Here is a 144,179-nt window from a genome sequence, read left to right on the forward strand (position 1 = left end):
AATTTATCGTTACAAATCCATGTGGGGTCGACTGAGCATGACTAAAAAACTTCCGAAAAACATTAAAGTCCATGTCACCGCCGCACCATGTCTGCCAAATATTTCGTAGCGTGTGTGGATCAACGCCGTTGAATACAGCAAGAATATTACAGTTGTCTCTGATTACTTTTGGAATCTGAGTGTATCGTTGAGTGACATATATCACGTCAGTGTTTTTATGCCTACCTCTGGAAACTATCCTAGCTGTTTTTTTTTTGATTGTCTAACATAACATCATCGTACACGACTAAATTGTTAACGTCGCCATCAATATCATCGATACCTGGTGCATCATTGATATCTGTAATAAACTCAAAAACATTTTTTTCAGTGATCGCTGATGCATTCTCGTTAAAATCTTTCAACACCTCGTAGCATCGTTGATCATCCACGCTAGGAGCGATTAAATACAACTTATCCCACTTCATCCATCTCATTATTAAATTAAGTAACAATTGCGTCTTGCCCGATCCAAATGGTCCGATGATAATCATCCGGATCGAGTTTGGTAACGCTGCAACATGCTTAACTGGTTCTCTTGTTTTAGTCGCCGAAAAATCAATTATATTCATATCTCTATACATAAATTATGGATCTATATTGTGTGAAGTGTAGAGTGCGTACTGGCACAAATGATATGACAACCGTTACAACAAGAAATAACAGATCAGCACTTACTGGTAAGTGTGTACAATGCGGTACAAAGAAATTTAGATTTATTTCTATTAGACCCGGGGATGTTTTAAAAAAAGCGAGGAGGTGATATTGCAGCCAAGTTATCAAAACTCCCCGGAACACCGTGGGCAAAGTATCCAGGAGAAAAGCACCTCCCAGGATATAGCTACTGTGGCCCCGGAACACGATTAGATATCAGACTCGATGATCAAAATCAGCCCAAACCCGGTGAGTATCCAATAAATGCTATCGATAAGGCGTGTCATGCTCATGATGTTGCTTACTACAAAAGTAGCGATCTGCAACAGCGTCATATCGCGGACGTAAAATTAATTCACGCGTTAAATACCATTCCTGATAAATCCTTCAAAGAAAAATTGGCTTCATGGTTGGTAAAATCGGCTACGAAAGGTAAATTAATGATGGGCGCTGGTAATTAATAACAATATGGAATCCATCTATTATTCTCCGAGAGGATACTGCAAAGGTAACAAAGGCCACTGCGGCTAATTGGTTGTCCAAACAGGCTATATGGCAAAGCTATCTACCACCGCCTAAACAAATCAACTTTTCGCGCTTTGATGTCAGCGTACCTAATGAAGTTCATCAGGCTGATATACTATTTCTGCCGCATGACAACGGTTACAAATACGCGCTAACCGTAGTTGATGTTGCGAGTCGATACAAACAAGCGGAGCCGTTAAAAACAAAGTCAGCAACTGAAGTAGCCGATGCGTTTGAGCGGATTTACCGAAGGGGTCCTCTGCGCTGGCCAAATCTATTACAAGTTGATCCTGGTAGTGAATTTCGCGGCGCTGTTTTATCAACGCTGAAACATCATAGCGTCGCGATACGACGAGGTCATACTGTGCTACATCGTGATCAGGCAATTGTTGAACGATTCAATCGGACTCTTGCTGAACGGTCATTTGGATATCAATACGCGAAGGAATTCATCCAAGAAAAACGATCTCGTGAATGGGTCAAAAGGTTGCCAGGCGTAATTGCAGCGTTAAATAACGAGATTACCCGAGCAATCAACATGAAGCCCAGCGACGCGATTAAAAAAAAAGTATATACCCGGAAGATCAAAAATAAATAGCGTTTCCAAGCCGATTCTCGGCGATGTCACCGTGAGATATCTGTATGAACCAGGAGAGTTTGAAGGCGGTAAAAAAAGAGCTACTGATCCTATTTGGAGTGTTACCACACATAACATATCAACGATAACACGATCAACTGGTAGACCACCGATCTATAGACTGGATTCAACTGCCCCACAGCGGGGGTTTACACGCGAGCAACTACAAGTGATACCTGACGATACTCAATTACCCCCGCGTGGTCTTAACTAGCGCCGTTGCGTCTATTGCACTCAAGACAGGTCAACCTCACATTGTTTTTGACATGACCGAGACTGTTATCGATCCTGTCCACGGTAAATTGGCGAGCGTCTTTATCCGAATAACGCCAACGCATTATACAATTACAACTCGCGCAGTGATTATTCTGTTGTTGTCGTAGCGAGATTATTAATTCGGCATCAATATCAAAACGCCGCTGTTTTTTTATCCTGTTGGCGGTAACCCGAGAGTTTTCTATCAATGACGCTTGCATCGATGATGTCGTCGTCACTGGCTTCGTCAATAACAATTCTTCGAAGCTGATTTATCCTCCGTACTCGGGACACTGCAAGATAGGCTAGATTTGACCATTCGATGCGATTATCAACCATCCAAACAATTGTATCCGTGATGGTTAATCCCTGCGAGGAATGTATTGTTGTTGCATATCCTAGCGTCCACGGGGATTTATCAGCACGTAGCGCGTCCTCGACGACGCTGATATCAACGAGCACGATATCATTCAGCACGAGAATTTGTTTTTTTGTCCCTGACGCTGTCGGGGCCGGGATTTCAACTTCAATGTTTTGCCGCCGTGTATCCGCGGGTCTATAACATAACGGCACTGGGCGCGTTGGAAACTTTTCCTTATGCAACGTAAACAACTTCCGCTGAAGTGTGTCTCTGACTATCTTTCTACTCGCTACAATCAAATCATTTGGTCTCCATGTTTCCCAGAATTTATTTAACGGCGTTTCCGGAATCACCTCGCGGATTATTTCACATGGAATTCTATCCGGCTGTAATCTGATTAATTTTTTAACCTCGCGCAGTTGTTCATCAAGTGCTCGGTAATCAGTATCGGTTTCTTCATAATAGTCCACAAAACCCTTTAACCAATCATGTGGACCCTCGCCGACAAATGGTGGTGGTTGACCATGATCCCCGCACATTATCACCGCTGTATTCGCGCGCAGCAACCAATCAAGAAACATTTGTAAAACATCTAACGAAACAGTACATATCTCATCCCAGATGATAACCTCAGGAATAAATTTTTCACCCATTCGATCAGGAGTCCACTCACCGCCGCTGTATCGAAAAAAGCTGTGATAAGTAACGGCGTCAACATTTCGTTGTTTCATTTCTCGCGCTAGTCTATGGGTCGGTGTAAGCACGATTATACTTGCCCGCGTTCGAAATAATTCAATTGCCCGAGTCGTCTTTCCTGACCCGCCACAGCCGCTTAAATAAACTGTTTTGTGTCTACAAATTGGATCAGAACACGGTGGTGCATTAGACCACTCTGACAATTTATCACCGCGTAAGTAATTGTTCTCAACGGTGACATCTGCTGACGGGGAATAATCGCGTCGTATTTCATTTTTAATTCTCCATGTACCCCAACTCTCGTCCGGACTAGTAAACTCGGCTATGTTTTCCTTATACTTTACGTCAGTATAAAATGAATCAACGGCTACTCTAACCGCGGTGTCGGGAAATCTATTTATCATCGAGAATAAATTTATGCAAGCATAACCCAGCATAGACGCCCTCAAATGCGGGTATGCTGGGCTGTCTCCGTCGCTGTAGGTAACAACTGTACCCAACCTTGTTCCATTGGACAAGAAAGCTGTTTTGCAGTTTACGTATCTATTTTTTGCCACTGCGTCCTTGATTACGAAATCATATTCTGCGTCATCTATAATCAGCCGTGAGCAATATCGTCTGTAGTCGCAGTTTTTTCCACCTTGTGTAAACTTACCAATTATTCTTCTACCGAGATCTTTTGCCTCTCTGTTTCGTTGGTTAAATATCTTTTTGGACCATTCGACGATATATTCCTCGTCGGCATCAATGTGTTTTCTGGATTCGTCAATTATACTATCTAGACGCTCCGGTTCTGGTAACCAGACTTTAGTCTGCGCCCGGTATGATATAATCGCGTCACTGACAATCAACGAAACTAGCATTTTACAATCAATCATATACCGTAGCAGCGCTATTGGCAACCACTTCTTTTCAGACATGTGTCTACCGATCCAAATATAGCAACAGCGATGAAGTCCTGCCGCGAATTCAAATGATACTATGCGAGCGAATCCGGTTAAATCAAAATCAGGCAGTGGTCCATTAATAGCAACACGAGTCATTTCATGTCTGGGGTGTCCAAATCGTTTAAAGTACTCAGCGGCGGATCCATACCCGAGAAAACTCGCTGGATAACAGGCAACCATATCAACGGAAATCATAGCGTCGGGGTTGTATTCAGTGTTCCATAGTCCACCGTGATAGTATTCCAAACAACTGGATTGTACATCCGGTAGAAATTCCTTGCGCGTTGGTCTCCACGCATTTTTCCTTGCTGCAACATGAGCCGCAACCGATGGAATCGTAAAACAATTTGTTAGCAGTTGTTCATCATGCTCTTCAAATTCCATGGCGGTTTTTTTCATCTTGTTGTGAAACGCTTCAGTGCGATATAATTCACCGTTTGGTCTTACAAACTGATCAAAGGTATCCGCATCGTTTTCAGCGCTGCGAAGTAACCACACTGATACAGGGTCGTTTTTACACAAACAAGCAATAGCATCAAATAGTTTCCTCTCCGCGAGAAAACCGTCCTCTCCCAGGAATTCCCCCGGGATATACTTTACTGTTCTATCCCGTGGAAATACTGTGATCGCGGACGTCCACGCGTGTTCGTTATGATCAATAATTTTGATTGGGGCTCCCTTTGATTTATACTTTGATTCGTATAATACTTCACCGGTTATCGTTGTAACGGTTATTGGAAATCTCAACGACGTTTCTAATCTCGCTGTGTCGCTGATGATTGCTCCTCGCTCGCGCACTGTCTCCTCCCACTGGTTGATTTTGCTACGTCGTAAATCAGTCAATTTGTTTCCTCGACATGCATTTGTAAAATGCTCTATTATTCGTTCTGCTACACAATTTATCCCCGTTGACTGTTTCATCGGCGCTAGTTTTCCGATATCAGGTTTCTTATTTAACTGGTATATTCCATAAACAACTGCTGTTTCAGGATACGCTCGTTCATAGTATGGTCTGTCAATTCCGGTTAACAGCCCGGGCTTGGAGTCGCGGCTAACAATAACTGTTTTCTTGTCGCTGAGAACTGGTTCAAATTTATCACGTATGATCCAATTGCCTGATTCCACCCGGACAATGAATTTTACTCTGAAGAAATACTTGCTGGAGCCAAGTTGTGATATTATCGTTGCTGCGCGCTTGTCGTTCATGGTAGCATCAACAACACCATCAATTCGAAATGTTGACCAACTATGAGATGCACCATCACGCTTGAATTCATTGATACAATCGCGTATTCTATTTAACAGGGTTCTATCGTTTATTAACGCTTTTGGTGCGTCCTTGAGGACTCTATCGAGATTGAACTTAATATTTTTCCAGGGCTTAATTGCTGCTAGTTTCTTGAACTCCTCCTCCATATAATTAAAACAAGTATTTAAATAAAAGAATATAGTATAATGAATCACTGCAAATGGTTGATGATTGGGTCGACAACCCCGTGCAATAAATCATGTAGAGGTGAATTCTGCGGGCATCATTTACAAAGCGTTCGTAATTTTTCAAGTGGCCCCCTCCCGTGCTTGGTTTGCCACGTTGGGGTGCGGGGTAAATCACAATTATGTATCAATTGTGGCGGCAAACGATACAGGGAACTAAAACGCTATTACGACAAGCGAATAAAAAACGCCGTCATTGACCACACCGCTGACTCCGTCAAGGACAAAATCATCAAAACTCCTCAAGACTACATTGAAAGATTTATAATTGAACCAAATAATGAATTAGACAAGTAGTATTATTATACAATGGACCAAGAATTTCAGCCGCATCCTGTGCTCGTTAATTACGAGGCATCTCGCGACGGCGTTGTTAGAAACCGCAGACTGAAGAAGCCGGTTGGTACCGTAAATAATCAGGGGTATTTGACATTTGGTGCCGGAAAGAAGAAGTATTTTATTCACAGGGTGGTATATGAAACGTTTAAGGGGCCAATCGAGAATGGTTTCGTTATTGATCACATTGATTCTGATCGTCAAATAATTCTGTTATAAACCTACAGTCCATTACTCAAAGTCAGAATGTCAAAAAAGGTAAAACAGGGAAGCACGCAAAAAAAGCAAAGAGCGTCAAATCGTTTGATACAACAAGTCACGAAGAAAAAACTTTTCAGTCGATGAATGAAGCCAGTAGATATTTTGATATTTGTGTGCCCGCAGTACGATTTGTTGCAGAAAATATAACTAAAACAGCGATCTCAAAAAAGACCGGACACAGAATTCGATTTTCATATTATCTGAATGGGCATCAAGGGAGATAAGTCGTTTTGTGATAGCGTCGCATGACAAGAGTTACGTCCCTTGAATTCCAATTAATGTTACGATTAATTAATCATTTTACGATGAAAACTAATGAAATACACGCTGTTATCTAACAGCTGTATTCTTTTTTTTAATGTTTTATTCAAATATTTGGTTTCATTTAAATGCAGTGAAACACCATTAATAAGTATTCAAGGATTTAACGATTCAAGGGAATTCAAATTAACACACACCTTGTGACCTGACGCGGTTGTATTAGTCACCTTATATATAAGACGACTCGTTATAAGCCTGGAGCTTTCTAAAGCCAATTCAACTAATCAAAACTAACCCACGCTCTTGACCCGGGCGTGTGGTTGTCTTTTATTCACAATCATGCAACCGGGTTAATTTAATTGGGTTGCTTTTGATTGGTTGAATTGACCGTAGAGTTCCGCCCCGCCGTTTTATGTTTGTGCTGTCTTGTGCCGTCCCATCATCCATCAATCATTTCATTGTAAAATATATCCATCCTTAATTAAGTACATGTAGTGATGTCCCCCCAAGCATATCTTCTGGGCGGTCTACGATGACGTTTGTCACCCTAGGCCTCCGTCCCGGAGATGTATGTTTCGGGGTTCCCTTGGGCTCAGATGGATGAGAAGGCACCCAAGGGTTCCAAGATGTGTTGTTGATGGATGTCCTTAATTAAGCAACCGATGGGCCTCTCTGACGTCATAGGGCGCCAGCGGGGTTGCCAAACGGGTCTTTTATGTATGTGCCGTCCAATCATAATACTCTCTGTTAACACGAAAATGCGGTGGCAACTTTATGTTATACGATATGTCACGCACATATTTCTCTAGGCAGTAAAGATGTTAACAGCACCTTTATGTGCCTAGAGTTCATTTTGTAAAACATTTTTTTTTTATATTAGAAATAAGATGTTTATAAGAATATGAATATCGAAGACATCAATAATATATTAACCGAGATTTCAAAATTAAAAAATCAAGGAATTAAATTATCTGATAGTCTCAACAGCGAAAGAATATTATCCGATTATGAAATTATTAACGAACAATCGAAACGGGGGCGTTTTACCCTGGCCCGCGAGTATTCTTTTATAAAACGATTACAACATACGATTAAATTAAACCTGTACCGCAATGACGTAAATGCATTCATCGGGCTATTCACTGCCGTTGAGACAGTACGAAAAAAACTTGGACGTGTTTATGAACGACGGCGGGAGATTTTTAGTAAGATTAAAAACATTAGAAAGATTATAGACGAAACCCCCGTGGAGCCCCCAGCGTAACGGAAGTGGCGCATCGTTGTATACATTTTTTTTCCCCCGATAGGTCGTGGTAACGATACTAAAATAGTAAGACGATTGCGTCTGACGCGACAGATTCCTGCCACAGGGAAATTAGAAATTGCGGAGCAATTTGCAATAATGGTAGGTGAATCACTTACTACTCGGCTAGCCAGAGAGCGGCTAGCAGCGCTTAAAAAGTTCATACCGTTACGAGACAGGGTCCGAAAACAACTTCAAACGCGGCAACAACTACAAACTGATTTTGCTGTTGGAAGCGAACAACTCTTTGCCCCGGTAAAAAGCGCAACTGTGCCCGTCCTCGGTGCGCTTGAAAAGATAGCAGCTCAGACCGAACAAACAAAAAAGTCTCTGGAAACACTTCCTGCGAAAATAGCGGTTGCTACAACACACCAACGGAGGGAGAGGCCACCACCACTCGCTATAACGGAGCCACAAGAACCTTATGTTACAATGGCTGATGAAGAAGAACCAGGTGCTACTGCAAGAGCACCAGAAGAAGAAATACAGGGAGAAATACCGGAAGAAGAAATACCGGAACAAGAAAAGATAAGGGCGGGAAATATACCCCGTAATGTACTTAAAAAGAGCACAATAGATACAATTAGAGCCCTCAGCAGCGAGGAAGAATTAGTTAATTTTACTGCTATAAATTTTGATAAGGATTTTCGAGAGGGGTATATCAAAAAAGATCGCTGGGAAAATATAAGGTCGATGGATAGTTGGGCAAGAATAGTGTATTTAGCAAGTAAATACAAGGATACAATACCACGTGGTGATACCGATTACAAAGCATTCCTCGAGAAAGTAAAAAGTAAAAAGCCAAAAAAAGGAAAAGGATACTCTGTTGGTAAAGAATCATACGGTTTTGTTACTTGTCCCGGTAATATTCTCAGTGATATATCACGGCTGGAGGTATTAATCGGAGGAAAACGAGCCGGAAAAAACTCTACGGAAATAATCAATGAGGCCGCTGATATTTGCAGGCGTTTATTTGCAGACGGTATCATGGACATTAATGTATATCGAACGCTCATAGACGAACTCGTGGACGGTTTTGATGACCACGATCATTACAGCGATTGATCAATCACTGGTGATCAATCACTAATTGAAAAACACTGGTGTTTTTATAATAAAGATGATTATACACTACAACCATGATAAACCAGTCAGCGTCTACGTGGTAAACTCACGATTGCCTGTATACCGCGCGTGGTACGGAGACGGTCTCGGTAGCACCATTGCGGGGTTATTTACAAGAATGGCTCCAAAAGTGGCGCCGTTAGCTAAACAATTATCTATGAAGGCCATTGATGTTATTCGTGATAAAGGAATCAGCGCTATTGGAGATGTTGCCGGAAAGGCGTTTTCTACAGCAAAGGACAAACTAATGACGTTGGTGAGAAGAAAAAAACAAACGCCGTTGCGTTCTACAACAGTGATGCCTGCAAATGTCAGCAGGGTAATAAATAACGCGGTGGAAAAAAAACTAGCGTCGATGGCTTCGCCGCCGATGGCTTCACCAACGACCCCGTCGTCGTTGATGGCGGAGCCGTCCACTGATGCAACAACCAACGCGATCATGAACGCGATAGCGGGAAGTGGTCTTAAACAAAATTCAAAGAATTTACGACGAAGACGACGCGGATGAATTGCAATTGAAAACATCAGCATGATAAATAATAAAATGTTTGCGCGAACCGCTGATCCCGCGTTTGATATGGATGCCCCAGTGCGCAGGGATGATTCTGTCCGTGATTATCAATATTATTCTTATCATGCAATACAACCGAATCTACGATCGCGAATTGAACTTCAAGTCCAAGATACCAGTAAATACTTTCTACCATGTGAGGCGTTTATCGAAATCGAAGGGGAACTTGTAACAAATGCTGCCGATAATGCACCATTCGACAACAACCCGACTATCCGAGTTGGTTTCGTCAACAACGGCGTAATGGCGTTATTCGAGAGTGCAAAATATCTCATTGACGGGCGAGAAATTGAATCAATAGAACGTGATGTTGATGTTGCAACAACAATAATCGGGCTAGCAAGATATTCTGATGATTATACAAGGTCGGCTGGTCCGTCTATGATGTTTGCGAAGGATATTACTGATAACGCTGAACACAACCAGTTTTCTAGGGTAAAGGTAGCAAATGCTACCGCGGTTAATCCAGCACCAGGCGGGTATGTAAGACCAACTGGGGATTTTGATGTCATAAATGTTACTACTAATTACAATCTAGGGTTTGCAACACGAGTAGGGATGTTGCAAGGACAACGCCGACAGTTTTCATGCGCGATTCCACTGAATCATATATTCGGATTCTGTAGAAATGTCAGAAAAGTCATCTGTGGGGCTAAGCATACAGTAGTACTCGTGCGAAAGGGTAATGATAATGATGCAATCTGGCATGATGCTGGTGTTGCCGACGGTAGGGTCAATATAAAAAACATAGTATTGTGGATGCCAGTAATGACCCCATCAATCACCGCAGAACAGCGATTACTCTCATTCATGGAGACAGGTGGTAAATCACTGTTGAGTTGGCTTACAGTAACCACTGATGCTAAAGAGGATAATATAGATGGTGTTTTTACATGGCACCTGGCATCCAAACAGGGTGTTTCGGCTCCACGTCATATATTTGTAGCGCTACAGAATAAGGCGCGATTAGGTTCCCAAGAACGCAGCCATATATTTGATCAAATCGGTGTCAATGAGGTGTCGTTGAGAATAAACGGACAGCAGGAACCATCCAAGGATATACAACTCAATTACGGGGGTAACCAGATTGCACGCGTGTATCATCGATTGCTGTCGTATATGGGCCGCGATCAAAACGTCGATACCGGTTTACAAATATCGCAACTTGATTTCAAAAACCTGTATCCGATTTATTACTTTTCGCTGGAACATCTTGATTTAATGAGACAATCCGTCGTTGATATACACTTCCGAGCTCGTGTGCAACGTCCTGGTGGTATTGCGGAATATAGAGCGGTTGCTGTCATTCTCAGCGATAAATCAATGCTGTTGGAGGGTGTTGGTGGACGAATGAGAATCGTTGATGCGCCAGTGGAAAATATGTAATTGAAAACATAAACGCGTTTACAATAAAAATGTCGTATAGTGTTGTCAGTGTTACACTAACTGATGGTCAAGTCAAGAAATTACGATCAAAGTCCGCTAAACAATGCGGAACCACAATAACGCTGAAGCCGTCACAGATGGCAGGTGGTAATCATAAGATATCGTTAACGGCGCGTCAAATAAAACATTTCAATGATGCAATGAGGAATAAAAAGGGTGTTCAAATAGATTTCTCGGCCGCAGCAATCAAAAACATGGAAAAGAGCGGTGGGATATTTCCGTTGTTAGCTGCGATTCCGGCGTTGATTGCCGCGTCGGCCCCAGCAGTGGCGAAGGCGGCGGCGTTGGGAGCCGTTGGTACCGCGGCGGGAATGGCATTAAAAAAAGCAACCGGAAGAGGCTATAAAGAAAAGAAACGAGGACGATCCGTAGCCGGAAAGGGTCTAAGACTACCGGGAACCCCGTATTCATGGTACTCGGGGAAGGGTCTAAGACTACCGGGAACCGTTTATTAACGCAAGAGTCTATGGTTGAGGAGTCAATGACTCCTATGTCTAATTTTGATTTAATAGATGCCGCAAACGCGTTAGCGATAAAAAACTTCAGAGGTGTTTTTATGAGGGATCAATTACCGACAAAACCAAGGAATATTAAACCGGTATAATTAACCTCGATAAATCCTCCGGAGCGGGAACTCATTGGGTTGCATACGCAATTGATCCGCGTGCGATCGTCTATTTTGATTCATACGGGTTAGCCCCGCCAAAAGAGTTTATGCGGTATATCCGGGCGTGTTCAGCCCCGGTTTTTTATTCCACGCTGCCAACACAGCAATTAAGTGACCCACCGATATGTGGCCGTGAGGTATTGAACGTACTCGCGGCGATTTCATCATCGCGGAAACCACCTCATGTGGTTGTAAACGAATACACTAGTGGGGTCGTAGAGGCCCGGCGGGTTAATTAAAACACTGTGTTTTTTTACAATAATAATGATTGATATCTGGGGACGACCGGTTTCGGCGCTGAAAGAATCCACGGAAACACCCGCCACCGATGACATAAAAAAACTAATCGAGGATGAGATCGCTGATACGTTAAATCTAACCAGTGTTGACCCAGGTGAAATAGTTGTATTTCAAGACCGCCAGGGTAAATTAAAATCCAGTAATGTGTCGCTGGATGACGTTTTAATACGACAGCGTGATGCCGCCGAGGACACTATCGCGTTATATACCGGCGACGGACGACTCAAACCGGGTGAATCCATCCTGACGATAACGAATAGGGTAACATTAATCCAAGACGGTTTTATAAGGTTAGATAGATCGGTGACCAAACTTGACGCGCAGGTGAATAAATTCGCCGAGGTGGAAAAGTCTGTCACAGGTATGCAACTCACTACCGCTAGTTTTTTTGGGACCCCGACGGTAACCGAACCGAATATTGCAACAATAAAAAATACTATTTCGGAGTTTACAACGCTGTCGGGCCAATTTTACGCGTTACGAAAAAATGTTAACAGGATCGATGACAACTTTGATAAATTCTTTGGTAAAAAAAAAACCAAGCTGGATGAAATTGCAACAACTATAAATGATATCACTGCGTATGGACAGGAAATAAGAACAATCAAAACTGATGTTGCAGCGAACAAAGGGAATATAGACGCGCATGGACGGAGAATAGAAAGAATCGGCGTTAGTGTTGCATCGATCATAAATAATGTAGACGCGCATAGACGGAGAATAAAAACAATCGGCGTTAGTGTTGCATCGATCATAAATAATGTAGACGCGCATACAGGGGAAATAAGAACGATCAAAACTGATGTTGCAGTAAACAAAGTGAATATAGGCGCGCATACAGGGGATATAAGAATAATCAAAACTGATGTTGCAGCGATCAAGAATAGTGTAGACGTGCACGAACGGGAAATAAAAGCAGTCGACAATAATATTACAGCGATCAGGACTAATATAGACGTGCACGAACGGAAAATAAGAGCAGTCGACAATGATATTACAGCGATCAGGACTAATATAGACGTGCACGAACGGAAAATAAGAACAGTCGACAATGATATTGCAGATATCAAAGACAGACTACCGGAGGTGACGAGGCGATTTGATAAAAAAAAAAATCCCTCATGAAAACACCATCAACTCGGTATACACAATTCGGCATGGATCATTCACTTGGACATCTTCTACACAGAATATAGTAAATATTACCGCAACTGTTAAGGGCATTTATCGATTGACACTGGTTTCAATGATGCAGTTTAATATATCATCGTCGAGTTCATCCGGGTTTAACAATACAATATCAACAATTATAGACAAGGACGCAACTGAACCGTTTACAATTAGAGCCGTTGATAGAAATTTAGTCAGGGCAAACATCACATGGTATGTGGAATTTGTAGCGGATTTAAGTAATTAAAAACACTAGCTCTTTTAAAATAAAAATGACCACCAAGATAATTGAATCAGAGGTATCACCGACGTCACATCAATATCGATTCGATACCGTAAAAGAATTCTCCGCGAATTTGAAAACGTTTTCCGAACAATACCGTGTGAAAATAAAAAAATACCGTCGAAAAGTAACCGCCATCGACGCGGCCGGTATAGTAGCTGGTACCGGTGTTATTTTATCCACGGTGACCATGATGGCCCCGATCGCTGTTCCAATCGCTATCTCCGCGGCGACAACAATTGCTGGAGTCGCCAACGCAATCACTAGAAAGATATCATCGTGTTCTCAGAAAAAACTCAACGAGTATACAGTAAAACATCAAATAGTATCCGACGCGTACTCGAAATTATCCGGGTTGATCTCGTTGTCGATCGATAATTCGTTTATATCCGATGTTGAATTCTCCATGATGGTCCAGTTGTATGACTCCGCGATGTCAAAAATCGAGGGTTTTCAACTGGAAGCTGGAAACCACGTCGCTGAAACCACTTCAATGGGCTAAAAACATTCTCCTGAAAACAAGCAGGTTGTTAATATTCGGTGTTGAAATTGAACACTAAAAACAACGAATAATAATAATGTCGTTGAACCCCGAAGGGTTTCAATTACTTCAACGGATCGCGGAGAACACCACTCCGGTACAAACAAGTATGATATCGATAACGTCAACGAAACCCGAATTCAGTGTGAACTTCCCATCATCGGTTCCAGTAAAGGAAATAGCGCTGGCAAAATTGCGAGTATATCACAGTTGGCCTAATATCCGAGCGGACGCATTTAACGGACAACAACCTAATAACTCGCTGGTTTTTGCATGGACAAATAAACCCGATGGGACCCCAGACTGGAAGGAGGTTACAATACCAACTGGGTCATACCAAGTAGAACAAATCAATAAAGAATTTCAACGCAGGATAAAATCGATCACAGGAAAAGAATCAAAAATCGCTATTACGGTTCATGAACTGACGTTATCGTCGACGATTGAAATAAGCACACCGGGGTATATGGTTGATATTTACAACAGTTCAATAAGAACCATACTAGGTTGGCCCAAGAATCCACCTCATGAAATCCCCGCGGACTTGCACACGAATGCGCAATCGTATCACGAGATTAATCCCGGGTATCGAGATGATTTGTCTATTATAAAAAACACGTTATTACCCAGCAGATTTATATTTCAAAACAGGAATACCACGCAATGGTATTTTCCGTATAAGGAAACTCCTGAATCGTCCGCCGTGGTCACAGTTAATTTAAATGATATCACTAGTGCTTTTATCGAGATTAATCGTAATTACCAATTGCAACTAGAACAGCTACGGAAAACAAAAGCACGAAAACACGTTGAGGTGTTAAATCAACTTATATCAGACATGGAATATATTAATGAGCGAATCGTTAAAACAATATCTGCTAACAGCGATGATAATAAACAAAAATTCCTAACCGAGTATAATATCACAGAAGCCGATTTACCTAATTTCAAGTTTCCAGGATACAACGTGCCAGAACTAAAAAAATTTCTTAATGATTTTCTCGGTCCATCAACTATTCTCAGACACGATAACGGAGAGGGTGGTAGGCATATTGCTCCATACAACGTAAATATCGCATCGGTGATAGCAATCAATCTAGTGTGTGATGTTATCGAAGGGAGTTACCAGGTAAATACCAAGCAATCAAATCAGGCTGAACAGGGGTATATCCTTTATTCGTTTTCACCAACAGCCCCTCCGGGATTTTTAATCGTTGAGAGTCCAATTAATCCGGTCTATATGAGATGCCATAATCGGTTTTTAACGAGAATTAATTTCAGACTTACCGATCAGTCAAATAACCTAATTGATCTACAAGAGGAGGAGTTAGTGATCACTCTGTTTGTAAGATCATAAAGACTTTTATTGTAGCCTCTTAGCAGCAGAGGGGGCGATGACGACGCGGTCGTCGCGCTTTTTTACCCGACGCTGACAACGCTGGGATCGCTGAGTGCAGAAGGTATATTAAACTAAATGACGTTCGATTTACCCCCCGACGACGACGTCGTTTTTTTTACCCGGCGCTGACAACGCTGGGATCGCTGAGTGCAGAAGGTATTAATTAAGCCAAATGACGATTGGACAAAATGTCCGATTCGCCCCCTCTGCTGCTTTTGGCATCTCTGAACTGTAAATCTATTTGACATTGGTTGGGGTTGTCATCTCGGCATTATAAATGCTTGTGACATCAGTTGAGGTTGACATTTTTGCATTTTAAACCTACTTAACATTGATTGTGTTTGGCATCTCTGCATTATAAATATATTTAACATCAGTTGAAGCTGACATTTCTGCATTTTAAACCTATTTGACATTGGTTTCGATTGACATCCCTGTAAAATATATTTATTTTATATCAGTTATGGTTAGCTCTCTATATTTTAAACCTCTTTTACATCGGTAAGGTTTGCCTCTACATTATAAACCTATTCGATATTCGATATTGATTGGGGATGGCATCTCGATATTATAAACCTATTTTATATCAGTTGGGCCTAGCATCTCTGCATCATAAACCTGTTTTACATCATTTTGGGCTGGCACTTCTATGCTATAAATGTTTCTGGCATTAAACTGGGTCGGCATATCTGCATTAGAACCTATTTCACAATAGATGGGGTTGGTATATGTCAGGGATGGCATCTCTGCATTAGGCATCATTTGGGGTTGGTGTCTCTACATTACAAACCTAATTGACATCCATTCGGGATGACATCTCTGTATTATAAACATATTTGACACCAGTTGCAGTTGTCATCTCTGCACTATCAATCTATTTGAGATTAGTTGGGATTGGCATGACATAAGTTGGGTTGGCATGACATCAGTTGGGGTTGGAATGCCCGATGATACAATATTATAGCTTTTACCATTTATTCACCACAAGAGAGATCAACCTTTCATCAGAGGTCACCATACCCAATACTACAGAAATATATTGTTTTCAGTTTGATCCGTCACAAGAGAGGCCAGCATTTAATGAGAAGTCATTATGACCAACACTACAATAATATTTTTTTATTCTTTTCACGATGGGCCATTTCTTAATCAGATGTCACAATTGCGAACGCTACAATGGTATATTTGTATCATTTTATCCACAAAATGGATGGGTTCATTTATAATACCTGATTTTTAGTTTGGTAGTCTCATGAGAGTAATACCTGTGTATTAGAGAGAAAATCTGGAGTTTTGAATTCTGGCTATCATTCTTATTCCAGTTTTAATATGTATATGCATATTTTTAAAAGAAATTTATTTTTTCTATTTCATTTACACTAGAACTGTTGCACTCAGTTTCCAAAAGGAAGCGAGCATGTAATTGAAGACAGCATTATTTGATTGGTGCATTTGTTATGTAATAATAATTTGTATAAATTGTTTTTGCTGTATTATAAAAAATCGATTTTACCGTTTTTAAATCCTATTATTGCATTCCATTTATATAAAGCATGCTAAATTTCAATTTAAGATATGATATATCAATTCATGACAAGATTGTTTATACTTATACATTTCTTTTGTAACAATAATGTATATTTATATTTATATAAGTAGTTTAGTTTTCTTCTTTTTAAAAAAAAGATACACCCGATACAAATTTCGTCATGGCATCAGCACGTTTTAGATTTAGATAGTATTTTGCCATCAGTTACAATTGTCTTTTTTCCTTTTTAATCCTCCCCGTATGTATGTTTTGTAATACAAGTTTGCAATACAAGTTGTAATACAGGAATTTTATATAAGCGTGTAATACAAGCATGCAATACAAGTGTTAAATACTAGCATGTAATATAAATGTGTGGTACAAGCATGTAACATAAGTGTGTAATACAAACATGTCATTCAAGTGTGTAATACAAGCATGGATTACAAGTGTATGATTCATGCATGTAATACAAGTGTTTAATACAAGCATGTGATACAAGTGCATAATACAGGCATATAATACAAGTGTGTAATACAAGCATGGATGACAAGTGTGTAATACAATCATGTGATACAAGCGCATAATATAAGCATGTAATACAAGTGCAAACTACAAGCATGTAATACAAGTGTGTAATACAAGTAGAATTTATATTACCACCAGACTTTTCAGATTTAGATATTATTTCACCAACATCGTTACTTGTTAGACGTCTTGGTAATGAATTACAAACATGTAATACAAGGAGATATCTCTGTTGCTATGAACATAAACGTTTTTGTTTACGGAGCAGAATTTCAAAACGTAATTTTTCAACAAACGTGTTACCCTTTACTTGCAATATAAGAAGTAGATTTCGGTAAAACCATGAGACTTTCAATAAATAATGTCAAATTTGGATTACAAACTGATTGCGAAATTTAAACACACATTTATATCATTATTGCGTTCTCCTTTTAAGGTTGTGAAGAAATATCAAACTTGCATCCAGTACAAATATTCTGTGGATCTTTTAATTGGAAACGTAGAGCAGCTATATATATATATATATATATATATATATATATATATATATATATATATATATATATAAACCAGTTCAGTTCATTATTTCTGTTTCTCGTCATTTCAAAAGTCTTAATTTCAAAATAAACTTCTTAAGGAAAGTGGGAAACGTTTTTTTAGCTCAATATTATTTCTTAGCATACAATAAATTGTTGTTCTAGAGTTCCTTAAAATCTAGCTTGGCTGTACAGTAACATTTTCCTAACAAAACGTGGTATAGAGGAGAGAGGATAGAGGTTTTGGTATATATTAGAGTGGATTTAATGGAATCAAAGGATAGAAACAGGATGCAGAGATTTAGTTAGTATTGGAATGGATTTATCGGGACCAAACTGTAGTGAGATGATGCCAAATAGAACCAATAGAATGGATTACTTTGGGACCAAACTATAGAGTTTGAATTCCTCATTGAGTCTGCTGCAACTACACTGAGCCAACCAATCAGAGAAATATATTGGCTGTTATTTATCAACGATGCAACCATTCGTCAATTTGTTTTTGGATTAGAATGAGAAACTTATCAATCGTGCGTATAGTCTTATATGAATATAATACCAAGGCCCAAGAATGCATACGATGCAGAAATGTGAATATTTCCATGACTTATATTTTCTATGATTGTGTGACCCTTGCACCAGTAGAAAAGAATACTTGATTATAACTATGTGCTGTACTTGAAGAACGCCAGCCTGTCGAGGCAAGTATTCTTCGCGATTACATTATTAGTAGAACTATGATAAACAATTAAACGTATATACCAGCACAAATGATCAAAGCGAAACAAATGCTGCCAGATGAAATCACAACGAAAACAACTCTAATCGTGAAATGCGAATACGTCTATGTGTGGATTCGGAGAGAATTTTGTAATATCCTGATTACCCCAGACAGCATACCAATATGGGGATTATTTCTCTCAAAAGTTTTCATCCATCGCATGTCCTTTTTAACGGAATATGTGACGGAGCACAGTTGTCTAGTTTATCAACGTCTCTGCCGCCATATTTACTTAGATCGATAACAACTGCACAAGTAATTCTTCAAACATTTTGTACATTAATACACCCCATCGCGCCAAATGCGAGCATTACAATCGTCACGTAATCCTACCGATCTACGAACAACAGATGTCAGTCTGAAAAGGATCTTTGTTATCAATTTAGCAAGGGAAAAACAGACTACCATAATATAAATTAGGAGATCACAATGTTCACAACTGGTCCATAACCAAATAATTCAATTATTAACCTGCAGAAAGCCCAACCGAAAGGCCATAATGGTCCCATTTTTGGATGACAATAGTTAAGTCAGTCAAAGTGGGTCAGCTTCAGTTAGTGGGTTGTGCAATTAATTCTAATATAATTCACACTGAAAGATAACTAACTCGTGGAATTACTTCTCATAAGAGAAACACTGCTTTGATTCTTGCCTAAGGGATGATCACTTAAACAAAGCTCTCCTGCTGGATGACTCGTCCATGTAATTCCTACTCATGAGGTTCACAGTGTTGCGACTTTATGGTCTTAACTAAATAACAGAAGGGAGCAAAAAGGAAAAAGGTTTTTAAAATTCGCAATAATTTATTTCCGTAAACTTCAAGATTAATTATTTAAATAAAGGCTTACAGTATCGTAAATTAAATTTCAAATAGTCCTAAAAGTTATCTCATAAGTCCAAAAGGTATAGATATTACTGAATGAATTCCAGTGGTGTTCCAAAGGAATATCAATCTTGAAAGTTCCCATGTACCAACAGCTTGGAAAAGTGTTCATGTGCTAATAGTCTTGATGTGACATGATGATATAATCCAAAATATCTCTAAATTAATTCAAAATAATTACAAACTATTCACTTAGTCTCTATGTGTACTTTTGAGCACTTGTGAATTCCAATGAATAATTTCAATAAAAAAATTCTTTCAAATTATAATTGAACACAACTGATATTGATTCCTTTGGTGACTTATATTAAGACAGGAATGAGTAATTCTAATATAATCAAGCTTAACACAACTTGATGACCAGGATGAGATGATGGAAATTTTTTTCAAACAATAAACATGATTTTTTTCTAGAAAATTATATGGTCAGTAACAAAGCTGTAACTAAAACTCGGATCTAGATAAACATGTTTACATACAGGTGATATCTTAGTATAAAATCTTCAAATATTAGTTATGCAGTATATTGTTTATAAGAAAGGCATTAGTCACGTAGTTGCAAACTCCTACCCTCTATTATGGATAAATTGTAATCACACAAAACATGTTAAATATACATAACTCCAAAAATACATAACACATAATCGTGGACAAACACCAACATAATAGTAGAATTTAAACATTCTTAACAGTCGGATCCGTAAAATTACAGCCCATAATAGTCTCATCGTTCCAAGACACACTTTTTGTAAAGGAGACGAACAACATAGGATGAATCATTCTCTCCTGAATCACATTGTTCAAACACTTGCTCGTTGAAATGTCATTCAGAAAGAATCACAGTCCTCACTTGAAACAAACTGTGTTGCTTGAATAATGGTCTGATTATTTGCAATTTCATTCGGGTAACAATAATGCAAGAGTGATTCATTACCAAGACATCTAACAAGGATCAAGTTTATTAACAATTGGTCTAAAGTAGATTTTCAGAGGAAACTTTATTCCACAATCATACTCACTTATAACCGGAGTCATGTTCTTTCATCATTTTATTTCTTGTTTTCATCAAAATTGAACAATTATTAGCCTTCAAAGCGGTTAATGACATGATAAGAATTCCCGAAACCGTCCTGTAGTGTTAATACTCATGAGGATCGCAGATTCACGGACCAGAGAAAAGGTCATTCACACTTGAATGTTTTGTTGACCGATTGAAGTGTAGAATTAGCATTCATGCTGGCATCGTGCTGGATGTATCAAATCGCCACTCTTGGTTCCCACATTAGACAAAACTTTCCCGATGAACAGAAATACCAAGAAAATGTAATTGTTCGGCGACTGTCCTATAGCCTTATCAGCTAGGATGTTTTAGTTCCTAGTTGACTGATACCACCATTTTATCAGCAGTGAGTCATATTGGACAAAAACGTGCCATCACACACTGACAGACACATTGACAGATGACTGGTGTGTGTAGTTATTACGCATGAACTCATATTGCTGGGATACTTTGCTCGTGAACTAGTGAACTTGTCCATGCACGAATATGCAAAGACAGACACGTGACAAAATGAATTTACTTCATTATTAAAACTGGCTATTGGAAAAGCCGCTCAGTAGTAGTGTGACATATATTGTTGATTGGTCTCAAAAAATAACACCAATAAGTTCATGGGCTATTTTAACTAAATCGTGATAAAGTTGGCTAAAAGAAATTATATTGGTTTCTCAAATACTGGCCAGTAGAATTGTTATTCAGCAAAGTACTCTCTTTGTTCTTAGAAGACGCCCCCAAAAGTCATATTTCTGGATAACTAAAATGCAGAAGTACTAAAGAGTGAATTATTGCTCCAAGATTTGCCAATGGAAGGTTTAGTAAGCAAAGGCAGCAATGATTGGCGACTCTACAATAAAATCATTACTCATGTGATTCGCATTGATTGATTGATCATAAAAATTCCGTCATTAGCTTGTCGTATTCCTTAATGACGTGTCATAAGAATGGACGTATCACAAGAATGGCGGCTGAAACGGAATATCATTCCATGGTGTGAGGTACACATAAACACTATCCAGAAACATTCTCATGTACTCAAATCTGACGCATTGAGAGCAATTGTAAGTCCAAGTATTAAAATAAGATTCTTTGCATGTTTTTAGAGAGATATGCATTAAGAATTATTATTCATTTGAAATGCTATTACTGTTACTTTCATGAAGTTACCCTAAAATAAATCTCGCAAGTGTATTTTCATAATGTTCTTGCCCGTTGAAATTTTGAACAAAAGCGAACACTCTGTTAGCATTTTGAATCATATCTTTCTCTTCTTGCTTTATCTGTAATGATAACAATCTTGAACTATGTGTCTTTCTAACGTAATGGTATATTCCATCTTTATGTTATTTAAGGCCACCTCTCTCTCTCTCTCTCTCTCTCTCTCTCTCTCAATTGTTTTTAAAGACTTGATGCATTTTCCCTCGGTTATGATTACTTCTTCCAATATTTCAGAAACATATACAAATATATCAACTTCATTTCCACAATGTCCATTGTCCTCTATCTTGACCAAACATCTTTCAAGCCAAAAGAAAATATATATCTAAATTGTCCTTTGGTGGCCAATCAGAGCGATCACTTAGTATATCAAATACAATAACTTCAAGACAACGAAAGAAATATTAACCGTGGTTTCACGTTTATACATACGATTTGCCCATTTCAATGACGTAAACCTATATACGATGTTCATCTGAGTGCATAGGCGCTTAGGATTGTTGCATACTTATCTGTGTACAGTGTATATTATTTAATGCTGTCATGTGTCCATCGTGTACTATCGCTTATTTCCTGTTCAAAAGATTTTATGAAGTGTTTTCGCGAGAGGTTTTCTATGTCCGTTTGCATTAAACCTCAGTTTTATTTATTTAGGTGACTAATTCTCTTGTAAACAAGCAAATAAAAAGAACATGACAAAGTCATACAAATCTGTCGAAAAATTATACTTATTGACATTTCCTTTAAATTAATCTCTTTAAGAATTTTAGCAATAATTTTGTTTACGTTATGCCTATTCATTCTCTTTAATTAATTGGATTGTCTGAAAACATATAAATAGGGTTGTTGTCTCCTACTCATTTTATTTAGAATGGCTGCATCAAGAAACGAAGTGCTCAATTTAATTTAATATACATCATCTTGTTTTGTGGAAACGGCACAATGAATCCGGAAATATTTCATTGTCGAGCTGTTATGCTTATCGACAGGTAATCTCACTTTTGACTATCTTCAGACTATAGATCTTTCCATTAGAATTCCTATATCTTACACGTTTATCACGCGGCTATACTTAGTAAACCCCGCACACTGTGCAACAGTTATTTATCTATACAACACTAGCAGACAACATTTCCTACTATGCTTCAGTTTGACAGGTCCATTAAAGATTTTAATTTGTAAAATGAAGTGTCTTAACTAGAAATGATTAGAGTAGTGCAACTTTTTTTGAGTAATGGCTTTGGAATTTTGCATCGTCTTAATTCGTTTAAGATGTACAAATGTAATAAGTTAAATATTTCCCAGAAATTATATTTCCGTTTTCAATAAACCCGTATTATTACTTTTACATGTCTAGTTCTGTTGTAGGAAAGAAAAAAAGGAATCAAAATAATATGACACTTTCATACAAATCTGTATTTTTCTTATAGCAAAAACATATATACTGATTGGCATTTTTCTTAATTTAATCTCTTTCAGAGTGTTAGCAATATTTGTGTTCAAATTATGTATAGTCGGCCCCTTTAATCTTTCTTTTATTGCTTGAAAAGGTATTAAATGGAGTTGCATTCTTTTTCTCATTTAATTTAACATGGCTGCATCAAGTATAGAGGTGTTCAATTTCATTTAGTGCATGCCAACAGCACAATGAATATGGAAATACGTCATTGTCAAGCTAATTTACCTCGCGACAGTTTTCTCACTTTTGCCTAATTTGGAAATGCATGTGTTTCTGCCGGAATTCCTATATCGTATACGCTGATGATGCGGACTTACCTAAGCATTTGCAACAGTTATTCGTGTAGACGATATTTGTAGCAGCATTTCAGTTTCCAGTAAGTGTTAAATAAAGGGTGGCTCATATAACAATTCTTAGAATACTATAGACCTTGACGTACTGGAATTGAAATTTCCGTGTCTTAGCTCATTAAGATATACAGTTACAAAAAATTAATCATTGGTCAGAACGACTGTTTACTTCTTATACGTGAAACTTTAAAAAGGTGGTGGTCGTGGTGAGTTATCGAAAAAATGTAAAACATTGCTATCTTGGAATTATAATCTTCAAGAACAGGGTTTCCAAGTCTGCATTGTTCGCTAGAAAATAATGTGTATGAAGAGCTAGCCTATACCAACCATAGCCATAGTCAGCGTTCAGTCACTGCAAGTAACGAATTCATGTACCATTGTCAAATCAATATATAAAAACGGATCGGCATCACATAAGAATGTAATTTATTGCAGAAAGCGAAACTGGCTTATAATTGTCAAGCAGTTTTGGTAAATTAATATCGCTACTTTTGGCGCGCGGACCAATTAATAAAAATAAGAAAAAGAATAACAAAAAGAAGAATAATGGAGTTGGTGGTTTCATTATTCTAAGATACATTTGCTTTTATAGGTGTTTGTGGAATTTGTCCTCTTTATCCGTATAGTACACCAGATAATTCATTATCGAATTCACGTTAACAGGGACTCATTTTCGGTGCGCATTTCTCTTGCATACGGGATACTATACAGACTGTGAAACTGACAAATTTCCCTTTGACAACAGGACACTATATAGACCCTAAAAATTGAACCATTGAAACGAGATTGATATCCAGAACGTGCTCAAAGAAGTGCCAAAACGAGATTGGAATCAAGAACGTGCTCAAAAAACATGCCAAAACGAGATTGATATCCAGAAAGTGCTCAATAAAAATGACAAAACTAGACTTGTATCCAGAACGTGCTCAAAGAAAATGCAAAAACGAGATTGGAATCCAGAACGTGCTCAATGAAAATGACAAAACGAGATTTGTATCCAGAACGTGCTCAAAGAAAATGCAAAAACGAGATTGGAATCCAGAACGTGCTCAAAGAAAATGCCAAAACGAGATTGGAATCCAGAACGTGCTCAAAGAAAATGCCAAAACGAGATTGGTATCCAGAACGTGCTCAAAGAAAATGTCTAAACGAGATTGGAATCCAGAACGTGCTCAAAGAAAATGCCAAAACCGAGAGTGCCAATAAGAAATGCATAACAATGAATGATAAAAGAAAATGGAGGAACGTTAATTATTTCATGAATGTATTTTCAAAAAATGGTTATTTCCAGGCTGCCGTTAATTTTACACACTCGTTAAGCCTTTCTAGCGATTATTCCTAGCAGACTCGTTACACACACATACAAACAAGTTTTACTCCTTAGACGCCATGTCATTATTCCTGTCAACGTGATGACATAGCCACAAGTGGTTGTATTTGTAGAACTATTATTTGATCATTGCCAAAAGAATATTTACTCGGCAACAATATTGTTAAATATATTTCAGTCGTAATTCGTGCTACTATGGTCGCAGCTAGGGACAGGTTATAAAAGACCAAGCACACAATGCTGAACTCTCGCAATACCATCAACATTCTCCGAGATTGCTGGTATAATCTGTTATGAATTTACCTTTCGTTTTCACTGATAGATACCCAGATGGAATTACATTTCTAGGAGACATAAACGATTTAACAGACAATATTGTGTGGATACAAATAGATAGGTAGGCAGTCATGTACGTCAGAATGTCTGTCTGTCTGTCTGTCTGTCAGTCTGTCTGTCTGTCTGTCTGTATGCATGCATGTATGTATGTATGTATGTATGGATGGATGTATGTATGGATGTATGTATGTTGGGGTAGGCATGCCTGCATGCATATGTGTATGTATGTATGTAGGTAGGTAGGTAGGTAGGTAGAAAGGTAGGTAGGCAGGTAGGTATAGGGTTTAAAAGCACGTCAAAAATTATTAAAGTCTTCGTCAAGCCCATTTGTATCATGCATAAACATGCCTTTTCAGATTTAAAAAAAAGAACGATTAGTCTGAAGTATATCATAAAAATATACAAAACGTAGACATATACATAGAAGATGAACACTGCGTCGTCTGCATCCACTGATTTTAATTTCAATTATAATATCTACAACAACAAAAATATTGAAGAAAACAAAGGGTACAATATGCTCTTAAATATCAATACAAGCACATTAAATAGTTACAAGAATAACAGCTTTATTGTACCAATGCATACAAGTTGATTCACGACGCAAATATGTGGGCCGTGTTAGTACAGAAACCTCCGTTTGGTTTGAAACGCAACGAGAGATGACAGTGTTAGCGACTCCCTAGCGACTGTCGGGTTCTAAACTATAAATGCATCAATGAAATGACTATGTTTTATGCATTTTAATTTTCTTTACGTTTTTCCTTTTCAACACTGGAATGAAAGGAGGCATAAACTGCCGGGTGGGTGGGGTAGCAAATATAGTAGCTCTGCAGCGCAAATAAAAGTTCAACTTTCAGTCACATCGCTACGATGTCTGCACTGACAGTTTATAATGATGCTTACCGCTAGGGGCACTATGCCGCAGACAAGTTGCATCATGTCCCAGTCAGTCACATGATCCTGACACCAGGCCGACCAGTCCTAATACTACCCTTTTAATGCTGTGCGCATAGAGAGACAGTTGTTAGTACCAGTTTATAAGTCTTTGGCATGACTCGGCCGGAAGTCGAAACTGCGACCTCCCGCATCCGAGGCTGATATAAGATCTAAAGATATTGAAAGGAAATAAATAAAAGTGCGCATAAAATGAAAGCTAAAGGTAAAAATATATGATTAATTTAATCATCTATAAGGTAAAATATAACACTTAAATGCAATCACTGTTATAGTATAACACATCCTTTCATGGCAAGGACAAAATATATAATATCTGGGTTTGTAAATTAGGGTTTTATGGTGTGTTGGCAATAAAAATATAATGAGGATGTAATTTCGGGAAATTTATGTCACTAATATCGCAATTACAGCTGCATGTGTCTTATGCCAGACACTGACACCTAGAATACAGCAGCACGGAATACTTTTGCACGAGGCACTGGAAATTCTCTGGAGTATGTTACCCCCCGAGGGATGTGTTTTAGCATATGAAATCCATTCAAAATTGGCCGGTAGGTCTCTCTCTCTCTCTCTCTCTCGTAGATATCTCGGCTTAATAAGCGTTGATGCTCCCCACAACCGACAACAGTTCGGTTCCAAAGTATTGTCCGCTTTAGAAAATTGAAATTAATATTTATGCTACTCAATCAATACAGTAATACATGACCTGTTTACGAATGATATCAGTGTACCAATGAGAGAACACCTGTAGCCATATTCCATTTACGACTTTCGGAGAACACGTTGTTCCTAAAGTGTATTTGCGACTTTTGTAAACACATTACCTTTTACTTGCCAGACTTATAAAGATTGATCAAATGTATTGCACAGATTGCTCCCCAACGTAAATTTATGAGTTTTGTATTAAATGTTTATATTGCTAAAGTTGTCCTACCTCTGAACGTGGAACGTGTGTGTTCTTCATTTCACGGGTCTTACGTTTCAAGGTTCTGCTCCTTTCACAAAAGTGTTCGTCGATTTGTTTGTCTATGTATGTGGTCAAATTCACCCTTATTTACTCTTTTAGATATCTACTATACATGCAGTACTCTAACTTCCTACCAAATGTCCGTTTTAAATCTAAGAACATATTTACTGTACGGCATCAAAGGGTGAAACAAACCAAGATAAATATACCTGTACTATTAAGCTGTAATTCGAGTATCTATGTCACATTTATGTAATGCCAATGTACAGTCTGAGTGTATATTTCAGATTCGCATGCTATGACATATTTATGTCATACGAATGTACAATTTGAGTGTATATTTCAGGTCGCATACTCTGACATATTTATATGATACTAATGTGGTTTGAGTGCATATTTAAGTGACGCATACTATGACATTTATGTGGTACGAATGTACAATTTGAGTGTATATTTCAGGTCGCATACTCTGACATATTTATATGATACTAATGTGGTTTGAGTGCATATTTAAGTGACGTATACTATGACATTCATGTGGTACGAATGTACAGTTTGAATGTATGTCAGTGTTGCATACTGTGACATACGGATGAAATACTAATGTGCATTTCGAGCTTATATGTCACTTCCTCATGCTATGATATATTGATGTAGTAGGAATGTGCAGTTCGAGCTTCTGTGTCACTTCCTCATACTATGATATATTGATGTAGTATGAATGTGCAGTTCGAGTTTCTGTGTCACTTCCTCATACTATGACATATTGATTTAGTATGAATGTGGATTTCGAGCTTCTATGTCACTTCCTCATACTATGATATATTGATGTAGTATGAATGTGCATTTCGAGCTTCTATGTCACTTCCTCATACTATGATATATTGATGTAGCATCAATGTGCAGTTCGAGCTTTTGTGTCACTTCCTCATACTATGATATATTGATGTAGTATGAATGTGCATTTCGAGCTTCTATGTCACTTCCTCATACTATGATATACTGATGTAGTGTGAATGTGCAGTTCGAGCTTCTATGTTACTTCCTCATACTATGGTATACTGATGCATTATGAATGTGAAGTTCGAGTTAGTATTTCATATACTGAGACAAATTTATGTAATATAAATGTGAAGTTCGAGTTTGTATTTCACATACTGAGACAAATTTATGCAATAGGAATGTGCAGTTCGAGTTTCTATTTCAGATACTGGGACATATTTATGCAATATGAACGTGTAGTTCGAGCTTCTATTTCACATATTGGGACATAATTATGCAATATGAATATGTAGTTCGAGTTTTTATTTCACATATTGGGACATATCTATGCAATATAAATGTACAGTTCTAGTTTCTCCGGTACATAAGTTGACATATTTATCATTGTCATATCTTTTTCCAAAACTCGATTTGTGGGGAGGATATGTGTTTGTTCAGCAGTGGAAAGTGGGGAGGATATGTGTTTGGTCAGCAGTGGAAGATGGGTTGAAATCTTAACAACATTACATATTTGCCTTGTGCACGTGTATAATCTGTTGACTTTATGCACATGTATTATCTATTTACCTTATGCACGTGTATTATCTATTGACCTTACGCTCGTGTATATTCAAACATTTTCTACACATATGGAAGATTTCCATTATATATTAACTTTGCTTCTTTTATTTCATGCACAGGAAGCATAAATGAGAGTGAGACAATGACATTATTTTTTTTAAATTTTACAAATTTACCAGTATAATCCCTTTTAGTGGGAATGAGTGTCACGTCTTTAATTATTTAAGTCAGAACTGAAATATGATGACGTGACAGTAGGGTTGGTGACCAATCCGGAAAGTATTGGCTCCAGTTTAATAATGTGGCGGTAGGGAAGATGACCAAAACGGAAAGTACTGGCTCCAGTTTCATGAAGTGACGGTAGAGTTGGTGACCAGTCTGAAAAGTATTGGCTCCAGTTTCATAATGTGGTGGTAGGGAAGATGACCAATACGGAAAGTACTGGCTCCAGTTTCATAAAGTGGCGGTAAGGTTGGTGACCAATCCGGAAAGCGTCAGGACTATAGAAATACTACATCAAAGAGAAAACTCGAGAAGCTCAATCACTATCGTTTTGATCTCACGAAGGAATAAATCTATGAAAAATTTGCTACCTAGACTTAACACCACTACAGGCAGGCCTTATCCCCGCGTATACTTAAAGACCTGTTTTCATTTGTGACACATAAGAAAGGCAGTTTCATCTTTCTACTTGTATTTAAACTGTATGACTCAATTTTGTAAAGCATAAAACAGAGGTATAACATCTTTTTGTACACCACAAAATTATCATAATATTAAAAGATCAATAAAAGAAAGGCAATTGCTTGTTCAGCAAATGATGTACGGATGTAAACGCCTGTAATTGGATAACAAAAGGACGAACATGTGTCGTCATTGTTCTTCCGTTGTGCGTCAAGGTTGCATTAAGTCACCATTTCTTTAATCTTGAATTGAATTCAAAGTGCTTTGCCAGTGACAGCTATAGTGTAAACATAAACGGTATATTTAAACTGTTTGTTTTGTTATACTCTTGTTGTTTAAACGCGAACAGAGGCGCAGCGCTAACTTAATCGACTTGAACCTTATAGTGATGAATGGTAAATATTAATTTGAATAAAACAAATGCGGTTATTCTCTTCACGTGGTGGTTCGTATAACTGTCAAAACGACCTTTCTGAGAAAACATGTAAGGTCTTATTTGCAGTCAAATGCAAGTTGCTTCTCTTGGAAATTATCAATAGACACAACGTTTAAAAGCGTTATGCTAAGATACTGCCTGTTCTCTCGTATGGAAATGAAATATGGGGCTTTAATAATGCGTTTTATATTGCAGTGAATATGTATTGAAACTTACAAACTCTACAGCAAGCAGTTTTGCGATGGGTGAAATAGGAAGACATAGTCTTTGATCAGCCTACGTAAAGAAGGCAGTAAATACTACTTGAAGATACTCTAAATGTCGCACTTTGGAGAATATGTTCTAATATGCGACTGCAATGAACGCCATCATTGGGTTGTAAGATATGGTCTAATGAAAGCAATTATATGCTTATTTCTTGTGGTTTTAGAGAGGCTTTGTACAATCAAGCTATAGGAGAGAAACTAATATTTACGAAATAGTTCAGGAAAAGAACTGTTTTAACTGTTTAGTAAACTTTGTTTATCTAAATATCTCACTGAATTGCAGTGGATAAGTTCTTATCTGCCCATGAAAGTGAGCAAAAAAAAGTGTACGTTGAATATAAGATATAAAATTTGTATTATATACAGTTAAGTTTTGAAAGGTACTCCATGATTATAGCAATATAAGCTATAGCGAATAATAATGCAATAACTCATTCTTTGTTTATGTTTAATATTCTCTCTATCTCATTCAAATGTTCTGTACTAATTGGGATCTTAGCCTACATGGCATTACCTCAATAACAAAACGATATACAAGACAAAAATAGCCATTGAATCAAAAAGTCCTTTCGTATGTGAACGTTGGACCTTTCAGTAGTATTGTAAATTACAATTTACCAAAATTCTTTCTGTAAGCACTTCAGATGAGAAATTTATCTGCTTTGCAAAGTAGACGTAAATGTAAATTTGTATTCTACGTTTTTAAACACAGGAAGGAACTCCAAGAATCTTGTAATTTTAACTCTTGTTATCAGTGTTGATATCTATGTATCTAGCTAGATATGCTTATGTTTTGTTAATGGTACATGTATCATGTAACTTAGACCAGTGGCCAACATTCCTTCAATAAATGGCCATGAAAGGTGTAATAGTTGTTCCCCGCTGACATTTGCACAGGGTTTGAGGAGATCAAAAATCCCAAAGATAATATATGACTATGTTTAGATCTAAAAGGATGAGAGACAACGCACAATATCGTTTGCTGCTGATTTAGCACGATAGAGATCTATAAATCATGTATTATATCGGAGGCAGCAGCGTTAACATTGGTTAAAGATTAAGTTCATGGTCACAAGTCCAAAATCTTTAGAGAGATAACTGCTATACTAGAACATTAAATTCACATCATTGTCCACCACCCTGTATGTAACCCTCAATCTTGGTTAATTTTTCGCTTAATATTTTTAATATATCATCCACAAACCCTTACAGTGATAACTACCGTAAGTCGACTATAGAATAAGGAACTGCTGATGTTTCATATTAGAGTATTACACCTACCCCATGATAATCAGGCAAGGTTATTTGATAACCTTATTATAGTTTTGGAGACACATTTTGGGGGTAAAATGATCATTCCCTAAACATTGGAGAGATAGCTCTTTCATTTAGATTATATTCAAGAAGCACGCCCTTTCATACCAATGCATCCGTACCATCTATCTAACCCACATACAGTGTCAAAGGCGTTTTAAATTATTAGTAAAGTTTTCAGTGATGACTCTCTCATCCCCTCTCTCTCTCTCTCTCTCTCTCTCTCTCTCTCTCTCTCTCTCTCTCTCTCTATATATATATATATATATATATATATATATATATATATATATATATATATATATATATATATATATATATATATATATATATATATATATAATGCATGCTGTATCATTAATATACAACGAGATGTATGCATTATTTATTAGCAGCAAACGAGTCTTGCCGAGTTTCCTTTTAACAAAAAGCTTATACAATGAGTGGTATATAAAAAAATACAGCATACATGCTACACATATATTTTATTTATATCACATACAAATACACATACTTGTCTGACTTTCCCCCTTCCATTGCTTCGTGTTATTACATTTTTTCATCATTCATAGATATTGATACGTCGTTGCATAAAAGAGACGAAAATCCGGCAGGCTGTTTTTTCTTTGTTTCTTTTTTACGGATTTTTGCTGGTATCTTTCTACGAAGGCCCAGACAGAGAGGGGGGGGGGATTTCGATGAAATTGTGCACCATGTTCAATTCATTTAGAAGACTGAAATTATTATTTTTATTGTTATTTTGTTACAATGCTAATGATTAATCAATGGAATTTCAGTACAGATTTAGACAACAAAGATGTGATAGCCTTCTGTTGAAATAGAAACTACTGTTGAAACAATATTTATATATGTGTATTTAAAATAAAAACAAAATTGATTACTGATATAACGACATCGAAACTCTGAATCAGCTTGAGGTCCTTGTATACATTGTTAAGAGACATGTTTTAGTCGCAGAACAACAATCTGAACTCGCCATTGCCTGTATATTTTAGTGCCTGTCTGAGTTTGCTAGTGCCTTTTTAGTGTTCATACTGCCTTCTTAGTGTTCTTCCTGCTGTCTTAGTGTTCTTACTGCCGTCTTAATGATCTTATTCCTTTAGGCGGTATTTAGTAAGACCCATCGTTTTGGGATCCGATCTGCCAGCCTTAAAGAAAGACTCAAACCCATGGGCATCTTTGATACTTCAAAATTAGAATCAGCAAGTACTGTCACTTCATATTCATGCACACCTACCCTATGCTGGTCTGTCATAAGGAGCCTGGGGTGGGGTGAAGGTTTGCAGTATTTTATATTGGGGGGGGGGGCTTTTAGTTCTGTGGAAACTAGCGATAATCTTGACTCTATAGTCTATTACAATCAGGTAAGTTCAAGACCTCTGTATTTTAATGCCTGGACGAAGGATTTGGTAGTATCATATACATGACGGTAAATTAGTCATATATCCTATATAAGGATTTAGAAATAACTTTGGATTGTCTCCCTTTGACGTTTGTGCTATGTTTAAGGTAGCTATCCTAAATGGAAGATTATATAATAATGATGTTCGTCCATCGGTGTCGATGAAGACCATTTAATGACATCGATTCAATGGGGGTGGGTCCGGAAATAGCTGATCAGTCCGATCCGGGCCCGGAAGAGTCTGTTGCAGTGGGGACATGGATGTGAAGGTTGCTGGCCGGGAGTTGCGGATCTGCTGTTCCTGGATTTGCACAGATCACATTTTTTTAGCTGCGTCCACCAGTCTTTTCTGGTCAAAGGCTTCCGCACCAGCGTTGACTTGACTGGGCCAAGCAGATCGGTTAGCAGCGACACTCTCCCAGCTATCAGGATCAAAGCCTTGATGGTGTCCTTGTACCTCTTTCTTTGGCCACAATGAGATCTTTTGCCTTGTTGTAGCTCTTCATAAAAGACATTAATACATTAGATAATATACTCATTATACTTAAGAAATGGTTGCAGTATCTTTGATTATATAGTCGAATCCTTTGATCTTATTAAAAGTACAGTCAATATTTTGTAGTTGTGTCAGGGATGAATTGTTGTTGTTGTTGTGATTTGGATTTTTAACGTAGTTTTAACAATTTTTCAGTCATATCACTACGATGTCTGTAATGTGGCAGTTTATAGTGATGTCTAGCACTGAGGCATCATGCAGCAGACATGTAGCATGATGTCCCACCCAGTCACATTATCCTGACACCAGGCCGACCAGACCTAACACTAACCTCTTAATGCTCAGCGCCAAGCGAGGCAGCTGTTAGTACCATTTTTTAAAGTCTTTGACATGACTCGTTTGGGAATCGAACCCACGACCTCCAGCATCCGAGGCGGATGCTCTAACTACTAGGCCACCAGAGCGGTTGTAATGAATTGTGCATCTTCGTTTATATTATGCTAAGTTTAGCAAATGATGATGATGACAATGGTGCATGTATCCCACAGGAATATTTTTGTTCTGAATTAGGTTCCGAAATTAATATATCGTGTATTAGATTTAAATTATTGTTGAAATTGGCAAGCAACTCATATTTTAGAACGATACTGACATGGCGCCTGATGAATTTGTTTCGCTGTACCAAACCAAGAGTGAACAGATATGTAGCTGTGTCGCATCAAAGTGTTATATATTTACATCTGTAAATGTTCAGATAAACTAAGTCATCGAGAAATTTGGACTTGTGTAGGTGTAGTAGAGACTTGATTATGTCTGGTATAAAAGAAAGAATATTTTCTCCATGTGATCACAGTGGAATGGCTAACAGAAAGCAATGTCAGCCTTTATGTTATTTTCATGCCTTTTTAATTTCTTGAACAGTAAACTCACTGATAATACTAAGAGAATAGTTCACTATCTTTCTAACAATGGTACAATTATTTCAACGATTATTACACACACACACATATTATGGATACTTTGAATGCAATTCATGATGGTGATATTGATGTTTTGAACCCCCCTAAGCAAGAAATAAATGATAGCATGAAGGACGTTACAAAACTCCAAGTTCCTATGACTTTATGATCTGCTTATAATATGTTATCAAACAACTATACATTCCATTGTCTGTTTCAGTTGTTGTTATAATGTTTAACGCATATTTCAGCACAAGATTGGCTATACATGGCAGCCAGTATAAATGATGGAGGAAGAACCCGGGAAGAACCACCAACCCATGAAATGCTACTTGCAAGCTCTCTCACATACCCACATTGGCTGAGCCAGAGGCTCGAACCCACGCAGACAGAAGTGAGATGGCAGTGATCCATAATGGTGAGTGGTTTAGACCACTCGGCTACTCAGGGCCCATGTCCCTTTCAGGAAATGTTATGCTGTTTATTCAGACATTATATCATGATGAGGTCTCTTTCTTAATGGCCAAAGTGTAGGTTATGTATGTGATATAAAATTTGATAGGCAAAAGATCCAGTTAAACTACGGGGTGATTTGTCACATCAATAAGGTTTCTAAAATTATTACCTACATTTTGAATAAAATTATTTTTAACTAGGTAGAAAGTAACAACGTGAAATACGAATCTCATGCAAGAAAATTTTTACTGTCCAAAAGTTGATTATCCAGAGTATTCGTTTGTATGGACTACTACTGTGTCTCTAAAATCATTTGTATGGACTACTACTGTCTCTAAATCCTTTTGTATTGACTACTGCTGTGTCTCTAAAACCATTTGTATGGACTACTACTGTGTCTCTAAAACCATTTGTATGGACTCCTACTGTGTCTCTAAAACCATTTGTATGGACTACTACTGTGTCTCTAAAACCATTTGTATGGACTACTAGTGTCTGTAAAACCATTTGTGTGGACTACTACTGTGTCTCTAAAACCATTTGTATGGACTACTACTGTGTCTCTAAAACCATTTGTATGGACTACTACTGTGTCTCTGAAACCATCTGTATGCACTACTACTGTGTCTCTAAAACCATTTGTATGGACTACTACTGTGTCTCTAAAACCATCTGTACGCACTACTACCGTGTCTCTAAAACTGTATGTCACGGCAACGTATATTTACATACATGAAACTAATTTGCTGATTAATTGCAAACAGAATAATACATGAGCTCGTAAAATGTTAATTGCTATGGCACTACAAATTATTATGTTATCTATTTAAAGAAATAAATGTAGTTTGAAGAGAAGCAAGAGATTTTACTTTCTCACCAGTGTCTCCTAGATAACACCAATATGTAGATAATACCAGTATGACAATATATAACTTGTCATGCAGAAATCCAAAGATAATGGAGCATAATTCAAGACTCATACTGGTCTGATCAAAGTCATCGTATAACCCAAGCGGACATATTAACTGTCCATCGACAATCAATGCTCATTTAAAATGTGATAAGGTTATTCACCAATCAGCAAAGATTTGTACTCAATCCATGTCAGATGCATTTATCTTGATCAAAACCTTCTGGCATTTTTGTTCTTGACCATGCATACAATGACCATCCATCACACCTATGTAATAGTCCGATCAGGGATAGACCAAGTATTTAATAAAAGTATATTGATGATATTATTATTGTTGCTATTTGTGTACAAAACACTAAAAACGTATTTACTTCCTTGGAACCACTGATCAAGATACCTCCATCTCACAATTCTACTTTGACCAAAATTCTAACATCCCAACAAATAATTATCTGGTGAGGATAATCGACATTTAACTGTATATATGACAACATTTTTACTTTACGAAAACATGTAGCAGATTGTATTACCTGTTTCTCAATTTCCAAATCTTTTGATAGAGTAAATCATTGTAAATCGCGGATTTCACTGTTTCAGTATTTTTCCATTTAGTTGTTTCTAATGATTTGTCTTTCAAAGTTTGTTTTTCATGCCATACAATTCACATCAGCTATAAATGATTTGTTTGATCTATTCATTTCAATATATGTTATCTGCTGTTGAAGAAGACCCTGGTGTCTGCACAGTTATCTGCATCATGTGCATAAAGACCAGATGTGTTATTCTTGATATCATGTATATAAAGAAAGGTGTGTCCATGCAATTATTTATATCATGTACATGAAAGTCAGGTGCTCCTACACAATTATCTATATCATCTACTCAAAGACCAGGTGTATTCTGCACAAATATCTTTATCATTTAAATAATTGTCAGATATGTATGCACGATTATCCATATTTCTATATAAAGACCAGGTGTATCTGCACAATTGCCTATATCATTTACTTAAAGATCAGGTGTATCTGCACACTTATCTGTATCATCTGCACAATTATCTAAATCAGCTACATAAAGACCAGGTATGTCTGCACTATTATCAATCTTACCTACATTAAGACAAGGTGTATCTGCATAATTATCTATATCACCTGTGTAAATACCAATTATTTCATCCACATAAAGACCACGTGTGTGTGCACAATTAACTTGTTTACTAAACTAGTTGACCACTCCAGTGATCTAAAGTGGTTAGGGTGTCTGCCTCGGATCACAATTTTGAACCCTGGCTGAGTCATACCAAAGACTTATAAAAATGGTACTAGCAACTGCCTTGCTTGGTGCTAAGCATTAAAAGGTTAGTGTCAAGACTGCTCAGCCTGGTGTCAGGATAATGTGACTGGGTGGGACATAATGCTACATGACTGTGGCTTGATGCCCCAGTACTAGACATCCCTATAAACTGCAGACACCATTAAAAAATACAAGAATCCCCGTCACACATTAAACTACTCAATGCCAATGTTATGTAATGTCTGCTAAATGTGGCGTTGCTAATGTTATGTAATGTCGACTAAATATAGTGATACTAATGTTATGTAATGTCTACTGAATGTGGCAATGCTAATGTGTAATGTCTACTAAATCTGGCAATGCTAATGTGTAATGTCTAATGTATATGGCAATGCTAATGTTATGCAATGTCTGATAAATGTGGCAATGCTTATGTTATGCAATGTCTACTAAATATGGTGTTGCTAATGTTATGCAATGTCTGCTAAATGTGGCAATGTTAATGTTGTGTAATGTCTACTAAATTAGTCAATGCCAATGCTTTGTAATGTTTAATAAAATAGACAATGCCTATTCTGTGCACTGTTTAATAAATCAGGCAAAGCCAATGTTCTAATGTTTATTAAATTAGGCAAGGCTAATGTTATGTGATATTTACTAAATTAGACAAGGCCAATGCTATAATGTTTATTAAATTAGGCAAGGCCAGAATGAAGTGATATTTACAAAATTAGGCAAGGCCAATGCTATAATGTTTATTAAATTAGGCAAAGCCAATGTTATAATGTTTACTAAATTAGTCAAGGATAATGTTATTATAATTTACTAAATCAGGTAAGGCCAATGCTATAATGTTTATAAATTAGGAAAGTCCAAAGTTATAATGTTTGCGAAATTAGGCAAGGCTTATATTATGTGAAATTTACTGAATTAGGCCAGGCCAATTCTATAATGTTTACTAAATTAGGCAAGGCCAATGTTATGTGATATATACTAAATTAGTCATGGCCAATGCTATAATGTTTACTAAATTAGGCACGGCTAATTTTATGTGATATTTACTAAATTAGGCAAGACCAATGCCATACTGTTTACTAAATTAGGCAAGGCCAATGTTATGTGATATTTACTACATTAGGCAAGGCCAGTGCTATGTAATGTTTCCTAAATTAGCCAAGGCCAGTGCTGTGATATTTACGAAATTAGGTAAGGCCAATGCTATAATGTAACTAAATTAGACAAGGCCAGTGATGTGATATTAACTAAATTAGGTAAGGCCAATGCTTTCATGTTTATTAAATTAGGCAAGGCCAATGTTAGGTAATATGTACTAAATTAGGAGATGCCATTGCAATATAATGTTTCCCAAACTGGTCATGGCCAAGTGGACTTTGTGGGAAGCAAACATAAAACATCTTCCTTGTGTTTTTGAATTTGGACATGTATGAACATCTTAAAATGTTAGTGATGCACAAGCATTCCTACTGATAATTGCATCACAGGAAGAAGGTAAAATTTGGGAAACGTCTCAATTGAAACTCTCAGTACAAAAGTGTATTGGAACAAAAGTTATCGTTTGATTTACTGTGTAATTTTGTAAGATGCCAATACAAGTCTTCAACCATGATCTGCTGACTTAAAACCATGATCGGCTGACTTAAAACCATGATCAGACAATTTGAAACCATGATCTGATGACTTAAAACCATGATTTGATGATTTCAAACCATGATCTGCTGATTTAAATATGCAGGGAAAATAAACTGGTTGAAGAAGAACTGCAATTATTAAGTATTTGTCCTTTTTCACAAGGAATTATAAAGAAGAAAAAATATAAAGATATGTACTACATTTTTTCTATTTGAAGGAAAGTTAGTTACTTTTATGGCCTCACCAATGAAATAACAATGTCAACTTGTGAACTGTCTGTGCTACGCTTTTCTTTAATATATACATTAAATAGATTCCTGACATGACTGTAAAGGAATACAATAGATGTCTTCAAACAGATATCAATATATTAAATATATTGGCACAAGTTATGCAATATTAATTTTGTAGAATGTTATACACAAGTAATATAACATAAGTAAACTTACAACTTATTTCTTTTGTACTAGCACATATAGTATCCGAGGTGTTTCTCAGAGTTGATTATATTTATTATCATCTGGTGGCTTGAATTACAAAAAAAGAATTTACAATCTTAATATTTTTCACTCTCTCCTTTTAATGCAATAAAATATAAAATGACACTTGGTTAGGCATTACAGAATATTACAACTTAGGTATTCTGAAATATACTGCTTTCATTCTGGAATAAATGAGCATTATATACTTATTTACACTTCTTCCTGCCATTGCTATATAGCCTTGCTTGAACGTCAAGTCCAATTGCACATGCGCAGATCGACATCTGCCTTTGCATAATGCACTGGTATATCTACAGTTTGTTAGGCATAATAAGTAGAAAAATCAAGACAGCCCCTCATCTGATTTCGCATAATGCACTGGTTTATCTAGTTTGTTACGCATACTCAGTAGAAAAACAAGATAGCCCCTCATCTGCCTTCACACAATGCACTGGTAAATCTACAGTTTGCTAGGCATACTCAGTAGAAAAACAAGATAGCCCATCATCTGCCTTCACATAATGCACTGGTGTATCTACAGTTCATTAGGCATAATCAGTAGACAAAACAAGATAGCACCTCATCTGCCAGAGCATTATGTGATCGCAGATCAGAATCTATGTTGTTTGCATTATGACAGATGCAATCCCAACTCAGATTTTGTTCTCTACTTCTATTTAAACCTAATATATTGGGTTTGTTCACATAAAATTTGAATTGCCAATAAAAGTTTTAAGTACTGTATAATGCCCAATGGCTACTAATGTATGATGGCTATTTGCAGAATTGCATCAAACTCTGAATGGCAGACTCCAATTCTGCCATTACAAGATGTGTCAGTACATAAAAGTCTACATGTCAGAATAAAACAAGCAACATGACCCTTACATCAAAGTCTTCATAAATGTTCCCTGTCTAAATAAAGTAAACATACATCACAGTTCCTAATCTGCTAAGACATTATACATTGGAACATCAGAATCTATACTAGTGCATCTTACGTCTGAGTAAACTTGTTACACACAATTCCATGAGAATCTTTCTTCATAAATTAAACGAGAAAATTCCTATCTGAGAAAATATCATGAATCTTAGAATCATCAAATATTCGTGTCAGTTTTTGATCCATGTCCCTTAGTGTAATGAGACTGGAATCACAAATGTCCCTTAGTGTAATGAGACTGGAATCACAAATTCATGTATTAAAAACAAGTCCCTTAGTGTGATGGGATTGGAATCACACATTCATATCTGAAAAACATGTTATGTATTACAGGCTAATAAAAATGACATCTAGATAATCAATGTATATTAATGAAGCATCATGACCCCCAAAGACATTCAAACACCTAATGAAGCTTCAAGACCCCCACAAACATTCAAACATCAAATCTTATATTAAATCCAACTATTTGGGCTATATTGAAAAATAACTATCATATACATTAATGATTATGCACACAAAATCATACCATCACCAATACATAAAGAAAACTTACAAATGTATACACAAAAATGTAAATACCAGAGATCTGATGTTGATGTAGTTTTCTTTTATGATTGTTTATGTTTCTGGATTCATGGTATGCAAGGTTGTTTTTTTCTAAGTTGCTTTTGGTGGCAGTGGTTGTGATGTACTGATTGTGACTGTGATTCTACATGTTTGTACATTCGTGTGTGCGTGTGTACGTGTGTGTGTGTGTGCGGAAAAAGCACTTTGTTCATTAAACATTTGTTCCAATAATATTTATAACAATATACCTACAAAACAAATGCCTTGCATTTAAAATTCTCATTAAACAAAAAATGATTACATACTGTACCACATTTAAACTCCTCTTTAAACAAACATTATTACTTGTTGTACCACCTTAGAATAGTAATCATCTTAGTAATGCATCTTGAGAAATGATGCGTAATTTGCTCACACAAATATACCCCACCTGTTACATTTCCCACCCTTACCCTCATTATGGAAACAAATTTATGGTAAAAAAGTGGGTAACTCGTCATAAAATAGCGCATACACAACAATTAGACATCATTCATATCATTAGATGATGGCCATGATAAGGACCAAGATTTCTCAGTGAGCCATGAAATACTCTGTGACAAGGTGTATTCACAATGTTCTGTCTCACGCTGCATTCTGCTACAAGATAAAAAGGGCAATAACTCTAAGCAAACATTGCAGAAGCAGAGTGATTTGCTGCTATGAACATCTTTAGGTGATGGCCATAATATGTACTAAGTTTTATGGAAATCCATGATATCCACTGAACTAGTTCTGCAAATAAGATTGCACGCTCCCTGACTGGACAATCATTACAAGGGGATTACTATATTTCTTGTCCCTGCAAGGGGAATTCTATATTCCTTTTCCATATAGATGTAGGACTATATGTAAAATTACCCTATGATTCTATATTTTGAATTAATTTTTTGTGTATAGTAAAGTTTTCATAAGAAATTCTTTTTTGTACTTCTGTCATTCTCACAAAATTTAAATAATTCTGGATCATAAACATTGAGTGACAAGGTACATGTACGTGACAAAACTAAGAATTACAAGGGAAAAGTGTGCCTCACAAACTTTTGTAAACCATGAATTACAAGGTATACATGTACCTGACAATGCCGTAAACAATGACTGACAAGGAATAAGTATACCTAAAAATGTTGTAAACTATGAATGGCAAGGCATAAATGAACCAGACACAATATTGTACACTATGAAGGACAAGGCATAAATGTGTCTGACACAATGTTGCAAACTAAGAATGGCAAGGCACAGATGTACCTGACACAATGTTGTAAACTATGACTGACAAGGAATAAGTATACCTGACACAATGATGTAAGCTATGAATGGCAAAGCATAAATGTACCATACACAATATTGTACACTATGAAGGACAAGGAATAAATATCCCTGACACAATGTTGCAAGCAATGAATGACAAAGCATAAATGTGCCTGACACGCTATTGCAAACAATGAATGACAAGGCATAAATGTGCCTGACATGATGCTGTAAACGATGCATGACAAGACATAAATATACCTGACACACTGTTATACATTTTAAAGCCTACTTATAAATACTACTAGAAATGAATGTTACAATTTTTCCAGTAAGATATAAGAAATGTCTACAGCAAATCATCTAGCCATAAATCTAAGTGGATCAATACTTTCACGATTTATTCTTTGTACTTGAACCATTTTGGATTCCATTTTGCATGCAACAAACTTTGAATGAAATTAGGATGGGGATTCAACAACCCTTAAATATATAACTTCTACACGACAGAATCATAAAATATCTAAATTTGATTAATTAACAAACTACACACAAAAACAAAATAAAGCTACAAGAAAAGAAACACAACAAACTGCAAGTCATAAATTAGTGAAAGTATTATGCTGAGAAGATCAAATGTGCAAGTCTTGTGTGTTGTAATACTATTGTGGGTTAGACTGAAACTAATAAAAACCTCATAGAAGTTTAACAAAAGCACTATTAAGAAGTACGTAGTGAAACATGGGCCATTGTTATGCACTTATCATGACTTTTACTTTATTATGACAATTCTGAAGCACACTGAAGGAAGAAATTACTCTTCCATAATACATTTATTTGCCTTGCTTCCTGTTTGAAAGTAGCTGTCATCAACTTGATGGGATCATACACAATTTGTTCCTACATGGCTCTTGGCAATATTTAACAATGTTCTTTGTATCTTTGTATAAATTAATTCCTCCAGAGATGCACATAATGTACCTATATCACAGACTTGTAAGTAGTAAATTACACACGACACAAACATCTTGAACAATGTAAAAGTTTTGTCCAATTTTTTATTTAATATTCCATATCTACAAATAGTGACAAAAATAGACATTCTCATAATTGATACTATATATATTTAAGAAAAATAACTTCATAAAGTTTTAAAATGTAACAGTAAGAAAAAAACTTGCACCAATTCTGCAAAAAGCTTCATATGTGCTGCTTTTAAAAATGTTACTAAATCTGTAAGGAAGAAAGCACTGACACTTCTGTAATATTTTCTTTGACATAAACATGCAATTAAAAGACATGTTGATTTAAATAAGAGTATCTAATCATAAGCCTTTGTTGAAATAAACTCTGTCAGGTAGAGGCTTTCCATAATGAGCTTCCAGGTCCTTGAGATGTTTGCCATCCACACTGTGCAGTCTGCTTGTTGGAACAGAACTTAATATAATCAGACATAAAACTAATTGGTTCAGTTAATAAATGTTTGAGTATATAGTTGATTCTGCTCTCCACTGTTTGTGTCACATAATCACTGACACCACAAAATTTGAACAATAAAAAACCCAGTCTTTTCGCTTTACAGTCATTAATGATCACAGTTTGAGAAAAAGTGAAGACTATAAGCTAAATCTTGAAATGTATCTTTGAAGGTTGAAGACTATTAGGCAAAGTGCCTGTTATGACCTGGCTAGATATGGTAATTTGATGTAAAGTAGGGAGAAGTGAGCAGTTGGTCAAATTCTGCAATGACAAACATCTTTCATCACCAACATGAATTTATCTGACACCAAAAGTTAAATACACGATGATATACCCAAACTTAATGCAAACATCAGTAACTCTCTATCTTAAATCTGCAGAACTGATAAATAATTTTGTTAATAGAATTAGATTGTAACTTTGAAAATATGAAATTATTCCTCAAACTGGGCAAATAATACTTGCAAAGAGCAAATCGGCTCGGCTCATAACATAATATTTTCATGTTACATATTAGATAAATCCATTCATCTCCAAATAGATTTAAGACCTAAAGTTTATTTAAAGATAAGTATTTAGTGTAAGATTTTACTCACTTCAAAGACTTTTATAATGGCTGGCAGAAATCACAAGTCAATGCATAGTTGAAGGAACCGTAAGTCATTCGTTTAGCATACAACTGATTTAATGTCAATGCATAGTTGATGGAACCAGAAGTCACTCAATTAGCATACAACTGATTTTAATGTCAATGCATAATTGATGGAACCAGAAGTCACTCAATTAACATACAACTGATTTTAATGTCAATGCATAATTGATGGAACCAGAAGTCACTCAATTAACATAGAAGTGATTTTAATGTCAATCCATAGTTGATGGAACCAGAAGTCACTCAATTAACATACAACTGATGTTAATGTCAATGCATAATTGATGGAACCAGAAGTCACTCAATTAACATACAACTGATGTTAATGTCAATGCATAGTTGATGGAACCAGAAGTCACTCAATTAACATACAACTGATGTTAATGTCAATGCATAATTGATGGAACCAGAAGTCACTCAATTAACATACAACTGATTTTAATGTCAATGGATAGTTGATGGAACCAGAAGTCACTCAGTTAGCATACAACTGATTTTAATGTCAATGCATAATTGATGGAACCAGAAGTCACTCAATTAGCATACAACTGATTTTAATGTCCATGAATAATTGATGGAACCAGAAGTCACTCAATTAGCATGCAACTGATTTTAATGTCAATGCATAATTGATGGAACCAGAAGTCACTCAATTAAATACAACTGATTTTAATGTCAATGCATAATTGATGGAACCAGAAGTCACTCAATTAACATACAACTGATTTTAATATCAATGCATAATTGATGGAACCATAAGTCACTCAATTAACATACAACTGATTTTAATGTCAATGCATAATTGATGGAACCATAAGTCACTCAATTAACATACAACTTATTTTAAAGTTAATGCATAATTGATGAAACCAGAAGTCACTCACTTAGCATACAACTGATTTTAATGTCAATGCAAAGTTGATGGAACCAGAAGTCACTCAATTAGCACAAAACAGATTTTAATACTTATTGCAATGGTTTTATTTCTAACACAAGTCTTACAACTAAAAACCAACTCACATTCACATTTTTGGTCTGAAAGCATTTGTTTAATTTGGGGATAAAACTGGTGGAAGACTAGGGGGTAATTTGTGTTTTGGGAAAATTAACTTGTGCTGGAGCGATATTTCACAGACAATGGTGACTACTCACCCAAATCACTCCCACCTGTGGTCCCTATAAACATTAAATTAATCATAATCCCATCCAAAATCCCAACAATTTTTCGGGGACTGTATTCAAATTTTCATTGGCAGAATCATACATAATTATCATTGGTGACATCATTGTTTAAACATGCATAGCATGTATTCAAATATATATATCCAGTCAATTTATAAATAAACCTACTGAAATCTATACAAAAGTTTATATTTACAGGAACTTTACTCGACACATGAAATATATAAAGTTACACCTAAAAAGTAGTCTGATGATAAAATTCATATAAACAGGATATACAACAAAATCATGGAAACCATCATTCCATATTTTCTCTAAGTACAGTGGACCTATGAAGAGTCAGATTTGTAGTCACATGATGTGTTGGCAGATCTAAGTTGTTTATTTTTAAATTCATGAGTGGAATGTAGAAAACAGACCCTCATCTACCAGCACCTATGTGATTGGAAATCCAATTCTAAGCCATTCAGTTCATTAGTGGAATAAAGAGTACAGACCCTCACCTGCCAACACACTATGTAAAGGTAAATCTAAATCTAAGCCATTCTTTTCAATTCATGAGTGGAATAAAAAAATAGGTCAACTCTGTTAACGCTTGGATTCATATTGTACAAGAAACCAGAACAGTGTTTATGCAACACATATGCCCCACCACAGTGCCTAAAATGACCACATAAATAATACCAAGAGCTACTAGCTGGATGAATATACAGTCAGATGGCTGGAGTTACAGATGACTGCTTGGACAGTACAGATGGGTGGATGTAAAGATACATATATGTACTTATGTATGTGTGAGCAAGTTACACTATATGCGCCTAATACTGTAGTTGTATAACCTACAAAATACAATGTGTGCATAGAGTCCAAAGGAAACCCATCCCACACCTAAGATTTTTGGCTTCATGTAGAAACACAAACACACGCACACACACGCACACACACACACACACACACACACACATATATATATATATATATATAGTATGTCCACAGTATCAATGACATATGTAAATTTTTCATTAAAAGAAAACAAGGCTTTCCGAGTTTCCTTTTAATGAAAAATGCATACAATCAGTGGTATATCATTGATACAAATGTACATACTATACTTATATTTTATTTACATCACATACAAATACACATATTTGCACTTTGAATGGAGTTACAACATGCTCTAGGCAACTGTATATTGACCGAATGAATGAACTCCTGTTTTCCTTTTGAGTTTCTATTGTTATTCACATTTATTAAATCAATATAATACATACTCGTGATTTAAGCATGACATATGGATTTTATGAAGAAAGTAGTGCACTACAAACATGGTTAGCCTCTTGTAAACTGAACCTGAACTGTCAGGCATTTACGTACTGGCGTATGGAAATTAATGTGGAATATAAACTAAATGAAGTGACGAACTAACAAGAGGTAATTAAAATATTTTAATAAACTGACAGTTCATCTAAGTCATTATTCTGATTTAATTAACAGCTCTAAAGTCTATAAAATTATATCTTTCTCACTCTCTTTTCTCATTTGGACGTTGTGACTAAACTTTACCATCATTCATAGTTCCAGAGACATTGTCCTATGACACAAGCGAAAAACCCCAACGCTCATATTTTCATGGATTTTTGCCTGTATCTAGCTACAATAATCCAAAGAGAGAGAGACAGAGATAGAAGGAGTGGATGGGCGCGAACATTGGGACATTTTTATATTTAATACTTAATAATCAATTTTTAGAACATCATAATAGGTTTAAGAAACAACAACAAAGGATTAAATATGCTACAGTATGTGTGCCTCGTAACCAACACATTTAACAGATAGGCCTAGCGTCAACCAGCTATTGCAACTATGTATCATTGACATTATGAACACTGTAGATAGATCCAAAGGAAAGTGTAAACATGCCATTATGATGAACCAGATTACTGTAGGTTACTTTGTACAAGTTCAGTTTTAATGTTTCATCCAGCGCAATATGTTTTTCTCTCTCACTCCAGATTTTTGCTTATTTTGTCCCTTATGCACAAGAGGGAAGAGGGGAATGGGAGAAAAGGATTCAGATGAAATAGTGTACCGTTTTAATTTCATTCAGAAAACAGGGACTATTGATACTTTTTATCGTTATTTGTTTTATGTCATTCATGATTAATGAACGAGTATAAATTCATCATTGATCTATAGGCCTGCAGTTGAAATAATGTTTATATATTCATACTGCAGTTGAAAGAATGTTTATACATTCGTATTATTGCGCCATGGGCGGATCACAATTTGATATCCAATAGTACTGGTATATCAATTTGCTTAACACCAACACTTTAAATGCCATGTTATTTTTTATCTATGTGGTATATATAAATATGTATGTATATATATATATATATATATATATATATATATATATATATATATATATATATATATATATATATATATATATATATATATATACATACAGCAGATAACATAAAAGAATATGTTCACTTTTACACCTAAATTAATATTTCCTGTCAAAATTGTAAATACTTTTAACAGCTCTGATTAAATATGGCACAGCCCACAGGAACCATCACAAATAATATGAAAGAAAAAATTAAAATTGTTTTAATAATGACTACAATTGCTATTATTACATCTGGATCAACAATCGTTAGAGGTACCCACATGAACTGCAGTGCCCTTAATTAGAAATTACTGCAGAGGGATGATCAAGACAGGCACCTTTCCGGATAGGGGCACATTTTAAAGAAGAGAAATACACTTTTAGAACAAAGGGACTTTCTGCAACCAAATGGTTTGTTTTTCATGATGAAATTTAGGGTATCATCTGTCATGGACATAAAACAGACAAAAACACATTTATTTATGTCATCTACATTAAATAAGCATAAAATGTAAAAATACAAAACCACGCAGCTTTAATGAAGTATTTTACCGATCTGGAAAGAGGCATATGGGCAAGTCATAGAAAGGCATGAAGGATAATACAAGTAGAGGCACGTGGTAATAAGGCCTTAGTGGAGATTCTTCACTATTTCAATCTAGCTTTGGCAAAGAAAAGTTGATCTGCTTGCCCAGACCAAAAGATAGATTGCTTACGTGAGAGGCTTGTGGTGAACAGGGAATCAAAAGAAGTTCCTATTCACATTAGTTATAATATCAGGGAACCCAATACACATTAAGAAATGTCCTATTCACATTAGTTATAATATCAGGGAACCCAATACACAATAAGAAATGTCCTATTCACATTAGATATAATATCAGGGAACCCAATACACAATAAGAAATGTCCTATTCGAATTAGTTATAATATCAGGGAACCCAATACACAATAAGAAATGTCCTATTCACATTAGTTATAATATCAGGGAACCCAATACACAATAAGAAATGTCATATTCACATTAGTTATAATATCAGGGACTCCAATACACAATAAGAAATGTCCTATTCACATTAGTTATAATATCAGGGAACCCAATACACACTACGAAATGTCCTATTCACATTAGTTATAATATCAGGGAACCCAATACACAATAACAAATGTCCTATTCGCATTAGTTATAACATCAGGGAACCCATACACAATAAGAAATGTCCTATTCACATTAGTTATAATATAAAGGAACCCAATACACAATAACAAATGTCCTATTCACATTAGGACTGTCCCAGTAAAACATATACCCCCGGGGGGGGGGGGGGGTGAAGGCACTTTCAAATTCAACCAACCCACAACAGTTGTTGTTGTGGGGTTTAACGCCATTTTTCAGCACACAATAGGCTATACATGGCGGCCAGTATTAATGGTGGAGGAAGAACCCGGGAGAAAAAGGGAGAGAACCACCGACCCAAGTGAAGCTACTGGTGAGCTTTCTCACATACCCACATTGGGTGAATCCAAGACTCGAACCGGTGCAGACAGAGGTGACATGGCAGTGATCCATAACCGAGAGCGCTTTAGACCACTGGGCCACTCGGGGCCCCCCAACCCACAGCAGAAGCAATTTAAAGAAATTATGATTCACCGTCAGATCTGTTTTAATCGGAAAACACTGCCCCCTACAGAAGCATATTTTTTAACATAATTTATGGCTATGGGATAGTGGGCGGTAGAAGCAATTTTAATATTGGGTTGGGGACAGAAGCGATTTAAATGACAACTGGCTGGAGGTAATCTACTGAATTCTTATAGATCATATAATCTACTGCATGTTTTTATTTGTATTCTTTCATTATAATCAATCTTTTGTCCTTTTGTTTGTTTGTCTGTCAGCATAGTATGTCTTTGATACTATGAAATCACAATATTTCATGGTGGCTTATTATTTGTAGATGTCATTGATCAGTCCCTTAATGCCAACTAATCTAACATCCATGAATACAGATTTTATGATAGCTATTTCTATTCTAATACAGAAATCATGAATTTGTATCCTTACTAAACTGTGTGTTTACTAAAGTGATCACTATGTCTTGCTAATTTTCTTTGTTCTCAGGCATGCTGTTTTTGATTAGAATAATTGTTAAATCTTGTATTGCCTTAAATGTGTGATCAGATTCTATGATTCCTTGTTATTATTTTTTTCAATAAATGTTTTGGTAAACTTATAATACATGATTTGTCAGAAAAGAAACATTGATGCCTGTGGAAGTGATGTTGCATTATTTCTGTCAACTTTTACACTGTAACATTTCTTGTAAGAACATCTTTTTTAGTTACCGATGTCTGATTTGTATGCCTTGTTGCAAGACTAATATAAAGTTACAAAAACAAATATAGCAAGTCAAACATATTTATATCATAATTTAGAGTTAAAAAATGGATGAAAGTCAAGGATTACATTTTTCCCAGTGTATTCTTAAAATCAATGTCATTGCATTTAGCTGTATTGTCAACAGCATCGTCATCAAAAGTGCATGGCTTGTTAGCTCTTCGATACACATGTAGCCAAATTACCCAGTGCAGTGCGCAATAAATAGAACACCTGTTACTTATTCGACTCCATACACAAAGACCTGCCTGTTAACTTTTAAGCAGTGCAGTACATATTACGTTCATCAGCAATTTTAACCATTTGACATTTTTGGTACACATCTTTTATGTATGGAAACATTTAAGAGTAAAGTCCAATCATTATAGCTGTGTAATAATTGTTCACGGAAGAATTTTTTATGTGCTTTAAAATCTTGAGAGAATTCGTTCACCGTTAAGTCAGTGAAGACACATGACCAACCATAGCTGCCATTTCTCATGCTTGAAATTTACAAGTTCTTTGTCTGCGTCTACATCACTAAGTCATCTGAATTTGATAATTTATTAAAACTAATTACTGCCTACATAAATATCCGAGCCTTTACCTAAGTTATTGAAGCTTTCATAGTTGTGATTCTAATTGTGAAAACTCGAGTAAGTACTGAACGAAATCTGCAAACTCATTTTGGAGAGTGGATAATATAACCCAGTTACTTTAAAGAGCAGATTTCGACCAGAGCATTAAACAGACAACGTGATCTGACGTAATGGTCATTCGCAGCAATGAACGAAGTATCTAATAGGGGGTTCGCCCAAAGGTGGCAATACGAAAACATGCTCAAAATGGCTGATGTTAACAGCAGGCGTCGAGAGGCGATTCCATTAGAATGGTGTAGAGGCATCCAAAGGCGCTTGTATGCGAATGGAGTAGAGGTGTCCAAAGGCGTTTGCATGAGAAAACAAATGAATTTTTGGGGGAGGGGGAAGTACCGAAAATGCGTAATCCGAACACAGATACGCGTAAGGCGTAATTTAGTGAAAGAAAGTGTAATGATTACGCCAAAAGCGTAATGGTTGGCATGTATGGACATAATGTGCAAAAAATGTAATGGTCACTTTATTAACTTTTTCCTTGGCATGACCAAGTATCTGAGTAATCCTTTATGTGACCACTGTTTTAACTTTTTATAAGGCTGATCGTCCTCTCCACCTTCAAAGCATTTTTGTTTGGATGAAATTTTCAGACAGCCGGATGACCAATCCAAAAAAATCTAGATCAAAAAATATGCACTTCTCATGAACAAAAGAGGCAGGTATAAAGCATCTGAGAATAGTTATAGTTAGATTGCATAGTTAGTCTGGTTCCCTACCAAAGTCTACTCAGTCTAAGATGAAACTCCAAATCCGATCATGGAGTCTAATATGAAAATCCAGATCTGGAACAAACCAGTACAAAATATATCCAGAACAGAGAGAAAAAGAGAACACGATCAATGTTTTTGTACTATTTGCTATCATTCTGTAATTTTAGCGATATTTTCATAAGACTTAGGGCAAAATCGTAAGGGTTGGCAGGTCTGATATTGGACAAAGTTGTTCATTAACACAGAGTCAACCCTGGAGAGCAGGTATAACAGTAGGCATAACAGATCCATTTTTAGTACATAACTTTACAAAACACACTGCAAACCTCTTGTAGCATGTGGCTGTTATGCATATCTATATTATGTTTATTATTTTTACAACAGTTTTATAAGGGTTATTTCGTTAATGACATTGTTGATACTAAAATCTATGATTGTATTTTGTACTGTTAGAAGAGTCATGTATCAAATACATCAATTGATTCATTTGTAAAGTTGCAAGGTTGAGTTGTTGTTGTTGTTGTAGGGTTCAATGCCATTTTTCAGCACAGGATAGGCGGCCAGTATAAATGGTGGAGAAGAACCCGGGAAAACCCCAGAAAGAGCCATGTGAAGGTACTGGCAAGCTTTCTCACATACCCACATTGGCCGAACCCAAGACTCAAACCCACGCATACAGAGCTGAGATGGCAATTATCTGTAACGGTGAGCCTTTAGACCACTGGGCCAATCAAGGCCCCCAAGGTTGAGCTGAACTATAAGTGCAAGAAAACATCATGTGATCAGACACAGATATGAGTTCTGCCAAAAGCCAAGCCTGACTAAATTTCTAATTAGCTAGAATTAAATCAGCTGATGTTTACTAACAGAGTATTTCAAAATACCAAGAATGATTCATTCCAAGCTTCTTATTGGAGCAAGTTTAGCTATTGTGTATTATCATTCTATACAGGTGAATTATTGTCAGCCTATGTGAGTATGTGAGAAAGCTTGCCAGTAGCTTCTCATAGGTCGGTGGTTCTTTACGGGGTTTTCCAGGGTTCTTCTTCCACCATTAATACCGGCTGCCATGTATAGCCTATCGTGTGCTGAAAAATGGCGTTAAACCCTACAACAACAACAAGTGAATTATTACACAGAATTAGACATTCTCTAAAGTACTATTGGTCTTGACAAATTAATGAGAAGAATGATTCATTTACCTTAATAATTATTTGTTGGAATACAGTGTTCTGACATTCATTTAAGAAAGCTGTATGGAACTACTGTAAATTCATCCAAAGACATTTGGATACATAACTCGACTGGAATTACCATAAATTCATTTAAAGACATTTTGGGATTTTATCAGTGATTTTGTTCAACTTTTAGGATTTTAGTAATACATTCACCATATACTGTAAATTATTTTTCTTTCACTTTGTATTTTGAAAATATTTTATATAAACACCAACAATAGTCTTTCTTTCTGTGTGTAACTCTTGCAAAACAAGTTTTCATGAGTTCGAAACATGCGGCAGCATATACATTTTAAAAAGTTTTTTGATATTTTTATGTTCAAATTTTCTTATAAATTCATTCATAGAAACTTTTATTTTTTGTTTTTATTTATGTGTTATTCCTCTCTTAGAACAGGCAATTAACCTAGTAAAATTGATATGTTTCAATTATCAAAAACAGGTGGTTTAGAACTTAAGTAGTTTAAGAATCTAGAGTAGTAACAAGGTGAATTAAGAATAACAGGGCCCATACACCATTTAAAGCTATTTAGAGAAAAACCCAGAAAGCAGGTCACAATGACCAACATTTCATGCAGGGCAAACAGTCTTCTCAAGATGCATTCCACGGCATATTTAGAGGTATCAGATGAAAATTCATTCAAACATGATCCCAAGCATGTAGACCTTTTGGCAGTGTAGAATAAACACCATTACAAATTTCACAGTCACTTAACTTTAAAAGGCAATGTACCATTATACCTAGATACACCTATACTGGAAGTTTTATGTCACCAGGCTTACTAGTATGTCAAACATAATTATAGCCAAGACAGAATTAGTAAACTGTCAAAACTAAGTAAGAAATTATACAGCACATAATACAGCAAATAACAATCTTTCCCAGTGAAATCAATTTTGTCAAGGACACATTTAACCCTTTACCTCTTAGATTGTATGGCTTTTTAGCCCCTTGATATAAATGTAGCAAAGTTACCCAGTGCAGTGCAGTATAAATAGAATGCCTGTTACCTATTTAACACCATACACTTAGGCCTGGCTGTTAACTGTTAAGCAGTGTAGTATATGTTATGTTTAACATACATTTTAACCATTTTACATTTTTGGTAAACATACATTACGCATGGAAAGATTTAAAAGTAAAATCTGATCATTATTGCTGTATAGTTATTTTTCACAGAAGAATGTTTTATATGCTTTAAAATCTTGAGAGAACTCCTTCACCGTCAAGTTAGTGAAGCGGCGTGACCAACTATAGCTGACAGTTCTCACACTCGAAATTTACAAGTTCTTTGTCTACGTCTACATTAAATCAGCTGCATTTATAATTTATAAAAACTAATTGCTGCCTACATCAATATCAGAGCCTTTACTTAAGTTATTGAAGCTTTCATAGTTGTGATTCTAATCGTAAAACCTCAAGTAAGAACTGAATGAAATCTGCGACCTCCATATTGGCGAGTGGAGAATATGACCCAGTTACTTGAAACTGCAGATTTCTACCAGATGTTAAACAGTTTCTACGTGATCTGACATAATGGTCATTCACATCAATGAATTTTAGTATCCAGTAGTTGGTTTCCCCTGAAGGTGGCACTACAGAAACCCGCTAAAAATTACTGAAGTTTACAGCAGGTGTCAAAAGGCACTTCGATGAGAATTGTGTAGAGGCATCAGAAGGCACTTCCATGCAAATTGGGTGGAGGCGTCAAACGACGCTTCCATGAGAATAGAGTAGGGGCGTCCAAAGGCGCCTGCATGAGGCAAAGGGTTATGTGAAAACAGAGATGAAAAAGCATGGTGCAGCAAAGAAAGCATGACAAAGTACAGTGCAACAAATTCTAAGACTTATATAAAAGAAAGCATAAATAGCCTTGCTTTATCCTTGCAGACATTATATATGAGACCATAAAATAACCTTTTGCATCATTAGATACAATATAAATGGCAGAAGTTGATTCTGAATTCAACAAAATTTACACTTCTATATTTTGCACTTTGATATGCTGTCACATCATTCAGCCTAATAGCATCTTATACAAATAAAACAAATTTAAAAGGCAGATAGAGTGCAGGAGTGTATTTGAAATACCCAGCAATGTTACTGGAAAATAAGAAGCAGGTCAATCAGACTTAATATTGCTTGTGACGAGCAGTACCCCACCATTATGATACACAAATCAAGATTTATGATTGCAAATGCAACAAGGCCAATATCATCAGAAGTCTAGTTTATGCATCAAAGATATGAGAACTCTCAACAAAAATGTGTATGTTGCTTTTAGGGCATGATAATAATTTAGACAGCAGAAAAATATACTAACGTGACACCAGACATGAGTATTTGTAGCGGAGGATTGATAAATCTGTTCCTCTGTAACCACGCAGTCTTTTCTAGCTCTCCATCAGAATAGGAAGCAAAACTGGAAAATAAGTAACATTTCTGTTAGTGTGTACTAGATGTGGGGTGGGTGGGAGATTGGTTACCCCCTCCCATCATAATTGTTACTGGTAGTGTCGATGTCTTGCACTGTTTGGTTATGGGACCCCGATGACTATACCCATTTACTGAAGGTCTTAATTTCATTTGTAAGTAGTCCCTGTAGGTAACCTAACATGTAAATAGACTTAAAGATGCAAAACATTGGTTACTCATGTGTCTGGAAAATGAGAATTCACAAGTCACAATGAACTTACGATAGTATCAAATCAAAGACTCATTTATATGTCAAACAAAACAACAAATCCTTTGCTTTGAATATTGAACTTCTATTCATAAAGCATACATCATTTAGATAAATGATTATGACCATGCTGTGGAATGTACAATACCATAGATCGCCTACCAATGGTAAAATGTTCTCTTTGATATTTACGCAGCTATTATGTTACAGATGGAGAATTCCTTGTTCAATAAATAGCGACGTAGTAAATACCTCATCAACAATTCATGTGCTTAAACAGGTTCTAAAACTGACAAGAAATATCTTTAAAGAAACAAAATTACAAGAAGAAAACATAAATAAAATACTAAATAATTGCAATTATAAGAGTTTAACATTTTTTCTTAGTATATTGTGGTATAAACTGTCAGTTGCCGACTCACACAGCTTATATACCACTTCTAGCATCATTTGCTGTATGATTCAGCAACTGACAGTTTATTCCATGATAAACTCAGAAAAAAACAACATTAAACTCTTAAATATATGATGCAATTACTGTTGAGATCATAATATTTGAAAAAGTGAAGCAAACTGAAATTTGGTACAACTCATACAACATACATTTTTATAACCTGCAAAATGGAGCCGAGTCAATTTTAATAACGTCATTTAATGGTTGGTTATCTAAATCTCCATTTCGTATAGTGCATGAAACCATACGTCAATCAAGCAAACAAACAATAATCATTAAATTTATCCATTTATCCATATATGTATCCAAATTGCATGTCAGTCTGTCTTAGAATATTCTAAAGAAATGTAAATCTAAAATATTCATGCATCTTTTAAAAAAACTTGTTTGGACATAAATCTGGGAGTCTGATATTTGATTAAGGACATAAGTTTAAATTTTACAAATTCACATCATTTCCTGTCAACCTGAAAAGTGCCACTGCATTTATCAAGCGGTGAATACCAAAAGGTAATCTTTAATCCTTGTATCTAGATTTTTCCTTATAGAATTTTAAATCATGAAACTGAAAAAAGTGTTTATATTTCACTAAGTACATTATGCAATGTCAGATCTGGGTCTCTGCAGTTTGCAGTTGGATTTAATGAATAATACTGCACAGACAGTATTTTGTAATCATTATGTAACTGAATCTTGACTGGAAAAAGTTTAATGTTTGGAAAAGAACGATTGGGACCCCTGGTAAGATTTCACTATTTAATGTATGCAGTTCTAAACCTTTCATTCAAAATCTTTTACTCCAATTTTGCAATATTTTTCATCTTTGTTTTGAGTCTTGTGAGAAGTTTTGGAGGAATCATTTACAGCCATCTGGAAGTTTTGTACTGTAATAACTAACTCATTACTGGGGAACATATCAGGATTCTGCTCAGAATCACCTGGCTGATTCCTTTCACAGCAGCATACTGTAAAATTAAAGTTACTTGGTGTTCTATTGATATTAAGGGAAATCGTGAAATCTAACTCCTGATGTTAAGAGGATAACAAGTGATTTCCTTCATTAAATGGCACTAATGCAAACAAATTTATAAACTGGCTGCTTCACACACTGTTAGGTTCATAGCATGATAGAAGATAACTTTGTTCATGGTCTTTTATGATTTTTCCTTATGGAAAATTAAAAACATGGACTAATATATTAATGTATTAAACCTCTAGATGGCGTCTGTGCATCATTGATCTTCTTGCTCAGAGTTTCAGTAGGCTTCATATTAGATGATGTCCACACAGATGGTACACATAATTCCATACAAATTGTATAAAACATGTCACGACAGATGGTACACAGAATTCCATAAACACTGTATAAAACATGTAAAGACAGATGTTATACAGAATTCCATACAAATTGTATAAAACATGTCAAGACAGATGATAGACAGAATTCCAGACAAATTGTATAAAACATGTCAAAATAGATTGTACACAGAATTCCATATCAATTGTATAAAACATGTCAAGACAGATGGTACACAGAATTCCATACAAATTGTATAAAACATGTCAGGATAGATGGTACACAGCTTCCAGATAAATTGTATAAAACATATCCAGACAGATGGTTCTCAGAATTCCAAACTGTACACAACATGTCAAGACAGATGGTACACAAATGTCCTGACAGATGATATACACGTCCTGACAAATGCTACACACATGTTCAAACAGATGGTACAAAGAAGTCTGGACAAATGGTACAAAGCAAATCCTGACAGATGGCACACATAAGTCCAGACAAATGGTACAAACATCGATGGTATACACATCATAACAGATGGCACACATATATCCAAACAGATGGTACACACAGGTCCTGATAGATGGTAACCACATGTCCTGACAGATGGTACAAACAAGTCCTGACAAATCGTACACACAAGTCCAGACAGATGGTATACACAAGTCCAGACAAATATGTCCAGACACATGTTAAATGTCCAGAAAGATGGTACACATGTCCAGACAAATGTTACACATCCTGACAAGTGGTACACACATGAGCAGACAAATGGTAAACACATGTCCTGACATCCTGACAAAAGGTGCATCATGTCAAGACAGATGGTACACACAAGTCCAGACAGATGGTGCACACAGGGCCAGACAAATATGTTCAGACGTATGTTAAATCTCCAGAACGAAGGTACAGGTGTCCAGACAAACGTTACACATATCCTGACAATTAGTACACTCATGAGGAGACAAATGGTACACACATGTCCAGACCCATGGCACATCATGTCAAGACATATAGTACACACATGTCTAGACAGATGGTACACACATATCCAGACAAATGGTATACGAGTCCTGACAAATGGTACATCATGTCCGGACGGAAGGTTCACACATGTCCCGACAAATGTTACACACATCCTGACAGATGGTACGTCATGTAAAGACAGTACACACATGTCCAGACAGATAAGAATGATAGAAGAATTCTATTCAAAGGATACCAGTTGTAAAATTATTGCCTATAATGCAAAACTTTAAGCAAACCCTAGATTCCTCTGATACTATTAACAATGTGTCATCACCATATATACTTTCTTATAAGTCCAACAACATAATCATACATCCTCTTCTGCCGTTGAATGATGTGCCACAGATCAGGGTCTACAATTTCTCCTAACAAACAACAAAGACCCAAATCTGTTGGAGCATTATACAATGGCAGATTTGGGTCTGTGCAGTTCAAGGTTGTGCATGACTTATAAGTAAGTATATATACAGTACCAACAGTGATCCCTGTCTTTATGTTCAGGCAGGAAAGATCAACTTAATTGCTTAAGTATTAATTACTTATCCATGTCTTTATGCTAAGGCAAGCAAGATCAACTTAATGGCTTAAGTATTGATTGCTTATCCATGTCTTTATGCCCTGTCAGGCAAGACCAGCTTAATTGCTTAAGTATTAATTACTTATCCATGACTTTATACTCTGACAGACATGATCAACTTAATTGCGTAAGTATTACTTACTTATCCATGTCTGTATACTCTGGCAGGCAAGATCAACTTAATTGCTTAAGTATTAATTACTTATCCATGTCTCTATGCTGGCAGGCAAGATCAAATGAATTGCTTAAGTATTAATTACTTATCCCTGTCTTTATGGTCGGCAGGCATTATTAATTGAATTGCCTAAGTATTAATTACGTATCCTTGTCTTTATGCTCTGGCAGGCATTATTAATTGAATTCCTTAAGTATTAATTACTTATCCATGTCTTTATGCTGTCAGGCAAGATCAACTGAATTGCTTAAGTATTAATTACTCATCCCTGTTTCTATTCTGGCAGGCAAGATCTATTGAATTTCTTAAGATTTAATTACCTATCCCTGTCTTTATACTCTGGCAGGCATGATCAAGTGAATTGCTTAAGTATTAATTACTTATCCCTCTCTTTATGCTGGCAGGCAAGAGCAACTGAATCGCTTAAGTATCAATTACGTGGAACCCCGAGTGGCCGAGTGGTCTAAAGCGCTCTCCGTTACGGATCACTGCCATCTCACCTCTGTCTGCGTGGGTTCGAGTCTCGGATTCGGCCAATGTGGGTATGTGAGAAAGCTTGCCAGTAGCTTCTCGAGGGTCGGTGTTTCTTTCCGGGGATTTCTCGGGTTCTTCCTCCACCATTAATACTGGCCGCCATGTATAGCCTATCATGTGCTGAGAAATGGCGTTAAACCCTACAACAACAACATCAATTACGTATCCACGTCTATATGTTGGCATGCAAGATCAATCGAACTGCTTAAGTATTAATTACTTATCCCTGTCTCTATGATGGCAGGCAAGATCAATTGAAATGCTTTAGTATTAATTAACTATCCCTGCTTTATCCTGGCAGGCAAGATCAACTGAATTGCACAAGTATTAATAACTCACCCATGTCTTTATCCTCTGACAGGCAGGATCAACTGAATTGCTTAATTATTAATTACTTATCCTTGTCTTTATGCTCTGGCAGGTAAGATCAACTGAAGTGCTTTAGTATTAAATACTTATCCCTGTCTCTATGCTGGCAGGCAAGATCAACTGAATTGCTTAAGTATTAATTACTTATCCCTGTCTCTATGCTGGCAGGCAAGATCAATTGAATTGCTTAAGTATCAATTACTTATCCCTGTCTGTATGCTCTGGAAGGCAAGATCAACTGAATTGCTTAAGTGTTACTTACTTATCCATGTCTTTATACTCTGGCAGACATGATCAACTTAATTGCTTAAGTATTACTTACTTATTCATGTCTTTATACTCTGGCACGCAAGATCAACTGAATTGCTTAAGTATAATCCCTGTCTATATGCTCTGGAAGGTCAGATCAACTGAATTGCTTTAGAATTAATTACTTATCAAGTGCAAAGAACACAGATTTTCCCTGTCAGCAGCAAAATGATGCCGTCTAGTTGGCTGAACCATTGAAGTGAAAGTAACAACAAATGTTTTAAATTCACAGATTCACAAACAAGTCTAATATGTGTTGTATTTATTTTCCATACGGTTATGAGCATTTCCAAAATCTAATCCATTTCAAATCTATGAACCAAACAATCTGCTATGTATGATTTGAACAAAGTCATATTTCGGTAAGTTTAATTACAAAGTAAAATCTAATTTGAAGAGAATAAAAATTAAACAAGTTTCAAGCCCTTGCTGCCAAAGACAGGATCGTACCCTGGACTCCGTGATTTTCTTTCCACTCTTATCATACACTGGAACACCATTAACAATTTCACTGAAAAATACAATTTAGAATGCATAATTATTATGATGATAGACAAACATAACATTTTCCGCTAGTGACAAATGAAACATACACCTTAGTCCCTCATTATAAGGGATCGCAATGTATCTTGGTCCATTTTGTAAGGTGAGTATTTTCATGGATTTCATTTCATTCTTTAATAGCAATATTATTTATAAAATATCTCAATATAAAGTGACCTCACTAGTAAGGTCATGTGCTTTTATTGTTTAGATGACCACTCTTGTGATGGCGTACTGTATAGTGAAACCTGTCTTACCTCTTAATAAAGAAGGCATGCTCATACAGGATTATTACTGGAAAGGCTTTTTAATTTAACTTAATCATTCAACTTTTATATAAAGAATACAAAACACCTGTCCAGAGAGAAAACAAAATTGGTTCATTGTATGTCCATTACAGAAATGTACACCTTTTTCAAAAACAATGTTTTTATCTATAGGGATTGAATATTGCTTAGAAAAGATATAGGGCAAGAAGATGATATTATCCATAAACCCAAACTTTAGAAATATCTCATTGATTTACATTAAAAGGAAGAGACCCTAGTGGGTCTGTTATTGGACAAGAAGATTGTATAATCCGTTAACCCAAACTTTAGAAATATCTCATTGATTTATATTAAAAGTAAGAGACCCTAGTGATTCTGATATTGGACAAGATGATATTATCCATAAACCCAAACTTTAGAAATATCTCATTGATTTATACTAAATGTGAGAGACCCTAGTAGGTCTAATATTGCACAAGAAGATGATATTATACGTAAACCCAAACTTTAAAAATAGCTCGTTGATTTACATTAAAAGTGAGAGATCCTAGTGAGTCTGATATTGGTCAAGAAGATGACATAATCTGTAAACCCAAACTTTAGAAATATCTCATTGATTTACATTAAAAGTAAGAGACCCTAGTGGGTCTGATATTATTCACCTGACTCATAATGACAACGTCATGACTTATTAGGTGACAAATTGTGAATGTAAAGAATGATTCTTTATTATCTCATGAAAGGGTGTTACAACAAGAAAATTAGGTAGCAGCTTAAAATCTAAATTAATTATATTCATTAACGAATTTACATTTCATACCATTTCTTTTATTGTTAATCATCAGCGTATAATCTGCCTTAATTATGATTTCACTTTCATGATCATCACCACTCACACAAACATGCATATAATACACACATAATTTTTGCAATTTATCGGAGACCGGGTGGTACTGTTGTTCAAAATTCTCTAAAAATCTTGTTGAGTTCTTGTTAGCATTCTATATAATTTTGCTGTTATGCTGTGAGGGAGAAACAAACCTGTCATACATGTTATCATATAAATTTTTGGCATTTATGATGACATATGATAGCTGCATTTCTACAGTTTGCCTTCGAAAAGGAATCATATTCCAATACTGCTCAAAACATTAACACTGCAACTAAAGAAATAATCATGCACTTTTTTCCTGATCATGTAAAAAATAAACTCTGATTTCATAGAGACTTTTCATCTGCTTATTCAGTAATCATTAATATTAAAATAATAAAGATGACTTCAAGTCTCACGCAAGGCAACAAATTGTAACTTGTTTCTTCAACAAACATATCAGATTTATCTAATTTTTGACAAATTGGGCTGTTACTTTTTGTGTGTTTTGCCTATGCAAGTAAGTCATTAGGCTACATAACAACAATGTTTATCAACCCATTAGCCTACATAACAACAATGATGATCAACCCATTAGGCTACATAAAAACAATGCTGATCAACCCGTTGGGCTACATAACAATAATGCTCACTTGGACTTGAAACACCAATCAACCTGCCTACTGCCAATTAAAATATTTAAATCAATTAGGTAATCTGCGATTTGCGGTTATTTATATCTTACTGTATTTACTGTTAAATTCCAAGTTTGATCAAAATCATGCAAAAATGTGGCTTCCAATATGTTAAGTCTTGCCTAGCTCAGTCAATCAGATGCAAAATCTGCTCCTTAAAATGCAGGGATCTAGCTCACTATTTACCTAACTTAACCTCTTGAAGATAAGAACTTACATTCCATATTTGTTCCAAACTGACTCCAGAGGAGTAACATGTTCTGCTAATTAGGTGCAAAATCGCCTTTGTTAATTATTAATTACTTAACCTGAGCTCGTGAAGATATAAGCCAGTATTCCATAATTGTATCATAATCTTCCAATTAGGTGTAAAATCACCCTGTTAACTACACTCATGATGTTATAATCATGCATTAGAAGTTTTGTTAAAATTGCATTTGAGATATTGCTCCATCAGACCACACAGTGGACCATCAAAATCACATCAGATACTGCTCCATCAAAATCACATCAGAGCTATTGCTCTATCAAAACAAATATGAGATAGTGGTTACAAGCTCAGCTAATCAGAAGCTAGGTTTCACTCATTAATTAGTGAACTTATCTCTGGTCTTGATAATATAAGCATGTATTGCAAGTCTGATCAAAATAAGATCAGAAATATGGCAATACAAGTGGCAACAAGATGCAGTATAATGTCATTTATATGTGTGAAGGTCTTACATATTCAAACCTCATTAATATGCATGAAGGTCATACATATTCAAATCTCATTAATATGCATGAATGTTATAAATATTCAAACTCATATGAGACAAAGATATTATAAGTTTATACTCCAAGTTTGAGCAAAATTAGACCAAAAATATGACCTTTAAAAGGTAACATGCAGTTGTTTCTGGATATAAAATGCATATTGGATGATGAGTCGTACTATATGCTAACTTGGCATTATCGCCATGTGAACTAAATATGAATTTTGCAGATCCTGAAGACAAAGAAAGGTAGGCAGAATGAGTGTTGCAGCCTTTGGTTCCAAAATGGATGAAAAACAATAAGTAAGTATTTTACCTTTGTCGCATGAGGGGTATATTCACAACATTAGCAGCTGCTACTGCAACAAATGGAACAAATCTCTGCATCAGGGGAGATGCTCTTTACAATTAAAAAGTCATTTATTTTCATTCTTGTCTTCATGGACTGCTACTTCTATGCACTAAGGTTCCCATAGGAATATAGGCCAAAAATGGGCTTCAGTTCAAACAGGAATGAATTCATATCCCAATTTTAAACACTTCAAAGCCACGCCGATTTCCCAGTTTAAGCAATGTATGTCTGTTTTTAAAAAAAAAAAAAACATTAATTGAGCTAGGCTCCAATTTAAACCAGGGCAACTGTAATTATTCACAAATACAAAATCTGAATGATTTATATTGCATATTCCCTAAAAAACACTTACCCCACACACCTTTCTACTTACCTCTACCCTAACCCCTAACAGCACAGATATCTTACTGCAAACTCCCTGTTCTCAAAACATGTATAAAGTTTTGCCAGATTGCTTTGTTTAAAAATGTCAGTGTAGCTGCAATTTTTGTATATCTGACATCTGAACACCTATTTGGGGTGTGTGGTTTGGTTAAAGGTGCTTAAAACAGAAGCAGAAGTACTATAAAGTATCATGAAAGAAGTCGATGTGGTAACAGAAGGACATGATCACAATATTTCCACTGAAAAACCCACCTGTGTGATCTTGAATTTTGACCATTTGTGATCAATCTATCACAAGGAACATGCACATCCATGACCAATCCATGTGTGGAAAAGGAAAAGTTACTACTAAAAAGATACTAAAATACAAATGAAGTTACCACTAAAAGAGACTAAAATACAAATGAAGTTCACTAGAAAGAGAATAATATACAAACGAAATTACCACTAAAAAGGGACTAAAATACAAACGAAGTTACCACAAAACAGACACTAAAATACAAATGAAGTTCCACTAAAGCAACACCTAGAAGACAAATACAATTACCACTAGAAAAACGCCTAAAAGGCAAATACTGTTATCACTAAAAGACACCTGAAAGACAAATGGAATTGCCACTAAAAGACACATAAAAGACAAAAATTATCACTAAAAGACATGTAAAAGAAAACGGGAATTACAACTAAAAAGACACCTAAAAGACAAATACAGTTGCCACTAAAAAGACACCTACAAGACAAATAGTTATCACTAAAAAGACACCTAAAAGACACATACAGTTGCCACTAAAAATGCACCTTAAAGACAAATGGAATTGCCACTAAAAGACACATAAAAAGACAAAAGGTTATCTCTAAAAGACACGTAAAAGAGAACGGGAATTACCACTAAAAAGACACCTAAAAGACAAATACAGTTGCCACTAAAAAGACACCTACAAGACAAATAGTTATCACTAAAAAGACACCTAAAAGACACATACAGTTGCCACTAAAAATGCACCTGACAGACAAATGCAATTACCACTAAAAGGACACCTAAAAGACAAATGGTATTACCACTAAAAAGACACCTAAAAGACAAAAATTACCACTAAAAGGACACCTAAAAGACGAATCGAATTACCACTAAAAAGACACCTAAAAGACAAATGGAATTACCACTAAAAGGACACCTAAAAGAAGAATCGAATTACCACTAAAAAGACACCTAAAAGACAAATGCAATTACCACTAAAAGGACACCTAAAAGACGAATCGAATTGCCACTAAAAAGGACACCTAAAAGACGAATCGAATTACCACTAAGAAGACACCTAAAAGACAAATGGAATTACCACTAAAAGGACACCTAAAAGACGAATCGAATTACCACTAAAAAGACACCTAAAAGACAAATGCAATTACCACTAAAAGGACACCTAAAAGACGAATCGAATTACCACTAAAAAGACACCTAAAAGACAAATGGAATTACCACTAAAAGGACACCTAAAAGACGAATCGAATTACCACTAAAAGGACACCTAAAAGACAAATGGAATTACCACTAAAAGGACACCTAAAAGACAAATGGAATTACCACTAAAAGGACACCTAAAAGACGAATCGAATTACCTCTAAAAAAACACCTAAAAGACAAATGGAATTACCACTAAAAGGACACCTAAAAGACGAATCGAATTACCACTAAAAAGACATCTAAAAAACAAATGGAATTACTACTAAAAGGACACCTAACAGACAAATGGAATTACCACTAAAAAGACACCTAAAAGACAAATGGAATTACCACTAAAAGGACACTAGTGAATTTTGATATTCCACTTCTTTGCATTTCTACAAATGCAATTTCAATTCCAAATTTTACCATGAGCCAGGGCAAATCTGTACAACTGTTGGTTCTCAACTGTATGCAATGTTTCTAGATTATTCATAACTTTTAGTAGAATGAGAAAAAATAGCATTTAAGAGATTTTTATTCAAGCTAAAAAAAATGTCTGGTGTTATGTATGGTACTCAACTTAATCCAACATGATCTTAACCAACTACAATGTTTATATGATATCACATAAAATATCACATAAAAGATCCAAGTGGATATTGATATTGCATTTCCTTGCATTTTTGCAGATGTCATTTCAATTCCAAATTTTACCAAACCGTGCAACTGTGGGTTCTCTAATTGCAATCAACTGTATGCAATGTTTCTAGATTATTCTTAACATTAACATTTAGTTGAATGAGATAAATTAGCAATTAAGAGGTTTCCATTCAAGCTAAAGCAATGTCTGGTGTTATATATAGCACACACTACTCAACTTAATCCAACATCAGTTTAACCAACTATGATGTTTATATGATGAAATATGATAAACTATCACATAAAAGGTCATCGTTTACCAAAAGAGTATTTTCAGCTACATTGTTGTGTTCTAATGCATAAGCTAAAACACACAGCCTTGTTTTGATAGAATGCAAGGGAGGTTACTTCTGCTGACCTATCTACAGGCTCAATACCTTCATTTGTCTCTCACATAACATTAGTCAGTCAAGCAACGACAAAATGAATGCCAGTGTATTTTATTACGGACTTCCCTCTACCTGTCTCTGTTTATTACCCAGGGTTCGTAACAAACTTTCACATATTTTATCCATCCTGAGCCCAATACTGCATGTTTGATGTTTGAATTAAAAAGGTCACTGTAATTGAGGGGGACACAATGCAAAATTACCTTTGACACCCCACCCCCCCATGGGACCACAGTGGTGGGGGACAAAAGTATTACTTTCTCAAACATGATTCCTATGTGACTTGTGTAATTTATCTATCAGGTTTGATTAATTTGAAGTCCATTTAATCAGTGTGCTATGAACAGAAACAGACAGATGGTATCTTATTCCTGATAAATGTATAAATAAAAGAAACTTTTGTTTTAGTTGGAATAAATGTTTATATCAATGTACAGTTGATTTTCAGGCATTTAAATGGATTTCTTTGGCAATTTGTTTTCAAAGCAATGTTATGCAAAAGCATGACAAATGTACATAAGTGTGCTTGTTGTTGTGAGTGTACATGTGCTCATGCATGGCAACATGATACTAACATTTGCCAGGAATGCCTTAATCCCAGGGCTGTTACTAGGGCACTACTGGTAGCTGAAATGTATGCAGTTGCCATCTGTCTGAAAGAACTGGAAACCTACTTGCAATGGTTACTAAGCAATACACATAACTAAAATTATTTTGTTAAAAATAAATGACCCACAATTGTTGCCTCATTTTTGTGCCTGAAGTATATTTATTCAGAATTAGAGTCAGTTTATGATTATTGATTATCCTCAAGTAGTAATTGACAATCAATTATTCTTTTTGAAAACGTTTTATTGATTAAATTAATTTATTACAACCCTTTTGATATCAAATTTGGGTCTTAAATGTAATATCCAGCATATTATTCGGGAAAGAATTCATAACTATACAGCCTCTTACAATCACAAATTTTATTTCGTCACAGCATATGTCCCTTTTATTAGCCTCTTACAATCACATGTCTTATTTCGTCACAGCATATTTCTCTTATAATTGCCTCTTACAATCACCACAAGTCTTATTCAGTCTCAGCATCTGTTTCCCTTATAAGAGTCTCTTACAATCACAAATTTTATTTCGTCACAGCATATTTCCCTTATAATAGCCTTTTACAATCACCACAAATCTTATTCAGTCACAGCATATGTTTTCTTTATAATAAGCTCTTACAATCACCACGAGTCTCATTCCATCACAGCATATGTTTCCCTTATAATAACTCCTACAATCACAAGTCTTATTTCGTCACTGCATATTTCCCTTATAATTGCCTCTTACAATCACCACAAGTCTTATTTAGTCATAGTCATTAAGTTGGCTCTAGTGACTGCAAAGTAAAATCCTCAGATCCTCAGACCGCATTATTTTGCCAAAAGATAATTAATAGATTTGCAAGCGAAAATTGTGCAAAATTTGTCTACATATTTTGTCCTTTAGGTTGCTGAGATCTGATGCTATGATACGTACCATATATACTCACATATGGCTTACATCCAACAGCTAACAAACTATACACTGATTTGGAAGCATTAAATGCTCCAGCAGATCTGGGTCTATGATGTCTGTTCTATTGACTGGTTCTAACAAACTGCATAGACTTAGATCTATCAGTAAATTGTGCAACAGCAGATATGAGTCTATGATTTTTCTTCTATTGACTGGTTCTAACAAACAGCATAGACTCAGATCTGTCAGTACATTATGCAACAGCAGATCTGGGTCTATGATGTCTGTTCTATTGACTGGTTCTAAAAATGTATATATTTAGACCTGTCAGTACATTATGTAACAGCGTATCTGGGTCTATGATATCTGTTATATTGGCTGGTTCTAAGAAAATGCATAGACTCAGACCTGTCAGTACATTATGCAACAGCATATATGGGTCTATGATATCTGTTATATTGACTGGTTCTTACAAAATGCATAGACTCAGTCCTGTCAGTACATTATGCAACAGCAGATATGGGTCTGTGATGTCTCTTATATTGACTGGTTCTAACAAACTGCATAGACTCAGACCTGTCAGTACATTATGCAACAGCAGATCTGGGTCTATGATACCTGTTCTATTGACTGGTTCTAACAAACTGCATAGACTCAGACCTGTCAGTACATTATGCAACAGGAGTCTGGATCTGCACAGTCTGCAGTTGGATCTGACTTATATACAGTATATATAATGCATTGATGATGCCGAAGATTACATTTCTGAACAAACCAACCACATGTTGTAATTAAAATGTCCTTAAGTTGCTGAAATCTGCCAGTACAGATACAATATACGTCCATATCAGGGTGTATATCCAACTGCGAAACAATTATACCCTAACTGACAATCATTAAATGCCCCAGCACATCAAAAACTATATATCTAATATTCTATTGATTAGTTCTAACAAACTGCACAAACCCAGATCGGCCAGTAAATTTTGCAACAACAGACCTGGGTCTGTGCAGTCTGTTCTAATGATTAGTTCTAATAAACTGCACAGACCCAGATCTGCCAATACATTTTGCAATCGCAGACCTGGGTCTGTTCAGTCTGTTCTATTGATTAGTTCTAACAAACTGCACAGACCCAGATCTGCCAGTACATTTTGCAACAGCAGACCTGGTTCAGTGCAGTCTGCAGCTGGATTCAACCTGCAAAGTGGTATATGCAGTTTAATATATAAATGATGAAAAGGATTACATTTCTGAACAACCTGATCCCATGTTGTATATGCACTTACTTATTTGTGAGAGTGGATCCTGCATTCCGATTGGTGTAATTGACAAGTGCATTGAAGGACTGGTTGGCCCATTGCCAAAATATTACAGCAGCGTTGCTCCTGAAACATAATAGGCATTAAAACAGCACTATTACATCCAGCTTTGAGCTCCAACAAAATACAAAAAAAAATCAAATACGAACAAAATCTTATATCTACCTGTCAAAAAGACAATAACCTACAATATGTCTCTCATGATGAGACCAGGGTTTTTCCCTGAGTGATGCGGTCGCTGGTCCAGGAGCAGATTTAGAGTGATACTCAGGCTGTTTAAACTGAATTAATGCTTCATGAATAAGAAAAAGAATAACATGTGAAATTGATGTGCAATCATGTCTTACCTTGCTTGTATTCATAACTCTAGTCGTTGTAACAGTTTAAGTTGTCAGTAAGTCAAATTTGAAAGAAAAGCTCTTGACAATACCTGTGTATGTAGTGCACACAATAACTTTAACACATACCTGTGCATGAAGCACACACAATAACTATAGCACATACCTGTGCATAAAGCACACACGGTAACTATAACACTTTCATGTGCATGAAGCACACACAATAACCATGAAATTACATGTGCATACAGCACATAAAAAGACTGTAACACATACCTGTGCAAGAACCACACACAATAACTATAACACATACCTGTAAATGAATCACACACAGTCACTATAACACTTACCTGTTCAAGAACCACACACAATAACCATGACATTACATGTGCATACAGCACACAAAAAAACTGTAACACATACCTGTGCATGAAGCAAACACAATAACTATAACACATACCTGTGTATGAAGCACACCCAGTAACTATAACACTTACCTGTGCATGAAACACACACAGTAACCATGACATTACCTGTGCATACAGCACACACACAAACTGTAACACATACCTGTGCATGAAGCACACACTGGAAACAAAAATACTGGAATTAAGACTTTCCCTAATTTCTTTTCTCACAACTTGATCAAATGACAGAATAAAGTCTCATGCCCTGACATTTTATTTTGTAACTAACACCAGGTTCAATGTCACTCGTTTCCTGGAGGGTTGACAGCATATCTTATCAAAAAATGCTTTTCCATTACAGGCTAGGATACAAGCTGTTAGAACTCACAGTTCATTGTTTAAAATTTATTTAAAACTTAATTTCATAATGGCTTTTCCTAGTGGAGTGTGAGAAACTCTGATTGCTTGGATTTTATAAACATGCTGCCTAGTGTCACGCATATGCTGTACTGCACAGTGTTTATGAGGTCCATAACTGACACGAGACATAATTATTTCAATCCTGAATTGAAAGTTCCATTGCTAAATACTCTGTTTCAATTTCCATTCCTGTGCCAATTTAGGATGTTGTTTACAATAACAGTTTTCCTTCAGTCAGTAAATTCAAGCCCGGAATAGTTATAAATCCAAAATGGCAGAAAATGTATTTGTTTTTAGTTGTGCCCAGTCAAGATATACAAACATGTAAGTGCTTTTCTGGGGACACTGCTTTAGAAATTCTAGCATTAAGTTGGCAACAAGAGGTACTAAGGTATTACCTGTATTGTTCCACTAGTATCTTGGCTTCTAGAAGTTTACTTGTTGAGTAAAACCTTAGACGAGGGTCAGTGATACTGGCAAAATTTGCATACGTCTCAAGGCTCCACTATGGTTTGTCCAGGTTTATTCTCTCCATTATGATTGTCCTATAAAACCACAATAAAATTGGATTGTATAAGTGAAATTATATGTATCATCTATACTCGTTATAATTTTTAGTGCAATTGCAAACTGCTAGACTGATATCTGCTAGTGAGTAATGTGCCAGCAGACCTGGGTCTATTCAGTTTATTAAGTGTAATCAGTAGAACAAACAACACAGACCCTGATCTGCCATAGCATTAGGTGATGGCATATCATACTGTTTGCAGTCTGACGCTTACAAACTAGTATGTTTTGCCAAATTATATAAATATATTATTAAAAGGCATTAGTTGTATTAAATAAGAAATACACTGATATAAATATTTATATAGCTCAATCCTAGATCTACTTTAAGATGTGTAACAAAACTTTTGTATGCATCAACAAATTGCCATCAGATGATCTGAGTTGTTGTTGTTGTATGGTTTAATGCCATTTTTCAGAACAAAAGAGGCTATACACGGCGGCCAGTATAACTGGTGGAGGAAGAACCCAGAAAACACCAGAACGAACCACCGACCCACGAGAAGATACTGGCAAACTTTCTCACATACCCACATCGGCCGAATCCGGACTCTCGAACCCAGGCAGACAGAGGTGAGATGACAATGATCTGTAACAGTGAGCGCTTTAGACCACTCAGTCACTCAGGGCCCCCCAGATGATCAAAGGATGCAATATATATTTAATATTTAAACTGTTCTGAACTAAGTTTCCTGCAATGTGACTGGATATGAACAATAATGTTTGTTCTGGCATTTGATATAAATTAGTAAACTTGTATTGGGGGTTAGTGGTACTTTGGATTACCAATGCTCTAACACTGCAGACAAGGTATAGTGAAAGCAAAACCCTTTCTCCTCATGCATGCCCAACAGTTGTAATAATGATAGGGTTCAATATTAAACTGGTCACATGATAGCAACTGATGCTATAAGTGATACTAGGGTTGACTACCAGAAATATTTTATTTATGACTGACCACAAAAGACAAGAGTGAGAAGTATATTGAAACTTACAGTTGCTGCCCAAATACTCAACAAAAACAACTAGACTGTTGATGTCCACCAGCACCCCTATGAATTTAGATCAAACTATACAAAATCCCAGTGTTAAAAGAATTTAATAACCAAATGCTCAAGACCCCTCTGTGTCTGCCATATGTATTGTGCTTGTCCAAAAATAAACTTATATATATATATATATATATATATATATATATATATATATATATATATATATATATATATATATATATATATATGCCATTGCATAATGCACCAGTATATCAGGGTTGGTTTTGTTTGTTCTACTGATTACTTTTGAAAAATGCATAGGGGCATACGTGTCAACACATTATACAACAGCAGATCTGAGTCTGAGCAGTTTGCAGTTGGCATTTGCTTATAAGCCCGTAAATGCGATAATTGTGGTGCATCCACTATACTAAGTCATGAAATAATTATAAGTCTCAAAGATATTATTTTTACCAATTGAAATGGAACAAAATACACACAACTCTCTGACCTCATTTCTGTTTACAACATCAACTGTGCAACATGCTGAGATTTTTCAAGTGTTCAGAAAAAGAAACTACTCCAAGTCCACTTAATTAAGAGGCAAAACACTTTTAAGCACTGACCCAGATGAAATTTCCAGTCCTAAGTTCAAACGCTCCAAACAAACAATCCTTCCTGCACTCCAACACTCAACTTTGTAACAAACGAAGCAATTAATGGGCATCTGAAGCAAATTATGCCTTCAATAACTGCACATTGCATCTGACATTAAAAACAAATGAATAGACCCCGACAGCTGTTAGCACTATTGCACATGAAAAAATCAACATATGGATGTGCAAGATTTAAAGAATGTTTGAAGAAACGTGATTTTCGCTGTTATTATTCATGATCATGGTCATATGTCATAGAACAACGGAACGAGCTAAAAATGGACAGGAATGTTTAATTTTTTTAAAAATACAGAACAAGTAGAAAGCAAATGCTAAACATCCTGTAAATCACGCACACATCCATACAAAGGATGGAATCTATTGGCTGGTATAAGCATTGGTGCTTTGCAAGCTCACTCGCGTGTCATCGCTGAAATTAGTTCCCATCTAATACAAAGTCACCCCGAATTCCTGAAATCAAGTCATATAGAAATTGATATAGATGGATAGAACTATATACTCGACAGAGAGGAAGGTGTTATCCATGGGTCTTAAAGGAGAGTGTATTACAATATAGAGTGGAATTATGTAGTGGGAAAGATTATTATCCCACAGGTTAGAGCATCTATAGGGCAATATATGTAACATTGATATACCACGAGATATATACATTTTTTATTAAAATGAACAAATATATGCGTTCACATTATATCGAAAAAATATACAACGTTTGATATATTAAAGATACAGTCCGCATACTGTACACATAATTTATTAATCTCACATGCCAATACACACACTGACATCTCCACCGGAGTTAAGGTTGATTACAGGCTAATGTGTATTGACCGAGTGAATGAACTCTTCACATGCCTACTACATATAGTTCTATTACTTTTGTAGCTATTAACATTACTCTATGCACATTGATAAGTTGCTTCTTTCCTTCTTTTTGAGCTTCTACTTTAATTCATATTGATTAAATAAATTAAAGACACTTATAATTTAAACAAGAATGATCGTTTAAATGAAGAAAATAGATACCACAAACACAGTAATATTAGTTTCTTGAACAGAGAAACTAAGCGAAATGACAGACCAAGCGGACCGAATTCAAATATTTAAATGTACGTACAAATGACGTAAGTCATTATTATGCTGTAACATTGCTGCTGACCATAATATTGATTTTATCCTCAATCTTTCTTTTTTTTATTGTTTCTTTAGTTTGTTTGTCTGTAAATTTACCATCATTCATTGGTTACAATAAATAGTTTCATGACACAGGCTAAATTCCGCTACACTCTCTTTTTTCACGGGTATTTGGTCCTATCCTGCAGAGAGAGAGAGAGAGAGAGAGAGAGAGAGAGAGAGAGAGAGAGATGGGTTAAATGGCATTTTTGGAACTTTGAAATAAGGTTATTTTTGTATCGTCTATTACTATTTCTCGTTTGGTCGACTATTTTGCTGCCTGAGCAACCAAGATGGGGTAGGGGAGCAGAAGGCATGGTCGTTGAAAGTATGTACCATATTTAATACGTTTCGAAAACATTGAGTATTAATATTTTATCTTGTTACTTTCGTATGCCCTTCTGTTCAATCAGTGGAAAGTAATAATTGACCATTAGAAACGAAAGGCCTACTGCTGAAACAATGTTTATATACGCGTATTAATAAGTCTCATATATTGTTGTGTACATACAGTTCACGATACTTAGTTGTAGGGACGACCTTTAACGGAAGAAGGTCAAGATATTTTCGTCTGAAATTCATGAAAGGTTATTCATTTGGCCTCTTTTCCACTTGATAACCTAAATACAGCTCAAAATCTTATACCAAAGTAGCTCTTTATTAAGTCACGTGTTCATGAGTCACTTAAGTACACCTCGAAATGTGACCCTACATAATATTTTGAAATAACATATCAAGATTCCAAGTACGTTTCCAATTATAATTGATGTATTCTGTCTTTGTCTCTGTCCGTCTTTGTCACATCGATGCATCCATCCCACCATCCATCCATCCATCCATTCTTCCATCCATCCATCCATCCATCCATCCGTGGATGCATGCATGCATGCATCCATCTATCCATCCATCCATCCATTCATCCATTCATACATACATACATACATACATACATACATGCATGCATACATACATGCATGCATGCATGCATGCATGCATGCATGCATGCATACATAAATACATACATACATACATACATACATACATACATACATACATACTCCGAAATATACATATACCCTTTTAGAGCGATGAGAATGTTGAAAATTATCTGAATGTTTAACTTGTCTTTTTGCATGTATTAAGTAATGGATAAGGTTGATTAGAATGAGTGATAACCGATATCCAAGACAATATTATTTTATGCTGAAAAACAAAATGGACGATGATGGTAAAATTAAAACGGATTTATACAGGTAAGGATATGCTATTCAGATATGAATACAGCAATACTTGTTAACAAATGCTGTAGGAAATAGAAAGGTATTTTTGTACAATTTGAGACAACGTATGAACGATGATTTAATTCAAAACTGGAATTCATCAGCCGTATACAAATGGTATAAGGCGTATCACTAAAAGAACTTTTCCGCTCAGTTTTTTACAATCAGTAATTTGCCTACCCTTCTACAGTATTCATTAAGCTGACTCCCATGTTCCGTTCACAATTTAGTTGTAGAAGAAGGGCGGCATAATGAAATTCTCTCAAAACAACAAATATGCATGTTATCTAAGCAAATCCAAAACGGACGATGCCGATGGATTTGTTTTACATTGTCCTTAATATGCAGGATTTAAAGCATATTCATGCATATAAAGCTCACAAGAAGTAGTAGTATAGTGGGGCACTGTAGGGACAATGGGACTTGCCATTAAAAACAGGGTCCCGGCACTCTGGGAACAATTGGAATTTAACATGGGAAATACGACATTGGAAATACAGGACCGGTGCTCTGGGGACAATGGGAATTGAACATGGTTGGCCTGTCTAGGGACAATGGGAATTGAACATAGGGAATTTTAACATGCGTGGTCATAGAGGGACAGAAGGTATTGGGTCTGTCTAGGGACGATAGTAAAATACATTACAGCAGAGATAATAAAGACACTAGACAACAGACAAAAACTGATACAACATATAACAGACAAAACAATTTGAGGCAAGAAAGCAATTCTTTGCGAGGCATATGCGTGGCCCTGAAAAGGGCCTTTCAGTTTTCTTGTTCTAATTTCTTCTGTTTTCACACCAACTTCTTATTTTCTCTCCTACATTTTTCTCTTCTTCTTCTCATTTTTTCCTCCTTCTTTTTCTCCTTTTTATCCTTCTCCTCCTCTTTCCTCCTCATTTTCTTATTCTTTTTCTATTTTTCATTCCACTCCTTCAGCCTTATTGTTTCCTCTTCATCCCCCTCCTCCTTTTCTTCTTTAAGCAGATCGCTTTTTATGTCCTTTAGCTTTCTTAAGTTGTTTATCTCCATCTTTATTCTATTAGGGTTATACGAATAGTGATCCTCGTCCAGTTTTACTATCATCTGCTCTATTATCCCCAAACTGTCCCGAACGTCTTGTAACTCCTTCATTTTGAAAAGATGGCTTGAAGACATCTTCTTTTTTATTCCGTAGAATGACGCGAATGACGGACGCTTGAGTTTTCATATGTCAAGCACGGACGTGAAGAAAAACATCCCCTACTTATCTCTTCACATACTATCTACCATCCACAAACGCGAGGAAGCAAAAACAAACAAAAACTATACTATCCACTCACGCGAAGAAGAAAAAACATAAAAAAAAATATCCAATCCACACACGAGGAGAAAACACAAACCTAATTATACCATTCACACAGAAGGGAAGGTAACAAACCACACTCGCAAAGAAGCAAAATCTAACCACAAATATATTAACCACACACGGAAATGTAATATAACTAACCACAAATATACTATCCACACACGCAAAGAAGCAAAACAACACACAAAATATACTATCCACACACGGACAGGTGCTATAACTAACCACAAATTTAATATCCGCACACGCGAAGGAGCAAAGCAAAACACAAATATACTATCGACACACGCGAAGAAGATAAAAAGCAACACAAATAAACAAGCACACACTCTATTATCCACACAAACGTACGTGAGCAATTACAAACCTCAATAATCTACTATCCACACAAACGTACGTGAGCAATTACAAGTCCCAATAATATGCTATTCACACAAACGTACGTGAGCTCATTCTAACACAAACACACACACACTCAATCACATCATTAAGGAGTGAGTGTTTATTGTCACACTACTCCACATTCACACAAATTGGCAAATTGAATAGTGTCACTTTCCAGAGCTTTGGTTAGCCCTGAAAAGGGCTGTTTTTATAACTCCAAATGCATCTGGCTAATGATTGCATCTTCCTAGTCTGGCACCACAGACACATCTCCGACTCCAATCCCCTTCCCAATTGATTCGTGTTCTTCGGAGCGCTGATAGACGACGGCTGGCTTCACTATACCAATCTTCACTTTGAGGGATAGTGAAAACTTCCCTTTCTCTTCTTCTATGCCACAAGAGTGGATGATGAGGCCTCCTTATGTCTTTTTCCCAGTTTTCATTCTGGCGAACCATTGGTCTTCATATTGGTGGAAGAGGCGGCTGCCATTGACGATGTTGTGGTGCTGTTACGATCTGCGGAAGTGTCCTAACCACAGGTTTGCCTCCCAACTGTGCCTCAGCATGAGGTGAGCTAGGATTCCTCTTTTATTTCCCTCTTCTTCGTTCTTCTTCTTTTCCTTCCCATCCTCTTCGTCTTCTGTTCTGGCCTCTTCGGCAATGGACTCCATACCCAGCGCATCTGAAGTTCAAGAAGTTTACTGATTCTGCTATTCATTTTTCGTTCTTCACAAATCAACAGGGATAGCCAGACTGACGATCGTTTCCTTTATATTAGCCAAGCACAGACGTGAAGGAAAACATATCATGAAACCAAAACTTACAATACCCATATTATCACAAAAAAGCGCACGGACACTCACTCCTTTGTTTATTAACAATCACTATTTTAAAATTTTGATAAGCTACGGAAACGAAGGGCTAATACACGCACTTCTAACAAATATAAAGAATGAATGTGCTTATGGACGCACTTCTGTTTTTAAACTTAATAACATACCATTGGCAATTGAATTGGTATCTCTTTTCTAGAGTTTTGGATAGCCCTGAAAAGGGATGTTTTTTGTGAGCGAGGAACGATGGCAATCTTTTATGATCTAAGATTGCGGCCTCCTCTGGCGACAGGCTTTCCCACAGGATAGGGTCTGCTTCTTCGGCAAGAGAAGGACAACTCTTTGCTGTCGACACGGCAGTTAACAAAACCATGTCAGATTTATGCTGCCGATGATCTCTCTGTTCTCTCTGCTGTTCCTGAAGTCTGTACTTCTCCATCCATTCTTCTTTCTCCTTGTTTATTTCCTCTGTGAAGAGCGTTTCTATCAGGTCTTCAGTTACTTTCAGGATTCCGACATTCTCTATCTCTTCAGGCTTCTGTATCACGCTTTGCCTGACACGATGAAATTTAACTTAAGCTTCGTTCAGCTTGCCTAATCTTGAGCACATCTCAAGGAGGATGAGTCAACAATGAATGGTCAGACTTACTTACTTACTTAAAGTATAGTGGCGTGCGCACATATGTGCATGTGAAACTGTTTATTGATCGCACAGCGACCTGATAATTGTTCCTGGGGGAAGGAATTAGAGCCTCATCCCACAGGCGTTTATGTGCACAAGGTGCACTGGTAATTTTAGCCTCAGCTCGCGAGTCCTTTTTTGACCCATTGCGGGCTAAATGAAGGGCTGTTTCATGAGAGGGATTGGACACATGCACTCATGATACCAATAAGTATTTTTCTGTTAACCAATCACTGTGGTGTCAACCAATGCAGTTTGTAACGTCAGTCGCGATTGGTTGGCGACAATGACGTCATACTGGGACACCAGTTTTAGGCGGGTGAAAATCGTTCTACATCTCCGCCCTATGTACGGATGTCGGACGTGGAAAGCGAGGGAAGTTCCGGCAAGAAGGCAATCCGCAATAGGTGTTACTGTGGACCAGCCCATACTCAATCAAATTATATCCAGTTGTTTCTAAATGGACACTTATCAACCAATGTTGTGTAAGCAACCTGTGCAAATGAGTCAAATTCAACTGAGTCTGATAATTTATCTAACTACTAAAAAATTCGAATAATACTAGTACATAGTGTGCATAATAAAATGCCCTAACAATTTCGTTAACTAATTGTCTAAGCGACAAATAAGAGTAAAATCACTGTTAGGTAATTTGGTTTAAAAATTTTGATGCAGGCCATCGAAAAGATCAAGTCAGTTTTGTGGGTTTGATCAAATTGGGAAACCAAGCCAAAATGGTTCCTATTAAATAAGAGGCAATTTGGTTGTTCGCCCTTAGAAGGGCTGTTATTATTTTCCAGCAGGAAGAAAGGTGTTTCGGCGCTCTTCTTCTTCAGAGATTTTGTTTGTGTCGGGAATGCCTCATACCCGTGGAAATTACTCAGGATGTCAGCTGCATCTATCAGAGTTGACAGCGGGTGTTGCGTATGCGCCACGTTGAACCGTTTCTGCAAAATGCGTCTCCCTGTGTGCCACTGCTGGGGGGTCGGCTTTTTATGCTTTAGGGATATGCAGGCTACATACATTGTTGACTTAATGATGTCATTTCATAACCTGAGATCTCCCAGTGCCATATTCAGCCCCAATGATGATAGCCTCTTAATGTCTGAGTCGCTTTCTTCCTGTTGTTCTGTCTCACCTTTTGCCGCTAGGACTTGAGCCCTTAGTGGTGTTTCCGGAGATGGTAATCTCTCTACTCGTGTTGTTTCTAATAGCCTCTGTATGTCCAGTAATACTTGCTCTTGTTAAACTTGCGAAATTACAGATGATTTAGGAGTGCTGATATTTGACGACCTCCTAAATTTTGGTGGTGGTGGTGAAGGAATCGATGCAACAACACTAGCAAATTTTACTGCTTTCTCCTGTTGTTGCTTTCCTTGTTGTTGTTGTTGTTGTTGTGCAACAGGTTCAGATTGTTTTGGTGGAATAGTCCGCTTCTCCTGTGTAGCTGCGGTTGTAGTACTTGCAATGGCGTTATCGCTGGAGTGCTAGTAGTCCGTTCATTAGGCTGATGCACATTCCTTTCCACTTTCCATGCTTTATTGTTGCCATTGCTTCTTCTTGGTTTTTCCCAAATCAAGAGTAAAGTAGTTATTGTATCCTGTGCTATCAAGCTCCATCCCGATGCAATAGAAAGACAAGGCCTTTCAAAGCGTTCGTGACTTGAGCGGGAATCATATCCATCGCTAGCGTTATTACTGTTTATGTACTGCTTACTGCTCTCTTTGCTGTCGACTTATATGTTGGTCAGATTAGAGACTACCCCGCTTTCTTCGGTTCAAGCGCGGACGCGATCGAAAACATCCCTACACGGTTTAGAGTCGGAAATCTAAATTAGTTAGTTTTGAGGAATAGCTAAAAGTCAAAGAGCACGGTTCATGATGCAAATAGCAAACAAACGGCAGACGAACTTTTCAAAACAAAACAAATTTTATTCAAATAATTAACAAATAACAATTAACAAATTTGTAAAATTGACAATCAAATTCAACAATAAACATTATTTCAATTAAACATTTTTTTTGGACAAGGTTGACAACGCTGTGAACTGAAGTTCCACTGTTTGAAGTCATTGGGCCATTGATTGTCACTATGTTTCCAAGCTAAAGACAAAAGATAACCATAATGGTCACAAAACCATCTATCTACTTTCTCGTCGTTTCTAGAAGAGTGGCCATCAAAATAAGTCACTAAATGTTCTAAAGAATATCCAGGACTGTATTGATGCAGGAAATATGCACAATAGTATCCACACACCGATGAATCTGTGCCTTGTAATTTCACATTATTGAATCGTGTCGTCTGGGCATTTATTCTCATAAAGTCAATGATATCGTCATCCAAAAGGGGCAATCCATACGAATGGAAATACTTCACACATCCTTCTTTAGGAAGGTAGACGGCTACCCAGTGGGTTCCTGGGAGATGACTGTCGTCCGTGTTGATAAATAAGCTTGGTGGTCCAGAGGTTCGCGATGAGGTAGTTCATCTTTAGCACACACGACATGATTCCAAGAAGCAGTGTAAGCAGTGTACAAAATGTGGTTTAAAAGGTAATAAAGTTATCAGGTATCCAATTTTGTGTTGTTTTGTTTTTCTTCTTTATCCTTCACAGGTAATGATAAGTGATCAGTTCAATCATGACTTTCTCCCTGAAAATCTCTGACATGTAAACCTGCTTTTAGCTCTGTCTTCCTACCCTGGGCAAAGAGAGTTTCGATGCGCCTGATCTCCAGAGTCGTCAATGGTGGACAAGAATGTTCACGCAGGCCTTTATACCACTGTTGAAACACGGTTTTTTTTCCGAGATGAGACCCCAAGCTTTCTTCAGATACCCGTCCAATGTTTTGTCTTGACTCAGCATCATACATTTATCGTGTTAAATTTGACTTAGATGATCGTTTTGACATCCATAGCAATCTTTCTTGATCAATTCCGTAAATGTTTCTGCCAAGTGTTTGGCAAACTAGGAGATACATGCTGTTCTTGTTCTGGCCATCTGGATTTTATCACTATGTCCTTTTATTCTTTGTGTTTGGGTTCTACTTCCACGGTTTCCTCACATTTCATGTCCAAAGATTCTTCACTATGTAAACAGGGATAACAGTCTTGCATGGCTTCTAATGGTCTAGAATAATTTCTCTCAAACTGTTGATTTATATGGTATTATCGAATTCTGCATACAGGATGACGTTCATCGTCTGGGGTAGAGCTTCTGCAAACTGGTCCCAAATGCAGTTGACCAGATTTGATAAGGTGGAAATATCCATCGACACTGCCTTGGTCTGGAGTGAAATCAAAAGCCCACAAAGTGTGACCTCCTGTATAATCATTATAAGAAATGGTGTGACAGGTGTTGGTTCCTAACTGTCCCGTGGATTCGTACAGGGACAAGTACGACCTCAAGTAATTCTTCTGGGTAAAGTTAGGTTCGAATAGTCTGGTAAACAAGGCCTTGCCATCGCGACTAACTTCGATTTCGGACACTTTGTGGTGCTTAAATTGGAATGGATTTTGATCGTGGGCTCCGTTGAGTGCTGCATTGCTCACGATGCCAACGATTAAATGTTTGGGTAACTGGCCTCGGAACAAATGATACTTGGCGGTTGTCCTGCTCAAAGTGTGACTGATGTCGTTTCCCACTTTAGGTAGCACTTCCACACGACACACTTAGAGCCTGGCTTCTTGGATGATAGTTTTGTATACGTTAGTAGGGGCCATCAAATGGAATGCGGTACTACTGAGATTCAGTCTCAGACGGATATCCACACCGTTCAGCAAATACATCCCTTGCAACCACATGTCCAAATGCAAACGAACCATCAGTTCTAAACTTCGTCCTTGCAAGATTTTCTTGATAAGGTCGTTAAAACCTAAATTATGAGGATCGTCTTCTGCTGTCAGGGCTGTGTCGTTAAACGTGTTTTCACCTGCTATGTCAGCTTCCCATACCACGAAAGCATCCAGATGAGTGTTCTTGCTCTCTTTTATGTACGTCAAGAGATTTTCCAGGTACGCTCGGTAAGGGTAAGTATCCTTGCTACTGCTGACCAGCTTGTTATTCAAGTACAAATCCACTTCACTGAACAAGGAATGCATGACATTGTTGACGGGAGCTACTCTAGCATTGTCTCCTGGAGCAGTGTCATCCGTTTTGATCACTTCGACTTTCAGATACAAGCAACTGCTATTTAGATCAATGCAATCTTCGGGTTGTCCTTTGATTTCAAACTCAACGGGAGCTGCATCCGTCAAAGAGGAAACGGGATGAAATTCGACCCATTGTGATCCTTGTATTGTTATCATGGTGGGTGGCATGGCAAACAGATCCAGTTCCGACTTGGAACAGGCGCAAGACTCTCTGTGCCTCATTTTCTGTTGGTATGATTTAATAATCAAAAACGTCTAAGTCTCGAGCAGTTATTCTTTTCTTAGTCTTTCTAGCTTTAGAAGTCTGTAGACTTGTGAAGGGGTGTTTTCTTCGTTGTCTCGTTCTGCCTTGATGTTTTTGATTTGTGTAGGGTAAATGATTCCCAGCAAAGCCACTTCCCAATGGGCTTCGTGATCTAATTGGATGGCCTGAGGTAATTTGGCCGTGTAACAACACTAAGTATTGTTGGGAAACACCTCCATGGAACTGTCACTGGATAAGGTAAAGTAAAATTGGTTATTGTTGTTCGTAATTCCAGACTTATGTGGCTGTCCGAAGGGTCATTCGAGGTCAGAGGTGTGTCTCCGCCCAAAATGGGATTGCTGTTTTTGGTGGAGTGGCGACTGACACTGGACGCAAGCTTCCTTTTGTTGCCGTTCGAGGAGAATTTCAGGGAAGTATTTGGAAGAAGGTAACCGATGCAACTGCTCAATAGAATGGTCCTCAATTGTTTGTCTCCTTGGTGCAAACTCAAATTGGCAATGGTTTGGCTACACCAATGACACAATACTCAACAAAGATTTGGCAGAAAAGACGATTTGCGTTATTCGCACACGTTCTCCACACCACACAAAGCAGGGTTACTTTTTTAGATCTTGCAGAGAAGAACTGAGTAAAGGAGTGGTCGCTGAAGTGGTAGCGGTAACTGAGGCTGTGTGAAAGGGTATGATGGTCATTTCTTTTTATAGTCGATGACTTGCGAAGCGTCGATCAAAGAATCAAAGCTGGGAGGATATCCTTTCCAAAGAACTTTGACTTCTTTGACTTTATTCCTACTTTACGGGTTCTTCGTTCGAGAATGCTTTCGATATCGTACACGTTGTCTTCTTTTTTGGTCACACGTTGTACGTAAAACATTCCTTTTAACACTTCCCCGTTCATGTCTTCCAATTTATAGACGGAGGGATGTCAGCCATGCACTCGTCCAGTTACACGAAACAATTCGGTGGTCCAATTAAGTAAGTAACCTTTGTCGAAAGTGCGATTGGTTTAGTCGACGGTCAACACTCCACTTTTCTTGTGGATAGCCACCGTCGGAGATGTACCAAACAGGCGTTCAGAAACTAGTAATTCGTTGTCGGTTGTTACTTCTTGGGGGGCTGGGCACATCCAATGCTTCGATGGTAAGATTGGTTGTACGCGTGAATCAGTGCGTTAAATTGTCGATGTACTTGAGAGTGTGGTAATGTGTAAAATATTTACACGTGCGTTTTTTCAAAGTGTGCTGAAAACGTTTCACTATGCTTGCTTTGGTTCGGTATTCTCGGTGATGAAAAAATGAATGTCACGTTTCTTTAATTCTTTTTGGAAAGCTTGGTTCAGACATTCGGTGCCTTTGTCAGTTTGCCATCGAAGAGGGTGACAACCATTTTGTTTCAACATCCGTTGCAGGGCTCGCACTAACTCACTGCACGATTTGGAAGTCAAGGGTACTACCCAGGCAAATTTGGAAAAGACGTCGATGATACAAAATCAAATATTTGTAGCCGCGATTGTAGGTCGACGAATGAGAGACATCGGCTAAATCGGATTGCCATTGATATCGATGCCTTCCACTTGGGTGCGACTTCTGGAAAACATGCGTCGAATGGGTTTGTGTAATGTGAAGATAACTTGTTCTTGTAACCATCGATGTACTTGAGGCAAACGGAGACTTTTGAGTAAAGTTTTGGCAGCACGATACAATTTCTCAACTCCTCCGTAACCTGCATCATGTGATGGTTCGTGGTAAATGTTGGTTAACACTTCCAATTTTGTTAAGAAGTCACCCACTATTCGTTGCTGCTACATTGGACGGGGTGAAATGGTGGTTTGGAAACGGATTTACGTGTCCGATGGGAATAGAGGTCGAAGGTAGTAGAGGTGGTAATGGAATGGCCTTGGTCTTCTTTTCATTTTTCACTTCTGGTTTCCCTTCTTTCTTTTTCACTTCTGGAGGAGTGGACATCGTCGTTCTAACCCAAGCTTTCATTACTTCTCGTTGGGGAGTAGGGGGATGAGGTCAAAAAGGACGCTGCATTCTTGCTAGGAATGGTAGCTGCTGACGGATTTTTGAAGGACGTTTCGTACCTCTTCTTCCTCAGGCTTTCCTGGGGTTGCGTCTTTCATGACCACTGGGGGTGGTGGTGATGTGGGTGATGGACTTTTCATTAAGGTCTTAAAATCTTTCAGAGTGGGTTTGAGCTGTTTCGTCTAAAGCTTTCTGGTGAAATAGTTTCAGACGTTGCGAGAGTTGACCATACTTTTACGATGTTTCTGTTTCGGACAAATCGTGACAATCCATGAACGACTGCGATTCGTGTTGTAACTGGGACATTTCGGCCAAATTTGGATTGGGAGGTAAATGCGGGATCTGTTGTTCTTGCCAAAGATGATATTCCATCGTTTGTAAGGTAATAAAGAAAGTTTTGGTTCTTCCATTCAATTTCAAGGGTCACGTCTGAGATGTTTCGACTTCATAGTGGTCATTTTTATCTTGCTCCCAGGAGTCCTCCCAGCATGGTTCACAATGCTCTTTTCAGCAAAGGTCCTAACAACTGAGGCAAAATTCCTCCGCGTTGGACCAACATCTTCTTCTTTTGACGAATGGGGATTTTCTTTTGAACCATTTGACAAAGAACGTGACGATGTTTGCCTAAGCAATGTTTCTGGTGTTTAGACAAAGGTATCGTGCTTTTCAAAACAACATTCGTACACGGTATCAATCACATCTTTGGAGGCAGTTTGAATGACCTTTTTCATTTGGATGGAGAAGCTTTGGACATTTCAGACAACATGTCCCCATGTTTGACTAAACGAGGAGGCATTCCTTTCCTTTTCGATCCTTTGGGTTTAGAAGAGGGATGTTTTCTGGGGTGTGATATCTTTGCTTGTTGGTAACGGGAAACACACCAAACATACAATAACGTCAATGATTTAGCACACGACCATTAATCTTTTTTTATTTTGACCATCGCTTCGTCAGAAAGGTGACGATGTGTTTTAAGAAATCGCCAAAGAATCCCTTCTATCAGTTACTCCTCTTTTTCTTTGGACTTCTGTGTCTTTTCTTAGAGTAACGTCGATGCTTGGCTAAGCGCTTTGTCGGATGACGAGACTGTCCCTGTCTCTTTCCATTTTGGACAGGAGAATGACAATAGTGACGGTGTGCACTTTTTTGTGGTGACATCTTTGGGCGTTCAGGAGCAGAAAAAATACACTGATACCCATGCTTTGTGTCAGGCTTTTTTATACTGGAACGCGTCGCCACTGATTGTCTTCACTTCGTATCAACTTCATGACAGGCATCAAGCGTTCGGGAGGGGTTCGCGAAGGACTAAATCGGGACAGTTCTTGCTTGGACAAATCCAGTAAACTCTGTAACATGCCCGATCTCTCTTGGACTTTGATTTTGGGAGCAGGTACCTTGTGATCAGCTGCCACGGCAGCTAAAAAGGAGGAGCGTGTCACCGCTGGATGTGAAGTTCCATGGTGTCATCAACTGAGGAAGAACGGGTGTCAAATGGGGTTTGGCTGGCATCACCAGCAGTGGAGAAGTGGAAGAACCTGAGGCTACCGGAGACGCGGTCACCGTCGTTGCAGGTCGTGGTTTGCGAATGTCAGGTTGCTTCGTGGCTGAAGTGCCTCTCGTGCGGGTTGAAGTTGTTTTTTGTGGTTTTTTCTTTTTCTGAGGACTTTTATTATTTTTTTTTTTTGGGGGGTGCTCTTCTATTTCTGGGGATGAGACCTTGTCTTGACACCGTTGCTCTTTTCTTCTTTGGGCATCGTTTGGATTTTTCGGGAGTGGCGTTTTTCTTGGGGAGAACTTTGGGGGCATTCGGATCCCATTTTAAGAGGGAGCGAATGATGGCACCTTCTAGAGTACCACTCCATCCAGGTTTCAAAATCATTTGATTTTTAGTTTGAGTGTCGATGCGGGATCGGCCAGTTGTGTCAAGGCTACTTTGTTACTGTCAAAAAAGCGTTTGGTTTGATGAGATTGATGCCTTACAGTAATTTATGTGTTGTGACCGTAAATCATCGTAAGACTTCTTTGAGACTAGCTTCTAAGTTACGAGCACGTATTTGTGGATTTTTTTCGCGAATGATGCAGTACGAGGCACAAATCATTTTGACGGGAACATGAGCCTGAATGGGCGTTATGTTGACGATGTGTGAGACATACGCAAAGTGTGCGAGATCTGTATACATTTTGTTTTGGTTAAGTCGACGACGGAGACATGTACAGGACAGGCCCTCCGTCTTGACACCAGTTGTGAAACAAATGGGTACGAAATCGCAAATAATCGGGGTGGGTGGGTTTCAAATCCACTAATAGATAGGCGTGTGGGGTTTGAGTGTTATCGTCATACGCATGAGTTAGCCAAGGCGTTCCTAACTGTTGGGCTAATACTTGCACATACGATTTATCTCTAGGGCTTTTAAACAAGACCACGGAATGAGCACTGAGACTGATGGTGCAATGGGCTTTACTTTGTTGAAACACATTTTGAGTGATGTAAATGACACTGGCATTACGATGTTGCCCTTTGCGCGTAAACAACATTTTAATTTCTTCTTCCTCTTCTCCTAACATGTCGAAAATGACCAGATGGGTTTGACTGGGGTCAGACACGATTCCGTCGTTTTCGTTAGGAATGCCATCCACAAACACGATGGAATCGCCTTTACTCTCTCGCAAGAGGCTGAACGCCGATTGCCACTCTTTGAAACACAATACGATTCGTTGAGGTGGACGATCGATCAAATGATGTTTATGTTCGATCAAACGTTTGACAAATTCGGTTTTGCCTCAACCGCTAGGCCCAGCAAATAACATGTTAAAGTGATGACGAAGATACAATGCCTCCCAACTGGCACAATCTAAGTGCTCGTCGATGACTTTGAAAGTGGATAAAGAGGGAGCAGAGACAGCAGAGGTAGCCATAGGCTACAGAATGTCATTTGTGACACGAAGAAAGACAAGACAAGAGTTTTTATAATTTTTTCAGTACACGTTAACTGATTTTTAAAAAATAAACACGAAAGACAAAAATACATAAAAGCCAAAGAGTTAAGTACAACGATAAAATACACATCAAAACGATCAAAGAGGAATAGAAACATGTATCTGTACAACATTGTTTTGGTAACCAAGTCGTCCTAGGGACAATGGGAAATGTCACACAATAGTCCTCCCTGAATGGTCTTTCGGGAACGTCTATGTCAGACAAGCCGATGAACTACTCCCCAACCTTTCGAGATACAAGTCAAGATACTTGCTATATCTGTAAGAAGAAAGGGCATTGGTCTTCAGAGTGTCCAGACCGTCATAAATGCAAAACAGGTACTAGAAGAGACAAAAGTCAAGATACCTATTATCACTGTCAAGAAAAATAACATTGATCTTCAGATTGCCCTAAGAAACAACAGGAACAAGAAGAAGAAGGATTTTTGCAACAGGAATAAGAAGAGGTACTCCACCCAAAGAAAGACCCAGGCACGTTCAGAAAGAGAAACATGAGAAGAAAGGAACACGAGGAGAACGTGAGGAAGAAGTGAAGGAAAAACCTGTGAAGGTGGAGAAATTTAAAAAACAGAGAGAGTGAACACAAAGACCGAAGATGCCTATGAGATTTTTAAAGTGTTTTGTTGTGATATGCATTCGATTGTAAAATTTGTACCAGAATAGAACAGGCATAAAACGTAAGTGTCTCTTGGTTCTGAGTTTTAGAATAAGAACTTACACTCACACACTTACACACATACAAGATGTGTTTTTAAAAGAGTGCTTTTGAGTTTTAACTGATTTTGGCAATTGAAAAAGTATATCTTTTATAGGGAAGTGGGTGGCCTTGAAAAGGATCGTCGGATATTTGTTTGTTTAAAAAAAAACCACTTAGGAACAGGTTGTAATCATCTTTAACTGCTTTAAGTTTTTGCCGCGCCCAATGCCTACTTCCGGACTAGCTCCTGTCGATGATGACTTGGTAGAAATCACTAGGGGTGGTATCGTAGGTGAAGTCACAGGATTGGGTTGTTTAGTTGCGGAAGGTCTTTTTCTCTTGGATCGTAATAAAGAAGTCTGATACATTTTTCTGACTCCTTAACACTGCTAAAATGTCTAAAAGTACTGTGTCAGTTTGACTTTCACTTTTCCCTCTTAGGCCTTGTTTCATCCTGCTTCTTCTTCTTCTTCCTGTCGTTTCCTTCTTGCCTCTTCTTCTCGATGCTACTGTTGAATGAGAATAACTTGCTCTGCTTCCTTTTCCTGCTGTAATAATTTCTCCAATTCTTCTTTCTGTCTCTGTTTAAAATTATCCACGTGTGGTTACGACAGAGAAAGTGGCGAAGGTACTGGTACCTGAACAAATGCTTGCGAAGAAGAAAGAAAATCCACCAAATCCCAACTAAAATCGACCTCTTTTGGAAGTAGAGATGTGTTAACTTGAGTAGCGCTGCTATACCATCGCTTGTCGTCTCCACGGCTGGTACACCCCAATTCATCGTCTTCTTTGGTTCCGTCATGATTTAAAACTGTGTCGCATAGATTGACTGAGAAAGGACGCTAGTGCATACATATATGGAATGTGACGTCACAGACTGCTCTCTTCTGACTGGAAGACTAACTCCGTGTTGTGACATAATTTTGTAACGCGTGCTTGGATTGGTGAATAAACTTAATCCGTTTCGATCCTCCCTTCCCCTATAAATGACCGCAGTTCACTGCATCCCCTTAACCTGTTCTCGTCACAAGATGTAGACCAACGTATAATCCTCAACCCTCGTTTCGTTAATGCTGTTCCTTACGGACTTACCCATGTATGTGAAATCATCATGACCATTGCCAGGATCACGGATATGAGCATTTGGAAAATAAGAATTTATGTATAGAGACAAGGCTGTTTGAAGAGGGTTCTGATTTACGGAGCAGAGTCAGAAGAAGTTTGAGGTAAAGAAGAAGACCTATGCGATACCCTCTATGTTAACGGTATAATGTTAACATAAACCCAAAAGCCCTCCTCAGTGCCACTCATATGCCTCGAAAAAGGATAGATTTCTTGCCTCAAAAAGTGTATTGTTATTTGTATTAGTGTTTGTCTTTTGTAAGTTGTTTGCTGTCTATTGTCTGTATTATCTCTGCTGTAATGACCCAATACTTTCTGTACCTCTATAGACCCACCATGTTCAAATTCCCTATGTTCAGTTCCCATTGTCCCTAAATAGGACTACCATGTTCAATTCCCATTGTCTCCAGAATACCGGTCCTGTATTTCCCATGACAAATTTTCCATGTTAAATTCCCATTGTCCCCAGAGTGCCGGGACCCTGTTTTTAATGGTAAGTCCCATTGTCCATAGAGTGCCCCACTATACTACTCATATTCATGCCACTTATTATAACGCTCATGAAAAGAAATATTATATTATCTGATGCAGCCTGTCATAATATTTCAATATAGCACAGTACATTTTTCCAGCATTCCAAAGAATGGATCCAATGTTCATGTATATTATCTTTTTCTACCTATATGTAAGATTGCAGCTGTAATGCTGGTTCCGTCTAATTTACCTTGATATTTATATAGTGTATGCTGAATTTTGCTCCTTTTTCTTTTACGGGCGTTAACTTTATTTGCAATATGGTGTTCTATATGGTGTGTAATTGTAGTATTATGGGACTAAGGCCTACATTACCAATAAATTAGTGTCATTGTCACACATACATACATACATATATACATACATACAGACAGATAGACAGACAGACACACACACACACATACATACATACATACATACATACATACATACATATATACATACATACATACATACATACATATTTACATACTAATGAAACCAATTATCAATACACTATGTGCAGAACGATTAAATTTCTTGCTCTAGTATTTGAAATTCTTTTACATTACTGTATTTTCGTCTCCATTACTGTCCTTTACTGCCCATTACTGTACATTACTATGCTTATGGAGGTTCCGAAATGATTGATTGATTAGCGTGTGTGTTGATTAAATTATCTTTAATCGTATCCAGCATGACATCACCGTTGATAATTAATAAGTTTATTAACACATAAATAGTACATACATCCAGATGCAGTAAATATGAAACTTCTAACAATGTCAATATCTATTACAGTGAAAACAATAACTGCTCCAACATTATGGGCAATTATAATCTTTGCTAAACACATCGAACTGCATCAATTTAAGAAGAACTATGATTCGTTTCAATTACAATAAAAATATATTCTATTGACCTTAGCAGGTCATAAACATAAGTAAAATGTAAGGTGTTCACTTGTTATGGAACTGTTTGGTTACTCTTAAAATACAGACCTCACTTCAGAGTTTAAAAGATAATATCCAAAATCGGAAAGTAAATCGCCAGAGATCAGAGGCACTTACTTAAAAATAGACATTGTTGACCGAGCGTACAAGAACAAAAAATAAATGGAGATTCTTACCAAATGGGAAAACTATACAACATATGAATGACCTATCTACATGCAAGGATGTAATATCAATGAGCTGGCGGAAAGGTAATCATGACAGACCCAAATGCCCATTAATACTTAATTTTGAGCGGTTTACCTGTTTTAAAACCAGTTTTATAATAACATGCTAATTAAATCCAATCGAAAACAAAGACACTATCTGTGAAATCCCCATTTTAAACTTTCCAACGTTACCGGTTGCAATCCATGCTATTCTCAGCCAGCAACAAGCAGGTTTCACAAAAGGAATAACCTGAAATGGGCGATCGTGGTGGATAAGAAAATTGTTTGAAATTATAAATGGCAATAATTGAAAGAGCACTCTAATGACTATCCATTTCATTGGTTTTGTGGGGAAGTAAATCCTTAATTGGTTCTTGAGTAAATCACTTTAATTTAATCATATCCAGCATGATAAGAATACTAGACGGCAAGAGTTTGATACATTTTCCGTTTGCAAGCAATTTAGTCCACTTGAAAGTCGACTGGAGTAATGCAACTTGCCGTCACCATTGAAATCCTTTTTTGATTCTACATCCTGTTACACTTGTCTTCTACATTGCAGGAATATAATAGATGTTGCGTCTGTTTTGATGATTTTCTTTTCGTTTTAGTTCAGCATGATAGAAACTCTAAAAATGCGGATATTCTCTAGTTTTGCTGGCTTGATCTTAATGCTGTTGCTTTCACCAAGAGAAGGCCATTGTGGACTACAAAGAAATCCGGCTGTCGATAAACTGGATGAAGATATTTTAGATCTTCGTGAAGAAATCATAGCCATACAGAAAAAAATACTTCGGGATCGCAAAGATAGAGACCGATTGGTTTTGCAGTTGAATCAAACAATTGTTCGCTGTTTTGAAAAATGCGAAAAGAACGAAATCGTGCACAATGACAAAACGAATACGGATAATGTGCCTCTAGATTTAATCCAAGCCCTGAAAAATGGTCTGCAACAAGAAAAGAGAATGCGAAGTATGCTCATGTCTGAGATTGCATCTCTTAAAGATGAAAATATAAATCTCAATACAAAATTACAGGAGATGAAAGAGGACCAAACCATCACGAAAACTGATTTTGCAACGCTCAAAACCGAAACACAATATCTTATCTCAGCACAGCAGTATTTAAAAGAGGAAGGAGGCAAACTGAATAAATTAATTTCGAAAAATCAACAGGAAAGTCAACATCTAAACCTCTCTTTCTATGGTCTGCAGGGGGAAGTAAAAGATGAAAAAAGCGATATGATGGAAATATTGCAAAATGGCCTGCAAGAAGAGAAGAGAATGCGAAGTATGCTCATGTCTGAGATTGCATCTCTTAAAGATGAAAATATCAATCTGAATAAAAAATTACAAGAGATGAAAGAGGACCAAGCCATCACGAAAACTGATTTTGCAAAGCTCAGAACCGAAACACAGTATCTTACCTCAGCACATCAGTATTTAAAGGAGGAAGGAAGCAAACTGAAGGAATTAATTTCGAAAACTCAACAGGAAAGTCAACATCTAAACCTCTCATTCTATGGTCTGCAGGGAGAAGTAAAAGCCGAAAAAAGCGATATGATGGAAATATTATCAATGATTGAACTTATAAAGCAGGAGAGTACAAACTTCAGTAACATTTTGGCAGAAATAAAGAAAGAATATATGTCAGTTATGAATTCGATTACTGGATTTGAAACACTGAAGCAGGATTATCATAACATGACTAAAACTGTAATACAGGTGGTTAAGGAATCGAACGAGACGAAGGAGAGATTGCCAGGTATACGAATACGTTTTCATATTTGCTATATATGTGCAAGTGATTGTTTCAAAATAAGATGTCAAACATAAAATTATGTCGCATTTGTTTATTTTAGAAACAGCACCAACTAAAGCACCATGTACTGCTTTAACAAATCAAGTACAAGGAAATTATTGGTCATCATGGTAAATTCAGAATCGGTGCTAAAAATGTTTTCAAGTCTCTTCTGGCATTCGTTGCAGCATAAACTTTGAGAAAAATTTGCAAAAGGTTAGTTGGGCAACAAACTTCTCTACCTATCACACCGAAACAATATATCCGCCGATGGTTCATATTTTATAATAAGATATTTGTATGCTTCATCATATCTATTAAATATTTGATCTCAGGCTAGAAATATCGTGTTCATCGGAAGTAACTACATTGTCCAGTGTTGACTGCAGAGTAAAGGAAAATTAGAAATAATGTTATTGGTCCTGGTGTGGGTTTTAGAGTACAATAATGAACAATGTGATAAATATATTTCATAGGAGTGAAACAATAGTTTGCACAAAGTAATTTACTTTCTCCATGTTGACAATGTCATACTTCTTTGGTTGCCAGCTGAACATCGTTTAATTAGCTAGGCATATCAGGAAACAAGTTATTAGATACTAATAATCACAAGGCTATTAACGTATAAGTAAGCAAACTGATTACCGGGGAAAACATGGAAAGCAAACGAATAAATCAAAATGAACTGATATTGTCCTTTGAAATTACAATGTACATACGACGACCAATATGACATTGAATGCACGACCTTTAATGTGGTACATAATATCCTTTCCACAAGTATTCAATGGCCTGCCTTAAAGCTGAATGGGTTCTAACGTTATAAAACAGTGAATAAAGTGTGACGTAAAACTTAAGATTCTGTCCCGTCTGCTACATTGACCGGGTTTGCAATACATAACATTCCTAATGATGATTAGTAAGTGTATATAGTTCCATTCCTTTATCGCTATAGAGCGTAATGGAAAGGGTGAAGAAAACTTAAAATATTAATTGTTGCTGTTAACCTTGAAAACACGACCCCACCCCAAATGTAATACCTGACACATTTTTCACTGGTAATGAATAAGCAGATCAAGCGTCACCCTTTAATTTTAGATTGACCTAGCTTTATAAATTGGAATTGAAATCAAGAAATCCTGATAGGAAATATAAAACATAGAGCCGAGACCAGAAAACAGAACCCCTAATGTTGAATTTGGTTCGCCGTCTAAAATTATCTCTAAATATACAGCATTCCATACGTTAATCTTAAACACTTTTAAAGATAAAGAGTGCTATATAAATGCGCTGAAAATTGCTATGATAAGACAAAGGGAGTAAATTGCTATGATAAGACCAAGGAAATAGTTTGCCGAGTTTGTAAGTACTATTTTATTTCATTGTTTTCTCAGTAGATTCTTCAGAAAGAAGAATTAGATTAGTCTTGTTTGTTCTTGTGACGTCCTCTTAACTGGCTTTTCGCCTTTCTCCCAATACTGTATGTTGATTAATTTATCAAGGTGTGTCGACACTATTTATTTTACATTTCGTCTTAAAGTAGCAAGAATGGTGTCTTGAGAAAATTATGACAATATAAGTGGAGATGACCGTTGTAAAACAAGGTCACCCGGTAAAAAGAGATGACGTGCCAAAGTAAACATTTAAAAGAGTTAAAACTTTTCACGAGAGACATCATTTATTTATCAACTAATGATTCTCAAACAGGTGTACAAATTACATTCTCCGCTTAAAACGAATATGATCCTATATTGTTTTATTGGAGGAGATAGATTGAACTTGTTTATATTAGAAATCAAATATTACCAAGTTTGCAGAAGATGTATGTTTTTTTTCTAAAACAATAGATAGCTACATACGGCTGGTAGGAGGACTTTTCGTAAATGAAGGCCGCGTGGAAATCCTACACAAACAAAAGTGGGGAACGGTGTGCGATGATGAATGGGATGATACAGATGCTACAGTGATTTGCCGCATGTTGGGTTACAGGTACGGTAATCTTATTCAGTTACAACACGTTGACGTTTATTCGATCTCAGTATGGTGTAAGAAATAAACGCATTAGTCAAGGATTCATGTCGAGTTTAATAACAGTGTTCTCAATCTACATTAAAATGTATTTATATTGCAATGTGTAGAAAATGTATGTACATTTCAATGGGTACGAAAATGTATTTATAGCTTATGGGTAAATAAATGTATTCATCGTCTATGGGTAGAAAAAGTATTTAGAGTATCATGGTGTACATGTGTATATTAATTTGGTAATGGATACAAACGTTTATTTGTAGTGTTATGGCTACGAAAATGTATACATATTGGTATGGGTACAAAAATGTATTAATAGTGATGTGGGTACACTATATATATTTTAGTGTTAATTTCACCTGATCGTTGGCATTTCTCAGGAGGTCTGGCCATGCAATTGGCTTCGCGGCTTACGATCAGGGAATAGGACCAATATGGCTGGACAATGTTAATTGTAAAGGAAATGAGACAGACCTGGCAGATTGTTTACACGGAGGATGGGGGCAGAACGATTGTGATCATTACAATGATGCTGGAGTCATCTGCGGACATCTACCAGGTATTATGCTTCACCTTGCATAATTATATTCCTTTGAACTCTCTATTTTCAATCCTATTTCTGCAATACTGTTCTACTTACTGTCCACAAATTGTAATTGATCTTGCATGCAAGATTCAAAAATGACTAATTAAGAAAAATTAAAAGGAACACTACATGTTCGCCTCACTGCCAGCAAATGTGCTAAACACTATTTGAAATTTCTTGTATCATTGGACCTTGTATTCATTTTGAGATCTATACACACCAAAGCATGCTCTTCACTCGAGTACTTTATTTTGTTTAATGCACACAGTGCTTGATTTAGCAAATAAATATGCGCGTTTCTTTTCCATGCTGATCAATATTGATTTTACGAACGAAAGCCCTAACGAAATGCCCAGCTAAATGTTGCATTCAAGAAGTTATTGACATAGCCTGTCAATAGTATTGATCTTATGTTTCTTCCTAACGTCGTCATTACCATGTTAAGTCAAAATTACGACAATACGTTTCGAGATGCGGATATCCGAATATGTGAATCAATAAATGGAAATTATGTACTACATTAAACGTTTATGTAGAAACATAGATTTATCATGCAAAACAATTCAACGTTTCAAAATAATGCCCATGTGTAATGACGCTTTCCTATGCAAATTATTGTTCCAAAAATTGTCACGTTACATTATAATCAAATCCTCTCTCTAAGAAGACAAACATTGTTTCAACGTATGTCTCTTCTGTCTCGCTCTTTCATTTTTCTGACCAAAACTGGAAAACTTAATGACCAGTCGAGGTAAAATGTCATGGTGTTTATTAATAGTTGCTTTTAATAGATGTCAATGTCCGCCTTGTTGGAGGACGTTTCGTGAATGAGGGACGTGTAGAAATGCTGCACGGAGGACAATGGGGTACGGTGTGCGATGATGGATGGGATGATAAAGATGCAACGGTTGTTTGTCGGATGTTGGGCATCAGGTGCGTTTATCAAATTCTATCCCTTTTGATTTTGATTTTCATGCGATTCAAACATTTTTTAAGAAGGGATCGACATCAATAAAAAGCATGAATATAATGTATGATTCTAGTTTTGTATGGGTACAAAAATATATTAATAGTGATGTGGGTACACTATATACATTTTAGTGCTAATTTCGTCTGATCGGTGTCATTTCTCGGTAGGTCTGGCCATGCAATTGGCTTCGCGGCGTACGATCAGGGAATAGGACCAATATGGCTGGACAATGTAAATTGTAAAGGAAATGAGACAGACCTGGCAGATTGTTCACACGGAGGATGGGGGCAGCACGATTGTGATCATTACAATGATGCTGGAGTCATCTGCGGACATCTACCAGGTATTATGCTTCACCTTGCATAGTTATATTCCTTTGAACTCTCTATCTTCAATCCTATTTCTGCAATTTTTTCTACTTACTGTCCACAAGTTGTGATTGATCTTGTATGTAAGATTTGAAAATGACTAATTAAGAAAAGTTAAAAGGGAAAACTACATGCTCGCCTCATTGCCATCAAAGGTGTTACACACTATTTGAAATTTCTTTTATCATTGGACCTTGTATTTATTTTGAGATCTATACACACCAAAGCATGCTCTTCACTCGCGTACTTTGTTTTGTTTAAAGCACACAGTGTTTGTTTTAGCAAACAAGTATGCGCGTTTCTTTTCAATGCTGATCAATATTAATTTTACGAACGAAAGCCCAAACAAAATGCCTAGCTAAATGTTTCATTCAAGAAGTAATTGACATAGCCTGTTAATAGTATGGATCGTATGTTTCTTCCTAACGTCGTCATTACCATATTAACTCAGAATGATGACAATACGTTTCGAGATGCGGATATCCGAATATGTGAATCAATAAATGGAAATTATGTACTACATTAAACGTTTATGTAGAAACATAGATTTATCATGCAATACAATTCAACGTTTCAAAAAAAATGTCCACATGTAAAGATGCTTTCCTATGCAATTTATTGTTCCAAAACATGTCACGTTACATTATAATCAAATCCTCTCTCTAAGAAGACAAACATTGTTTTAACGTATCTAGCTTCTGTCTCGTTCTTCCATTTTACTGACCGAAACTGGAAAACGTAAACCAGTCGAGGTAAAATATCATGGTGTTTATTAATAGTTGATTTTAATAGATGTCAATATCCGCCTTGTTGGAGGACGTTTCGTGAATGAGGGACGTGTAGAAATGCTGCACGAAGGACAATGGGGCACGGTGTGCGATGATGGATGGGATGATAAAGATGCAACGGTTGTTTGTCGGATGCTGGGCATCAGGTGCGTTTATCAAATTCTATCCCTTTTGATTTTGATTTTCATGCGATTCAAACATTTTCTAAGAAGGGATCGACATCAATAAAAAGCATGAATAAAATGTATGATCTTAGGTTTGTATGGTTACAAAAATATATTAATAGTGATGTCAGTACACTATATACATTTTAGTGATGTGATACAAACGCAGTGACACGCTCAAAACTGTTGTTGCTGTTGTTGTTGTTGTTGTATAACGCCATTTTCAGCACAATATAGGCTATACATGGCGGCCAGTATTAATAGTGGAGGAAGAACCCGGAAAACCCACGGAAAGAACCACCGACCCACGAGAAGCTACTGGTAAGAAATCTCAAATAGCCACATTAGCCGAATCCGAGACTCGAACCGACGCAGACAGAGATGAGATGGCAGTGATCCGTAACGGTGAGCGCTTTGGACCACTCGGCCACTCGGGGTCCCCGCTCAAAACTGACCATTAATAATAGGATGACACTACCAAAACTTGTTGGCAACGTAAACGACATCTGTGTTTTTTTTGTTTGTTTTTCTTTTTTTTTGTTCCGCCTCGTGAAAATATTCTAGCTGGATTTGTTTGGGTTTTTTTTTTCTCAAGCATGACATCGTCGTCAACTTCAAGATTGGTACTGCTACCATCAAGGTCTTCGACCGATGGTGCGGCATGATATCAATGATAAATTCAACACCACCTGTATCTGGCGACAAGGAATCTCCTGCAATCAAATCCCTATCAACAATATCGCTTTTGAACATGAATGTGGCAAAAGAGAGCAATTGATCTTATCTGGAGCGTAACCACACATACAATCTCCAAAGTGTTAAGATCTAAGGGTACGCAAACAATCTATAGACTAGATTCGGACGCTCCAAAGCGTGCATTTGTCCTTGGAAATTACAAGTAATTCCTCAAAATACACAATGACCAACAGCAAGGATCTAGCTAAGGGCACTAGCTCCTCTATGTTGGTTGCATTCAAGACATGTCAGTGTGATATTTTCGCGTGTATGGCTCAAACTGCTATTAATTATGTCCACAGTAAATTGTCTTGGGTCATTAGGAAATAACTGCCGTAACATTATTGTGTTACGAAAAGGACAGTTAGTACTTTATTATTGTCATGACGGCATGATAAATTCAGCATCAAGATCAAGCTCGTGTTTACTAGTTTGTCATAGCGCTAATATCAAGTTAAATGTTTTATTTGTCTTGCAGGGGATTGACATGCAGGGATTTCAGTGGAGGATGCATTGGATCCACCGCTGGATCATGGTTTCTGAGGATGATTATAAACAATCATGTACAGCTGAGATATTTTTGTAGTTTTCGAGACTGCCAAATACACTAAATTTGACCGTTCGACGCGATCATTGACAATCCAAATTTTGTTATCTGAAATTGTTACCCCCTGCGATGAATGAATGATTAGTGCATATCCTAGATTCCCGCTTGATGGTTGTGCCAGAGCTTGCTCAACAACCTCAGTGGGAATTCAACTATATCATTAAGAATGAGCTTTTTCTGCATCACAAGAGCCGTTCTTGGACTATTACGGAATATATTACGTAATTAACCTTGTACAGCGACGATTGTTATCAGATGAGGCTCTCTGTGTAAATTTGCCAATAATCTTTTGCATCGTTGTTTTCTGGGCTAGGCAGCCAACCCTTTTTGGCTGATATAAATTATTGACTCACTCACTGTCAGCGATGTCAATAGCCCCTTATCCACCATAGATCACTATTGGAGCCAAACCACATTTGTTTTGTTGTTTTTGCACAGTAGTCTATGAGATTTATCTAGAGATCTGGTTTATTAAAATGATGACCAGGATTATGACTTGTGTTCCAGAGACCTCCATGTCCTAATTCAATACATGAATGAGCTATATCCTCAGTAAAGTCTTTTGGGGTTGGACGCCATGAGCTTTTTATCCCGGCGAAAGTGGGCAACCACAGAAGAGTTTGTAAAAATGTTATTTACCAACTCCTCTACGACGTTTATGGCTTATTGGTATTTTAACGTCATATGATTCTTCGCGATAATGTTTGCCAGATGGCAGAACAAGCTGATGAAATCTGGACCGGCTGGATCCCAATTCCGATTCTGAAACAACCAGATTGAAACTGGATCCCTTTTACGAACATTGTAAATTTCCTCAAACATTTTACCGTGGTAAAATCTAGTAATTTTTTCAGGTGGAAATTGTGTTACACTAGCAGTCCACGAATTAGCGTTCTGGTCAACTATCACTATAGGGACGGCTTTTATTTTATAATTGCCTGAATTGTGCAAAACTTCGTCGGTTATTGTTTTTACTACTATCGGGAAAAAATGTGACAACACTGCAATGCCATCTATGTGGGATCCATTCTCTCTAATATGCTCTGCCCATTCGTTTTTATATTTCGTGATTCCGTTAATCCATTTCCTCGTCGGGCGTTTATAAAATGTTGTGACCCGGTGGCTACACAATTTAAGATACCAGAAGCTACACTTGCACCCAGCATCGGTAAAAGATCTTTAATATTAGGCTCTTTTAATGGAAAAAGTGCGGAAACATTAGATATGGTTTTTCATAATATGTCATGATAATACTTGTCAGCATTCCTGGTTTATAATTTTGTCCAGGGTAACAACACCTGTTACCATGACGTTGGACATCAAATTTAATTCTAAATAAATACTTTTCATCACCAAATAAATGATCGATAATCATCAATGCCCACTGGTCAGTCATTGAAGCATCGATAAAAAATACCGTCGTGTTCTATCAGGAACGTTCACCAAACATGCGCTGCAAACATCGCGTTTGAACTGCTCCTTAGCCATTATGATATAATGATATTATTGTAAATCATATGATGATCGTTTTTTTCTTATCGACTCTCTCAAAATCAAACCTTGTAGCAGTTCTGTCTTTAATACCGGTTACTAGGAGAACAGAGTATCCCTTCCTAAAATTTGTATATTTGTATTTCAACGGATTGAACAATAATGGTTGCCTTATTGATCATATAAATGGTGATAAAAAGGATGAATGAAGCTAGTAAATCCAAAGGGGTCTCTGGATCTAAGAGACCTAGGACCGAATCCCTCACTGAATGAAGTTCCAAGCGCGCTGTTTTATTGCTCACGGCAGACCGTTTGGAACGCTAGCATTCAGTGCGGACCATTTCATAATCTATCACGCACACGCAAACTGTTAATTCGTCCCCGCGTATTGAATGCCCGTCTTGGTCGGTCAGATAAAATCGTATTCGTGAAAACGACTGATTATTACATCGTAAATAAACAGGATTAGTAGGAACGGATACAATCAAATGACCCGAGGAGACCTCTGGAGTAATGCTATAAAAAGAAACATATCCTTGCTGCGCTTGTGATCCGTTGCTCTAAGCTGCATAACTACCATCTACAGCGTCAGACATAAGTCAAATAAATAGTCGACGTGATATTGACAATACCAGGCGATATATGACGACCACCATCATCTGGTTAATTATTATGTTTGAAAATATTTTCAGGGCCTTGTATTCTGTCCCATGCCACATAGATCTTCGGAAAATATTAGTCAATTATGTCAGTGGGATTCTGCTGCATACCCACCCCTCGTGGTTTGTATGAAGGCAATTGGGTTTCAATGATCTTATAATGATAAAGAAATATATTTTGATATTCAGCATCAATATTGATCACTCTTACAGCGTTTCTCGTTTGTGATTCAACTTCATATCTCACTTGCTTCAGATGTTTTACTGTCCTAATGACTTTTAGTTTAAGTTCATCATTCGGATATTCAAGCACATACTGCTCAGATAGCGCTCTCAGATCGCAATGCTTACTTACATGTTCCTGCGCCATCCCTCTGGCGTTTACACGATCTCGATAAATTACCCACAGCATGTCTTCTCACTACCTCCGTTCGGCGATAATTTCTAGAAATCGCCGTTCAAGCGGGAGTCTATCGAAATCTAATTTCAATGAAAATCCAAGTTCTCTTCTTAAATAATCAGATTGTTGTGGTAATGGTAGTCCAGCATAAGTCGGCGCTACCTAGCGGCCATGCCAACACAGTTCTGATCGACGACTGATACATGTCAACAGCGTAAACCTCGGATATTTCAATGATGGCGTTCAGCTCATGTACTTTGATAGCCATCTTTGATACTTTTCCTGTTATAGGTTTGATTCTACGCTGAAGTTCATCATTCATTTGTACGATTTGATATGATGTAGTTGACTGGCTGGCCCGTTTCATTACCATCGGTTAATTGGTGTAGGAAAACTGATGTAGAATTCCGTCTTCGGGCTACGTTGCCGTCGCTGATATCATTGTGGTCGTAGTCGGTGTTGTGTTGGCGATAATCTCTTCCTGTCATGTAGTATTTCTGTGGTCATTATTTTCTATGGACATACTAAATGTAGCGTTAGAGATCCGTGTTGGACCGCTTGCGGTCTTCGAGGCGACTCGAAAAGAATGGCTAACTGCATGCTGAGGGGTCGGTACCCATGTTTCCTTGTGAGAAGATATCGCTAGATACCGACGATAAATATCACTGATTTCAGCAAATTCGCTATCTAATATTACACCGTCATTTAACCCCGTTGACATTATTGATGATATATTTACTCATGCATATGTCGCCGCCCGCACTGTTTCTGTGTGTTCATGCAATTCCTTAGCCGAACATACTGATAGTCTTTTCGCAATAATAATTACGGATACCAGCAACGCCGACAACAACAGAAGTATCAATTCCTATCACTGTCGATATCAAGTACGTCGCTGATAATGAGCCGATTAGGGTCGTTGCTGTCGTCCTGGATGCAAGGACGCTGCATATACAACATTGTCAATGACGATGACACGTCTGCTATATCGCCGCTGTTTGTTTTGTCATATCTTCGTCGATCATGTTTCCTAGCGATGCCTTCCATGCACATGCTTGATTAAATATATATATATATATATATATATATATATATATATATATATATATATATATATATATATATATATATATATATATATAAGCATCCAAATGAGGTGTTCGCAAAACGAATTCCAGGCACAACAATACGTCGTTGCAGTTACGATTTTTACTTGCGGGATCAAACAAGCATATTTCCTCGTTATTGTGATTTATCAAGATTGACACGGTTCCAGAACATTCATCAGTTCAATGATGCCATAGATATGTCGCAAATATCCTAACTTTTTCAGCGCTAAACACTGGGTGCCTATACGCTGGTGACTTCAGCAGTATGTCTGATGGTGTTACTTTGTTTTGACCAGATTGATGATCCAGGCGCTACCGTGTACATGGCATTGGTAATAGGGGCCTTATGAATTACAACCGTTTCAATCTTTCTGATAATTTCGGTATGTCATCGAATCGTGTGCAATTGTCAGCAAGCGTAATATCAACAACCATTAAATTTCCAAAGAAATCACAAATAACGCTATACATTCATTGAAAGCTTCTTCGAGAATTCACAAATTAGCCTTCCTGATATGTTCAGAACATGATCATACCATGTTCCTAGTAATCGAATATTCCGTCCCTTTTGTGAAGTTTATAGACCTTTCCCCGTTGTTATTTGCCAATGCCATGCCGGCAGCTGTTCCAACGGCAAAGAGTGCGGATGCTGTTGCAATAGATGGAACTGTAACTGTTATCAGCACTGGAAACACCGCTAGAAGTGTAAATATGTCAGCAGTCTTTGCTGTATCGTTGATCGCATTAACAGAATGCGTTCTTGATATTCGCTTATTCTCAGAAACAATTACCTAACCGCGAGTGTGTCAAATACCATTTTGTTTCGTGTATGTGAGCCTACTTGTGAGTTTTCCTCAAGCGGTAATAAATATATGCCGTGGTGCTGTAACCCCCTGAAATGATGTTATCTGTAATGTGAATAACCTAGCAACACTACTTTGAATACAGTCTGTGGTCATCGCCAACTTGGACAATATTGATTTGCCGCCGCTATCCGTAAAAGAGAACAGACGTTGTTCTTTAATGAGTGATAGCATCATTGTTGGCATCCACAACAAAAGTTTTGTCACTTTCACTTTACCAGCATCAGCCGTATTTGGACACAAGATCGCATCATTTCCATTGTCCTTTCGAACAAATACAACTGTGTGTTTAGCACCGAAGATAACCTTTCTAACATTTCTGCAAATCCCAAAGATACGTGATAGTGGAATTGAACGTGAAAAGTTTTTATCACCGTTTAGCATTGATCAACGTTCTGCGAATCCCTGGTTGAAACTTTCATTCATCGTTGCGACTGCGTCTCCATCAGCGTTCATTGTTATGTTATGGTTCTCTGGGTGATCATTCTTTCAATCACTCGTATGTAGCTTGATTTAATATTTTACTGACACTTGAAGGCATGATTTCAATACTTAGCAGTTTTACTGGCTGCGGCTGAGATATGATCGAGTGGATCTGTCCTTGACCTGAGAATACTTTGCCAGCTGCATCACCAACAGCGCAAGTAGCTTTATCAGGAACCAGTTCCATCGCTTTTATTTTCTAATTGTTTTGCAATCTGGATCGCTTTTTGGGCTACCCTTCTGAGTAAGCCTTGAACAACATCACCGGTAACATCTCCGTATATAACTTTATATACTGATAATCGTAAATGTATCACTCCGATCATCACTGATCCATGTTGGGCATTGTGCATAATCATGTTAGTTTGTTATCATCGATCTAAGTAATCAATAGCTGTAGTAATCGTCTGTAATTTCATCGATTAGTGTCCGATAACCGCTGTTGTCTACGAAGCCATCGGTAAATAAACGCTGGTATATAGGAGCTGCTTCATTGATGATTTTGGGGGAATTATTGCCGGCTCGTCTTCCGCCAATCAAAATTTCCAGTCCATCAACGTCAGTGAGGACGCTATTGGGACAAAGTCTATCGTAAATCGCCGACGATTTAGGGATTAGATTTTGTTTCTTACGACCACGATGTGCAAACACATCATGGGTTAGCCCCTCTCCTGTTTTTCTTCATATGCTTTTTCTTTCCATATTCTATATCTAGTTTTACTCCCATTTCACCTTTCTTTTGTCTCTTTTTCAAGTTGACGCTTCATTTTTTCATGCTATTTTCCCTTTCTTGTTGTGCTCCTGCAACATGTTACTCTACTGCTTGGTTACAGATTTTAAACTCCTTAATATCTTCTTTAGATCTCATTTCCTAATGTTGCCAGCAACCCGATATACATATTTGACCCAATCGGCTGACTTTTGACTGTAAATATGTTCGGGCTTTACATGTTGATCTCTTCTACCGTATTCAAACGCGGCAATATCATGTATTTGGTATTCATCCCTGAGAGCGCCAATACCTTCCTCAGTAAATGCATCTATTGTATTAATTCTAATTTTTGTTGGTGGTTGAAGAGGTTGCTGAGGTGGTTGAACTTTGGGTTGTGGTTAAAGACGTCGATGCGGTGATGGAGCGTGTTGAAGACGACAAGCTATGTCTGCCGGTATTGTCTCGAGAGCTTTTTGTGCTGCCTTGGTTGCGTTAACCATTTTTTATGGTTGTTTCGACAATTGATTTAAATAACTCTTCTGCTCCATTTGTAAATTCCACCTGAGCTTCCTGACGTTCTCCGATATGGTGTAACTTTTATAATTAACCTGTCTGTTTTCTCTGCACCACATTTGTTCTTGTTATGTTGAATTTCTCAATCCGTTTGCCCGCCATAGCAGCTTTTAAATCGATAATCATCTTCTAAAGAGCCGAATACTTTTTTCTGGCTCAATCATTTTCTTTATGGTATTCTTATTGAGATCACTGTAATTAGATATAGGTTATTAAGTATTCATAAAGACACTGCATTCACAATCATATAAACTTACGTTCCGTCTCTCCCATACTTCATAGCGCTAAGAACTATTTGCGCAAGAAGTGACATTATAATTATGGCCTAATGATGTAACTGTGTGGCAGAATAAAATGTATTAAAGTTATCACAAGAAATCGGTTAGTTTTAGGTTTTTCGTCTAAACGTGTCAAGAAAGTGTTCTATCGGGAAGATGCTGTCATCAATCCACTTGTCAATGGTTCTGAGTAATTCTCATACGCATGTCTTAATACATCGCTAAAACAAAACGGTAACTTTAGACGATGCTGTTAATGAGAAACAGCCCAACGTCCCTAAGCCTGAAGACCGCGCAATTATCTTTCAGAAATTAAAAAACGCGTAGAATACAAATCGATTGATAATATAAATTTCCAATAGAACTGTCGCCTAGTATCATACAAAATAAATAAATACATAACAAGTACGTCCACTTTGTGTATACTTAGCACATCAATCTCCTAAACACCATCTGTTTATTTTAATCTTTACAACATCTGGATGAAACATTGCAAACAATTCCTATGGATGATTACCACAGGCCTAAAACATTTCCATTGCCATCTGGTGTATGACTACGTACGTTGAAACAGGACTACATGTGTAGGCTCATTACGTGGCATAATGAGCGCTACTTTCCCCACTAATATATGCTCTAGACTAAATAGTTCAGAGCTTCATGACCAGGAGTTAGTTTCAATACCAATCAGAACTTATGGTGGTAAAATACAAATTAAATCTATTTTGCCATCTATTATATTTTCGAAGCATATCACTTAAGAAAACGAATTAAAAACCAAATTACTCATAAAGCCAATAATATCGTTAACCAAAATAACTGGATTTGACATGAGGCCATATCAAAATGCGCAACATAAGCAGATTTAACGTCAGCGAATGATTCATAATTTTAACGGAAGTATAGTGATGCAATATTAGTCAATTCACTTAGAGATGATGAATACAACATCAATGTTTATGATTATGTTGAAATAAAATACCATGGAAAACCCTAGGAGATGCAACACATGTAGGCATTAAGAGAAAACAAATGGTTAATCGAAAAAGGTTAACAAAAATGATCAAAAAGACAAACTGATTTGGAAAAAGAGAGAACTCATTTCATTAAAAATGTATAATACATAGTTGGTTGAACTTTTACGGTATTGTTATTGAGATCACTCAGATTTTATACACGATTGCGCATGAATTTTTACTTAAAAAGATACAGCATTAACATTCATATCAACGTACGTTCACTCACTCCTATAGTTCATGGTGCTTATTACTGCAGCATTGTTAAATATAATATTGTATGGAACATATATAACTGAATAGAAAGAGCAAAAATGTATGTAAGCCGATAGATAGATAGATAGATAGATAGATAGATAGATAGATAGATAGATAGATAGATAGATAGATAGATAGACAGACAGATAGATAGATAGATAGATAGATAGATAGATAGATAGATAGATAGATAGATAGATAGATAGATAGATAGATAGAGAGATAGATAGATAGATAAATAGATAGATATATAAATATATAAATAGATAGATGGATAGATATATGCTGGTGGTTTCTGCTTCGGTTCATAAATTCTCTTGATGGTGGTTGCCGTCTTGTGCAATGAAATATGTCGCTAATTTCTTTCCAAACTGAAGCTATGAGAACTTTGCGGTATTGAAGGATTTCACATGCAGGTCCCATGTCGTACTTCAACAGCAATACGGGCTGACCTACCTCTTTCCATCCTCGGATTCGTTTATAAACTCTGCGGGTCTCTTTGCATCTTTCGACAGCATTGGCTGTGTTCATTTATGCATATCATGATTTTTATCGCACGGTGCAGTTGAATTACTTCAGAGGTCTTTATCTCAACTGATCGATGAGAGTAGATGCTTTAGAAAACATCTGCAACTGTTGTAAACAGTTGTAATGTTGTACTTTGGTCCTTCTGAATGAGAACTATTTAAAATATCCATTAACACGAAGAACAATTACAATCTTGTGACAGTTTAAGTAAACAACTCTTTTTATTTTGTTTTATTCTTTCTCAGAGTAAGAGTCGTTACGTTGGGCCAAGATCATAAACGGACTATATGATAAGTTTCATGTAATAAACTTCCATTCCTTCAGGAAGGATGAACTCTTGACCCCAATCAAGGAACCTGTTTTGCGTTTTAGTTAGTTTCATAAATGATGTTATGATAAGATTTCTAGCATTCATGCCTTAACACTAGAGGCGTAAAGTTTTTTTATGTCGTGACCAGTTTGGGCTGAGTTTTTATTTTCTTCAAATCCTTGAATTTCAAGTCATTATTTTCCTTTGATATACACAAGTGCTCTAATAATTCTTGGACAAAGACATTTACTGGAATTTGTACGAAATTCAAAAACTGGAATAATATTTTCTGTGATTCAACAAGAGAATTTTGACACATCTGCACTTTGAAGGCTATTGCAGACGTCATCGCCATCCATCTTGGACTTTCCACGGGATTTGAAATGTGATTCACATAGAACTTTACGTGAATCTATTTTTTCCCTTCAGAGTGGTAAAGGTTACAAAGAACTATCTAAGCTTTTATATTATGTTTTGCCGCATTGGACTCAAGTCTTGGTATAGTTTAGTGTTTCAATATAATGACTGAGAGAAATTAATGGAAATTTAATGTTTCTTTATCAAACGTTCCTGTAATTGATAGTAGTTTAGTGTCTGACAGATAATTAAGTGCTATCCAGATGCAGACGCACCTCTAAGTTTCTTCCTAACCAGCTGTAGATAACAACTTAGAAGAGGAAGATTACTGGATATACCTTGCGTTTTCATGTTTTAAACCTGTTATCCTTCGCAAAACATGGTTGGCTGGCATTTTATTTGGGAGGTAATGTAGCTTTATAGTTTTGTCATGTCACTGTTGTTACAGAAAATGTAATAGCTTTAATATGCCTTATACATTCTTTTTTATTTTTTACGGAGATAATTAGTTGTTTAAGTAGTTTATATTGACTGTTATTTCTAGAAACGTAATATTATTTTATTATTTTTCTCCTATTCCCATCTACATGTTTCTATTCAATTAGTTTACTTATTTTCATTCTTAAACAACACTGTAAGAGTCAATATAAGATCAAATCAGTTATATATGATGCGTCTTCAATTTGACCTCATGCAGATACTGTTGCCTATTTATTCTTTTCAAAATTGTGTTTCTATCAATATGATGGGCTATTCATTCTACTCCTATTTCCTAATTTATGTTGTTTCTTCAATGGGTTTCATCACATTTTCAATTCAATTTTACCATAAACAATGTTATCTTATTCAACAACTTAATTAAATATGATTGATAATGCCCAACTATCCTCTGTTGATAAATAAGTTTTTATTGATATGATGTGATTATGAATACAAAATCTGTTATGCCCTATACAATACAACTTGTGCACAGTGAAAGTTTAGAATTTATTTGAAACAATATTCTAAAATGCACAGGCTTCACAGTTAGAATTGGAACTGATAGAAAGATAGATAGATAGAGATAGATAGATATATAGATAGATAGACAGATAGATAGATAGATAGATAGATAGATAGATAGATAGATAGATAGATAGATAGATAAATAGATAGAATCATATATACATAGATATTTTCTTAGTCTGCAAGTGGTCTAACAAACTTTACCACCCTTTTACCACTACTACATGCCGTTGACTGTAACGTAAACATATATGTTTTATTTTACTTTCGTCACTTTTGCATTATCAATACATTGAAAAAAGGTACTAGATCATGCATAATTGTCGAAAATAATATTGAATTGAAAATGTGATTAAAGCTATTAAAAAGTATGCACGAAATATGAGAAAAACTGAAACCATACAATATGTTTGTAAACAGATATCAAATTTTAATTAAATAAACAATCCTTTGATCAAGAACCAGGAAGTCGTTAAATTAAGGATGGATTCAATACAGTTTCCATGGTCATATTTGCTGGCATGGTACTCGTATTGGGATCATTTGTATTTCATATACGTGTCAGTTTGCAACTATTCATTAAGATACCGCATTAGCAATTCACTCTCTCCCATAGTTCATAGCGCCATAACTATTGACACAAGAAGTGACAAAATAACAATGACATAATGGTGTACTTATGTAGCACTAAACAAATCCCTGCTACCTGATTTAACAATCCATAATTTCATCAGGGAATTGATGAGTCATTCTCAAATCATTTCATAAAATATGGTTCTTAAGGCAGTAGTGTTGTTGTGAATATTGTGCTCACAACTTGATGTAAATGACTTCCATAGACGAACCTTGCAGGCGAAAAGTGAAAATATAAAAATGGTGAAATATTTCTTGAAAGAAAATGTATCAGAAACTGTTTAAAAGGTTACTTTTCTGTCCAGGAAATGAAAACCCAAATAATGTGGTATATGCAAAATATCACACTCGTTGTAAAATCATTGACATCAAGATACAACGATGCATTCCTTCACAACATCACTTTATATTTGACATAAGACGGGGGTCCATTTCTATGCACATTTACATTTCTTCGCTAATAGTGTGACTCATTTTATCTTACTTGATTGATGTCAACATATTTTGCAGGTGCTATAAAATCAGTAATTTGTTAGTGATCACATCTATCTTAAGTCCACATAATAAACATGTAAATAAATGACATGACATAGCTTACTGTTCCTTTCAGTCTAAACCCATCATAAAGACAAAATAAATATTTATTACATTTTCACATCTTGATAAAGTTAGAATATTTTTTATTATTATATGCTTATTAGTATATGTTTATTTTTTCCCCGTTTCACTTTACATTATCAGAATCGTTCAGTATTACCCGATATTGAATCCGCGCGACAATACACATATAGCATTCACGTGAATAAAGTAACTACTTTCGTTTGTAAACAAACAAAGGACAAAGACGCCAGCACTTTTAATTTGTACACAAATCATGTAAGAGGCTCTTTACGTTGTGGTTGTTTAAATTTGTTTCTAAATGAACTAAAACAGATGTTTCCTGGACTGCCACATACCAGCTGCTTTAGCACATTTCGCCCTGATACAATGTTACGGATTTAGACAACCTACAGTATATAACAGACGCAAGATAAGGTCCATACAAATGACATGCAAGTGACAAGTCATATACTCTCTTCTTTAGCTGGTGATAAGAATGACAAAATAAAATATACTTACAGTTTTACATCCTGAATTAACTCAAAATGTATTTTCTTAACTCTGCAAATCGGAAATATATGAGCCATGTTATAGGTTTGCCATCTGGATTGCACATTTCGAAATTGTGCAGTAATTTTGACGATAAGTGCAATTGCATCCTCCTTACTGTACTCAATATGAAATAAGCATTAAATTCCATAGCGTCTTCTTGATAATTACAATTGAAAGACTTCATCATTTCCCACACTATGATTTCAAGCATTCAATGATAGAAACAGAAACACATTTGCAGATGTCAATACGCTAGTTCAATCTCATGTATTTCATGTGGAAGTTTCACATACAAATCCAGTCCATAATCACGAAATTTCCTAGAATAGAGAAAAATACCAAAATCTATTCATTCCAGATCAAATGGAAAAGTTACTGCAATGCACATTCATTCACAATATGACTCCAAATTTAAATTTTAAATAGACACGCTATTTTCTATCGACAGTTATGTCGAGCGCGCGACTAAGTTCAAATTTATCTGGGCGGAGTTATCTGCGCAGAAATAATGTTGATTAGTGTAATGATGAATATGCGCTTGTGTATTTAGTCTGGAATCCGGCATACATTCATTTACGTTGTTTCTTGTAGTGTATTTTTTATATATAATTAAACCTTAGGTGGAATTAAAAAAATGAGCATATAATAAAAATGTTTCTGCATTTGTATCGGAAAATATGAACTCGTTTTGTCGGAACGATATACTGCACTCCCAAAGTCGTGCAGTATTCCATCCAAAAACTCGTTCATTTTTTCCCATACAAATGCAGTAACATATAAATCCTGCATAATAAAAATTGTTTTTCAAATAAATATGTTTAAAAATTTTATAGGAATCTACAGGATCAGGGCCATTCTAGAAGTTAATGTATAGGGTGCACTTTTATTTGTCCGATCCATCAACCCCACAAATCTGCGTTGATACTTATGGACGATATATGCGTCTCGTGTCACCTGTTTCTTCAAATGGGCAATTTTGCTGGATGCAAGTCTTTCTGGAACAAACCTGTGTATACTTTAGACACATACCGCTATTTGGTATCAGCCATATTGAGCGCGAAATACAAAATGGCCAATGAACAGAGGATTGTGCTGTTCCACATGGATTTACAAGTCACCAAACATAGGATTTTCCCAGGAAATATAATCTACATGCCACAAAAAAATTCACCTGATGATAGCTCTACAACATCGAGAAATACGGCAAGTGTATAAAATGTACACCTATGTTTGCAGCCTAAACTTTAAACCGATTTTTACCTGTTTTAATGAATAGGTGATATCAGCCCCGAAATCGCCAATCGATATTATCACGGGTGATCGGCTGATTTATCGGCCTAGTCTTTTATCAACTTGACACCAGTTACAAGTAAATGCCCCACTTTCACAATTATAACAAACTCAGCCCCAAAGAAGCAATATTTCAAAGGAAATATTCAGAAAAACAAGTCAGGGTAATAAAATGAAAGAAATTATCAACACGTACACACATATTTTTTTTTCATTCCTGCAAAATTATGACTCATATATGATATACAATTCAAACATAAACATACATTAATAAACAATTATATTCAACCTTTTCACACGCACCACAAATGAGGTGATGTTTTAAAAACAGTTTTGTGTATTTGCATATGGAATATGATTGTAAATAATCAACCACTTCCAACGCTTACGTTTTTCTATTTTGGTGTTTGGTTTGGGATTTGTCTTTATAAAAACCATCCTTGAGTATCTTGTTGATAAAGGTATTCTGCCTTGTCTTTCAAATTCCTTTCTAATCTATAAGGAATAAAATCCAGCATAGTCTTTTTCTTTGTAAGCAAATACGACGGATAGCATACGCAGTGAATTCGATGCCTATTTTAGATTGGCTAAAATAATCAATGTTCACGGTTTGATTACCAAATCGGAACTTTCCAATTAGACAGGAAAACACATACAACAGAATAAACAAGGACTAGCTACATTATTTACATATCCCCATAACCAAATCGTTCCGATCTAAGACGCCATAAGTTAGCTTTAATATCAGTTACAGTTTAGGATGTTCAACAAAAATGAAATCTGACAATACCATCCACAGTAGTGTAGTGGGACGATAGGGGGACTATGGAAAATCCAGTCAAAAAAAGGTCGTGGGACGATATAGGGGTAAGATGTATAGGGACAATGGCAATTGAACATGGGGAATATTGGGTTTGTTTACGGACAAGGGAAAGTGGAGTTTGTATAGAGTCTGATGTCACAACATGGGAGATAGGTAACAATGTTGTAACCATGGGAGGTGACGTCACAGTACTGAGCAAAGAATGGGTGCACAGATATAATACCGAGAAAGACAAACACCTATACAATATTTTTAAAAAATTGAGGCAAGAAAGCCATTCTTTTCGAGGCATATGAGTGACCCTGAAAAGGACTTTTGGGTTTATATTAACATTATTACGTTAACATATTAGGCATCGCATAGGCCTTCTTCTTTTCCTTAAACTGCTTCTCACTTCTGGTCCGTAGATCAGAACCCTTTTCAAACAACCTTGTCTCTCCACATACATTCTTCTTTTCCAAACGCTTGTATCCGTGATCCTGACAATTGTCCATGATGATCTGACATACATGGGTAAGTCCGTACGGAACAGCATTGGTAGAGGATTCTACGTTGGTCCACATCTTGTGACGAGAACAGGTGAAGGGAATGCAGTCAACTGTGGTTATTTATAGGAGAAGGGAGGATCGAAACGGACTGAACTTATTCACCAATCTTAGCATGCGTTACAAAATTCAGTCACAACACGGAGTCAGTCTTCCAATCCGAAGAGAGCAGTCTGTGACGTCACATTCCCTATATAGAGCGCTAGCGGCTGTGCACAGTCAATCCATGGGACACAGTTTTCAAACACGAAGGAAACTAAGAAGACGATGAATTGGGATTCACCGGCTGTGGAGACGAGAAGCGATGGAATAGCAGCGACTACCCAAGTCAACATAGACCTACTTCCAGAAGAGGTTAAATTTAATTAGGATTTTGTCGATTTTTCTTCTTCTTCGCAAGAATTTAATCCGGTACCAGTACCTTTGCTACGTTCTCCTTCTTTACCACACGGGGAGGATTTTAAACAAAGACAGAAAGAAGAATTGGAGAAATTTGTACAGCAGCAAAAGGAAGCAGAACAAGCTTTTCTTCAACAACAGCGAGAAGAAGAGGCAAGAAGGAAACATGGCATAGGATAGAAGGATAATAATGAAAGTCAAACGGTCACGGTACTCTTAGACATTTTAGCAGAGTTAAGGAGTCTTAAACAAATGTATCAGACTTCTTTATTATGACCGAAGAGAAAATGACCTTTCCAAGGTAAATAACCCATCCCTGTTACTACACATGCCGTACCACCCCTAGTGGTTTGTACCAAATCATCGACAGGAGGCAGTGCAGAAGTAAGCCTTGGCCGTGTCAAAGGCTTAAGGCAGTTAAAGCTGATTGATTCCCGTTCGTGAGTTTGTTTTTTAAACAAACAAATACCCAAAGATCCTTTTCAGGGCCATCCACTTCTCTCGAAAAGAGATAGTATTTCAATTGAAAAAATCAATTAAAACTCAAAAAGCCCTTTTTTTACCCATCATGTACGTGTGTGAATGTTTGAGTGAGTGTAGGTTCTTATTCTAAAAATCAAAACCAAGAGACACTTACTTTTTAAGCCTGGCATATTCTGGTACAAATTTTACAATCCAATTCACAACACAACATAACACTTTAAAAAGTACATAGGATTCTTCTGTCTCTTTCTTCACTCTCTGTTTTTTTTAAATTTCTTCACTTTCACAATTTTTTGTTCCACTTCTTCCTCACTTTCTCCTCTTCTTCATTTCTTCTCATGTTTTTCTTTCTGCACATGTCTGGGTTCTTCCTTTGGGACGGGTACCTCTTCTTGCAGTTCAGAACCCCTCTCTTGTTCTTGTTCCTGTTGCTTCTTAGGGCAATCTGAAGACCAATGTCCTTTTTCTTGACAATGATAACAGGTATCTTGACTTTGTCTCTTCTAGCACCTGCTTTGCTTTTTTGACGGTCTGGACACTCTGAAGACCAATGCCCTTTCTTCTTACAGATATAACAAGTATCTTGACTTTTAACTCGAAAGGAGGGTGAGTAGTCCGTCGGCTTGTCGGAAGAAAATTTTCATATGACACCTCACAAAGTTCTCACCAAAAGATCGCTCTGTGTGGTTTCTTCCATCGTTCTCTTGGTTTGATAGTGAAATGAATATTGGAAGGGAAGTCAAACACTCTTTATAAATACGCTCTTCTGGCAAGGATATAAAGTGACCCATGGTGTTTAAAATGTAGTCATTTGACTTTTTGCAGCAAAGATGAAACGATCGCATCAATTAGTGAAGAAAGGATAAGAAAGTAATAGGCAGAAACGTGATTTATCGCTTCGCACAGTAGCTGAAGTCTTGGGACAAATTCATGCCAGTGATATTGAAGATGACATGAGTGAACCAGAATCCAGACTCAGCGATTCTACACTCAGCCAAAGTTCACCACCATTAGTAAACCCTAAAAAATACTATCACATTCGAGAGAAAATTTAGAACAACGGCTTACATCTACACGGTGAAGTTTAAAGATTTAAAGTCCAACGTACCACTAGAGAAAGCAGAGGGCTTCATCACCAAGGTGTGGGATTCTTTGTTAACCACTCTGAAACGCCAATGTCAAGTCAAAGAAGACGATCGCTTGAGACTTTGCATTCATCACGACAGTCTGAAATCCCCTGTTTTGATCGAGTTTAGCAACACAGTAGAATTGACATCTTCCAAAGTCATCGACAAGATTCAACACGTGCAACAATCATTCACATCAACACCACTGAAGGGAAAAGACCTAATTTGACACCGGACCCATACGCTATACCTATCTCGGCATGCACTCCGCCCTGATAGATGGTTTGTTCTTCGACTTTTAGATTGCAAATCCTTTGACCGCCAAATCCACGCAGCTTACATATCCAGCCACAGAGGGAAGAAGACCCTTAAAATCGGACCTAACCTGACCGACTAGCAGCCCTTAGCCGCCATATTGACTAGAGCAGACAAAGGAAATCCAGCCAAGCTGCCAGCCACGCAGCCATTTTGGATCATACCACCTCGTATTATAACTAAGTACTTTAGTACAAGATAGGAAAATTGATAAGCCTGCAAGCAATTTAAACTCTGTGCTGTTTACATCTCACTATAATATGTTTTACCGTAATTATAATAAATTCCGTATCTACTAAGCTTGCCACCTATCCTCTTAAACAGTCTCTAGGAACCATACTAGAACCGACTGGATTGAATCCACACATGATAATAGCACCAACTATCATTGTGTGATTTTAAAACATAGAGAATAAATACGACAAATAACACAACTAACCACTACCTTTTTCTCATAATAACAACTCTAGCTATTAGCACTTTTCCCGAAAACAGGCACTAGGAAACACTAGTACCACGCCTGGTCAGAATCCTCACAAGTTACAAGCACAAGCAAACCGCTGTCAGATTTTTCGAAACACGGAACGTAACAGAATCTCCTTTCTCCTTGTTTCTTCCTAACCACCGCTTTAGGTATACTTGTGTACGTTTGTGTGTGTGTGTGTGTGTGTGTGTGTATCTCTCTTTATATATATATATATATATATATATATATATATATATATATATATATATATATATGTGTGTGTGTGTGTGTGTGTGTGTGTGTGTCTGTGTGTTTGAAGATTTGTTCAAGTCAAGAGTAAGTGAGTAAAATAGCAACATTTTAATGCACTCCCTGGCCTTATATATATATATATATATATATATATATATATATATATATATATATATATATATATATATATATATATATATATATATATATATATATATATATATATATATGTTTTTTCTATGCTCTTTTTACAACCCCAGTCAGTACTGACCATAGTCTGAACCATTCTATCTATGACAAGTAAATGTTTCTCCTAAATAACTGTTTATATGATCAAACTGGTGTTTTTGATGATGCGTCTCTCACGTTTCTCGAGCTCATTATGAATATCACATCACATTCGTTCGCTTGCTTCACTTTAGCATCTCTACTTTCAAATGGACGAAACAACTTCTTTAGTTCATCATTATTCATGTTCATTTAATCTTCAACGTCACGCCACTGACAGTAATATTTGCATCCATATTTAATTCTTTTTATGTCATTATAGCTGTTCTTTTCTAGCTCATGCATCAGTACTCTATTTGCACTAAAACACATTGGTTTTGTTATGTTTTCTATCTGGTCTAAATTATTATGTTCTTTCCATGTGCATGGCTATAAGCAACATAAAGCAACCTAGTCGGAATTTTGATTACGTATGTCATGACTTTAAGCAAGATTTACATATTTTGTATACTTATACAAGTCATAACAAGAGATTGTATCTCTCTCAGACGTTATTATAATGCTGTTTAATGCATTCTCTTTAGAATATGGCTTAATGCCATTTTGGTTCATGTTTCTAGTCGATTATAATTGGTCAGATTTCAACCAAGTACAGCATTTTTCTATCATGACAATCACAAATGAATTCATAACCTAGCAGCGGAAACCATACACGATTATGAAAAGAATCCTTAATAAATCGAAATAAATAGGCTATTGACAGTTTACTTTGTAAAATACGTTCGGTTTTTTTCTCCGTCCACTCCTTTTATAGTCGCTAACTACGGACATTTATTATTTTCTTCAGTGCACGTGAAGTTTATAAATAATTTTAATGATATCCAGTTTGCATTTAAATACCACTTTCGTCAAACCCTTGCTCTTCTTAGTGGGCCTGCTGGTCAGGCGATTATAGCGGATCCGAGGTCAAGCAATTTCAAATTGCAGTGACAATAGTCCCAAAGGATTTCCCAATCTACCACTGGAAATCCTAACTGATATGAAAAGGATCTTATCAATGGTAATATTGGCAGTAAATCTGAAAATGGTTAAAATTCATTTTGCAAAGTATATCCGGCTTGTTTCCTCATCCACTTGCTGTATAGTCTTTAATTACCGACATGTAAGGGTCGAGGTAACTGAATAACAAACTAAATAAGGAATGACCACGTGTAATACTTTCTTCATTGTACACATGAAGTTTATAAATAGTTTAATGGGAATCCAGTGCACATTTTAATATCAATCTCATCAAACCCCTTGCTCCTTTTAGTGGGCCTGGCCATGCAATTGAGAATTATTTCTATGGTAAGGGCGCTGGACCAGTATGGCTGACTGGAGTACATTGCTTCGGAACTGAGACAACAGTGCTGAATTGCACTCATTCTTCATGGGGAGGCAATGAATGTAGTTATCGTCAGGATGCTGCAGTTATCTGTGGCCAACTATCAGGTATTCAGCTTCAATTCCATTTTGTTTTTGTACAGTACGGCAGTTTCAATTCGACATATTTTTTTTGGGGGGGGGTCATTGTGAAAGAGTTGGATTGTGTAGTACCAAACACATTTCTGCAACATAGTCACGCCATATAAAAACTGCGTAGTGAAAACATGTTTGCTAGCAGTGGATAATTCATAATGTGATCGGAAGTATAATGAGGCATTATCAAAACATTGAATAAAAGGTAGCTGGATCAGGCATAATTGTTTGATAATAATATTGAACTGAAAATGTGATTAAAGCTATTAAAAAAGTATGTACAAAAAAATAAGTCAAACTGAAACCATACAACCTTGGTGGATTGCCTTCATAAACCCTGTTGGTCATCGGGCTTTAAGCACTATAAAGAGGAGTCAACTGCAGAAAACTGTCAGGTATTCAGCTTCAATTTTACTTTCTTTTCCGATTCTAACTGTAACGTCGTTGAATCTCGAAATATTGTTGCCATTTATTTCTTTGGGTTCATTATAAACTAGTTGTATTGTATAGCCATTAAAAAGTATATATAAAAATATGAGAAATGCAACATTATTGATAATAATATTGAGTTGAAAATATGATACAAAGCCATTGAAGAAAAAGCATATGGAGGAACTATGAGAAAATCTGAAACCATAAAATATGTATATTAAAAATTATCAAAACTAATTAAATAAAAAAATTCTTTTTTGCAAGAAGTTGCAACTCGTTAAATTAAAGATATATCTTAGTCAATTTCTACTATGGTACTCGTATTAAGATCATTTATATTCTATATAAGCGTTAATTGTTAAGTATTCATAAAGATACGCACTCGCAATCATATGAAATGACGCCTACTCTTTCCCATTGTTCATTGTGCCACGAAGTAGTGACTGAAGAAGTGACAAAATAGCTATGACATAATGGTGAAATTATGTAGTACTAAACAAATTTGAGAGTACATCATTTCATCGTGACAATCGTTTGTCATTGGCAAATCGATATGTGAAAGCTGCTTGTTAAGGCACTATTGCTGATGAGAATATTGTGCTGACAAGATGTCATTTAATTGCGTTGAGAAAAGGGAAAATAAAAAATGATGTAACATTTCTTGAAAGCACTGGCATCGGAAACTATTTAAAAGATTACTTTTATTTGCAGGAAATAAACACCCAAATAATGAGGCACATGAAATATATCGCACTTGTTGTAATATCATTGATATCAAGACACAATGATGCATTCCATCACAACATCAATTTTAATTTTTGATATATGATAAGCATGTTCGATATAGCTCTAATCCATAAAAAAAAAAATATTTTCCCACTAAAAGCCGCACCGATCATCAAGTTCAACTACTTCTTTACTATCTTCTCCGTTAAAATAGTTTGTTTGTATCTTCTATAATTTCTGATCTTAAATGATGGTATTGCTTTCTACGCACAGCATAGTTTTATTTCTTTCGATAAGCACATAAATTGACATGGAATTTTCATATTATCGTACAATTATTCATCTGCCTTTCTCTTTTGTAGCATTCTCTGTGGTATAAACATGTGAATAGTCCAGGGGGTCTTTTGGCATTTGCGTCTTTGATTCGTTTTGTAAACTGATTGTTTCATTTACGAAGAACTAGACTGGCATTAAACATTGGGAAACATTTGTATAGCTGCGAAGTTGACAATTATCTCTCTCTGTGCTTTTCTCTCTCTCTCTCTCTCCCTCTCTCTCTCTCTCTCTCTCTCTCTCTCTCTCTATCTCTCTCTCTCATTTATGTGAATCATGCCATTGCTGAATGGCAAGTATTAGGTCTTGTGGATTATTGCAAAACAATTATCAAATGTTAACCAGGTCTTCCGGCTGGACGAGGTAACCTGTAACGTAAGAGACACATGTCTGGTGGATTTTTTCCATACAGGGTTGTTGAAGCACAACTTACAATGAATCTTAGTTTAGCCTATACATAAGTCCTCCATTATTTTCGTTTCCACTCGTTCCTGTTTCTCTATACATCAAAATACTAGTGCATATCAATATATGAACATTTTAGAAAAATGTTTAAATAGTGTCCTATACCTGACGTCATTTATGAATGGTAAAGAAAGGCGGAACAAGGAAACTTCCCACAGTCGCATCCAATCGTTAATGAGAAGGGGGACCAATCAGTTACACTTAAGGGGTATGTTTTCGTTTTGACATATCAAGTATATTAAACCGCAAGCACTATATGTAAGGTTAGCAACTATGATATAATAAATATGGGATTCATATCTTCATGTGTGACCAGTAATATTCCGAGAAGTTTCTTTATGAGGTAATAAATGACATTGTATTTATAAGAATGTATTAATTTTATGTTAATATTGTTGAAAATAAAGGAATTATATTTGAGTATCATTCCATCTTTTAAATCTATTCTTGGTGCAGATTGGGACATTAAGACTTTTTTAATGTCTCACGTGATGATTTTGTATTTTGAGCTTGATACGTGCATAAGAAATAAAGACTATCATTATTAGTATTATCTCTTAGTGGTGTTTCTCTATTTAATTTTGAAACCACATTATGTTGTCTAATGTCAAAACTACTTGATGCAGCATTCTTGCTGTTAAAGAGAGTATCGGATTCAGTACGTCCTGGTGTGATTTGCAAGGCATGCTTTATACTGGGGTTTTTTGGACTGTTTTGTATACTTTAGTCGTACGACCACTTGGTTTGCCCATCCATACTCGGTGTTTGTTTTGAGGAATGATATCTGACCTCCTGTTTTATATCACCGCCCCGGTCTGAATATTAAAATACCACATGGTTTCACATTGATTTTCACATATTCCTTCTCTGCCGTGCGATTGTGCTACATTTTTGTATGGTCAAGAACACATTTCATAGACAGATACCTGAGTATTACATGGGATATAGTGAATGTTGGGGCATAAGTAATTAAACGAATTGAAATTAATGTTGCAATTAATTAAATGCAAATTTTTCACTATGTGTTTAAGTAATTGTAGTGCATTGTTCACTCGAGACTGCTCATCCATTGATTGAATGGCCAAAGGCAATTTTGTATCATGTTGTCAGGAAACAGGTTTTTATTTTTAAATTGGGAGTGTGCAAATTACGAATACAATTGTTATTTTGCATGTATTTATGCACGGCTACACATGGTTAGAATACACTATTTAACACTTTTCAAATGAAATTTGTGTCTAATAGATGTAAATTTAATTAGAAGGATTGAGCAAAGTAGTATTTTCATTAAAGTAAAAACTAAATGGTCATATTGTTTGTTCTAAGTCGATGAATAGTAAAACGTTACCTGTGCACATAACAAGCTCGCAACAATGAAACCTATTGAAAGAATGCAAATATGTACATTTAGCTATATTCGGAAATTGTGCAAACAAAAATAATTAGAAATGCTCACAAACCATTAGCAATAAGACACCTGTTCAGTGGGTATTGGTGGTAATCCCATCAAACAGGCTGTTATAAACAAACCAAGTGTGAATGAATCAGTATCTTCTCGACGTCAATATCCGTACTTATTATATGCTGATGTTTTTCTCCGTTAACTTTACATTGTCAGAATCGTTCAGTATTTTACCATATTGCACACCTTCATATTTCACTCACATGCAGGTTGCCACATGTGCCCAATAGTGTATTAGGAACTTCTTTACAAACAAATCCTGTACTCTCGTGTAGCAGACGCTTTACATTTTGGTTGAATAAATTTGTTTCTGAATGAACTAAAGCAGATGTTTCATGGACTGCCACATACCAGCTGCTTTGTTATATTCCGCGTTAACATTTTTGATATTAATGTATTTGATTTTCGTGATAGAATCCAGATTTCATAAAATTGCTTGGTACTTACAAATAACATGCAAGTTATAAAGGCATAAACTGTCTCCTTTAGCTGATAACAAGAATGGCAAAAAATATACGTACAGTTTCACATTCTCAATTTCCTCATAATGTACTTTCTTAGTTCTGCAAGTCCAAATTACATGAGCCATGTCATAAGTTCTCAAGCTTGATTCCACATTTCGAAATTGTAATGTAATTTTGACTATATTCCAAGTGCAATTACATCCTCCTTACTGCCCTCAAAATGAAATAAACATCAAATTCAACAGCGCCTTTTTGATAATTGCAATTGAAACACTTCATATTTTTCCCACATTATGATTTCAAATAGTCAATGACAGAACAAACACATTTGCAGAAGAAAACACGCTTCTCCCACACTGCTTCAATCCGATGTACTTCAGGTACAAGTTGCACAGATGAATCCAGTCCATAATCAGGTAAATTCGTAGAATCAGCACAAATACCAACATCTATTCATTCCAGATCAAATGTAAAACTTGCTGCAATTCTCATTCATACACAATACGATTCCAAATTTCAATTTCAATTTTAAGTGGACAAAAACACCATTTTGTTTAGAAACGTATGTCTAGCACGCGAAAAGTTCAGATTTATCGGGGCGGAGTTATGTGCGCATTAATAATGTTGTTGTGTAATAATGAATCTGCGCCTGTGTATTTAGTTTGGAATACGGCATACATTTATTTACGTTCTTTCTTGTAGTGTATTTTGTTTATTTAATTAAGCCTTAGATAGAATAAGAAAATGAGCATATAATAAAAAGGTTAGTGCATTTCTATGGGAAAATATGAACTTGTTTTGTCGGATGGATATAATGCACTCTCAAGGTCTTACAGTATTCCATCCAAAAAAATTCGTTCATATTTTCCCATACTAATGCAGTAACCTATAAATAGTGTTACCAGTAAATAACAATAAGATGCTCGCTAGGAATATTAGCTTTCTTATGTAACATACAAATACACTTGAATTACATGAGATAAACTCATGAGATGGATTTTGTTAATACTAGACATCACAGTGTGATAATATTAGATCAACATGAGAATATATAATTTTGACCCCAAAACTATGGGTCTTTTCTTTAATTCTTATTATCTTATACAATATTTTATACAAATGTTCCTTTTCAACGATGCATTTATTACAAACAAGTCAAAAATGAATGTTCTTTTTACCATCTTTAACTTGAGCGTGTGTGGATAGTATGTTTTTGGTTATGTTATTGCTCCTTCCCGTGTGTGGATAGTATATTTTGGTTATCTTTTTGCTTTCCCCGCGTGTGGATAGTATATTTGGGGTTTGTATTTGCTTCTTCACGTGTGTGGATAGTACATTTTGTGTTTGTGTTTGGCCCCTCACCTCTGTGTGGATAGTAGATAATATGTGTAGTAAATGTAAGGGATGTTTTCCTTCACGGCCGTGCTTGACAGATATAAAGTCAAAGCGTCTTCGTTCGCTCCATTTTACGGAATAAGCAAAGAAGATGGCAGCAGTGTCTGATTTATTTAATAACTTGAGAGATAGCTATTTATGGATGATAGATGCTGAACATGTAGTTGAAAAGATATAGAAAGAACGGAGGTTACCAGAGAGTCTGGACTATGTTTACAGACTGAAAGTATCCAGGGAGAAGATAGAAGGAATACTAGAAGAGGAAGTAAAGAAGCTGAGAAGATTGGTTAATCCCCTCTATGTGAGAGTGTGAAATGTGAAGGAGGAACTAGATCATGTCATGAAAGTGGGGTGCTTTATGGAAAATATAGCTGAACTTGACATGAGTAAACCCCATCTAGAATCTGCCAACTAAGTTGAACACTTGATGAACTAATATAGGACTGACAAGAAGGGAACGTTACTGATTCTGTTACAAACTGTTGTAATGCTGTACTTTTGTCCCTCCAAAAGAGAATTGATCTGAAATTCTACTCAACAGCAAAACTAAAGACAATACAAGTTACATCCAACTTTTCAACACTAAATATACTTATCATCAATGATTAAGATGATCTGCTGTATTTCCGTACCACTTTCATTTAATTGCATCAAAACATTAAAGTCACTTCCACCCAACTCAAAAATCATTTTCAATTGAATAAGGTGACTGCTCTATTTTTAGCACATATCTCTCCTAAAAATGTGTTTCCAACGAAATCCACACAGGTAGCCCAGTTCAGCTGATTGAGTTTTGTATCCATAAAGCAATTGTAATGCGGAAAGAAGTAATTAATTTCTCTTCCTCTGCCTAGTGGAATATTTCAAATATTTATTGAAACGTACATGATAAACAACGCATCTGAATTTCCCGTATTTCTTCAAAGGTCGTAACATCTATACCACGGAAACATTCACTTCTGGAATTCTCCTTTACTCATGAATACAGTCTGTGTCTAGATAATATATGTTTAGGAGTCTAAGGGTATCTCTATACTAACATCTTGCCGTAGAATAATTTATGATCGTATTTGCTAAGAACTGCTGCTTTAAGACACGAACATACACAATAAAATAAACTCTCTCACTTTATTAGAAAATTATTGGGAAATAAACCAGTAAGAAAATGACGACGCTTACATATTCGTTTAGTAGCAAACTGGGGAAGACAAGTGCTACATTGTGTAGAATATTAGCTAAGGAGATTACACCATCTTTGAGTATGTTGCACATATACATCTAGCCGCTTCACAAATTCTTATCAAGTGTATACTTTTTCAAACAGATGTCAAGGTACGGCTGGTGCAAGGAAGATCCCAGAGTGAGGGAAGAGTAGAAATTCTTTTTCTTGGTCAATGGGGAACAGTGTGCCACTATGGGTGGGATAACACACATGCAAATGTCGTCTGCCGAATGCTTGGCTTTAGGTATACTTGAGTGTGTGTGTCTCCCTCCCTGTTTATATATATATATATATATATATATATATATATATATATATATATATATATATATATATATATATATATATATATATATATATATATATATATATATATATATATATATATGTATATGCATATATATTTGTTTATAAATTTATATGTATACATATATATCTGTATATATATGTATATAATATATATATATATATATATATATATATATATATATATATATATATATATATATATATATATATATATATATATATATATATATATATATATATATATATATATATATATATATATATATATATATATATATATATATATATATGTGTGTGTGTGTGTGGGTGGGTATGTGTATGTGTCTGTATGAAGACTTGTTCATGTCAAGAGTGAGTAAAATATCTACATTTTAATGCACTAACTGGCAATATATATATATTTCTATGTTATTTTTACAACCCCTGTGAGAACTGACCATAGTCTCAACCATTCTATTTATGACAAGTAAATGGAGTGGTTCTCTTAAATAACTGTTTAGATGATCAAACTGGTGTTTTTGATGCTGCGTCTCTCACGTATGTTGAGCTCATTGTGAATATCACATCACATCACATTTGTTCACTTATTTCACTTTAGTATCTCTACTTTCAAATGGACGAAACAGCTTCTTTAGTTCATCATTATTTACCTTCATTTAATCTTCAACGTCAGGTAATTAACCGTAATATTTGCATCCATATTTTATTATTTTTATGTCATTATAGCTGTTCCTTTTTAACTCATGCATCAGTACTCTATATGCACTAAAACACACTGGTTTTGTTAGGTCTTCTACCTGTTCTAAAGTATTATGTTCCTTACATGTGCATGGCCATCAAACAACAGAAAGCAACCTAGCTGGATTTTTGATAACGTATGTCATGACTTTAAGCAAGAGTTGCATCAATGGTGTATTTATACAAGTCATCACAAGAGATTGTATTTCTTGTAGACGTTATTATAATGCTGTTTAATCCATTCTCTTTATAGTATGGCTTAATGCCATTTTGGTTCGTGTTTCTCGTCTATTATAATTGGTCCGAGTTCAACCAAGTACAACATTCTTCTATCATGACACTCACAAATGACTTCATAACCTAGGAGCGGAAACCATACACGATTATGAAAATAATCCTTTATATATCGGCAGACATGGGCTATTGACAGTTTACTTTGCAAAATACATTCGGTTTGTTTTTCTCTCCACTCTTTGGATAGTCTCTAACTACGGACATTATTTTTTTCAGTGCACATGAAGTTTATAAATAATAGTATGGATATCCAGTGTGCATTTAAATAGCACTTTCGTCAAACCCTTGATCTTCTTAGTGGGCCTGCTGGTCAGGCGATTATAGCCCGATCCGAGGTCAAGCAATTTCAAATTGCTGTGACATAATAGTCGCAAATGATTTCCCAATCTAGCACTGGAAATCCTAACTGATATGAAAAGGATCATATCATTGATAATATTGGCAGTAAATCTGAAAATGGTTACAATTCATAGAGTAAAGTACATCCGGCTTGTTTCCTCGTCACTTTGCTGTAATGTCTTTAATTACTGACATATAAGGGTCGAGGTAACTGTATAACCAACTAAATAAGGAATGCCCACGTGTAATACTTTTTTCAGTGTATACATGAAGTTTATAAACAATTATATGGTGATCCAGAGCACATTTTAATACCACTCTCATCAAACCCCTTGCTCCTTTAAGTGGGCCTGGCCGTGCAGTTGGGTCTGCTTACTATGGTAAGGGCGCTGGACCAATATGGCTGATTAATGTAGAGTGCCAAGGACATGAAACAACCCTGGTGGATTGCCTTTTTTACTCCTGGGGACGCAATGGTTGTAGTCACAGACAGGATGCTGGAGTTATCTGTAACTAACTACCAGGTATTCAGCTTCAATTTTATTTTGATTTGGTACATTACGGCAGTTTCATTTCGACATATTCTTAGGGTTTTTGTTTCATTGTAAAACATTTGGATTGTATAGGACCAAACACATTTCTGCAACATAGTCACGCCATAACAAAAACTGGGTAGTGAAAGCATGTTTGCTAACAGTGGATAATTCATAATGTGATCGGAAGGATAATGAGGCATTATCAAAACATTGAATACAAGGTCGCTGGATGAGACATAATTGCTTGATAATAATATTGAATTGAAAATGTGATTAAAGCCATTAAAAAAGTATATACAAAAAATATGAGAAAAACTGAAACCATACAAAATGGTGGATTTCCTTCATAAACCCTGTATGTCCTCTGATAGTAAGGACAATGAGGAGGAGTCATCTGCAGAAAACTATCAGGTATTCAGCTTCAATTTCACTTTCTTTTCCGATTCTAACTGCAAGGTTGTTGAGTCTCGAAATATTCTTGCTATTTATTTATTTTGGTTCATTATAAACTAGTTGTATTGTGTAGCCATACAAAAATATGAGAAACGCAACATTATTGAATTGAAAATATGATGCAAAACCATTGAAAAAAAAAACATGTGGAGGAACTATGAGAAAAACTGAAACCATAAAATATGTATATTAAAATATTTTCAAAACTAATTAAATAGAAAAATCCTTTCTTGCAAGAAGTTGCAACTCTTTAAGTTAAAGGTAGATCCAATACAGCTTCCTTAGTCAATTTCTACTATGGTACTCGTATTAAGATCATGTATATTCTATATAAGCGTTAATTATTAAGTATTCAGTAAGATACCACACTCGCAATCATATCAACTGACGCCTACTCTCTCCCATTGTTCATTGTGTCACGAACTAGTGACTCAAGAAGTGACAAAATAGCAATGACATAATGGTGCAATTATGTAGCACTAAACAAATTTGAATCTATCATTTCATCAAGACAATGATGTGTCATTGTCAAATCGCAATGTGAAAGCTGCTTGTTAAGGCAGTATTGTTGATGAGAATATTGTGCTGACAAGATGCTGTAAATTAATTGAAAAACTGGCATCGGAAACTATTTAAAAGATTACTTTTATTTGCAGGAAATAAACACCCAAATAATGAGGCACATGAAATATATCGCACTTGTTGTAATATCATTGATATCAAGACACAATGATGCATTCCCCCACAACATCAATTTTAACTTTTTGATATATGATAAACATGTTCGATGAAGCTCTAATCCATAAAAAAATTATTTTCCCACTAAAAGCCGCACGGATCATCAAGTTCAACTACCTTTTTACTATCTTCTCTGTTTATATAGTTTGTTTGCATATTTTGTAGTTTCTGATCTTATATGATGGTATTGCTTTCTACGCACATCATAGTTTTATTTCTTTTGACCAGCACATAAACTGACATGGAATTTTCATATTATCGTACAATTTTTCATCTGCCTTTCTCTTTCGTAGCGTTCTCTGTAATATAGACATGTAAATAGTCCAGAGGTTTATTAGGTATTTGCGTTACGTCTTTGAATCGTTTTGTAAACTGATTATTCAATTTACGAAGAACTAGACTAGCATTAAAAACTGCGAATTGGACAATTCTCTATCTCTGTGCCTCTCTCTCTCTCTCTCTCTCTCAATTGTACGAATCATGCCATTGCTGAATGGCAAGTATTTGGTCTTGTGAATTATTGTAAAAAAAATATCAAATGTTTACCAGGTCTTCCGGCTGGACGAGGTAACCTGTAACGGAAGAGACACAAGTCTGGTAGATTGTTTCTATAGAGGGTTGTTGAAGCACAACTCACAATGAATCCTAGTTTAGCCTGTACATAGTTTTTAGAAGCCCTCCATTATTTTCTTTTCTACTCGTTCCTGTTTCTCTATACATCAAAATACTAGTGCATATCAATACATGAACATTTTAGAAAAAAAGTTTAAATAATGTCCTATACCTGGCGGCATGTATACATGGTAAAGAAAGGCGGAACAAGGAAAATTCCCACAGTCGTATCCAATCAGTAATGAGAAAGGGGATAGTTGGACCAAAAAAGTTACACTTAATGGGTATGTTATCGTTTTGACATATCAAATATATTAAACCGCAAACGCTATATGTAAGGTTAGCAACTATGATATAATAAATATGGGATTCATATCTTCATGAGTGACCAATTATATTCCTAGAATTTTGTTTATGAGGTAATAAATGAAATTGCAGTTATAAGAATGTATCAATTTTATGTTAATATTGTTGAAAATAAAGAAGTTATATTTGATTATCGTTCCATCTTTTAAATCTATTTTTTGGTGCAGATTGGGATGTTTAGACCTTTTTAATATCTCACGTGATGATTTTGTATTTTGAGCTTGATACGTGCATAAGAAATAAAGACTATCATTATTAGTATTATCTCTTAGTGGTGTTTCTCTCTCTTTTATTCTGAAACCACATTATCTTGTCTAATGTCAAAAATACTTGATGCGGCATTCTTGCTGTTAAAGAGAGTACCGGATTCAGTACGTCCGGGTGGGGTGTGATTTGCACGGCATGCTTTATGCTGGGTTTTCCTAGACTGTAATGAATACTTTAGTCGTATGATCACTGGGTTTGCCCAGCCATACTCGGTGTTTGTTTAGAGGAATGATATCTGACCTCCTGTTTTATATCTCCGCTCCGGTCTGAATATTAAAATACCACATGGTTTCACATTGATTTTCACATACTCCTTGTCTGCGTGCGATTGTGCTACATTTTTGTATGGTCAAGAACATATTTCATAGATAGATGCCCGAGTATTACAAGGGATATAGTGAATGTTTGGGTATAAGTAATTAAACTAATTGAAAGTAATGTTCCAGTTAATCAAATGTGAATTTTTCACTATGTGTTTAAGTAGTTTTAGTGCATTGTTCAATTGAGACTGCTCATCCATTGATTGAAAGGCCAAATTCAATTTTGTATCATGTTGTCAGGAAACAGGTTTTTATTTTCAAATTGGTTTCATGCAAACTACGAATACAATTGTCATTTTGCATGTATTCATGCACGGCTACACATGGTTAGAATAAACTATTTAACTCCTTTCAAATGAAATTTGTCTCTAATTTATGTACAATTTAATTAGAAGGATTGAGCAAAGTATTATTTTCATTAACGTAAAAACTAAATGGTCATATTGTTTGTTCTAAGTCGATGAATAGTAAAACATTACGTGTGCACATAACAAGCTTGCAACAATGAAACCTATTGACAGAATGCAAATATGTACATTTAGCTATCTTCGGAAATTGTGGAATCAAAAATAAGTAGAAATGCTCACAAACCATTAGCAATTAAACTCCTCTTCAGTGGGTATTGGTGGTAATCCCATCTAACAGGCTGCTGTAAACAAACCAAGTGTGAAAGAGGCAATATCTACTCGACGTCGATATCCGTACTTATTATATGCTCATTTTATTCTCCGTCAACTTTACATTGTCAGAATCGTTCAGTATTTTACGATATTGCACAACTCCATATTGCATTCACATGCAGGTTGCCACATGTGCCCAATAGTGTATTAGGAACTACTTTGTAAACAAATTATGTACTCTCGTGTTGCAGACGCTTTACGTTTTGGTTGAATAAATTTGTTTCTGAATGAACTAAAGCAGATGTGGACTGCCACATACCAGCTGCTTTGTTATATTCCGCGTTAACATTTTTGAAGCAATGTTTTGGTCTTTGGAGATGGAATCCAGATTTGATACAATTTCTTGGTACCTACAAATAACATGCAAGTTATAAAGGCATAAACTGTCTCCTTTAGCTGGTAACAAGGATGGCAAAAAATATATTTCCAGCTTCACATTCTGAATTTCCTCATAATGTACTTTCTTAGTTCTGCAAATCCAAATTACATGAGCCATGTCATGAGTTCTGAAGCTTGATTACGCTTATCGAAATTGTACTGTAATTTCCACTATATTCCAAGTGCAATTACATCCTCTTTACTGCCCTCAAAATTAAATAAACATCAAATTCAAGAGTCTTTCTGATAATTGCAATTTAAACACTTCATATTTTCCCACATTATGATTTCAAATAGCCAATGACAGAACAAACACATTTGCAGATGAAAACGAGCTTCTCCCGCACTGCTTCAATCCGATGTATTTCAGGTACAATTTGCACAGATGAATCCAGTCATAATAACGTAATTTCGTAGAATCGACACAAATACCAACATCTATTCATCCCAGATCAAATGTAAAACTTGCTGCAATTCGCATTCTTACAGTACGAATCAAAATTTCAATTTCAATTTTAAGTGGCCAAAAACACCATTTTCTTCCGAAACGTATGTCTAGCGCGCGAAACGTTCAGATTTATCTGGGCGTAGTTATGTGCTCATTAATAATGTTGTTGTGTAATGATTAATCTGAGATAAACTCATGAAATGGATTTTGTTAATACTTGACAGCTCATCACACTGTGATAATATTACATCAACATGAGAATATGTAATTTTGACCCCAAAACTATAGGTCTTTTCTTTAATTCTTATTATCTTATACAATTTTACATACATATGTTCCTTTTCAACGATGCATTTATTACAAACAAGTCGAAAATGAATGTTATTTTTACAATCTTTAACTTGACCGATCTGACATTATTTCTTAAATTCAATTTCTTTTTTATAGTCGTATTGAAGTTGTAAATAGAACAGCAGCTAAACATGAATATCATACCTCTCAGGTATCTCACAATGTATAATATTTTGTTTTGTCCTCTGAGGGGAATAAAAGAGTTAATGATAATTCCATGGTGATGTTCATTTAGTGGTATACGCAATAACGTGACTTGCGATAAGAAGATTATTGCAGTTATTGTTTTGCATATTATTTTTGAAATAATTAAGTTTTTTTATACCTCTAAACGTTGAATCAAATATTACTTTCAGTACCGATATACGTGCCTTACTACGAAAGAACAAAAGCCATGTTATTTTTTCAAATACCTTGAACTTTAGCACGAAACTGCCCATTTAACATGATAGAACTATTAAGGTACAAAGCAGTTCATTTAAAATGTGACAGTTATGTTAAAGTACACTATTATTCATTTACAATGTGACGGTAATGTTAAAATACAAAACTGTCCTTTTACAATATGTTAATAATGTTAAAATATATATTTTTCAGACAAGAGCATTTTAGATATATATAACATGATCTCTGGGGTCACGTTCCTTGCACAAGTATTAATCACTTGTAGGAACGTATTAGACAGAACAAAAAAGAAAATAGAAGAAGCTGAACTGAACCAATGAATAACCGAATTGTCTAACTACAAACTGCACAAACAAGCAATACATTTATTTCCCGACAGACGTTCTAAATTAAAGAAGAGAACGACGGCTGATACGCATATATTATTACACGATATTATTGGAGAAGAAAAATCAATGATATTAATGCATATTGACAGTGATTTAGATTTTCCCCAAACATTCGTTTGCTAAGAAAGGAAAGTATAAAGAATACATACTGCATAGGACAAATTTACAGGAATCTTAAACTGGCGTAAACCGTTAAAGTGAAATAGATTTGGCAATCAAATACATAAAGTGGTATTGGAGAAGAAACGTTCGAATAATTTTATATATGGTTAGACAAAAATTATTCAGTAAGATAAAGGTTTACAAGAATTTTTAAACTAGATCAATTGATATCACTTCAATTAAAGCGAGCAGGTACAGAAACAAATCTAAAGTAATGTTCAACATTCTGGTTTATCCTACAACTGATACGCGTGTACTTCCAAGAGATAATATTGGTCAGACGGTTAGAATTTAAAAATATAAATTTGGTAGAACATGTTACATGCCACGTTTTAAACAGATGTGTAAAATCAAACTGGCAATTGTTAGGCTACCCGTTGGGTATAATTTTCGAATACCTAAAATAAGAGGATATTGAAAGGATATTCTGCTAGGAGAAATTGTCTTCACACGACAAGCTAAATGACGTCATCAAAATGGGAAAGACTTTCAAGAACAAAACAGTAACCTGTGAGGATAAATACGTCCTATGCAAATTAGAAGGATAGGATGATTAATTAACCTGCTCATGTTCGCTCAAAATACGGAGTCCATTAAATAAAAGAAACATAGAAGATTTCTTTAGCCAGTTATATATATATATATATATATATATATATATATATATATATATATATATATATATATATATATATATATATATATATATATATATATATATATATATATATTGGGACATCGATAAAAAAATTCAGCAAATGTGCTGCACCAAACATCTTTATGACAATATAATTCAAGCCGTGATTAAATTGTATAAATTGTAACCGTTATCTCCTCGCAGATAATAATAGGTTTAGGTAAGACCATGAGACATTAGTTTTATGGAGAGATAAAATCAAATTCATATGAAAACGTTTCAGATAATAGAAATAGAGATTATTACATGCACTGACGAAAACCTGTAGATATACACAGATCTGACATTACATATAAATACACATCTGACATTACTTATAAGATACATATCTGACATTATATATAAGATACATATCTGACATTACATATAAGATAAATATCTGACATATAAACACATATCTGACATTACATATAAGATAAATATCTGATATATGAACACATTACATATAAACACATCTGACCTTACATATAAGATACATATCTGACATTACATATCAGATACATTACGATATATAGCATCGTATATAGATTCATGTTTTGTATGACATATAAATAGATATCGAAGACTGCATATATATATATATATATATATATATATATATATATAGAGAGAGAGAGAGAGAGAGAGAGAGAGAGATAGATAGATAGATAGATACATAGATTGATAGATAGATACGATTGCATATAGATCCATAACTAACATTACATATAGATGCATATATATCTAACATTGCATATAGATACATATCTAACATTGCATATAGATGCATATATAACATTCCATAGATATAGATATCTAACATTGCATAAATAAGCATATATAAAATTGCATTTAGATACATATCTAACATTGCATATAGATGCATATCTAACATTGCATATAGATGCATATCTAACATTTAATATAGATACATATCTAACATTGCATATAGATACATATATAGCATTGCATATACATACATATCTAACAGAGCATACATATACATGTCTAACACTATATCGATACATATCTAACATTTTATATGGCTATATATTTAACATTATATATAGATACATCTCTATAATTGCATATAGATACATTTCTCACAGAGAAATCTAGCTATTTTGATAACCTTACTTAAGTTATCTTAGTCTGGTTGTCTCGGACAGGTCGTCTCAGTCATGGATAGCATCCACTCGCTAGAAAGTACTTTTAAGGAGAAATAAAAAAGTCCTGTTGTCTTCTGCTGTTCCTTGGAGTTGTTAGAAAATCAAGTAACAACAACAGATATATAACAAAAATACATTTACTCATATGGCAAATTAAGGTCTCTACAACTTAGATAACACACCATAAAAAAAAACACTTTGAGAGAGACAGCCAAACACATGCAGACGAAATTAATTGGCTTTATGCAAGAAACTACACACAGCATGGCGAATTTATATCATATCTGTAACTTATTAAATTTTCAGGTTAGCGTCATTAAAAGTAGCTTAAAGTATCTGATTCTTCAAACTTTGTGAAACACTCCCAACCAGCCCCAGTTGAATGAGGATTCCTGCAATTATCAATCAAGGTGGCTCATTCATTAGTCTATACGCTATTCCACAAGATGACACGTAGCGTATCATTGAACCAGTAAGAGCAACACTTGCCATATTTCCAGGACAGAAAATATCCAGTTATAACATGCATGTAAATCTCTTCACAATCGTTACGCACTTCGTAAGACTGAGCTTTGTACTTTACCAAACATGCAACATTGTAGACATACAATGGAGATATTTATTATATTATTGCGGAATAAATAATGCATTAGAACTGGTGTCATCTTAAGTTAACAGGCACCTCAATAAAGTACCTTAGCAAAGCATCTCTAAATAAATTTAATACTGAAGTAAATTACAAGAATACAAATGATTATGCAATCGAGTTTATATATATATATATATATATATATATATATATATATATATATATATATATATATATATATATATATATATATATATATATATATATATATATATGTATATATATATATATATATAGAGAGAGAGAGAGAGAGAGACAGAGAGACAGACAGACGGACAGAGAGAAACAGAAAGAGAGAGAGGTGTTATGTTGTTAAATTTACATACTTACCTCACCAATTAAAGACATACATATTTCACGGACAATAAAATCATCTAAAGTATTTGGGGACCCGAGCGATCACTCACACATCTCTCTTCTACAGGCGCGACTTTGAATCTCGACTCGAATAACGTGGATATTTTCGAAAGGTTGTCAAAAGCTTCCCGTAGGTAGGTAGTTCCTCTCGGGTTCTCCCTGCAGTAAATATACTGTCTGTCATGCATTGTTTATCGGGTGTTGAAAATGGCGTTAACAACTTCCCCCTGCCAAAAACCAGCCAATCAGACGAACTAAAACATACACTATCAGGATTTTGCCTTCACATTAAAATAGCTCGCAAAGACAATTAGACTAAAATATACTGGGGAACAGACTTCATACAAGTTGTACGAACTAGAATTGCAAAGCTGCTAAAACTTATATTTGTAAAATAATGGAAGCATTTTCACTGCAGAAACAGGTGTCATATTTGTGGAAGTAAATCAACCACACAGTTGAACTCAACGCACTCGACACCTCCAGCAGCAAAGTAAGAGATCTTAATAATTGAACCAGTTAATACAGATCTGTATTGATCGGATATGGTAAAACGTGAATTACAGGCTCCCACATTACTTACCAGTTATGATTCTCATCTGATTATGAAAACCATAGTGAATAACGATCTGGATCAAGAATTAATGATAAGACTAAATATAGATGAAATGTATATTTCCTTAGTAATAACTTAATATTTGATAGTTTTGAAAATGGACCGTAGAAGCATTGTAGTTTAGAGGAGATCAGATTCCTTCGTGATTCTCTGTGCATACCACAATCGGTAGATCTGTTTACAATGAATCTGAACAAAAAAATTACTGAAACTATAAAACAATTGAGAGGAACCAAAGGTGACAACACCATAAACATGGAACCAAAATATTTCTGATAAAAATTATTCATGCGATTACATGGATGACCAGAAGAATTTTAAGTATACTAATTTACGACAAACGGAGAAATTGTATTCCCGTCTTTGTGGGTCATGCGTATCACAAAATGATTATCAGTATGTAGAAGATTGTATGAGACATTTCAAATTGAAGTAAGTGTGTGACTTAAAAAACTGCTACGTCAAGATGGATATTAATGTTCTGTGAAATTTTTAATCGCTTATATATGTATGTATGTTAAGTTCCACATAAGATTCAACACTTATGTCCGAGCACCTGGTCTAACGTACATTTAAAATAAGTAACGAAAATTAGAAATGCTAAAAACTTATGATATATTCCTGATCGTTAAGTCAGGAATTAGAGGAGGAATATATATAACACCAAATAAATACGCAAATATAAATCCGAGTAACACCTGGACGGAAGATGGACGGATACGAAATAATGTGGAATACGGTATGTAAAGGTTGTTTGTTTTTGTTTGTTGTTTTGGGGAATTGGGGGATTGGGGTTGTTCGCTATTTGCTTGTTTTTGTTTTGTTTTTGTTTTTGCTGTTGTGTTAAAACACGTACGTGCAATTGAACTAAACTATGACTGAGAAATCAATCGCTTATTTAAAAAGATTTCTTAAAGCTATTTCGAGTTCGGTAAAGATATGGAGTATCTATATAAAAGACGGAATGTAAACACATGAACGGATGAAAATAAATACTTAAAATATCAAAAGAAAATAATTTTCAAAAAACGATAAAATGAGAAATGTAGTTTTAATAAATGTAAAACACAAGAAAAATAATTAAAACCATTTATGGTGTTTCTACCTTGTTAGTATCGACAAAGTCGAATCACCTCTACAACAACGAGCTTAAAAGAGACAATATGGTAACCAGATCAGCTTGTCAATGACAGATTCAGATTAATTATGTATTCATTTCGAGATAAATAACTTTGGCAATGACATAAAGAGTGATATTCAGTTTATCAACAGCTGATTTTAAACATGATAATTTTTTCGCTGTTGAACAGTTATATAAAAATAATTTTAAATAATAGTACTTTTCAAGGATGGATTTAGTTATGTGCCTGTACACGAACTGTGGGCTTTAAGAAGAAAGATATATGTTTTCCGAAATGACAAAGACGAAAGAAAAGTATGCAGTGGTATCCAAAAAGGTACGATGAACATGAATATAAAATTAGAAATGTATGAGGGTTTTCCGTTTAACCAAAAATTAATTACTATGACCTGAATCGAATTAAATTCTACGATGAGATGAATTTAATTAGATCTATCGTAATATGAATTTAATTAGATCCTAGCATGATACGAATTTAATTAGATCCTAGCATGATAGGAATTTAATTAGATCCTAGCATGATATAAATTTAATTAGATCCTAGCATGATAGGAATTTAAGTAGATACTATCATGATAGGAATTTAATTAGATCTTACCATGATAGGAATTTAATTAGATCTTACCATGAAAGGAATTTAATTAGATCCTGCCATGATAGGAATTTAATTAGATCCTACCATGATAGGAATTTAATTAGATCCTACCATGATAGGAATTTATTAGATCCTACCATGATAGGAATTTAATTCGATCCTACCATGATACAAATTTAATTCGATCCTACCATGATAGGAATTTAATTAGATCCTACCATGATAGAAATTTAATTAGATCCTACCAAGATAGTAATTTAATTAGACAGTACTATAAAGAATAATATAATATTATGGGATTGAATTGAGTTGGGTATAATGATATGATATATTTATTTGACTGTATTGCATTCAGTTAGGATAATGATATGAGGTATACATCTGATTCCATAAGATCGTTTTTGTACGGTCAGGACTTGTATACCTTCTTGTAATCATTCGCATATTCCAGCCTCATTGCAAGTCTATTTCGTTCATTTTATTTTAAATTTTCTCATAATGATTTGTACTCAGTTATTTTCCTCTAACACATTGTTCATATACCTTTTTCTCTGGGATAAAATGCATCCAAAAACTAAATATGCTCACGCTTATAAATTTTGACAGAACTGTATTTTGTAATATTACTCACTCACTAAATACTACCATGATTAGATTCGTTTCTTTCGTTAATGCATCTACTATGTATGCACAATTGTCTATCAAAATCCACGTAATAGTTCCCTGGGAAAGATCAATTAGCAGCACTAGCCATTGATATAATTTGTTACAATGATCTATCGCAATTACTTTGTCACAATGGTCTATCGTAATTACTTTGTCACAGTGGTCTATCGTAATTACTTTGTCACAGTGGTCTATCGTAATTACTTTGTCACAATGATCTGTCTCAGTTATTTTGTCACGATGGTCTGTCGCATTTACTTTGCCACACTGATCTTACTTCATCAGTACCATCTCTAAATATATATTCCCTTCTGTAAGTCTTCTCGCTCACACTTGTTGGAGAGACGATTTCATCAGTGTCAAAGAAGATTTTTATATTCCATTTTGATCAAATCTAGAGCAAAGTGTGTCTCTTCATAATATGCGACATCCTATACACTCAGATGATGAGTGTAGTCTCAAACGCGTCATAACGTCAATTAAACGTTAGTACCAATTAACGTTTTGATTTCTCTTGCTGTAATATATAAAGCCTCAAAATTTCCCTTTTTGTTAGCCTCGTTGTGATAAAGAAACTTATGCCATATTAATCGGAAATGCTTTAACTTTTCGTGGTTCTTTGTTTTATATGGTTTTATAGATGTGGAAAGCATAATGTCAACAAGTAAGAAGAAGTTTAGGGTTTCTTCACCGTATTGCATTTGCTCAAAATTAGTAAATATCTTGACTACCTCCACAACTGAATCATCAGTTTTTCTATATAGTTTATTCCTTTTTATCTAGTATAGTATATCCTACACCAATATGAAGTATTTTATGTTATATTTATCGCGTAACGTTTGATAACTATAGCTTTTGTTATCGTAACCCTTAGGGGTGTATATGTAGTATCAGTTGTTGTATCTGTAATATCAGTTGTTGTATCTGAATTATCAGTCATTATTTCAATGGGGTATTGCTTGCTTTTTAGTCTCATTATTAAATTTTACAGGTGCATGAATTTATTGTTAACTTGTGATGACTTCTCTTTTAATTTTCACCTTATTCCGGTTTGGTAATTCTTTATAAGTGCTATATAAGACAACTGTTAATAGCTATTTTGTTCCTTGTCCAAGAATTAATTTAGAGCACTAGTGTTTCCAGGGAAAAGAATCACTTTTCTTCAAAATAATTTGAAGAAAATAAAATAATTAGCCCAAACTGGACACAACATAAAACACCTGGACGTCTCAAGTGTTAATGCACGACTGACAATTATTTCTCAGTATATCAGTAATAAGTCTATCTAAGACGCAAAGCAGATTCCCGGATGGGGGTCAACCTTCTAGAAATGGAAGTTTGTTAACTGATAAATAGCACGTCGTCCAGGCATGGCCATGACTTACGATACTAATTCTCACCCTGAGTAAGAATAAAAAAATTTAAAAAGTTGTTTACCAGAACTGCCACTGTTTCTCAATCAAGGTCAGAAACTAGATACAACTGATGCAATATATAAGTTTGATAATGTTATTATGGCTCTAAATAAAAGTATTGTTGTGTAAAGTTATTTGATCTGGTTTTGTCATATGCTGTGTTATATGACTGTCATACGCTATCTGCCTTTGTTGTTGTTGTTGGTGTTGGGTTTACCGCCATTTTTCAGCACACGATAGGCTATACATGGCGGCCAGTATTAATGGTGGAGGAAGAACCCGGGAAATACCCGGAAAGAACCACCGACCCTCGAGAAGCTGCTGGCAAGCTTTCTCACATATCCACATTGGCCGAATCCGAGACTCGAACCTACGCAGACAGAGGTGAGATGGCAGTGATCCGTAACGGAGAGCGCATTAGACCACTCGGCCAATCGGGGCCCCCTGGCTTTGTTGTATTAAACATTATATTAATATTATACTTACAGAGTATAATACTGTCATAATATTATTGTGCATGTTTCAATAATATAATGATTTCTCAATAACTAGTTAATGAAAGTTTAATCACAATTGTCGGCATATATATATAAATAGTTGTCAGAACGAGAAGAAAAAAAGAGGCACCACTAAGGGTGCATATATACCAATTTGCTTACAAACAAGATAAAAAGAGCTTTTCAAGAATTATAATTACAATATTGTCAAAATAAATTTGATATGTACAAATAAACTTAAACAGATCTTGAATGACGTATGACTTTGTTTAACTTTGACTTTGCTGTTTTCAGAAGGACCCCTTTCGGCAGGGGTGACAAAGTTATAAACAAACAAAGATAAAATCAGATGAAAAATAGTATCCAAATGTGTACACCCAAAAAAATATGTGCAGTTTTTATATTTTTGATATTTTGATACTTCAACTGATCTTATTTTTTCATAAAATTGAACGTTTTTCTCGATGTTTCCGTTGTCATTCAAACGTGTAAATAGTTCAGGATTTGAAAGAAAAAGTATCTCCCCTTGGTTTCCTCACTCTTAAGTATTGTTCAAAGAAGCTTTAATTCCCTCTAGTTTGGTGTATGATTGATGGGTGTAATATGTGTTATAGAGTATACAGCTTAGCCTTACTTCAGATGTGCACCTTTCAAAAACTTCTAGCTCCGCTTGGTCATTTTCACTTCCTGGAATTCAGAGGTAAATTGTAAAAAACAAGGTCCGATAACTTGTTTTAAATACATTTTATATAAGTTATAATTCATCCATTGTACTTTTAGAAGTTTGTATTGTCTAGTTGGGCAAAATTCATTTTCCCTATTTTCATAGGTGCTAAAGATAGTGTACTTTAGACTAATTCAGGCTGATTTTTTAGCAAAAGAGAGCAGTCATTTTAGTTAGCAGTGTACTAAGATCATGTATAATTTTCATAAGTACAATATCCAAAGAAATGTCAGCCACATTAAATCAAAGAAGCATAGTTGTATGCCAAAATTCTCTTCACTGTGCATGTTTTAAATGCAAACAACTTAACCTTGCATACGTCACTTTCTCAAAAGTACATAATAACTGGTGAGCGCACCCTCTGTGTGTGTTTGTGTGTGTATGTGCGCGCGCGCGACCGAGCGGGGAAAAAACGCTGACAACACAGAGTGGAAAAACACGACCTAACAGCTTCTACTCTGTTTAAGTTTTTATCTAATAGACAAACATACTAATACAATAAACACAACAGAACGCGCTAAATTTATCTAACTTTACACGACCATGTCTAATGTAAATGTCTAATATCTAACGGAAATGCATGAGTTTGTTAGATATCGTGCCTTATATGTTTGAACTTCGATGATAAAATGACAACCTCGCTGTTTCAACCATACAATATCCAGGGAAATAACTCAATCTTCTAGTGCATCTTGAGTATTGGAAGATTTATCTCCCATAACCAGAATAATCATGCGCCTGCACGATTAAGTATAATACGTCATTTTCATTTGACAAGATGGCGGGAACACGGAAGCGGGTCGAAAATAGACGATGTATTAGCTTTGTTTTATTTTTGTTATTATATATCAATATTGTATCCAGTGATGTGCAGTGCCTGTCTGCTACGGGCCAATACATTGACTGGTAAGTAGTTTTACAGACAACAAGCCCAGTCTGTCTTTGGCACATCAGTTGGACATGCAGACGATAAAAAATATTGATATATTCATCACATTTTCGATTTCATCTTCCTCGTATGTATTTGACAATCATTTATCAGGAAGATAATATTGTTTTGGAAAGTGAACAGAAATATTTTGGAAAAGAAGAAATGTATTGTCGTCGTTTTTTTCTTTCTCTCTACACTATTTAAAATTTAGATGGCAAAGGAGAGATCTGCACACAAATTTCCAATCTTTTGATTTAGTCTCCATTATATGCAACCCGGATATGTAGTCCTACAACATATGACACAACACCCGATATTTTTTTTTGGGGGGGGAATGATGGGACATAGCACAAAAACAAAGACAACATGTGCTATGTCTTACATTGTAGGTCTACCCGGATATGGAGAGAACAATATACTTTAGTGCACAGTGTTTCCCTTTACCCTCAACTGTGCTTCAGGAACTCCCATCCCCCCAATTTTAATTTGACCCCCAGTTTTGATACCAAAGTTTGTTTTGTACACAGTCTGACCCCCAGTTCTCACACCAAAGGGATTTTTGACTCTCAGTCTTTCACCCCTAGGGGATATACACTGGTGCAAAAATTCTTGTATGTGTTATTGCGTTTCACAGTTGATGAAGGTCACAGTCTGATATATCACAGCCATCAACCGCATACACCACAAAATCAGCCCAAATAGGATGAGAACACAGTGATTGGGACATTTCATTTACACATGACTGGGACCAGTTGGAGGAAAAGTCGCGGTTTTTTAACGACGCACATACAGTCAAGACTATAATGAAACAAGAGGTCACAACATATATACCTTATGACAATAGAATATGTGTAGTCGCTTTGCTGATTTGCTAATCAGTGCAACAAGTGGCGTTATTTAACTACTTTCCGAAATCATGAAAACATTTAAATCAGTTCCAACACAGCTTCTGCGTGTTGTCTTTGAATCTATATAGCTTTGGATAAATGTTCAATTATATGTACACAAGCAACTAATTGTCAACTTGCATTTTTATTTACAAATTGCCTCATGCAAGTGCAGGGCTCAAACTAAAATGCTTGAAAGTGCCACCAGAATTTTCATTGTTATGACATTAATCTTGCAAAGGTTAATTACGGTTAATGTCCACTAGCATATTTCATGTTTTGAAATAACAATTTATAAATGCTGTACCATTATGTAAATTAATAAATAAAAAATAAATATATGAACAAATGAAACAAATTACTTAGGAATATAGAAAAAGTTAACTAAATAAAATTAACTTTGAGAAGAATAAAAGAATATTCTCTTCTTATTGATTTATAAAAAGTCTTTAATATTTTTTCTTGGAATGTTTGCACAAAGTGCTCTCTTTTCTGTAATTTTGGTGACAGTCTCAAATGGGTTCGAAGACATTTCCAGCGATATTTTATTAAGTTTGATGCAAATCATTTATTTTAGATTTTTCTCAAAATAACAAAAGTTTGCAGACAAGGTGATTGAATCTCATGTTTTTGCTGAAATCTTAGTAGTTTTGTTGAAGAATGAGAAGAAAGTGCAGATAATAAATATTCAAGTTGAGTTTATTTCATATTACAATTTGTATGATACAACATTATTCCAGAGGACTCTTAATTTTCTTCTGGATGATACAATAATTCTAAATGTCTCTTACTTTTGAAAAGGATGATACAACATTATTTCTACATGGCTCTTTTCTCCTGGATGATGCAATTTTAATTTTAGATGGCTCTTTTCTACTGGATGATGCAACTTTTATTTTACATGGCTCTTTTCTACTAGATGATGCAA

The 144,179-nt window shown here is 36.0% G+C and overlaps 1 protein-coding gene and 1 pseudogene across 8 annotated transcripts; one reads left to right on the top strand and one right to left on the bottom strand.

Annotated features, from left to right (window-relative positions):
• Positions 1-42,986: 42,986 nt before the first annotated feature.
• LOC149777840 (sideroflexin-2-like) lies at positions 42,987-70,198 on the bottom strand (annotated as a pseudogene). The gene is made up of 10 exons (XR_016415474.1): positions 70,127-70,198; positions 69,259-69,357; positions 67,052-67,116; positions 64,832-64,847; positions 63,512-63,595; positions 60,513-60,573; positions 56,671-56,737; positions 54,949-55,057; positions 47,797-47,840; positions 42,987-43,379 (listed from the first exon to the last, which is right to left on the bottom strand). The product of XR_016415474.1 is annotated as a sideroflexin-2-like (transcript).
• Positions 70,199-91,778: 21,580 nt separating this feature from the next.
• On the top strand, positions 91,779-129,786 carry LOC149777841 (scavenger receptor cysteine-rich domain-containing group B protein-like). 7 transcript variants are annotated; one of them, XM_089938898.1, is made up of 10 exons: positions 91,783-93,089; positions 94,973-95,114; positions 95,534-95,712; positions 96,531-96,672; positions 96,877-97,052; positions 97,870-98,011; positions 118,439-118,617; positions 125,246-125,387; positions 127,169-127,347; positions 129,100-129,786. In XM_089938898.1, the coding sequence occupies exons 1-9, from the start codon at positions 91,943-91,945 to the stop codon at positions 127,338-127,340; spliced, it is 2,421 nt and encodes an 806-aa protein (XP_089795024.1). In that variant the 5' UTR covers positions 91,783-91,942; the 3' UTR covers positions 127,341-127,347; positions 129,100-129,786. The 7 variants fall into 7 exon arrangements, 6 of the variants coding, with proteins under 6 accessions (XP_089795025.1, XP_089795026.1, XP_089795028.1 ...); XM_089938899.1 differs by lacking the exons at positions 127,169-127,347; positions 129,100-129,786 and adding an exon at positions 122,861-122,942 and having other exon boundaries at positions 91,779-93,089; positions 125,246-125,362; XM_089938900.1 differs by lacking the exons at positions 125,246-125,387; positions 127,169-127,347; positions 129,100-129,786 and adding an exon at positions 120,165-121,150 and having other exon boundaries at positions 91,779-93,089.
• The last annotated feature ends 14,393 nt before the right edge of the window (positions 129,787-144,179 follow it).

Source organism: Sinohyriopsis cumingii, chromosome 17 (assembly GCF_028554795.1).
Source record: "Sinohyriopsis cumingii isolate HCF-2022 chromosome 17, ASM2855479v2, whole genome shotgun sequence".
Classification (NCBI taxonomy): domain Eukaryota; kingdom Metazoa; phylum Mollusca; class Bivalvia; order Unionida; family Unionidae; genus Sinohyriopsis; species Sinohyriopsis cumingii.

Coding starts and splice junctions, on each gene's coding strand:
- LOC149777841 (XM_089938898.1), top strand. CDS start 91,943: ATGATAGAAACTCTAAAAATGCGGATATTCTCTAGTTTTGCTGGCTTG. Junction 93,090..94,972: donor GACGAAGGAGAGATTGCCAG/GTATACGAATAC, acceptor CTAAAACAATAG/ATAGCTACATACGGCTGGTA. Junction 118,618..125,245: donor TATCTGTGGCCAACTATCAG/GTATTCAGCTTC, acceptor TTTTTCAAACAG/ATGTCAAGGTACGGCTGGTG.